Consider the following 137,047-nt stretch of genomic DNA (forward strand, 5'->3'; position numbering starts at 1 on the left):
CAGGGCAATAAGGTTACAGAGAGGACCTTGTTCTGCAGGTAAACAATGTCAAGCATGTGCAGCGTAAGAGGTACTTTTGTAAGGAATACTATTCAAATGCTAACCCTGCAACAGGAGGTGGATAGAATGGGGGCTCCACGGGTGCAGCAGAGAAGGGCCATTTGGCTTGAACTTCACATTTCACGAAGTGCTTCAAACTCAGACTTGAAATTCTACCCAATAAGGTTTTGTCTACAGTCACACATACCAGCTGCCAGGATGGACAGACGAGAATGATTATCACTTGGCTTCAGTGTCCCAGGACAGAACCAGCGAGCTCTGTGAAATAATATGGTTTTTAAAATAATTCTCTTGCAAATAGTTCAGTTCTACTATATTGCAGTTTTTATAAAAACATTAATTTATGTCAATATTTCAAATAAGCCACAATTTCAAGAAGCAAAGACACTCTAGTACAAATGAGCACAACTAGTGCTCAAATCTTGGTCTCACATATTATTCTCCAGTAAAAAGAATTAAGGTTCCTGAAAGAAAAGTCTAGTTTCAGACCTGGCACAAGGTTGCTACAAGATGAGCCTAGAACATCTTGTTATGCTGGAAAGTAAGTGCTCAAAAAATGATGGGCACATGTCATAAGGACATGGGACTCAACTTGTAGGGACAGCCACTGACTAAATTTAGAACAATTTACACATCAAGGTAATTAAAGACAGTATATTACAATTAATTACAGTCATGAATTATAAGCCATTGGGAAAAATAAGAATTCATGCCCATGCTGATAATAAATAGGTATATAAATAAGTAGGGGACAGGAAGGACTCTTGATTAAAATACCATACTGAGAGTCAACTGTTAAATTTGATGGGAGTCTGGGAGCTGGAAAATCATCATTTTGCAACCATTATGGTGAAAACTGGATCAGGCAAGAAGCATTAGTAGATGCTAAATCTAGGGGGAAATTTTGCTGAGAAGCAGGAACAATTTACATGGTCTTAAAGTGTTCTCCCATCGATTGGGTATTGGTTGCAAGGGAGTAAACCGTTATACTACGATGAAAAAACTAGAGAACACCGAGACTGAGGGACCAAAATTAACATCATCTATGAGAGACAGAGGGATATCACACGCCTCCAGATGTGATACACTGAGGATACATTATCACCCGTGTAGTATTCCAGCCAAGAATACAAACCCCAGCTTAATCATCCGGAAACAGTAGACAGACCCAAAATGATGCACAGTCAGTTAAGAGAAGGGGAGGGCAAGCTATATTCCTTCAAAAATACCAATGTGGTGCAAGACAGAAAAGCTGTGGAATGTTTCAGATTAAAGAAAGCTAAAGAGACATGGCATTTAAACCTTGACCCTAGGCTGGATCCTGTATGGGAGGGGGGAAAATTCTATTAAGGTCATTATTGGGTTAACTGACAAAATTGGAATATAAATACTAGTTTTAATAAAAGGACTGTATCAACATTAAATTAGTGAAGTTTATAACTGTACTATGGTTCTGTATAAGACTACCCTATTCTTAGGAAATACACAGTGAAATATGTAGGGGTAAACAGCCATAATATATGTAACTTAAACCCTCAAATGGCTCAGATAGATGGGTAGATGGACGGATAGATGAATAGATGGATGGATGGATGGATGGAAGCTTCTTCTCTGAAATTCAGATCTTATATCCAACTACCTCCTTGACGACTATATCTCAGAGGTGGCTCCAAGTTACCATTTCTAGATGCAAACTCTTCTTCATCTTCTCATCCTAAACTAGTCCTTCTCCAGGGCTCCCTCTGACAGAAAAGGCATCACACAGATGCCAAAGCCAGCCCCTGCCCCTTAACGATCTGTCCAAACCATCCATTTCTCCCCATCATGTCCACACTGAAATAACCCCCCAGCTATCCACATTCACCCTCATGTCCCCCCTCCAGCAACAGCCAGAGGGGTCTTTTCCAAACGAAAATCATCAAGTCCCCTCCCTCTCTAAAATCCTCCCTCTGATTACTCTTGGGATAAAATTCAAAAGCTTCAGCAAGATCTACAAAACCTTGAAGGGTTGATTCCAAGAGCTTCATCTTACACCCCTCCCCCACAGTTCTGTACACCCACCCACAGACCGTATACAAATGCCTGGCATGCTCCTTGCTCCTTGCTCCCCAGCATCTTTCCAGGGGCTATTCCCTGACTCTGGAAGTTTCCTCCTCTCCCTCCAGCCCCCCCCCCCCCATCAGCTAACCTCCATTCATCCTTCAACTCCAAGCTGACTTCTCCTCTTGTGTGCACTAACTAACCGACGTAAAGTCCACTGGTCACCACAGCTACATCTGGGTTGACTGGAGAATTTTGTGGGAGAGGACATGAATTTAGAAGTGGGGAGAACTGGACAAAGAATATGGGTGGTCAGGGAGAAACGGTCTCCCCAAAGTAGATATGAGACAGACTTTCCAGCATGGCTTGATCAATCCTATCCTCCCCAAAGCTTCCCCACCAGCCACTGGCAAAGCATATTAACAATTCTCAGGAACTAGAATCTGGGTAATAAAATAAAGCCTAACCTTTCTTCGTGTGTGTGCTTAGTCTAGTCACAGAGTACAGCGTGCAGAGGACTGGCACCCGGCTCTTCAGACCAGAGCTCCTAGTGCAAAATGGCTGCGCCCAACACTTCAGCTCGGTGGGCCTTGTGCAGAAGCTCTGTGCACGACACCTCGACTCAAGATGTGCGCTAGAGCGCTGTGCCCACAAGAATTCTGCCCTCCTCCCTGACAAGAACCCAGCCAAAAGCCTTTCAGGGAGAGCATGTACTCTAGTGTGCACACCTCTCCATTCCTGGATCAAAGAATAAAGCCTTCCTTTGCTTCTGAACTGAACTCTGTTCTATTGCCCCAAGCAACACCAGGCAGAAGGACCCTCCTTGGGGACGGACTCAGGAGAGTTGGTAACAAAACCTGTCTTAAAAGGAAGAAATGAGCCATCAACCCAAAACCATTTCAGCACTGGAGCAACAAGGAAACTGCGTCCTACTGGCCTGAGTGAAATCACATCCCCTGGGGGCTTTCTCTAGCTGGTGATGCTCTACAGGGCTGTGGGGGCCACCGGGAAGGGAGGAGCAAGGCCAGCCGCAGCAGGGAGGGAGGGACCTGGAAGCGGCTGTTTGGGCCTGAAGTGTGAGAGGGAGTAGGGGTGCAGGACCCAAAGGACAGAGTCCTGGTGGAATTTTAAAAGGTCCTTCGAAGTTCTCCAAGCTTTAGCCCACCATTTCTCAGACTGCGGCAGTGGCTCTTCCAAACGTGGCCACGACAATCTCCCATCCTACGTGCTCTTCTTAACGTGACCTTGACACCCAAGGTTAAGCCATAAAAATCATGTAGGTTCTTTTGTGAATCCCTTGGAACACTCACCTCGGAGCCCTGAGCCACCAGTTAAGAAGCCCGATTACCCCACGGCTGCTAAGCCCGAGGCACATGGACTAGACACACACTGGTGTTCCAGCTCACAGCCCTGGCTGAGGTCCCAACGACAGCCAGCCAAGCATATGAGTGAAGACAGCCTGCAGCCATAAAGTTACCCTCAGCCTTCAAGTCTTTTCAGACAAGGCCCCAAACAGCATGGTGTAGAGACAAGCCATCCTCACTGTGTCCTTTTCAAATTTCTGACTCAGAATCTGTGAGCATAATAAAATGGTTGTTTTATGCCACTGAGTTTTGACATGGTTTATTATGGAGCAATAGTAACTGAATACACACGATGTTAATAGACATTATGCAAAAATAGGGGGGGCCCTATAATTAAATGTTTTGGAAACTGCTTCATTACACAGATTCCAAGTAAAACACGGTTTTATTTTTCTGCAGGACTCCTCCCTCATAGCCTTTAATATACAATGTGCCTTGTGACTCTACAAGAAGGAGATATGGTATTTGTATTTTTCTCTCCCTCTCATTTTATTACAATAAAGTTTAACAGTACAGAACAGTTGTCACATGACCTTGGTGGGTGCCCAAAGGTGTTTTTTTAATGAGCCATCATTCTGCAAAAGGCTGAGAGTCCAGGCCTAGTGGCATAGAGAAACCATTTGAGGCCAGAAAGGTCCAGAGATCTCTGTCTAGTTATAGGCAGAGTCAGGACTAGAACATAGGTTACCCAGTGCCAGGATGCTCCCGCGGGCCAGCTCGGTGTTGGGCACGTGGGCTGTGCAGACTGTCATGGAAGTGTGAGCTGGGTCTCTTCTGCCGCATCTGTCCCCAACCCTTCAGCCTCACTGTGGCCCGCACCTCTCGCCCCTGCCTCCTTCTCACCTCTTGCCTGCCCCCACCCCACCTCTTCTTCTTCCACAGGCAGGTGGACAGATGGGGAGGGGGAAGGAGAAGCAGGGGTGGGCAGCAGCACACTCCCCACCCCCAACACACTGCCAGCACGCACCACACACCCCACACACCGCCACCTCCGCAGCCAGCCTCGGCCCCTCACAGCTGGGCCTGCCTCCGTGAAAGCTGCTTCTCTGCCCTGAACACTGCCTGTTGTCCCCTCCACGCAGCCCGGGGCTCCTCCTCCTGCTTCCAGGCCCGGCTGGAAGACGAACACAGCCCTCCCTTGTCCCTCCTCTTGATATTTCCAGTAAAAGCACCTCGAACACAATCTCACTGCCACAGCCCTAATTATGTGTGAAATCATTTTTTTTTAGCTCGAAACCAAAGCAAACAAGCGCACACAGAGAAGCCCATTCTCTGCGGCCCAGGAGGGGCAGCCTCGCTCCTGTTGGATTACCTCAGGCCTGCACAGAGACCCCGCTGTGTTTCGCAAGCCTCCCGCCTGGCCGAGGTGCCTCCCAGGCCTGACCAGGGAAGCGGTCCACCCCCTCAGGGGAAAGAGTGGGTTTCAGTTTGTTCTGCACGCAAGCCTACAGGAGCCTCACACAGGCCTGGTATACTGTGAGGCCGCAGGAAAGGCCTCTTTGATAAAAGTGGGGTTCCCAGGAGCAACACGGGGCAGAGAGCTTTCCCCAGAAGACAAGGGACGGTTTTCCCGATCCAGTCAAATAATCTTCCACCTTGGTGAAAATTTTTATTTTGTTTTACTATTTTATTTTAGGGTTTAGGGTACCCAAAAGAAGATCATACACATCCTTGCCCATACATGGCCACTTTCTTTTGTTTCCATTTCTTCTTCCCACATCTTTACTCCCATTCCTTCTCCATTGACAACTGAATTCAAATTTGTTTAATATGTATTTTATACATACGTGTGTGTCTTTGAAAAGATAATGCTGTGGTATTTGTGACTTTAATTTATGTAAGTGGTACCGTCAGAGATTCACTCTAACTTCTTCATTGTGGTCCCATATTTGGGAGATGTATCTGTGTTGCTATATAGCCCTTCCATATAGGCCCACTGCGAAACAGTCCATCCAGCACACGCCCCACGACATTGGTCCATTTGCCTGTTAATGGATACCAGGGTTGCCACCAACTCCTGGCTACCACAAATAAAATAATGATGAACATGACCCTTTATGGACCTTTGCAAGAAATCCTTGGACTTATATGTCCAGGATTTGGACTGCTGGCTTGCAACATGCAAACTCGCTTGGTTTTACTAAATACTATGGATTGGCTTCCTGAATGCCTGCAACCAGTTTACACTTTCACCAATAAGGTATCGGGGTTCCTGTTTCCTCACCGTCTTACCAGCACTTGATATTATTCAACTTTCTAATGATTGCCAATATTTGAGTTTAAAATGATACTGCTTTTTAAAATTATTTTTCTTATGGCTACTGAGGTAAAGTATCTTTTCAAAAAGTTCTTAGCCACTCAGGTTTCACCTTCTGTAAATTATCCACTTAATATCTTTCGTTAACCATTTTTATAAGTTTTAAACACACACACACACACACACACACACACACACACACACACACACCCCTGCTGGAATCGTGATTGAAATTGCACTGGACATAGATTAATTAAAGGACAGTTTACATCATAACCATGTTAAGTCATTTGAGCCAGAATCATGATCTACCATTGTGTAGCAGAAATATAATGTGAACCACATATGCAATTTTAACAATTTAGTAGCAACATTTTCTAAGAAATAAAAAGAAATAGATAAAATTAATTTAACCCAATATATCCAAAATATCATCATTTCAACATGTGATCAGTATAAAAAAATCAATGAAATTCTTTGCATTCTTTTGTTATACTAATTCTTCAAAATTCAATGTTTACTTTATACTTATGCCACATTTCAGTTTGAACTAGCCACATTTTAAGTGCTCACGTGGCTAGTGGCTATGGGTTGTATAGCATAACTCTCTTCATTTATTCACATATTCATTTAAGATCTTAATTTTATTTTTAAAATTTTGTTTATAAACATATCAAGAATTTTTTTCATTAAAATTTTTGCTGCAAACGTTACCTCATTTTCTGGTTGGTTTTTCCTGGAGTATAGAAATGCAACTGATTTTTTTCAAGTTGATCTTGAATCTAGTAAATCTGTTAAACTCTCTTAGTAGTATCAGAGGTTTGTAAATTCTGCTGGGTTTTTACATAATTGATCATTTTATCTATAAATGATGACTATTTTAATTCTTCCCTCCTAATTGTTCTGCCTATTATTTGCTTTTCTTGTCTTATTGCACTGACAGCACCTCAATTGCAATGTCAGATAGCAAACATCCTTGTCTTATTCCTAACATTAAAAGGATTGCCTCTAAAATTTCTCTTTCAGTATGAGATTTTGGATAAAATTTATCCAGGGAGTTTCTGTCCAATCTTAATTTTCTAAGAATTTTTAAAATCATAAATAAGTGTTTATCAAAATTAATGTATAGAACTATGCAATAGAATAGATAGAATTGTCTCTTTGTCTTTGGTGTTTTTTTTTCCTCCTTTAGTCAATTATTATGGTGAATTGCATTGACTTTTTTTCTGATTTTGAGCCATTCTTGCTTTCCTGGGATAAATTCTATTTGACTGTGATGTTTTATTTTTTTTAAACACATATTTGGATCAGTTCAATTGCTGCCTCATTTAGGATTTTCACAGGTATAAGTTACACAGGCTTATAATTTTCTTTTCTTGTGATGTCCTTTATGAGTTTTGCAATCAAGATTATGCTAATTTCATGAAATTATTTTATTTCATTCCTATTTTCGGGAAACCTTGTCTAAGATAGGGATTATCTGTCCCTTAGAAATTTAATATAATTATGTGGCCCTAGGGCTTTTTGATATAGGGAAGTCTTTGATTACTATTCTAATTTTTTTTTAATGTCTATTGGTCTATGCAGGTTTTCTGTTGCTTTTTGTGACAGTTTGGTCCAGCTGACCTCCACGTATTTCTCATGGGATAGAATTGGGTCCCAAGGCCACTCACTTGGAATGGAAACTAAGAGAGTAACAATTTAATTTTTCAACCTCTATAGAGAAAAGCAACAAGGAAGAAGGGGTTGGGAATAACACTTATCTGCCATAATCTCTAGAAGACAACATTGCTTAATCTTGTTTTGTTTTCATTTTATCATCCAATCTGATCAGTGAGTTTAACTCATTTGCATTTATTTTAATTACTGGTATACTAGGACTTATTTCAACTATCTTATGTTGTATTTTACTGTATTTATCATCTTATTTTTTACTTATTATATATGTTTTCTCTTTCTTTCCTACTTTCCATTGCATGAATCAGATTTTCTTATGTGAGACTGAAAATTATATATTCTACTTTTATTCTTCTAGCTGGTACCTTAACTTTTTAAGTATCATACTTACTTTTTTTCCATTACCCACTTCTTTTCCCTCTACACTCACTTACCTCTTTCTGGTCTCTACATCTCTTCAACATCACTCCCACCCTGCCATGCTGGTATCACCCAGAATTGGTTCTTGATCATTATAAACAATTTTTCTCCCTTTACTTAAAATTTTATTTTCAGAGAATGACAAATCTTAACAAGTCCTTATTTCCCATGCCTCACTGCTTCCTGATGAGAAATCTGATGTCAATATAATTCTTGTATTTGTAAATGATCTGCTTTTTCTCTCAGTAAACTTTCAGAATTTTCTCCTGTTCAGTGTTCTGAGACTTCTCTGTAATGCCTCTAACTTGAGTATTTGTTTGTTTTGAGTCAATCTGCCCCATTTGGTACTCTGAACTTTTAAAATCCAAGTTCGTTCTTTCTTTAATTTTATGAAATTCTTAGTCACTGTTTAGTTTTTTCCATACACGTTTTTCTCTCTTTCTGGAATTCTTATTTAATGATCTCTACTAAATATCAAGCACTTTACCAGGTGATGAGATTATAGGGCTGAAAAAGCAAAGCCTTCATGGAACTTGCATTATGGTGAGGGGAGATAGGCAACAAACAAATTTCTGTGTAATATGTTAAAGATGAAAACGCCATGGAGAAAAATAAAGCAGGATAAAGGGGGTAGGAGGTCCCAGGTGGGTGTAGGGGTAATGGGAAGGCATCTTTGAGCAAATACCTAAAAGAACTAAGAGAACATTAGTTAGAATTAAGCCATGCAGACATCTAGAAAAGCTTTGGGCAAATGCCTTAGGACAGGAGTATGCTTGTTTGAAGAGCAAATGGCAACCAGGAAAGATGGAATGAATAAGGAAGGGGCAGAGCAGCAGGAAGAAGTAGCTGGGAGCCAGATTAGGTACATCCTTATGGTCATAGTAAGGACTTGGGTCTTTATCCTGACATGATCTGGTTTGCTGTTTAAAAGAAGACTTACCCTGAAAAAGAAAAAAAAAAAGACTCACCCTGGCTGTCCTGTGGATAGTATGGTAAACAAGAGGATCAGAAAAATTAGGAAACTGTTACAATAATCCAAATGATAAATGATGGTGGCTTGGACTTGGGTAGGGAGTGTGGAGGTGGTGGAAGAATGTCAGATGCCGGATATATTTTAACAGTAGAGTTAATGGGATTTGCTGACACACTGGATGCAGCATGTGAAAGGAAGACACGAATCAGCAAAATTCACAAGCTGCAAAGGTTCCAGGCATTATATCCAATCCCAACACTCTCCAGTGGAAGAAGAGATTATCTCTTGCATTTCTGTCTTCAGAACCAGAAAAGCTTCTCAGAAACCACCCAGCAGAATTCTTCTCATGTCTCACTGGCCATAATCGGATCATGTAACTATGCCTAAACCAATCACTGGCAAGAGGACTGACATGACCTTAGACCAGTGGTTCTCCAAGTATGAACCAGGGGCCCCTTTAAATGGATCTATAAGATCAAAACAATTTTCATAATAATATAAGACTTCATATGCCTTGTTCATTGTTCATTCTCTCCTGAGTATACAGTAGAGTTTTCCAGAGATATGATATATAATGATGTCATTGCTCTGACAGCTCGTGAAACATACACTTATGTATTCTTATGTTTTCTAGAATTTTCTAAGGGAAGTAAGCTTAGGGCATAAATAGATGCATTTTTAGAGATTAACTCAGTTTGTTCTCAGTACTTCTACTGTGTTTTTATTGGTTATATTTAGATATACCTGCTATATTCTGTGACCTTACTATCATCCAACAAATCATTATTTTGAAATCCCCAAGTTTCCTTTGCACCTACACAGAAACATAAGAAGCCCAATTTGTTGTCTTGTTTTGAAATACTACCCATTAAATGTTCAAAAGCTTTTCTTAATTTTTAAATTGGATCTCCAACTCTTTCTTTGGTATTCAATAATATTTCATTCTGAAATTTAAAAATTTATTTATAATCTGTATTTTCTAACATTTAAAGATGGGTCATTAGCTTTAAAAGGGGTGCTTAGAAGACTTACTTTCTCAACCCACCGTAGGACTATCTAAGTCCAAAAATCCTGAAAAAGATGAAAGTGATATGTCAGAGTTTGCTGACTACTGGATGGGAGTAATCTACTCCAAAGAAACCGGGAGAAACTGTGAATAAGAAGCAAGAATAGGATGAACGCAATCTCTGCCTTAGCTTTATAGAAATTATTTACCTTATTGTATCTTATGCAAGGGAACATTTCTAAATAGCATTATGGTGTCCAGGGCCAGTCCTAAGGAGAGGCTAGTGAGGTGCCCAGGGTGCAGAATGTAAGGTGGCACTCGTTCCTGGGCTCTTGAGAGTGCAGGGAGGCAGAGTGGGTGCCTCCTTAAATCCTGTGCCCTCAGCACTCCTATCTTCACCCCTGCCCCAGCCCTAGCCCTGATGGGGCCATTTGAGTTGTGGTGATCATTTTAAAACCAGAGTTTAAAGAAAAAGGAATTCAGTATTTTAAACGTAGACATTATGAGCTCTTAAAAAGTCAAAAATTGTTTGTGGAAGCTCTTCACACTAGAAATGAAAAAGCCACAGAAACAGCTGACAGAGTAAGTCCTCAAACTGCATTAATTGAAAGACTAAGAAAGTCTTGCCCAGTTGACATTGCTGAATGCCTGCTGAATGAAAACTCAGTTAAAAAAAAAAAAATCACAGCCACTTCCCAGTGATACAGCAACTTGTGGAACTAACGATTTAGCTGTCAACATGAAGACTGAGTTGATCTCTCATTGGCAGACTTATACATTTGCCTTATAAATGGACGAATGCGCAGGGGTGGCTGGATTGGCTGTGTTGTTTGCATTTGTTCAGGATCAGCACTACCTGATGACTGTAGATCTTTTATGTGAAACCTTGGCAATAGACATGAGAGGTGCTGAAATATTCAAAGTGTTGAAGAACTATTTCAAATCCTATAGTTTACCTTAAGGTTTATCAACCGTGTTGGCATTTGCACTGATGAAACAAAAACGGTGGGTTAAACTGCTGAGGACTTAGCACCTGTACTGATACCATTGTTTGCTCAGGTGACATGCTCTCCCGGGATAAAAAAAATAAAAGCCAGTTTCACTTTAGGATATCCTTGACAAAGAAGTAGAATTATTAACTTTATTAAATCTCAACATCTTTTTTTAACATGACATTTTAATATCCTATGTGCTGAAATGAAAAGTATGTATAAAGCATGCATGATGTATGAAAATGGTTGTCCAGAGAAAAAGCACTAGTACAATGATTGCATTGCAAACTAAACTAGCAGCTTTTTTTTTCAGGGAACATTATTTTTATGTGAAATGACAATTGCCAAACTATAGTTATTCACACTTGTATATTTGGCAGACATTTTCTCAAAAATGGACAAAGTAAGCCTGTCATTTCAAGGAAAACAACCAAGAGTGTTTGTGGCCAATGATGACATTCAAGCTTTCATACAAAAATTCCAATTTTGGAAAACTTGTGTCTGACGCCGTGACTTTGGCAGCTTTCCAACAGAAACTTTTCGGTGGTGATATTAACAAATGTGATTTTATTTTTTGTTGTATAACAAAATGCGTCAACATTTGGAATGTGTGTGTGCTTAGTAAACCAGTATTTTCCAAATTATCACAGATGTGTAGAAGATCCACCCACAGAGAAGGTCCACCAATAGATTTTCCTGCAATAGGATATGAAAAGTTCATTGACCTCATTTCAGATATCACATTACAACTAACCTTTAAAAAACCACCTCCAGAGGGGAGGGTACAGCTCAGTGGTAGAGAACGTACTTTGGATGTATGAGGTCGTGAGTTCAATCCCCAGTGCCTCCATTAAAAATTTAAAAAATAATAATAAATAAACCTAATTACCCCCCCAAAAAAAAACTTTAAGAAAAATAAAATTAACTGTTTAAAAAGAAATCTCTTGTTGAGTTTTAGTGTAGTAGTATCAAAGAAAAATATCCAATTATATGAAAGGGCTATTCAAATACTCCTTTCTTTTTTCTTTCTTTTTTCCCCCCAACCTTATTGAGGTACGATTGACAAAATAAAAATTCTGTTAAGGATGTATAATACAATGTTTTGATACAGGTGTATATTGTGAAATGATGCAACTGAGATAATCAGCGCATCCATCAACTCACACAGCTATCTTTTGTGCGGTAAGATTTACTCTCTTAGTAAATTTCAACTATACATTACATGACTACTCCTCTCTTTTGCAACAAGATACTCTCATGAAATGTTTTTGTATTAGAAAATATACTAATTTCTCATCAAAACATATTATGTTAACATGTAATAGGTCTATTGTTATTTTTAAAAGAATTAATAAATAATTTTTTAATTTTCAGCTTTAATTTCTAACTTGGTAATATTAATTGATATAACACATAGACAAAAACTTGTTAGAGGTCCTCAGTTTTTAACCATCCTGAGACCAAAAGGTCTGAGAACTGCTGGCTTATGCCCAATCAAGATTCACTCTCTGGTGTCCAAGGGTTGTCCAACCTCCCCAGAAGCACATGGCTGCCTTGGAAGTGGTCTGCTACAGCGGCTGCAGAGTGAATGCTGAACTGGACCAGGGACTCCTGGGACACCTCTGGCCAGCAGGACTGCGTGAAGCCCAGTACATGCTGTGGCCAACGGTTGGAGTAAGAGACAGGGGACCTTTCTCCTGAAGCACAAGGAGGCTTTGTGAGGCATGAGGCATCTGCCCTGCAGTGCTTCATGACCTCTTCTGCAAATGGGCAGCCCACGGGCTGTGCAGGCCCTTCTCTATGAAGTGCAACTATGTATTTCGACTCTCCTTACAACACCTCCTCATCCCATCTTTTCACCATGTTTGCAAAGCAAAAAGCCACAGCCAACAATTTAGTTCTCCTGCCTAAACATACAATCATATCACTTACCCATTCAAAACTCAGAAAAATCCAGTGTGTACAGAATAAAGCCCAAATTTTTAACATGCACTTAAAGATTTCCACATTGTGGCCCTGGACTGTCCTTCCAGATTTTCAGAGTAAGTTTAACCTAGTGGTTAAGAGCATGCACTTGGGAGCCAGGCTGTCAGGGTTCAAGACCCAGGCCTACCAACCACTCACTGACCGAGTGCCCTAAGCTGCGATACCGGTGAATGTTTAAAAACAACTGGCTCTCAGGTGGGCTTGACGCCCTGACCTGTAGCATTTGTCAGTTTCCATGGCGTTAATACTTCCACTATGGCCAGTTTTAAGCTACCAACGTGACATCACTAAATTTAGAGTTGAGAAGAGAAGCTTATAATTTGCTCTCAAGAGCCAGTGCAAGCCAGCTCCAGCAGCTCTCTGGACCTTGTGTAAGTTACCTACTCACTCTGAGACAGCTTCCCCATCTGGACAGTGGGGATAATGAGGGCCTAGCTATGGCATTGTTGTAAGCATCAAATTGTATGGTGTAACGGGTCTCAAGCTTTAGCATGCATCAGAATCATCTGGAGGGCTTGTTAAAACACAGATTGCTGGGCCCCACTCCCAGAGTTTTTGATTCTGCGTGTCTGGGTCAGGCTCAAGGGTTTTCATTTCCAACAAGTTTCCTGGCAGTAACATTTTGAGAACCACTAGTTTGAGAACCACTGAGCTCAGTCCTAGCACAGAGATGTACACGCACGTCTCCTCTGTCTGATGCATCCCCACGCATCCCCCACTGTAGCTACCCTGAGCCTCCTGTCTTTCTCTGAACCCACAGTACACTTTTTGCTGCCCCCTTCTCCCTGAACCTAAATGTCATTGTCTCTGCACCACCAATGCTTTTTAAACACCACCTCTCTACTAAAGCCTTCCTTGGATCTTCTACTTAGAAATAACTGTTCCTAACTTGTCTCCAAATTTGCAGTCTTTCTTATTCTTCTCATCAAAGTCTGCCTCCTATTGGAATGACTGCCTCGATACTATTTCTCTTACTCAAGTGTAAGTCCCTGCTGTGCAAAATACTGTCACATCCATCCCTGTCTCCCTAGCCCAGCATCTTATATATAGAAGGAACTCCAACAATGATAATTACTTTCAATCACCTCCCTGTGAACAAGACTCTTCCCAGCGAAGGTAGGTGCCCTGTTCAGGGATATATGACCCATCTCTCAAGCTGCAGGCTTCCTCATGTTCAGCAGAGTCGTGCTAAGGGAGCTCTCAGGCATCCTCTGGAGCTGAATCAATGATACATACATAGAGATAATAGCAAACAAATAAAAATGTTCTTAAGTTAAGGGAAAACAAAAAGTCCTGTAAGGAAAGAAAATGCATGACAGTATTCTACATGGCTCAGCTGTGAAGCACATTTTCACCTTCACAGTAATGCCCTCACTGACATGTCCAAAAGTATGATTTAACTCTATTAGGTGGATGACGGGGACAGAGGGTGTGCGCATATTGGGAGACGGTGGTGAAAGAGAGTTAAATCTTTATTGTCAACACGCTGAGAAGTCAATAGATAATTCCTAGGACCTAAAAACTAAGTAGCACTATGTTCATATCACTTAAGGATATGGAGATGAATTCCAAATGAAAAAGATAAAAGAGTTGAAGTGGTTACCTCTGGGGAATAGAAAACAAAGACGGGCAGGGTCTGATGTGAGAGGCAGGGTAAAAAGCCTTAAAGTATAATTGCCTCTTTAATTTTATTCATGCACAGACGCAAACATCTGTGAAAAAAATAAAAAACTAAATGTTTTTTTTAAAGTGACAAAGAAGAACTTATTACAAATCTATGATAAGCAAAACAGTGTGGCACTGTCATAAAGAGAGACACATAGACCAATGAAATAGACTAGAGATCTCAGAAACAAACATGGTCAAATGATTATCAATAAAGGTGCCATTCAATGGAGATCATTCAACAGAGAAAGGATAGTCATTTCAACAAATGTTGTTAGGAAAGCTGGATATCCACATGCAAAAGAATAAAGTTGAACCTTACATCATACACAAAAATTAACTCAAAATAGATCAAAGACCTAAAACTATAAACCTCTTAGAAGAAAACATAGTAAAAAAAATTTCATGACACTAGGTTTTGCATGGATTTCCTGGTTGTGACACCAAAAAAAAAAAAAAAAATAGGCAATAAAAGAAAAAATAGGCAATAAAAGGAAAAATAGACAAATGAGACTACAACAAAATTTAAAACTTCAGTGCATCCAAGGACACAATCAGAGTGAAAAGGCAACCTATAAAATGGGGGAAGATATTACAAATCATATATCTGATAAGGGGTTCATAATCCAGAATACATTTTAAAAAATCTTATAACTCAACAAAAACCACAAATCCCCCAAATAACACACTTATAAAATGTGCAAAGGGCTAGAATAGATGTTGCTCCAAAGAAGATATACAAATGGCCAACAAGCATATGAAAAGATGCTCGACATCACTAACCATTAGGAAGATGCAAATCAAAACCACAATGAGATAGCACCTCAGATACATTAGGATGGCTGTCAAAAACAAACAACAACAGAAACAGAAAATAACAAGTGCTGGTGAGGATGCGAAGATATTGGAACTCTTGTGCACTGTTGGTGGGACTGTAAAAATGGTGCATCTGCTTTGTAAATAGTATGGAATTTCCTAAAAAAAAAATTGAAAATAGAACTACTGTACAATCCAGCAATTCCACTTCTGGGTACTTATCCAAAGAATTGAAAGTAAGGTCTCAAAGAGATATTTACACACCCATGTTCACAGAAGTATTATTTATAATTCAGTGGTTGAATATACGAAAGAGACAAGGGATTACCAGCATGAGGTCCTGAGAAGACGACAGGTTAGGGGGTGGTGCACAAGCCCCCCAGGTGAGCTGGAGGGTTGGCCTCAGAGAAGCCGAAGGAGGTTCCACTCTGGCAACAGGAAGTTGGCAGAGAGGGCAAGTGAGGACACTGTCAGGCTTGGAAGTTGCAGAATGTTAATCCACAGCTTCACCTCTCTCTAGGAAATATGAGGGCGGTGCAGGAGTTTAGGGGGCTGCCAAAAGTGGTACTGAAATGATAGGCTGAGTAAGAGGAAAGGAGAGCACTGAGGGCCAGGAAAAGGCGAGATCCCAGTGACGGTGTCAAGGGATGGGGGCCAAAGGTGTGCAGAAGGAGAGAGCGCTGTGGTCGGAAAGCAGGATGCTTGGACTAGGGGTTTGTGCGAATGATAAGCCCAAGGTGAGAATCAGGGAGTGAGAGGCGAGGTGGGCACAGGAGAAGCCTAAAAATTGAGGCTGCAGCCACCAAATGAACCAGGTCTCCTGAATCACCACCCTGCTCCATCAGTCATCACCAACCCTAAGGATCGGTGCAGCACGCCGAGAGCTGAAAACACAGAGCCAAACAAATCCCATGCCCTTTGCACCCTGTTCCCCAGCCTGAGGGAGTATATGCTGTACCCAAAAGGTGATCTTAGAGCTAGAAGAGTATCAGTCAAAGCTGGAATAGAATTTAAAGAAAGTGGGGTGATACTCCTGTACTTTTAATAAAAAAACAAGAGACAGTGGCATGCTTTGTCCAGGAAGGCACGTCTACCTGGCTGCTTTCAGACCCGCCCCGCCCCCCCCCTCCAATCTGCCTCACCTCGTCGCACTGGTGTTGTTCCTTTAGCACAGCTGTTCTCACATTTTGTAGCATGTTGGAATTACCTGGGGAACTTCACAAAAACCATGGCCCGGGTCCCACCTCCAGAGATTCTGGCTGAATTGCAACTTCAGAGCTGGAGCAGCTGCCTCCCCCAGCACCCAGGCGACACCCACTTCCAGGGCACAGCCAGTTGCAGGAGCAGCCAGTTCTGGACCATTCTAGAGAACAGCAAATAGGCTTCCCTTCGCCTTTCAGAACTGCAAGGCTCTAGCCCAGACCAGAAAGAAAACAGCATAAAGCTGAGTTTGGTTAATGCCTTTGGGGCCTGGATACCCTGCTGGGTTTGTACATTTTGAGCAATCAGGCTGGACAACGTTCCCCAAAGAACTGATCAGGTGGAGGAGGGCAGGAAGAAAGGCCAAGTGACTTCAGGAGTGGTATGAAATTGAGCAAGAGGGACAGTCAATCCTACTAGGAGAAGTGACCCAGACGGCAAACAAACAGGGCAGGGTGGACTGAGACCAAGTAATGCGGACAGCTCAGCGGTCACAGAATGCACCAGAACCAACAGAGCTGCATTCTCTCCGCACCTCCAGAGACCGAAACTTTCCACTAGGGACAGAGCATTTGGAGACAGCATGACGTGGCCATCCCAAGACAAAGCCAGAAAGTCAACGAGTATAGGGGACATGACATACAGTCTTAACCTCAGGAAGGAATTCATGCTTAGGCTCGAACCAGCACAGGGGTGGAGCCAGACTTCATGGGGGCTTTTGCAGGGCAAAGGGAGGCCTCCCTGTGTCCCTAACTGCATCATCCACAGTGGTACCCAGGACCACCAGATTCACTCACTCCTCCCACAAGGCTCTGTTGGCCACCATCTGCACCCCACACATGGCCTGTTTGCTTATCTCTGCGCCTCCCAAACCTTGTTCACTGAGGCACCTCAGAGCCCAGCAAAAGAGTCAGTCGTTAAGTTCCTAAGGAACACATGAATGAGAAGGAGAGGATGTATCCACTGTTCTTAAGCAAAGAATCAATAGCTCTTAGTTGGGGGAAGTTTTTTTGGGGGGGGGGGGTTACTCCAGAACTGCTAAAGCAGGCCCTTTGGGTGATTATCACTTATATTCCTAGTTAGGAATCACTGCCCTACAATCGAAGGGTCTCATAATTTAGCCAGTATAAGAATCACCATAAGTGCTTGGTTAAAATGCAGACTTGAGCCACAGACTATTTGGGAAAAAAACCTAAAAAATAATATCCAGTAGTATCAAAAATACATGATCCATCGGGTGGGTAAGTGGATAAACAACCTACATGTTTATTTTCAACAAAAGGACCAAGGTAAATCAATGGTGAAAAACTAGTCTTTTCAACAAATGGTGCTGAAAACCTGAATATCTGTCAGAAAAAAAGTTAACCTTAACTCTTACCTCACACCACACAAAAAATCACTCAAGATGTATCATAGACCTAAACATATAAGTTAAAACTATAAACTTTCTAGAAGGAAACAGGAGAAACTCTTTGTGACCTTGATAGGTAAAGGTTTCTTAGGACACCAAAAACACCAACTATAAAGGAAAAATTGGAAATCTGAACTTTATCAAAACTGAAGACTTCTGCTCTTTGAAAGTCACTGTCAAGAAAATGAAAAGGGAAGCCACAGACTGGGAGAAAATATTTGCAATACTTATATTCCACAAAGGACTTCATCCAAAATGTACAAAGAACTCAAAGTTCAGTGAGAAATTCAACCACACCCTGTACATACACAACGGGCAAAAGACTTGCACAGACATTTCATAAAGAAGATATACAAGTGACCAACAAGCACACCAAAAAAGTGCTCAGTATTAATCAATTAGGGAAATGCAGAATTGCAACCACAGTGAGGTGCCTCTATACACTCATTTAAATAACTAGAATTTAAAAGACTGACAGGCACACATACAAAAACTGGAATGATACAGAGATTAGCGCGGCCCCTGCGCACGGACGACATGCAAATTCATGAAGTGAATGTTCTGATAACAAGACTTGGGCTGGTAGAAATTGTGAAATAACATTTTGAAGAATTATGTCTGGTTTTCAACGCTTAAAATTTTAGAAAATAAAAATGAAAGATTTCAATACGTCTACAACTTTACACTTGACTAAATATCTACATTTTATACCAAATATCATTTGGTTCATATTTAGGTATCTTCAGAAATAAACTGCTCAGTTTCTGATTTTCCAGTAATATTAGAATATCACCTTTGTGCATGAGCTTGTCATGAACTTTTTGACTTTTTTGTTTTAGGAAAAAAAGCATTTTTTTAACAAGTAAATTTTTTAGTTAAAGTTAAATATATATGTACGTATATAATATATATGGCCATAGGTACATATATATTATCTATACATATATATTAAACATAACCCATAACTCCAACACAAATACATATATTTATTATACATTATATATTTTTAAATTAAAGTTAAACTATATATTTTTATTAATTATATATACATATAATACATATTACATATATAATAAATAAAAGGCTGACAAAATCAAGCGCTGGTAAGAATGTGAAGCACCTCAAACTCTCATACATTGTTCATGGGAATTCAAAATGGTACAACTACTTTGGGAAAGTTTTTGATTGTTTCTTATTAAATTGAACATGTGCTTACAGTATAACCCAACAGTTCCACTCCTTGATATTTACCCAAGAGAAATAAGACACAAGTACACACACATGAACATACACACAACTTGCTTGTAACAGCTTTATTCACAATATTCTGAATCTAGAAACAATTTAAATATTCACCAACAGGTAAAATGAATAAACAAAAGCACCTGCTCTAACTCTGATTTCTCTTAAAGCCGTTACCTGTTTTCCAGGTGGGCCCTGCCCTGCACAGCACAGCTATGGATGATCAGGCCTTCTCCTATGACCTGGCCCTTGATCCCCACCTCCATTCCCCATTCCTGGCTCTTCCTAGGTCTTGATAGACTTCCTAGACTCTCAGGGATGGACCCAGGCCAACACCCCATGACTTCCCTGGACCAAAAATGAAACAATTTGAAGCTTCTCAGGCCCTAGTCCCAACACAACACCCTGGATTTTGTTATATGGGCCTTGCCTAAGGAGACAGCTTGGAATCTCTTAGCCTGTATCCTCCCCTTGTCCCAATAAGCCAGGAATTATCTCCCTCCCTTGCTGAGTGAGGAAGGGCAGGCTTCCTGGAGCCAGGCCGAAGCCACAACTGGGAAAGCTGAGCCCTGTGGCTCCAATTATGCCTCCCTGAGTCCTTGCTCTCACCACAAGAGCTGCTCCATTCTTTTCTTGTAATCATACTCTGTTTGTATCATCTTTAGGTATCAGTAGAGCTCCTCAGTGACCAGCTGAGCAGGTAAGCCTGCAAGGGGTTCCAAAATGGGAAGTCTGTAGCCTGCAAGACCACAGCCAACTCCAGTGATGCCTCCACTTTTGGAAAGCCCAGTGGTCTCCAAAATCTGATCCCAGAAGACAAGGAATAAAGCCAGGAGGAAGGAATGGGGCCTTTTGAGGAGCTAACAGTCCTAGAGCCAAGAGGACACCTCACCCTGGCAAGCACCTGAACCCACTGCTTTGTGTCAAAGACTTGAGCACATCTTAAGTGGGGCCTCCAGTCCCCAAATGCCCAGGCAAGGAACACAGGGAGGAGGTGGCTCTCCTCTCTTTCCAAACAGCAGGCCTAGACCACAGGCAAATGGCTAAATGTTCCACCAAATGTTCAAGACCCCTATCAGAGTATGAAGGCTGTTCTGGCAACAGGGATCCAATATGGGCTCATCCAGGACCCCCAGTGCAATATATCACCCTCATCTATTCTGGGAAACATTCTGACACCTAAAGAAGGGATCCCAGTGATTGAAATAGCCAGATGGAGCCCAAACCTTACTCCACCACTGAAAGATTGACTAAAAGCAGTAATTATGCCTTTCACAATATTCCAGCTTTTCATCCACCTGGCACATAAGATTACATTTTCTCTCCCCCAATAGCTGGATGGGGTCACATGACTAGTTCTAATCAGTGAACTGCAACCGGAAGTGACATGTGCCAATTCTAGGCTGGAGTACTTGATTGCTGATATACGACATTTTGGAACTCTCTTTTCCCTCTGCCACAGAAACCAGCAATGTTCCAGATGGTGGGTGCTCCGTCAGCCTGACATGAAGGATGACAACCTGATGCAAAGCACCCAACTATCCACAGCGGACATGGGCAGAAACTAAATCTTTGTTATTTCAGGTCACTGAGATTTGGACACTGTTGTTACTGCAGCATAACCAAGCCTGTCCCAACTGAAACATGGGCCAAAGGCCAACCAGTACAGCACAAGGTCAATATCACTACTCTCTATGACCCACACTGCCTTGTACTCCAATCATCCACTTTAAATTTTGGGTCCAAGTCAATACCTTAGTCTTAAAAAAATGAAAAAATAAAGATGCCATAGAATCCTGCCCAGCTCAAAGACTCCAAGTCAATGATCTCTGAGCCAAAGGTATCAGCTCTTCAGGATTTGGTAGATTCTGGTGGAAGGTTAGGGTCAGGGTTAGGCAGCTACAAGTGGCAAAGCTAAGGCTGCCGACCAAATACCAGAAGTTGAACCATGACGTGTGAACGGATGTCTGACATCAGACTCTGGAGCTTGAACATTTCTTGCCTGATGAAAGTAGATGACTCTACCTCTTCTGTGGTTTCATCTTATTCAAGGAGAACTCCCATCTGTGGGTCCTGGCTTGATGGCCCTGCTAGGTCACCATCCTCAGCTTTATGTTCTCATGAGTCCTAGCAGTACTCCTGCTCTCCCATCAATTTTCTAACTTGCTATTTCATGGGATTTGTAGTTTCTAGCCTTTCTTTGCTCTCCACCCTTGCCAAGTCAAGCCCCAGGCCATGGCCTTGGCCTGTCATCACCCTTCTCTCCCATCATTTAAACATCTCCCAACCACACCATCTCCAGGAAGTTCTCCTTACTGATAGCGGCTGACTGGTCAGTACTGAGGCCTCAACCCACCCACCCTTACAGTTCCCATCCATTCCTGTTCGTGATTATATACTTTACACATCTTTACTGTCTTATAAAGCTCTAATTTGACCCTTTCAATCAAGTGGGCAGGGAAGGGGAAAGAATAAACGGAAGTTTATGAGTCTCTGCAATGAGCTAGTTGCTCTCTTTCACTCAATCCTCATTCAGGCAAGATTGTGAGAGGTTAAAGTCACAGTCTCTGGAAGCTAATTGTCTGGCATTGAATCTCTGCTCTGCCTTCCACTTGCTATGATTTAGGGCAAGGTACTTGACCATTTTTTTGTAAAACAGGAATAATTTGTGATGGCCATTAACAAATCCTAAGATTACTATACTTACTAAATGAGTTACTAGACATAAAATGCTTAGAACAAGGCTTAACACAGAGTGCTCAATGCATGTGAGTTATTATGATTCACTTATAGAGTCTCTAAATGTGCCAGACACAGGAGACACAAAGGAGAACAAAATAGACCTATTCATTCATTCAACAAATATGGATTGGGAGGCTGTGTATGGGCCCACACTGTGGTGGGAGCTCAGATGTGTGTCCCTACCCTCATGAAGCTCAGAGTCTGGTAAGAGAGGGCAGTGGACACTATACAAGTAAACAGCTCAAAATATACACCAGCAAGCAGTTGTCTAGACCAGGAAGGGAAGGAATGAGATGCTGTAATAGAAACTGGGGGAGGCAGAGAAGTTGAGTGGTCAGGGAAGGCCTCTGTGACATATAAAGTACAATCTCAAGAAGAAATGGAGCCAAAACACAGAGGAGAAGCACAAGGTGACTTGTGGGGAGATGAAGTGAGAGAGGCAGGACTAGGTCATTCTGGCACTATTGGCCATCGTGTCCTGAGTGCAACCAGAAGCCACTGGATGCAGAGAAGCAGCAGGAGCCCACCCTGCATCTTTCTATGGGATACTACCATTCCTCTTTTACTGAGGAGAAGACTGAGGTCCAAGGTCACATCGCTGGTAAATGGTGCAGCTGGAACTAGAACAGGTCTCATAAGCCCTAGTGAACTTGACAATTCACCCTGCCCTGCTTACTCACTCCTGTCCTGTACAGCAAGAACCAAGTGCACAAGGTAACAGCTTGTTACTTCCAAAAGCCCTTCACCTGCTCGTAAGGTCGTGGTACCTGCCTTGATTTAAACTCACACCACACCCAGGACTCCGCCATGTGCAATTGGGTGTCCACCAGAAGTCTTCATGCCAATGGCTTCGGCAAACGAACTGCTTCCCCGCACCTCTTCCCACCATTTTTTCCATCCCCTGCAGCCACCAAGAGTTGACACCCAAGCCAATAACCACAGGTAAACGTGTTTCTCCCTGGGACACAGAGTTAAACACACAACACACAACCACAGAGATGAGTCTTGGGCCCAGAATGGAAGGGACCAAGGTGCCAGGGATGACAAATCCCCCGAGAATCCAGCTCGAAGCTCCCCCGAGAGACACCCCTCCCCAAAATAGGCAGAGGGGTCAGGAACACCCATACAAACAGCTGATCCACAAAACCCCACTGTACCCACGGCTTTCCCCACCTCAGCCCCTTCTATTTTTATCAGGAGGGTGAGAGGGGGTTGCCAGGCGGGGCTACACTGCTGTTTATGTCTGAAATTTGAAAAGATGCACAGTGTACTTGGGAGAAGACGTTTGCAGTTAAAGGAATTTCGAAGGAGAATTTCAAACCCAGCGGGGTGAATAGGTGCCTTGTGTTCTGGCTTTTGACTCTGGAAAAGCCACGTTTCCAACCCAGGCCTGCAGAGGGGCCAGGAATGAGGGGGGAAAATGCATGGGTGTGAGATTTGGACAGGCAGTGGGACCCAGCTCATCTGGGCACAGGCAACAACTGATTTTCAGACTGAGGGTGCTTGGGGTGGAAGCTTTCTGCTCCTCCAGTGTAATTTCTATTTACTTATCCCCCGGGTAATTCATAGACTTTCCTTGCCCTCTTGGTCTTCCCTGATTCACTCCACTCAGTGCTAAACTTTCTCTTCTCTGCATCTATCATCTATTTCCTCTTGATCAGTGAGTTTTACCAAGTATTAATTTTTATATACATATATATATATATATATATTTGTTTGTTACGGCTTTAAGTCACTCTAATTTGTCAATTATCTGTTTCCAAATTAAATTGTAAGCATCCCTTTGGTAGCTACTAATCTTCTGACACACACACACACACACACACAACTTAGGACCTGATCGAGCATTTTATAAAACTCTGTAGGCACAATAGCGGAACTCGATGGCCCTATTCCTGCAATTGTGGAAAATGGGAAGCAAGAAAGAGAAACAATTAAGTGACACCCCCACCCCAATAAGCTGAATGAATTTTATCACGTATCTTTTCTCTTCTTCATCCCTCAAAGGTTAAACTGGCTCTGACACAGCTCTGTGGAGAACTTCTAGCCTGAATTACATAGCCTTTATTAAGCCAGGGATCTTCAGGAAGGCTGATGTGACTTTTGAGGGGTTGAAAGTCTGACTTGATCTGGGGCCTAAGGTTGACTTGGTGCCATGGTTCCATGATGAGACCTGGCCAGTGTATATAAGAAGATTATAGCTGTTGATCTTATTTCTTTGCACCTAAGGGTAATGCCACAAAGCACTAGCCTCATATATGTGCCTATGGCTGCAAAAATGCAACATTAAAAATAATTCATTAGCCACAAAGCCACAAAATGCTGTTGCCATGCAATCAAACTCTAGCTCTGTCTACACCTGACAAAAGTTCATCGCTTGACACTTGTCTACATTTCTTTTCCTCTAGAACTCCCTTGCATGCATCACTTTTCCTTGGTGTCTCAGGGTCTCTGATATTCCCTCCCTGTTTCTGAGTATCCTTGCATTTCTGTACAGCAACCTCTCTTCTTCCCCCTTTTCTGTCCCTTTACTTTCTCCCTTAATTAGTTAGAGAATGCAATTAAAGCATTATTTTAGCATTTGTTGACCCAAATTTAGCGTTGCCTATTCTTATACTAAAACCAGATGCGTGGAATTGCAGGCTGAGCATTTCCCCAAGCCCCAGCCCCACGTTTCCCTCTGCCTGCTGGCCACCTCTCCCTGGATGTCCCTCCACCTTGGAAAACCCAACTTGTCTACAAGGGACTCGCTGTTTTTACTCCCCAATCCAGCTGCCCTTCCCGACTTCCCTGTTGCTGACAGGGACTCCCCATTCCCAGTTATTCAGCTTCAGAAGGTTGAGGCCATATTTGATTCTTGCTTCTCTCTCTCTCCTTCAAGATCAGTGCCTTTGATTCTTCCTTTTAAATGCCCCTTTCTGTCCGTTCTCACTGCCAACATTGTAGTATTTTCCCACCTCCCATAGACGGGTTTTGCCTATCCTTCAGTGTTTTGACACACATTATATTTTAAATTTTTAAATTAATCCTCATTTGATATTTCATAAAAATCTAGATATTTGGCTTCTCAAGGAAAACAACAATAACTACTGCTACTACTGTTACTACTGCTAGTCCCTGATCCAACAACATTAAGCCTGAACTTCTGAATGGCGACATTCAGTTGGAGCTGGCTAGCGGCTGTCCCTTTGGATGGGGCACACACTCTCCAGTTTGCCTCTGGTTTGAGTGAAAGAAGCCAGACAAAAAGGAGTACTCGTGGGAAGATGACATTTCTACCAAGCAAAAAATAGATAAAACTGGTCTGTCAGTGAGGTCAGAATAGTGATCTCCCCGGGGTAGGGAGGGGCTGGGGGATACAGACTAGAAGAACCTTCTAAAGAGCTAAAAATGTTCTACATCTTGATTTGGTTGCGATTACAATGGTGTTTGTTGATGTAAAAATTAACTGATTGTATACTTCAGATGCACTTTATTCTATGTAAATTGTATATCAAAAGAAAGAAAGGGAGGGGGGAAATGTTGGTAGAGTACCTAGCCTAGTACCAGGCACATAGTAGGTGATCAGTAAACAGCTGATATTAACATTCTCTTTAAGTATGAGGGCTCTGAAGCCAGGTGGCCTGGGTTAGACGCCTGGTTCTGTCATTTAGCAAATACATGAACTTAGCAGCTTATTACCTTCCCTGTCCACAGTTTCTTCAGCAGTGAAATGGAGCCAGCAAGACTTCACAGGGTCATTGTGAGGTTTAACGAAGCACTCAGCACAGGGACTAGCACATAGTACGTACGCACTAAATGTTACTGTGAAATAGAGAAAATTCTGACATATGCTGCAACAGGGAGGAAACTTACAGACGTTATGCTAAGTGAATAAGCCAGTCAATAAAGGATTAATACTGTGTGATTCCAGTTATATGAGGTACTTAGAGTAGTCAAATTCATAGAGACAGAAAGTAGAATGCCAGTTGCCAGGTGCTGGAGCGACAGAAGGAATGGGGAGTTAGTGTTTAATGGGTACAGCGTTTCAGTTGTGAAAATGAAAAAGTTCTAAAGATGGATGGTGGTGATGGTTGCACAACAATGTGCATGTACTTAGTATCACTGAACTGAACTGTGCACTTAAAATAAAATGATAAATTTTACGTTATGTGTATTTTAACACAATAATGAATAAATAAATAACAAACAAATAAACAATAACTATAACCATGATGATGAGGCTGTGCTAGCCCATGAAAGAACTGAAATTCTATTTTCTTAAACTTGGGATTTCGAGGCTAGACAGAGAACCCTACAGCATTTTGATAATGCCTATTTTTGATGACTATTTCAAGATTAAAATGCTAACAAGTAAATGTCCTAAAAATAAAAGATAATCAATCTGCTTAAATGTGGATTTTTCCCTGTATATATTCTGGGTTTTCTCTCCGTAAAGGAATGCTCATTAAAAGAAAAAAAAAAACCGAATAAACCAAGAGCAGCAACTAAAATGTCAAGACGACTATTCCCCAGCACTGCGTACCAAATGAGTGCCCAGTTTTGTGCGGGAAAAGTCACGCCCGTGTCTTAGCAGATCACTTTCAAACTATGGGGTTGCTGTCTATCCCTCTTATATTTCATATCTAGCAAGCGTTTGTTTGTGGGACACCATATTTGTTCATTTTATATGCATTCTGTATCTAACCACACTGTATAAAAATCTGAGAGAAAAATTTTTCCGAATGACCCAATGTTTATCAATGAAAGAAAATAAAAACATCAAGCCAATGTGACAAGGGCTGAGAGGTCCATCCCAAAAGACTGACAGCTGGAATAAAGGAAAGAGCAGGGAAGAGCCAGCTCAGGTCTGGGAGTGGGAGGCGCCCTATAGGATTCAGGGTCAGAAGAAAGAAGGTGAGGAGGCTCCCAGGAGCGCGGCTGGGGCTGGGGCTGCCTGGGGAAGCATCCTTCTATCCCTCCTCTTACCCCAGACCTGCTTGAAAAATGTTGTAATTGGTGACGATGATGAAGACGATGACAACTATGATGATACAAGCCAACACGGTAACACCCCACTTAGCATCATTCCCTGCGTATTCTCACTGATAAAACACAAGTGAGTCACGCAGTAACAAGTAAAATGCTTGCCATCATTTCCTTTTTTATAAATGGCAAGGTTTATTGAAAATAGAACCTGTGATGAATTCAGGGGGAGAAAAATCAAACTGAATCTTCAAGAAAGGAGAGTTTCCATAAATGTGCCCTTCAGTTTCCATGTCTTAAGTGACACAGCACTTTCCTGTGACCATACGTCATTCTTCCACACAGTCCTGTGTGGAATCATAAGTGTTTCATTAACTTACCCCATGCTTTTTATTATTAGAACACTTCCTTCTGAGTTTGTCTCTCGCACAGTGTTAAAGAAATAAAATGGCACTTTTCAAATGTTCTACTAGTTCTCAGAAGACTCCACTCCCCAGCCCAGTTCTGCAATAAGAAGGCTTTTCTATATCATATTTCTATGGCCCTTTGCTTCCAGAAAGGATCACAACATTTTTCTACACACATTACATATAGTATTAATCACCGCCAACACTCCTATGAGGTGAGTATTTTTAGTTTCTTTTACAAACTCAGAAACCAGCGTGCAGAAGAGAATGTACTTTTTCAGGGACATCGAATTACAGTGGAAGGGGGCAGGGAAGAAAACACCTTGAGCCAGATCATTTGCTAGGTTCTGACATCCCAGCTCTTATTCTAATTCTCACAACAATTCCATAAGGTAGCTCTGTTTCACAGATGAAAACACCAAGACCCAGAGAGGTTACAACACTTGCCCAAGATCTCTGTGCCAGAACGGGGATTCACATCCAATGCTCTTGAGTACACAGGAAACCTCCCCTTCCTCAACTCTGTCTTTCTTCTTGAGAAAGGAAGCCCTTTCCTGGTGGCCAGCATGAACACAGTCTGATGGTTTCAATTGTTCACAAGTTTCAATATCAACCAAAAGCTTGATGTAGCCCTGAAACTCAACAATCTTTGGCAGCACCAGCAGGAGTGAAATGCCCAAGTTGTGAGACGGAAGGTTGTCCTGGCTCCACCCTGGTCAGGGCACAGCTGGGCTTGAGCATCAGGTGATAGGAGTTACATGTTAGAGGGGCATCTACAAACAGGAGTTTCCAGAGAGCGAGGAAGCCAGAGGAAACACCTTTGGGAAATAGTTGAGGGACCTGCAGGCATTCTGCTGTAAGGAGAGACATAGAGGGGTGATATGAGAATCCCCTTGGGCTAAATGAAGGCTGTTCTGCAGAAGTTGGGACACAAGTGTTGTCCCAGAGAGCAGGCTAGACCACTCGCTTGTACAGGGGTATTGGAAAGATGCTTTAGAGGAATTCTGCAATCATCTTGTACTGGGGCTTAATGAGACACGCCATGGTGATACAGTTAGACAGACTGGGAGACTGGCCATCCTCTAAGAGTCAGTTTAATGGAGAGTGGAAGCCAGCCTCCAAGATGCCCCCCAGCAATCCCCTCCCCCTGGTTTTCACATCCTTGTATGTCCCCTCCCGCACTAATTCAGGGCTGGCCCTGTGTGACAAACAATACAGTGGACATGACAGTGTGTGACTTCCAAAGCTAGGACACAAAAGCATTATGGATTCCCCTTGGCTTCATGTATCACTCACTATGGTGGAAGCCAGGCATCATACCATGAGGCAGATCCACTGGCAGGCACCGTATGGTGAAGAACTGGGCCACTGGCCAACAGCCAACACCGACTTGCCAGCCAGGTGAGTGAGCTACCTTAGACCTGGGTATTCAAGCCCCAGTCAAGCCTTCAGCTGACCAAGCTACAGCTGACATCTGACTGCAGCCCTATTAGACAGCCCAAGCCAGAATGCCCAGGTGAGCATCTCCCAAATTCTTGACCCATAGAAACCATCAGAGATACTAAATGACTCTTGCTGTTTTTAGCCAATAAGTTTTGGGGGTGGTGTGTTACACAGCTATAATAACTCCATAATACTACGGAGCCATGGCCGTAGTGGTGAAGGCTGTCTCTGGTGCCCTGTTCTAGAACACCATCCCAGGCTGAGAAAAGACACAAGAAAAATTGTCCTCAACATTGTCTAAGAGCCCTCCCAGCTCTGAGATTCTCTTCTTCCGTAACTTGGTGATTGAATGAGTAAACCTGCCGAATGATGCCAGCACAGTGCTTCCCAAACATCAGCAGGCATAGAAAACACCTGGGAGATCGTATGAAAATGCAGATTCTGAGTCAGGAGGTCTGGGGTGGGCCTGCGAGGCTGCATTTCCAACAAGCTCCCAGCTGACAATACTGGTCTGTAGACACTTTGAGCAGTGAGAGGTTAGAACTTGCCCATGACAGCAGACCGGATCAGGAAGCCTGAAAAACGCAGTGGGCAACTACAAAGTATTCAAGCAGAGGAGAGATGCCCAGGATCAGAAACACTACACAAGGAGTTCCTTGTGTAGACTCCTGCATTGAATGGGGAGCATCCATATGCCACCAAGGGCCTTCTGACACTAATGTCCTTTGAGTCTCTGAACACAGTCTTTAAAGTGTCCAAATGCTTCCCCATCACACTGGGTTTTCAGTAGCCTGTAGGGCATGCAGTGTGGAGTCATGCCAACCTGCACTCATTCGCTACCTGGGTGGCCTCTGAGTCTCAGTTTCCTAGTGTGTAAAATGGGAATAAGAACCACCTGCTAGGCCGTTGTATCAAGTTGTGTCTGGCACATAATAGGTGCCTACTATATGCTTCTTAGCCTCATTACAAACTAGATGATCAATAAACATCCTCTCCCTTTATTACAAAGATTAATTATCTAATTAATATTTGTCCTTAAATTGAATTGTCCTTCACTAACCCCACATGTCCTGGGATGTATGTCAGATATGACCCCATTTTACAGATGAGGGTGTGGTTTGTTCTTACCTAGAGCATCAAGTGAATAAATACTGACATAAGAATCCATGACCCTTCTGTTGGAATTTTAAGAACTGTTTCTTTTCCTAAAGGATCATTTCCCCTGGTCTGGACATTGGGGTCAGTAACTAATAAGATTTCACCCCATCTGTTTGTCTGAGGAAAGACACTGTTTCTCCCTGAGGGGCTCTGGTCACCATGATGCCAGCAGTACCCAAAGTGCTCTGACTTGGAGACCTGACTTGGAGACACCAGCAGACTCAGGTAGAACAAGGGTCAAGCAGAGAACTGGCAAGCGATGAAACACCTTAGCCCCAGTTCCCGGGCCCAGTGGGTGGAGTGGGCATCACGCTCTTCCCAGGCTTCACTGCCCTGTGCAGGGAAGAGGGGCACTCCAGAGAATATGCTGGCCCAAGGCCAGTCCTGTCCCCCCCAGCAGAGACAGCTAGTAAAAACCCACACAATTCCAGAGTCGTCACCTTGGGGAAACTGAGGCACTCTGGCTCCTCTTTATCAAGGAAAAGCTCAGCCTGTTATCTCTGTAACAGGCAGCCCACAAAGATCCTATTTCTTGCCCTTCATTCAGTCCTGCCCAACGAAGGGTCAGGCGGCTTCTCCCACACTGACCAAGGTCACTAAATCTTAATGTCAGTCACCAGCAGCTTCCTCCATAAGGATCCTGATGGCCACCAGCCAGCCTAGGTCCCCCCAAAAGTGCTGCAGCTGAACTAGCAGCTTGTGTAGCAGAGAGAGCATGACCTTGGGTCTGAATTCAGACCCCACCTTGAGAGGTAACTCCATCACCCTCTGAGCCTCAGTTTTCACATCTTTTGCGGTGGGGGTGGTTGTAATATTTACCTCATTGGGCTCTTTGAGAAAATTAAATGAGACATTAATGTATGTCAAGCAACAAGCTCAAGAGCTGTAAGTTCTTTTATTCTTTTGCCTGGAAACAAAATTATTGAGGAGGGTGCTCCCTGGAGCTACAGAAGTACTGGAGAATTCCTCCTCCGTTTGAGACGTCCTTGGTCTGTCCTGGATTTTGAAGACCCTCACTCAGCCTTTGGCCCTGAGGCTCCCAGCCCCCAGCACTACTCTCCGCTGCCCCCTAACCTCCTCCGCTGCCCCCTAACCTCCTCCTCTCCCCGCACTACGCGGCCAACTCGGCGCACTACATTCCCCAAAACTTTCAGCCAGCTCTTCACGAGGGTCCTTCCAAATCGTGGCCTGCGGGTAGAGGGCCGCGCCCCTCCGGATCCCGTCTTGCGGGGCATCAGCTGCAGACCCCGCGCCGGCGCCAGGAAGCCGCGTCCGGCCGCGACGACCGCGGAGCCGGGTCCGCCAGGGCTGCTGTGCGGGTGCAGCCTTCCGGGGCCCCTCCGACTGCGGAGCGGCCGACCGCATTGCAGACGCGGGCCCTCCAGCCCTTCCCGCGCCGCCGTCTCCCCGCGGGCCCTGGAGCTGGCGGGGCCGCGCCGCGCAGGGAGCGCTCCTCTCGCGCCCTGCGCGCCCGGCGGCTTCCCCAGCGGCGCGCCGGTCCGGAGCCGGGGTCCAGCGCGCTCCAGACGCCTCTGCCTTCCCCTCCCCCGTCGGCCGCCCCAAGGGTCCCCCGGGGGTGGGGTTTCCCTTCGCGCTCGCCCCCTCCCGCCCCGCTCCCGAGCCCTCCCCTCCCCCGCCCGCCCCTATGTATGTGTCACCGCGCGCCGTGCCCGCCCACCTACCTTCCCGCCGCTCCAGAGGGGCTCGCAGAGCTGAGGACGCGCGCGGCGCTGCTCAAGGTCTCTCTCTCCGCACCCTCGCCGGCTGGCATCTGACGCGGCTGTCAGGGGGCTCCGGACGCCTTTCAGTGTCCCTTCCCTCAGCCGGCCGGGACTCCGCAACCCAGACGCTGCCGCTGCGGCCACCGCCCGAGGGGACCTGCGGACAGGACGCCGGCAGGAGGAGGGGTGCGCAGCGCCCGCGCAGAGCGTCCCTCCCGCGGCGCACCGAGACCCGGGCCTCCCGGCCCCAGAAGCCCCCGCCGCCTCGCCAGGTGTATGGGACTGAAGTTCTTGGAGAAGGGAGCCCAACTCTTCAAGGTAAATGTCTCTTGCTCTCCAGAGAGAGGGCGCCTGGAGAGCCAGGAGCGGTGCTGCGTCTGCCCCCTCTGTGCGGGAGGCTGCCCCGCCTCGGTCTCCCCAAGAGGAGGTGTGTGCTGAGGGCTCCGACATCCACCAGCTGCGTCCGCAGTGAACTTGAGCAAACTTTCTGGCTGTTACAGGCAGAGTGAATGGGGTGAAAGAACACGTGAAGAGGGCCTCTTGTCTCCTGGTCCCCAGAATTAAGGAACAGAGAACAAGGCAGCCTTCACTCCAAACTCTCTCCCGTGTGTTTTCAAGCCCCAAAGTTTGGGAGGAGCCATAGCTGACAGAGTAGTGGCTTCAGAGTGCGGGAACCGTGAGTTCAAATCCCACTGTACTACTTTTGAGCTGGAGGAGTTGCTCCATCTTCCTGAGCCTTGTCCTGCCCTCCATCAGTGGAGAAGGAGGAGGCCTCCTTGGCAGAGTGGAGAATAAACGAAATGACACAGGCAGTGTGTCAGGTACCTAGCAAGTGCCTAAGCAGTGGCTAAGGGAACCCTTTGGTCCCACTTCCTTGACCACTGGGCACCAGGAGGGGAAGGGAAAAGCCAAGAGAAATTGGCAGAACCTGGGACAGGGCTCCTGAGCTGCCAGCAAGGGAGACAGGAGCAGTGCTCTAAACTTGCTGCCAAGAAGGGGCAGTTCTCAAGGAAGAGAAGGGAAGATGAGGACACATGGCCATGGGTAGCCTTTCTATTTCTGGGTTCCTCTGCAGATGAAGCCAGTGATGGTGGAGCAGGAATCCTTTCTACCCCTGGGGTTAGGTGGGTGGTTGTCAATGTCAGCAGCACCCACATTCTAAGCCAGAGCAAACTGTAAGGATGGGGTCATCTTCTGTTGGGGGACAGGATCCAACTCAAACTTTTTCATCATTCTCTTCCTTGCAGTCATAAGCAGGGTTCTGCTGGAGTTCTTCTAGTGTTTCACCAAGAAGCTCTGCATTTTGATGGATGCATAAATTCCAGTTCTGTGGGGGTGGCTTGCTGCCAGGAGAGGAGGGAGGAAGATGCAAAGCTGAATTGGGTTAGTGTGGCATTTCAGATTGTGGATGCTGCAGTGAGTGGGTATCTGACAATCTGGGGGAACCCTGAGCCTTGGAAACACCCTCATCTCATCTCACAATGAGAGAAAGTGAACCCAGAAAAGTATGATGATTCACTAAAGGTTGACTGTGGCTTATGAGCAGGAGTAGGACTAGAATCTAGGTTTTTCTGAGGCCGTTGTCAATCACTAGTCCTGATTGAAGTTTCCAGAGGTCTGGGCTCTAATCCTTCTCTCTCTTCCTTGGCTTCTGGATTGACAAGGAGAATGGGCCATCAGGTTGCCTGTGCTCCTCGGCAAGGAAGCTTAGAAGGCTCTGTGAAGATGGATGTGGGAGTATTGGCCTGTCAATCACCAAGCCAGGAAGAGACTGCCCCCCATGGAAGGGCAATGGGGGAGAAAACCCAAAGGCCTGATAAGAGTGGGAGTGTGGGGGAAGGAGAGATGTTTCTAACTTGAACGAAAAAATTACAGAACAAAAATCCATCCAGTTTATAAAGTTTTGGATGAATGAATTACCAAGGGTGGAAAATATCTCTCAGAGAAATACTGAATTCCTTAGGTTACATCGACTTGTGTTTAAATTAGGTATATTTATGTGCCATTTCTAGCTCAACACCTGGTGTGTTCATTCATTCTCTGACATCTATGAAGTGCCACCTAGGTGCCAGGTCCTGTGCTCAGTGCTGGCCCACAGCAGGTCATAAATGGTAGCTGTGACATGACCTAAGCAAAGCCTTTAGTACAGTGCCTGCCACCGGATAAGTACCCAAAGCTGTTTGATATTATTTTTTTTTATTAAGTACTTTTTCTTTTCCTAGAATTTTCAATGAAAATCATACTTAAATTAGGATTCTTTCTTTATTATTTGAAAGCCCCCTGCAATACAGGAGCAAAGAATTCAGAGGGGAAAACAACAGATAAATTATTACTTCTTTGGAGGGGGAGTCTCTGTGTGCTTGAGTGGTGCTTGAGATCTAGCACTGTCTGGTGTGAGCCACACCTGACCTCACACCCATGCACACATTTTGCCCCGCTAGCTGTCTCACACACACACCCTCATCCCAGCCTGCACCCCTACCTGCCAAGATGGGGCACTCTCCATCCTCAGGTACCAGAAGGGCCTGTCAAAGTCCCCAGGCAGAGAGGAACTCCGAGAAAGAGCTCACCTCCTGAGCTGGTGGAGACGGGGAGAGCCACGTGGGCAGGCAGCCTGCCGGTCAAGGCAGACCCGGGATGGAATCCCAGCTTGGCCAACTACTAGCTACGTGACTTAGCCTCCCTGAGGCTCAGTTTCCTCTTCTCTGAAAAGGAGAGGAAAACCTCCGATTGGGGATTTTTGTGAGGATTAGAAGGCATAATGTGGTGCCTTGCTCGACTCTCAGCGGGCACCACAAACCTGAGTTCCTCCCCTCCAGTGGGTTCTGTCCTCCACAGGGTCACAAACCCTAAGCTCAGGATAGCACTAATTTAGAACATTCTGTCTTAGTAAAAGGCTGTGGGTCCTGACTTTTGGGGTGGATTTTTTTCATTATCCCTTCTAGAACCTGGTACTGTTCAAAGCCCTTCTTGTTGGGCACTTAGGAAGACCTCAGCTGAGCCAGGGGGAGCCCACGGCCCCTGCCTGGAGTAGCATTTTTAGTCAGCTCCCTCAAGAGCGTCTAGCACAGGATTTGTTCAACTGCCAGTTTTGAAACCAATTTAGTGGAGGTTTAATGACATAGGAAAGAGTAATCTCATAGTGCATGTCATATTGTGAAGGTAAGTATTGCTTCTGGAAACTTTTATGTCTGATATATATTTTGCAGTTCTATATGAGTGTACATGTGTTGATAATATATATGTATATTCACAAATAGACACAAATTTGATCATTGTATATTGCATTTTTTCCTGCGGGTTGTGATCAAAAGAGTGTGAAAGAGTCTAATCCTGTCCCTGAGAAATTCCTGCTGGTAGGCGCTGGGGCACCCTTGCTGCCCCTGTAGGAACATACCCTGAAGTATCTTGGGAGTGGAGGCAGCAAGGGATGGAAGCTGGAGGTGGGAGTGAAAGGCAAGTTCCAGGAAGAGGACAGGTCTGCTCGCAAGTAGAGCAGAAGAGGAGACAGGACCTACGGGCTGCCCTGGGAAAGAGGGTCTGTGAATGGGAACACATCTTGAGCCGTCCTCTCCTACTGTCACTAGGCCATCTCTTGGCCATGCTCTGAGCCCTGATAGGAGCTTCACTGCCCTGCTCCATCCTTAAGAAAGCCCTGTTCCATGGGGCATAGATTGGGCTGTCTGTGTGGCATCTCCCCTGGGGGGCTGCTTTCCCTCCTCCCAATGGGACAGGACACTGCCATCCCTGGTGGGTGGGAGACAGAATGGAGACTTCAGGGGAAGGGCTGCTGGGGGTGGGGCCAGGGTAGGGTTGAAGGGAGGGAGCGGGACTGAAGCAAAGGGAGGACCAGAGAGAGGGGGAATTTGTAGGGAAAACGGTTCCTTTTTCCAAAAGTTGAATCCAGGGCAAGAACGGAAACGGTAGCGTTTACTTTTAAAAACTCAGAGCCTTCTTGTAAGCGGCCGAGGATGTGAGTGTGTGTGTGTATGTGTGTGTGCTGGGAGGGCGGCCCTGCGGGCTGGCCTGGGTGTGTAAGAGGCGACTTTTCTCCCTCTCAATAGCCTTACAGTGTATCCTAAAGAAGCTTTTTGTTAAACTCATGAATAGGTGGATTCGGGGTGTGCGATGCTGGGCATCACGATTTGGATATTTGGTTACCTTTGAGGTTACATGTTTTTCCTTTTAAGACACACACCCAAAAAAAGGAGCCACCTCTGCTGCATAGGGTCTTGGATGGGAGGGGTGGGCATTTGCCTGTCCTGTCTCCCTGTAATTGATTTGACTTGAGCAAAGGTAGGAAGGAGAAGCTCAAGACTGGGCAGATCTCAATGTCTAGCCTGGGAGACAACACCCCTCCTCTGCCCCTGGACTCAGGGCCTCTGAGGTGGAATATGGCAGTTCCCAGACCACAGATGTCCAGGGCCTCAGAGTCTGTGAGGACCTTCATTTAAGAGATGGCAAAGAGGACCGAGGTCCAGAGAGGAGAAGGCATTGTGCCCCAGGCCAGCCCAGTGCAGGTTGGTGAGGATCTGGACTGGAACCTGGGCCTTCAAGGCCCTCATCCTGAAACATACTACAGCTGCAAAAACCATTCATTCATATTCATTCATTCATTCATTCATTCTTCTTTAGTAGCACTTGCCACATGCCAGGCACTGCACTAGGCGTAGGTAACACAGCGGCGAATAAAACAATTCAGTCTTCCTGCCCTCCAGCTGCTCATGGTCTAATGGGGAAGACAGGCTAATCAACTTCACTCTGACCCCTCATTTCTCTAAAGCAGTGGTTCTGAACTGACACTGCTGGCACCTAGTGGGTGGAGACCAGGGACGCTGCTAAACATTTACAACGCACAGGACAGTGCCTCCTCCTCAACAGGAGAGAATTTTCTGGCCCAGAATGTCAATAGTTCCAAGATTAAGAAACCCTGCCCCAGATCTTCATTTAGTCATTGGGGCAGGCCATAGCCAATTGTGTACAACAGCAGGAGGGTAAGCTGAGGGTAGGAGGGTGAGAAGGGAGAGTTCGGCAGACAATAAAGAGCAGACAACAAATGAAAAAAAAAAAAAAGTCAGGGTCACAGAGGTAAAGTAGAAAGAACTTGGACTTTGGTGGCCCCAATCCATATTGAAATCCCAGCTATGAGCACTTGGTCAAGTCATCCTCTCTGAGCCTCAGTTTCTGCATCTGTGAAATGGGACTTGTGGGACGTTTGAGAGAATTCAAGGTAAAGCAAATAAAGGACCTGACGCAAAATAGACCTACAATAAATAGCAGCTGTTATTTTTATCTGAGGCTATTAGAGGTCCCACTGTGGAAAGTTACAGCATCAGCAGGTGTGGACATGGGATCAAGGTTGCTGTTTGGGATATGGTTGCCACAGTAATGCCTTCTGCTTGTAGGAGTGGGGGATCAGCACCTCCTCACACATACAGATCCCAGCAATGGGTGAGAAGATCCAGGAAGGGTTTACTCCAGCGAGCAGCCCAATGTGTTCATCCTCCAGTGAGTGCAGTGGGAGGAGCACTGGACTTGGAGTCACATGAACTGGGCACTGACTGGCTGTGTGATGGGGGAAGTTGCTTTACCTCTCTGAACCTCAGGGTTCCTTATCTGTAAAATAGAGATACTAAGGCCTGCCCTCATAGGTGGAGGTCCAGTGTGAAATTACTGTCCAGGGAAGTGCCTTGTAGGGGTGCCTGTGAAGCCCAAGTAGGAACCTTTTGTCTCTGGTGTGCATTGTGCCTAAGCCAGTGCCAGGCACACACAGCTGAATGAATGAATGAATGAACAATTCAGTGGACCATTGCATTATAAATTCCTTTCAATTCTTGACAAAGAAAGTGCCGGCAATACCCAGATGGGCATCCTCCACTTTGCCACGCCCCTATCCCAAGAAAGCCAGAAGCCAGGACCTTTGGTTCCCGGCGCCTGCTAGGGTCAGGTTACTGCACCAGGCAACAGCGCCCTCTAGAGGGAACTGTAGATACAACAATTGAGCTGTGACAGCCCCAGGGCAGGATCCCCAGGGGAGAGGGAAGTAGGAATGGGACTTCAGAAATGAGGAAGCTGCTAAAAAAGAAGGCCATATCAAGATTAGAAACCAGAGACTTAGTGCAGGCACGTCACTGAATACCTTTATTTTCTGTTCTGTAAAATGGAGTCGTTACTTGACCTCATGGAGTTGAAATCACAATAAAGTTCTAACTGAAAACCACTAGCTGAATAAGTGGGTTTGGGAAGTCAGCAAGCTTCCCTAAGCCTTCTCAGAATCATGAAGCATCAGAGCAGAGACAAGAGTTAGGGGACACTTAAATCACCTGCCTTCTCCATCATGCAGGTGAGGAGACTGAGTCCCTGAGGGGGAGGGTACTAGACTGGGGGGACACAGGCTGCTCTTGGCAGAGCCACGGCTTTAATCAGGCTGCTGAAGCTCCACCCTCCACATCACCCATCATTCAAACCGGTAAAACAATGTGGCAGATCACAGTAACACTGTGTCAGCCCATCAGACCCCAACTGTGGACACATTTTGTCCTGGAACCACCCATTGCCCACCTTCGGGCCACCTTCTAGCTCCGTCCCTCCAGATCCTTGCTAGTCCCAGGGCTACTTTGGGGAAGAAAGCCCTTTAGAAGAGAAATGTCCAGCGCAAGGGGGAGTCCAGCCTCCCCCTCCCTCAGAAAACCTGGGCTTCCTTGTCCAGGCCACCACCCTGAGTCATATGTGGAATTATTTACCCCAACAAAGCCTGATCTTGGCCTGACCTTCCCCCAACCACTTCCCTTCCCCATCAAGGGTGCTCCCTTCCTCCCACCAAACCCCCTCACTTTTGACCTGATTATCCAGTGGCTCGGGGGAACACCTGGATTTTAAGGATGGCTCAGGAATGTAGCGGATGTTTGTCACTGAAAAAGGGGCCTGGAAGCTGTCACCAGAGGTCGCCTCTGTCCCTAGAATCAGAAGCATTTGAGGAGCTTTTGAGAAGTGTGGATACCTGGGCCTTAGGTGCCCCCAGAGATTGTTTGCGGGGAGGGGGACAGGATAGGAATCTGTGTGTTTCAAAATCACCCGAGGTGATTGTAATGCAATCTGGTTTCTAAACCCCTAGTTTAAAGCCCCAAACTGTTCCTCTTGTGGCATTTGGTTTTAAGCTCCTCCCTCTAGCCCTGCCTCTCAGGGTGACTTGCCCTCCTTTCCCTGCAGGCAGAACTACAGCCTCTGCCCCCACCTTTGTCCTTTAGGGGCGTGAGAAGGTGAAGGCCTGCCTCCCTGTCCCCCCTCTCCTGCCTGAGACAGGGGCCCTTCTTCCTTGACACAATTGTCCTTGACCCTGGATTAAAGTACATTTGTCCCAAGAGGCAGAAGAAGCTATGCCAAGGCTCCCAGAAGTAGATTCTGCAGCACATTCCTTCCAGAGGTGTCAGTGGGCATTGCATGTAAAAAGAATCTCATCCCCAAGGGTTAAACAGAATAAAAAGTGCCTCTTTCCTGCAGGACTTCTCAATGTTCTAATAGGCGTTGGAAATCGCCATCAAGTACCTCACATTGAATTGGACCAGAGAGCTCTTCTTCCCTAGAGCAGATTGAAGGACTCGGTCTAGAGATGCTGATCTAGACAGTCAGCCAGGTCTGATCCTGCAGCAGAAATGAGGCTGCTGCACCAGGGCCCCGGGGCCAGCCCAGGGCAGCGGAGACCCCACCAGGGAGGACCCTAAATCACTGTCACTGACCCAGGAAGCCCTCTCTACCCTCAGGACAAGGCTAGACTCATCCTCTCCTTTTCAACCTCCAATTGGCCACCTTCTTTTTAAAGATTGGCCACACTGGGAGCTCATTTTAGTCCCTTTTTCCCCTGGATTTAAAAAAAATAAAATGAGGAGAGAGGTAGAGCATTCAGTGTGGTTTACTGAGGGGCAGGGGGCCCAGCTCCTGAGCAGAGTCCTCCCTCTGAACGTGTTCCCTCTCTGGACCCGGCTGCCCCCCAACCCCCAGCCCACGGGCCGCAGGCCTCACCCTGTGTGCTCCACTCGCTGTCCGACTCCAGGGGGAGCCAGTCTCCGGGAAGTCTTTGAACGGCGCTCTTAAAAGGGGAATGGCGGCCCCAGAGCTGAGCAAGGAGGTTCCCTGTCTACCTGCCTGTCTCTGCTGCCCCCAGCCTGCCCTCACAACTCCGTCTGTGGCATCACCCTCACCCAGGCCCACACAGCCCCACCAGGGGGCCTCTTGGTCCCTTTCCTCAACAATTAATTCCTCTTAGGGCAGCTCCTTCTGGGACTCCCACTTGCTTCCCAAGCCCAGCCTGCAGTGGCTTCTGCTGTGACTTGCTGTGCTGCTGTTTTAACTGAGAGGGTCCCCCTGGTGTGAGGGAACCTGATTGCTTACATCGTCTTCACACCCATTCCTGAGTGAGGGCTGTGCTGTGTAGCCAGGCTGGGGTGGGAGTCGCTCTGTTAGTCAGGGAAGGTCCTAGCACTGGCTTAGAGCCTCGGCCTCCTACTGCCCCGTTGGCCCACCTCGGCCTCCATCACTCCTCTCTCTGGGAGCTCCCACTGCCCATTCAGGGCCTCAGGGGCCCCAGGGCTTTACCCACAGGGGTCGGTCAGACTCTTATGTACACCAGATAAGGCTCTGGCAACTCCAGTGGCTGGAAGATGGCAACTAGTCTGGCTCCCTCCTTAGTCACTGCAATATGTGTGGAATGACCTACCCTTAGGTGCAGGCAGGAATCACTGCCTCCTCAGCCCTCTGGGGATTGCAGGGGCTCTTAGACCTCAGAGATATGGTCCTTTCACACTTAGAATAAAGCCCAATCCCCATTTTTGGCCCACAGGCCCCCAGGAGCTGGTCTCCTTCCCCCTCAGCCACCCGGATTCACTGTCCCCTCACCCACCACCCTCCAGCCCCTGGCCTCCCACTCCAGTCCCACCTCAGTGCCTTTGCCCTCGTGGTCTCCCCTGCCTGGATGCTCTTCCCATGTGGTTTTGTGCAGCTGGCTCATTCTGGTCATTCAGGTCCAAGTGTAACCTCCTCCACGAAGCCTTCTTTGACCACCCAGTTTAAAGGAGGTGAACACCCTCGCCCCGACACCCCAGCAGTCCTGTAGTTTATCACTGTCTAAAAGTTTCTGGTTGGTTGTTTTCCTTGGTAGTTGTCTGCCCCTTCTCAGCCCCTCCAAGAACAAAAGCTGCTGTGGGACAGGAGTCCTGTCTGTCTTTATCATCTTCCATCTCCAGCACCTAGAAAATGTTTCGCATGCAGTAGGTGCTCAGTAAAAGTCTACCGACTGGACGAATGACTTCAGTCTGGTGCTTTTCAAACCATGCTCCAGGGAGTCAGAGTCGGGGACAGGTGTCTCTGACACCCTACAGGGGCCACAGAAGTAAGTAGAGAGGGACAATGGTTGTGGGGAGGGGGGCTGTGTCAGATTCTATGAGAACAACTCTGATTTTATGTCTTTTGAAAGCCATTGTCTGGTGACCCTGCTCTTGTCATAGATATGAAAGCTGGGACCTAGAAAAGAGTGTGTCCTGCCTGGTGCTGTGGCCCTGGATGCTGTCAGAGCTGGAACCAGGGCCCAGTTTCCCAGCTCCTAGTGCTCTATCTGCTGAACTGGGCAGCTGTCTAAGAACAGTCCCCACCAGCCCTGGGTACCTCAGCATCCCTGTCCCACCCTGGCCAGGGCCCAGAGACTCTGCAGAGTCAGAATGGCCACCACTTGGGCCAACTCATGTTCTGCCAACAGTGGGACCCAGCTGAGGAGAGGAAGGAGCTCGCCCTCCAAGCCGCCCCCGACCCCGAGTAGTTCATGATGACTCAAACATCATGGGGAAGCAGCTGCTTTTAGAAATAAATTCACATTTTTAGGTTCTGCTGTGTTTGGAGCCACAGGTTCTATCACTGGGCTACCCAGCTCGGGCCATGGGCCATCTTTCATCTTATTTTCTGTACCTCTTTCAAGATGCAGGGCCCCGGCACTCCCCATGACATGGTAGGAGGCAGGCCAGGCACAAGGCAGAAGATGGAGAATAGGACGTAGTACCCCTGGTCTCAGAGCTTAGAGTCTTCATGATTCTAAGACCTCAGTGGGCAACTCCTCTCAGTCTTCCCCGTCCGCATGGAACACCATAGCCCTCCAGCTCTACGCCTGTGCGCTCAGGCCCTGCCCACGGAGGGCCCTCCCTGGACCACCAGCTCCATCTGGTCTTTCTTTTGTGATAGAGAATCTAGCACGTAGTCACCTACATTTTATTCCCAGCTTCCTTCTTGATGACATCTAGCACTTGGACTCACAAAGGAATCCATCAAGCCATTGTCTTCCAGGAGTGGAGTCAGGTAGAAGGGCTCCAGGTCTAGTTTGGCCAATCACCAGCAGTAGGACCTTGCCAGAGTTGATAAGTCTTGCATGCCTCAGTTTCTTTATCTGTAAATTGGGTATAATGACTCTCACCTTGTAAATTTGTTGGGAGGATAAAACAAGAACATAGCTAAACCAAGGTACCTGGCACAGAGCAAATGCTCTCAAAGCAGTAACTTCTATTCATCATGAATATCCCAGGCCCATTCCTGGTGTCTCAGAACCTGACATTTTGTAGAGATGGGTTGGATGTCATGTGACTGCCTCCTCTTGCCCCAACTGAAGTTCCTTGACTGCTTTCCTACCCGCTTATGCTCTCAAGGTAGTCATACAAGCTTGGAGCAGGAAGGGACCTGAGGAATGCAACAAGAGCCCTATGTTTTCTGCCACCTTGCTGCGGGCGCAGGTGTTCCGACACACCTGGCAACTGCAGCAAGCCCTGTTGTCCGATTCTAATGACCTCATCTTAACTTGATTGCGTCTGCAAAGATTCTGTGTCCAGATGAGGTCATGGTCACATTCATGGGTACTGGAGGTTAGAGCTTCAACTTTTTTTTTTTTTTTTTTTTTTTTTTTTTTACTGGGAGGTGGTGAGAGAGACACAATTCAACCCATAGCATCCTTTATTGACTTGCTATTGTATTTTAGATACATGCTTCATTTGTAAGCTATAAAGGAAGATTTATCAGGGAAAGCAGATTAAATAAATGATGAATCCTCCAATAGGTCAGTGCTTTATGCTAACTAGGGACTGAGCGAGGTGAGTAGAAAGGATATAAACTCCCTCCCATGACATGAGCCAAGCTCCCCCCATACACGCATTTCGTGCTGAGTCAGCAGAAAGCTCTATGAAGCAGGTCTAAACTAAGTGTCTCTGTTTTATATATAGTGACACTGGGGCAGAGCTGGTAAGTGGTAGGGCCAAGAGTTGAACTCACGGTCATCTGATTCCAAAGTTCATGGTTTCCCGGCGATTCCATGCCCTGTGCCCTGAGAGAAGACCCTGTCATCTAGCATAAGAAAGGAAAACAGTGGGGCTTCTCGCTCAGCCTGGGGCCCATCCTTCAGGGTGTGTGTGTGTAAAACCCTGTTTATTCCTGCACATCATGCCCCTGAACTTCATGGAGATTCCTTGGCTCAGAGTCAGGGCCACTTCCATGAAAGAGAGCCATGAGCTGGAAAGACTTTGGTCCCAGAGTCTGTTGAACACTGTGATAGAAGAAAATTCTGTTTCCCAGCAGGTTCTCAAGACTTTTAACACATAGAGAACTTTCTCTCTCCTCCCTTCTCCACTAAGACACTCCTCTCCACCCTCCCAACCCCAGCTGGCTGTCACCTTGGTCACTGGGGAGTCTGTTGGCTTTGACACACAAACTTCAGTTCTCCTAGTGGCCTGCCAGGACTGGAGTTTACTTTCTCCTGTAACTATCTTGAATGTAGATATTTTTAAAGGATATAAAATTTCACTTTATTTTTAGAAGCAGTTTTCCTTTGAAAAGTAATAAACGTAGAAAGTTTAGAAAATAAAAATGCTCAAAATGGAAAAAATTAAAATCTACTATAAACTTTCCATCCAAAGATAACCAGAGTTAAATTTTCTGTATATCTTTCTAGTCTTTTTTTTCCAGGGATAGATATACATAAAAGTAGAATGGAATCGCGTTCTACATATGATTTTGCAACTTGCTTTTTGTGCTTCATAATACAGGCTGAACTCGTTTCCAAGTCAGTAAACAGCTTTCCATAATTGGAATATTCTACACGCCAGGCTCTCTGTTGGATATGGTAGGGAATACAAAAGGAGGAATGAAAAGTGTTCCTTGACTTTCAGGAGAGCCCACAGTCTAGGTGGGACAGAGAGCGTGATGTCTACTGGTCAAGTGATGCAGAAAGTGAAGAGAGCCCGGTTCCCTGCCCTCGTATTGCTGCTGATTGTGCAGCTGTGGGTGAATTTTTCCATCAGGGAAAATTGGCACAGCTGCTCCCATCAAGCTCTGCTGGGTCTGAGGCTCAGCTACAGTGCAGTGACTGGTCACTGAGAGGGAACATACGTTAGTGAGAAACTCAGGCACAGGCACTCCGCTGATGGGTCTGCGTCCCCAGAGAGCCAGAGAAAATGGGCTCAAATTTGCTGCTCCCAGAGTTGGCCTCACAGTGTGAGCATTTTGAGGTAGGTGCCAAGCATGTATCTAGTGTTTGATGACACGTATTTCTCATACAACATGGCCCTCCTAACAAGCCAACTATTTATCTGCTGCTCAGATAAAGAAACAACATTCCCACCCAATAATGGGAGAAAGATGATTGTGTTCAGCTCATTTGGAGGGAATGTGGGAGCCTCCACCATGACACCTTCTTAAGAGATTTCCAAGGAAAATTTTGATCATACCTGGTTTCCGTCTTGCGTGCGGCTTTAGAGCCCAGCCCCATGAAGGTGCCGCTCCTCTGTGGGGTATGTGAAAGCATCCTAGGATGCCTAAGCAAAGCGGTACCAAGGAGGGCCCTGAGTATTCGAAAGCCTCCTTGGATATACAAAACATTACAGAAAAAAAAAAATGGAACCTGTCCAAATTGGAATAGCATGTAAAGATCTCTAGATATTGTGCCAGATAGGGATATAGATTTGCCTGCTCAAAAAGAGAGAGAGAGTTGTCCAATTCATAGAGACAGAAGGTAGAATGGTGCTCCCCAGGGGCTGGGGGAGGGGAAATGGGAGCTATTTAATGGGTACAGAGTTTCAGTTTTGCAAGATGAAATGAATTCTGAAGATGGATGGTGGTGATGGTTGCCAAACAATGTGACTGCACTTAACGCCATTGAACTGTAAAATATATGAACTTAAAAATAGTTAAGATGGTAGATTTTATGTTACGTGTATTTTACCCAACTTTTTTTTTTTTAAGAATCAGTTTTTTTTAAAAAAGGAAAGGTAGCTTTTTTGTGAGGACTGTGTCATTGAAGAAAGTGTCAGTGGGAGGAGCTGGAGGCAGCAGACAGCATGAATCCCTGGAAGGAGCTTTGACGAAGGGCGCTGCTCTGGCATCCTGTCGGGAGGCCATTAGGCACCATAATCCTGACAGTCTTGCAAGGGACAGTCGCACAGCCAGGAAAGAAAGGCTGGCAGAGAACGGAGGACACGCTGGAGACAGCTGGAGAGGGAGGAAATGCGAAGAGAGGGCAACCTTCTATCTCGTCAATGTTTGTAGCTCTTCACCGACTGTTCTGGAACAAGTCCAAAGTCAGAGGGATCCGGGAGGGGCTCAGAGAGCACACTCTCTGCTCTCATGGGGCTTCAACCTGATTCTACAGCCCCGAGGTGCCTTGATACTTTGAGTCAAACCTTGAAGCTAAATGCAGTCGCTGTGAAGACTCCCTCGTAGGAGGCTCACCACTGTCAGTTCATTGAATTCGTGCGTTAAAGCTGAGGCCACAGGTTGTCAAAGGTTTCTGGGTGACAAAAACAAACCCCAACAGGTTCTATCCTTAGCACCTACCCCCATCCCTGGCACAGACGTGGGAAGCAGGGAACTGGTTAAGAGCACTGGTTTTGGAGTCAGACTGATCTGGGTTTTTGATTTCTGGCTCTGCCATTCCCTGGCTGTGGGGTTTATGGTAAATTATTTACCCACTCTAAGCCTCTGTATTCTCTGCTCCAAAACTAGGACTAGTAACAGTGCCCCTCCCAGGACAATTGTGAGCGTTGATTGAGATGATTTGTTTGTTCACACTGCTGCCGGGCACCATGCCGACCTGGGATCAACCTTCAATACACGGCTGTTTTTAGAGGACTTAGTTATGATAGATGCTCAGGGATGAGGGAGACCTAAGGGTGAGCAAGCCCATGCATACCCTGGTAGGCACAGTCTCCTTGCAGAGGCTGATAAATGCTACAGGCAGCGTGTGCTCCTGCTGTGATGGCGGAGGGCGACCTCAGTGGTGATGGGGACCTCACAGAGCAGGGGTCAGCCAGCAGAGATAGTGGGGGCCGTGGTTTCCTCCTGACACACACCTGACATCAGGTCATTCCCCAAACCCCCAAAAGCCCCCCATCACCTATAGAATAAAGCCCAACTCACTGGCCCAATGGAGGCTCTTTGGTAACTGGCCAGTTTGGTTTTTAAGTTTATTTGATCCTGCACCAGCTAGATCTACTCCATTATCCATGCCTTTGTTCATGTGATCCCTTCCTCCTAGAATGCCCTTTCCCTACCTCTGCATGCCCATAGTGTCCTTGTCTGTCAAGGCTCAGCTCAAAAGCTACCTCTTCTTCAAAGGTCTCCCAGGTTCCCCCACAACTGGGGTGATTTCTGCAACTTCTCAGTTCTCGGAATCCTCTCATTGAGAGAGGCTCCCCTCTCCTATTGTAGGATTTAGTCACATGTCTCATCTCGCATCCCACACAGTGGCGGGTGTTTGACAGAGGAAACGAGGGAGGAAGGAGAGCCAAGAAGCACTTGGAACTTTTCCAGATGAAAGGCAATTACTCCTTCCACACGAGGGCCAAAAGAGAACGCTCTGCTCTTCAGGGCACATGCGCCAAGAAGGGAAAGTATTGCCGTGGGATGAAGAGGCTTGTTCACTGTCCACTCAACCCACACTGAACCACCCTAGGCAGGACAAGCTAACCTGATGGAGCAGTAAGGTGCAGTTTCAGGAGGTCTCCAAGACCACCTCCTGGTCCAGTAATTCACTGGAAGGACTCCTAGAACTCAGCAAAGCTGTTACACTCACAGTTACAGTTTGTTACAGCAGAAGGATACAGATCAAAATGAGCCAAGGGAAGAGGCGCACAGGGCAGGGCCCCAGACAGACCAGTCACGCGTGGCCAGCTGCGCTCCCCCAGGGAGTCGTGCGGACAACACTTCCTTCTCCCAGCAGCAGCGGGTTACAACAAGCACAGAGTATTGCCAACCAGGGAAGCCCACCCGAGCCAGGCTGTCCAGGGTTTCCTTTGAGGGTTGGTCGTGTAGCCGTGGCTGACCACCCACTTGGCTGACCTTGGTCTCCAGCCCCTCCAGAGATCAAGCTAGTACCATATGACCCAAGACGCCCACTTTAAGTCACAGTGTTAGCATAGACTGTTCCAAGGCTCCCATGTCAATAAGAGCTTAGAGATGGCTTTCTGGGAGCCAGGTCCACAGCTCCCATTGGCTCTCAAAGAGAAGCATGACCCCAAAGGGGACTGAGTGGATGTTCCCCATGAAGTCTTCCCAGTCCGGGAATCAGGGCCTGCAAACTAGAGTGAAAAGAATGAAGTTTGATTCTAAGTGGCCCATCTTCTTTCTTACTCCTGACTAGATCCCAGGACTACAATCCAAGAACATCTGCCCCCAAAGTTTACGGGGTTGGGCTAGGCACCCCTTGCTTCCTTTCAGCTGCATCCCAGGTGCCTCGCCCTCTGCTTTGCCCAGGAATCTGGCTGTAACCCCAAACGTCTGGTGGCCCATTCTGGCCAGGACCTTCAGCTTCCAAAAGCCTTTACTGAAGATCTTTTTTGAAACCTGGGCTCAATTCCCACCCAGGGAGGCCACCGAGGAGTCATGCTGAGTCCCCCAGCCCCCTTCCCAAACTCCTACAGGAAGGAGCGCTCTGTCCTGCCAGGTTGGCGGTCAGCACCGAGCTAAGGGAACTCAGTTCTTGGCCCAAGATTCCTGCCCCAGGAAAGGTACTTGTGCCTGATGGAAACTTTGGACTGAAGGATACTCTTTTCCAAAATCCTAGGTCTGATATTTACACAACGTCTGAAATTAATGCAGAGAAAACCTCCAAGTGCCTGGGCTGGAACAGAAGGCTGAGAACAGGAAGGGGCAGGTCCCAAGTACTGGGTTTTTTTCCACAAAGAGAACAGGGCAAAGCTCCACATCCCTGGGCGAGTGAATCACGAACCATTAATCCTGCCATGTACCTCTCCACTTTATACTGGTTTTACTGCGATTTTGAAACCTAGAGTGAGGAAAAGTGGGAATAATGGGGAAAGTTGATCGTGTTGAGTTGAATTCTTCCCTCGGGTACCCACCCTGGACCAGTCATATGCTTCGGGGCCAGGTTTGGCTGCAGCCCCACTGAAGGCAGCACCATCAAGGCCAGCCTTCCTTCTCAACTTCCTTCTTAACTTGGCTCACTCCCAGCCCCTTGGAAATGCAGCCTTCCTCAGGCTGCCAGCATGGCTCTGAGTTTGTCCCTGGATGCTGTCTCTGGAGTTACCCACCACTCCCTGCTTGGCAGCCTCCAGGCCCATCTTGTCCACTCCTAGTCCTCTCCTAGCAGGAGTGGAGGGTGAATAGGTCTTTCCAGGGGCCACGTGTATGCTCCAGGCAACCCCTGACAACCGTACTCAGAGTTACCCTCCCTCCTAGGGCTTCTAAAGTGTTCCAGGGCTGAGGAGCTTAGAAATCAAGTGACTTGCAACCGTTATGATCAGCCTTAAGCTTCACACTCCTTCCATTCCCAACTTAATCCAGAAGGGACATAGCCCATTCATTAAGCGCCGTTCTTTCTTTCATTCAACAAATATTTACTGAGCACCTACCATGTGGCAGGCACCGTTCTAGGCACCTGAAGTATAGTAGTGAGCAAAGCGGACCAAAGTCCCCGCCCTCATAAACTGCATATTCTCGTGGGGGAACAGACAATAAATGAACAGAAAGGGGCAATATTTCTAATAATGATGATGATATAAATAAACAATAATAGGGTGACATGCCAGGGAGGCACCAGTAGGGGTGAGGGAACAGGGTGGTGAGAGAAGGAACATTTGAACTGAGGCTGGAGGATGAAAAGTGGCCAACTAGGGAAAGATCCAGAAATGCGTACCAAGAAAAAGGAAGAGCAGGTACAAAAGCCCTTAGGAGGAAACAGATTTTTATGTCCAAGAGTGTGGCTGGGAATAAAGGTATGAGATGCAGTGTGAGTAGGAGCGAGGGCAGATCATGTAGGGACTTGTAGGTTATGGGAGAGGGTGGACTTTACTCCAAAAACTTTCATCCTGTTCTGCCATGAAACATTGACTAAGATTCCTTGTGCTTTAGCCATCCCTTCTGACCTGAGTTAAGCATCCCTGGCTCTTTCAAGATTCCAATGTGATACAAGCTCCTTTCCTCCCAGCTCCTCCTGCCACCCCACCCAACAGGATCAGACTACTCAGAGGACACAGGACTTCTGTTTGATGATCTAGACGGAACAAGAAGAAGTTTAGAGCAATCTGACATAGGAATCATCATTTCCTGCCTCTTCTCCTAACTGGAAATCAGCAATTTCCAGAGGCCGCGTTCATGGGTATTCTGACCAGAGCTGCCAAGAAACTTGCCCAGATAGCATATGATGGGTCCAAGCTATGAATTCAGATTGTATTTCTAAGGTACCCACCTTCTCCTGTACTGTATCATATCCCAGGAAAGTGAGAAAAGGCCATTTTAGGAAATTGCATACCACCTGTGTTCAAAGTGGACCCCAGAGAGAAGACGAAGAACAGCATATTTCTTGTAATAGATCCAAGTCACAGTTATCACTAACAAGGACGTTTATCAGAGGCTGAAAGGGAATCAAGACAGAAAAGCTGGCGAGAGGAGAAACTGAAGTTTTCTAAAGTATTTAATGTTCTCCGTGCCCTGAACCAGGGTCTGCTCCTCCCAGTTTCTCATTGTGCTCATCACCCACCTCCACAGGCAGGGTCTTTACCTTCAAGCCCACGTAAGCCTTCAGCAAACCAAGGCCAGCGCTGTTTTTATTGTGGGACCAGCATCCTCCAGGCCCCTGGTAAAGACAGTGAGTTTGGCCACAGATTGGCAGTGGCAGAAATAGCTCACTGAGCTGATGTCTGAAGCTGAAATTCAGAAAGGGCTTCCTTCCTTTGTCTCACCTCTTCCTGCAAGGAGTTGGCTGGCTCTTCCAGCTGCTGGAGGCAAGGGTTCTCACATGGCAGGGCGAGACTTTAGAAAGGTCCAGAAGACCCAGCCCAAGGGAGGGCTCTACTGACTTTTCTGGTGAGTTGACTGATAAGGAGGCCAATTACTCATGAACAAGTGACGTTCATGCCTTTGCAGATACTGGCTGAGCCATGGTTCATTCAATCAGGAATGACTTGATTGAAGCTCTTTTAAAAACTGGCCCTAAAAACCCCTGGAAAGAAGTTAACAAGGACCACCTACAGCGCTGCAGAGCAGAAGTGGATTTGTGTAGTGGCCATCTTTTTTGGAGCCCTCAGGCAATTTACATGAAGGACTTGGGGGAGAAGCCAGCCACCATGTTGGGCGGCAGGGGCCAGTCCTCCATTGGAAAGATAGGACTTGGAGCTCTAGCCAGGTTCTTCCCTGCTGATGGAGAGTCCAAGAGTGGATTAGGACTCTTGGGAATTTGCCTCCTCCATACTGGCCTCTGTGTTATTATTAGATACCCCCAGCTCTGCCCACATTCCAGGCACCCTGTAGTCCTGGGCGGAGCTGGAGTAGATGTTGGATTTCTCTCTTATGAACTAATTAAGGATTCATGTTACCCTCTACCAACCCCTAAAACCCTCTGGATCTGAAATTCAATGAGAACATCTCCCATCTTCCCTTTAAATGAAATATTTGTTGACTGAAGAATGGAATGAATGAGTGAAACTAGGATGTAGAGAAGCTGGGAATGTTGAGGAAAAAACATGGAATTTATAACCATAAGACATGGGTTCCCAGCCAAATTTAGCCACTTACTATCTGTATGACTTTCGGCAAGTTACTTAACCTGAGTAGTCATCTCACAATCTGTAAAGTGAGGATAACAGTACCCATCTGTGAAAGACTGTTTTAAGCATGACATTATGTACCATTGTGATCAGAGCACAGTTCCTGGCACATAGTAGGTCCTTCATAAAGGTAGTCTTTAGATTGTCCATGAAACCACTGTATAAGCTGATTCCAACTGTAAGATGCTAACTCTTGCCTGAGAGTGGAAGGGGGATGGCTGCTCTCACCCAGTAACCATGGAGAAGCTCTGAGAGTAACGAGTCTTACGTCACTGGAGAGGACACCAGCAGCATTAGGATCTCACTTACAGTCCAGAATTTTATTTGAATCCATATACCCCATGCAGGCTTGGGTGAACACAGGAATGAGCCCTAGGTTAGCCAAGTTGGTGGCGGAGGCGGTGGGGTCGTCCATTGCTATCATTGTAGATCAAATGATCATCCACAGGTAGGGTGTCATTTAAATTAGATCTAAGTATAAACTGTATTCAGGTGTAACTTCTTATCAAGCCAGCATGTGCAGGTTGAGGGTCTACTATGTGCAGAGCCCGGTGCTCGGTGCCCACGGAAGGTGCTCAGTGCGTCTACACTAGATTGAATGCAGTGATGAGCGTAAGTGATGCAGCTGTTCTCCTTCCTTAACGAGGGCGGATCCAGTTGGACAAGATTTAGGAAAGGAAATGGAATTTACTGAGAGCCATACAGTGTCTTTTATTTAATCCCCACAAAAGTCCTTTGTTGTTATTTGATCAGCACTTTAGAAGTAAGGAAATTGAGTCTTCAAGAGGTTAAATAATCGGGCCAAGATTTTATGTTCACGTGTAAGTATCAGGGTTGTGATTTAATAGGATCTACATGACTCCAAAACCATGATTTTCCCACTAGCAGCCCTGCACCCCACCCTTGTCCTCACCACTTCCCCACCCACACACCCTCGTAAGTGCTGGGCCTGGGACTTTAAAATAACCATGGGAAAGAAGTCACAAGCTGGGATGTGCTGGTTTATTAGTTGGTGGTAACAACAAGGACTGACAGGGGCAGAAGGGAGATGGTTTCAGTCTGGGTTACCTGGGGGAAGTTCCCGGAGGTGGCATTTGCACTGGGTTCAGAGAAGGCCATGATTAGGTCAGAAGCAGAGCTGTTCTACAGATGTAGAATCTTCTGGAAGGAACAAATTATGTGAGCAAAAGGAGGGAGGGGAAAGGGCAGGGCCAGACCCAAGCCAAGGGCACTGCTGGGAATCAAACGTACGGCCACGTTAGCAAAGGGTCTTGAGTACCAATGTGGTGAGTACGTTCGGGAGGTATGACTCCCTCTGGATCTGTGTCATTTCTGATTTCTTTTTTTCTCCCAATTTCTCCACTTGAGCCTTGCTCTTCCCTTCAGAGCCTCCCCTAACTCCTCTGAGACTCAGATAGGACCCTCACAACCTCACAGCATCTTTGCATCCCCCCACCCCTCGCTTCTTCCCCAGCACATCAAGAGCACAGGGGCATCTTTCCAAGTGGGCTTGAGCCTTCCCAGAGAATGCTGACCTGGGTGCAGGAGCAGAACAAGCAAGAGATAAGCTGGGCCCTACCTGTGGGGGAGGCTGTGATGAGTGAGATGTGACTCACTCTGACCTTGTGTCAAGTGAGTCTCTCTTCTGCACTGTGTGGAGCTCGTATTTAGAATCTCAGAGAACTCCAGGGCCAGTTTTCCCACTCTGCTCCATGTCAAAGATGGAAAAACTGAAGCTCGGGGTCATGCAGCCATTCCAAGCAGGGTCAAGGCTAGGACCCTGAGCCCACTCACTCATGTCTGCTATCTCTGCACAGGTTTATCTCCACGTTCGATAAGCAACTCAGGGGAAAACCCTTCCTCCCCCTCTCACCGTGCCCCTCTGTCTTAGCACAGCCCTGCTCAAGGCCAATCCTAGACAAAACTGTGGGCTTGAAAAGTTTATCTGCAGCACCCCCAGCCTCCTGCCAATAGCCTTTCTCGGTGGACCCTCTTAATTGCCTAGAAAGCAGAAAAACATCTGCAGTACTTAACATGCTTTGGTGATGACAGAGCCGTCATAAAATAGGAATAAGAAAATAAACAATATGGGAAAAGACATAGAGAATAAGGAAGAAGGGGAGAGGAGAAAGAGGAGTAAATACAAAGAAGTGTTAACATCCCCCCAAATTATCTTCACTATGTTCCTGGGGTGACGCTTGCATTCTGATTCCAGTGTGCAGATGGGAAAACTGAGAGCCTGCATGAGTTCCCGTGGAATCAGTTTCCTGGCTCCCCCTTTTCCACACCCTTTCATGTGTCTGTTTAGAATATGTAGAAAATTAGCAGCTGCAGTTAGGGTCACTCTAGCCAGATGTGTCCTTGGTGTGGGATCCCTGCCACTTTCTCTTTGCTGGATTTAAAACCAGCCTCAAGTGCACCTGCTTTTATGCACAGATCCATGAATGATAAGAGACGAGGTACGACTGGGGGATCAGCCGGCAAATAAGTGATGTGCTGGAGGCTGGAGGCTGGAGGCTGGAGGCTGGGGGGATGGCTGACCTTGATCCTTTTGAATCCCTCCCCAGGAGTTAAGTCACAGACACAGAGCCCCTTGGGTACTGGCAAATCTTACTGGTCAACCAGTCTGCTGAATTCCAACATCCACCAATTCATTTGACAAGTAGATGTGAAATACCATTGTTCATTGTAGCCCCCACCCCCCTACCACCACCCCTGCACTGTGTGAATTAACACAGGAGGACTTCTTTTTTTTTGACTTAAGGCTTGATTTTAAACCTTGAGGAAGTCACAATCTGCAGGATAAGGCCAAGGTAGCCTATAAAACAACAGAAAAATTAGACGCCTAAAAAAGTGACCGTAGAGGCAGTCACAGTTGGGAGAGCAGAACCGAAGGGCAGGGCCTGATCAGCTTCATAGAGAACACAGGAGCACAGGGTCAGGGAAGGGGGAATAAATCCATCCACTTATCCAGCAAGCATCTGCTGAGTCTGTACTGATGTGGCTGTCTGGCTGGGCCTGGGCATCTGACATGGAGGTGAATGTGACCCTACCCTGCCCTCAGGCTGTCAGACTGGCCTTGGTTTCAGGGTCACCTTCAGAACTTCTGCAGGACAGCAAAATGAACGAAGAATAAGTCTTCATTGGAAAAAGAGAAGTGCCCATTATCCTCCTCCTTTTTCTTTATTACTATTAGTAACTTCCAGCAATGTGCTGGTAAACCCACTCTCAAAAAAGGAAAGAAAGAAAAAAAAGAAAGAAAAGCCCTCGTCTGTAGTGTCTCCTGATTTCCAGAGTGTTAATACCCTCATCGTGACCATTTTCAAGCTGCTGATGTGACGTCACTGAACATGGAGTTGAGAAGAGATGCTTAAAATTGGCTTCAGCTCAACACTGGTTCTCCCTGGATCCCTGGGAAGGGAAAACCCTGGGTGTCACACTCCTCACTGCACATGGACCATGACCTCCCCAAGGTCACATGTTGTACTGCTGTGCTAGCATTAGCATCGCTATGTGCATCACAAGCAAGCCATATATGTCCCTGGCTGAGATTTATTGACTGCAAACTGGGAGTGGCCTTACCTCAAAGGGCTGTACCTCTCATGGGTGCTCGACAGATGTTGTCCTCCAGGCCCATCCATCCTCCCTTGGCCTAGAATTGGAGGAGGTGACTTCTAAGGTACTTGGGCCTCCATTTGTTCATTCATTCATTCAGCAGGTATTTTCTGATGGCCCTCCTTCTGTGCTGGGCATTTTGCTGGGGGCCAGGGAGAAAGTGAGGAACAAGACAGACAAGCTCGCTGCTCTGTAGGGCTCACAAGCCTGGGATTATGACTGCCAGTCCTGAGAACTGGGGACCAGAAGTCTGGTCCTGACTCCATCTCCAACCTACCATGTGGCCTTGAGCAAATAACTTACCCTCATTGGGCCTCAGTTTCTTCACCTGCAAAATGGAAGCACTGGACTTGATGTTCGCCAAAGTCTAGCCCAACTCTGACCTTTTGTGGCTCCAGGGAGGGAAGAGAGGTCTGGAAGCCATGTGAGGAAGACTTGAAGGAACTAGGAATGTCTCCATAGGAGAACAGCGATGGGAGAGCAGATCAGACCCCTGGAGGTCCGGCAGGAGTCCCATGAAAGAGGAATGGCCCCTGAGGGTAGAACTCGGGGGTGGAAATTATAATGAGGAGGGTCATCTTGACTCTGTCTTAGAAGATGCTGAGCACAGTTGGAGCTGCCCAGCAGTGGTGGGGGCTACCCTATTCAACCAGAGGCTGAAGACCACTTGCCCCAGCCACGTAGACAGGATCCCTGGCAGGGAGGTCGTGATTGTAAACCCCAAAGCAATCAGTTTTGAAGAGACCACCCCCCAAAAAAGTCATTTGGTCCACTGTGCTACGTGGAAAAAGCAAAAAGGACACCAAATGATTACAATTCCACAGAACACAAGTGAATGCCTAAGGAAAAAGACCAGAAAGATAATTATCAAAACATGAATAATGGTTGGATTAGGATTGAGGATTAGGATGATTTATTTTCTCTAGTTCCCTATTTTCCAAACGTTTGGTAGCTTGGTGATGTTATTTTTGAAACAAAGGCAGTTTTATCCTTTATGGAAAGTCATCTAGTCCAGCCCTCATCCCAGGGCACGAAGCCTCCCTGTAACCGCTAAACTCTCTTCCAGTCCCTTCATTCTGAGAGGCTCACCCAGGCCTGACACCAGCGAGGTGGGGGGAGAGTGGTGCTGATGGATGCCTGCTGAGTGCCAGACCCTGGGCTGGGTACCGAGCCAGAGACACAGCCCCTGCCCTCCAGAGGTGGGGGGGTGGGGGGCCCTGCCTGGCATGTTATCTCGCTCGGCCTCTGAAACAGCTGTGGGGGTGAGTCTTGTGCTGTTAAAGCAGGAGGTGGCTGAGCCAGGACCAGGGGATCCAATGCACGTTGCTGGAATAGGAATTCAGGGCAGGCAGGTCAGGTGCCCAGTCAAGCCCCTCAGCTGATGGAGTAAAGGCCAAGGCCCCGGCAGGGCTGGCAGGCATGGGACAGAGTCTAGCTGACGGGGAGGTGGAGGGAGTCCCTGTCTTCAACTATAGATCTCTCCCTCTCTCCCTCTCTCCCTCTCCCTCTCTCTTTCTCTCTCTCACACACCCACAGCCTCACTCAGGTTCAAAGCACTAACAAAGCCGCCATGAGGCCTCCTAATATTTCCCTCCTGAGAAAGCCAGTTCCTTCATGATGAATCCAGCCCCACAGAAGTGCCACTCACACACCTCGCCTTCACCCAGCATCCGCGTCCTGCTCCCCAAAGCTCCTCTTCCCTTAGTTTCAGGCGCCCCCCTTCCCCTTCCACCAGCCCAGCTACCCAGGCCCCTCACCACCTTTGCTTCCCATGGAGAAAGGCCTCCCTGTTGACAGGCCTGGCAGGACCCATCTCCTCACATAAAGGCTCAGTGAGTCCTGGAGACACTTGGAGTCCAGACAGAATGGAATTTCTCCCTATTTTCTTTACAGCTGAGAAAACACACACAAACACAAGAGCATATTTATTGCAATATTTCTATCCCAAAGTTTGTCTTAAAAAAAAGAAGAAATAAAATTAGTTTCTCTGCCCACATCCCCCCCACCCCAACACACACACACACACACACACACACACACGCACACACACACACATACACACACACACACACACTCCCTGCCCTTTTCATTGCTGGCCGAGGCCAGGGGAAAAAACTGAGTGGGCCCAGGCCCCACAGAGAACCACTGCGTCCCGGACAATGTTGGGCTTGTTCAGAGAGGGAGGGAAGAAACACAACTCCAAAAACATACACAGAACTGCCCAGTGAAGGGTGTTCTGAAGGAGAAGAACAGGCGGGCCTTGTGTCTGGACGTGGTTTCCCTGAGGCTCTGGGAAGAGAGTGGCCTGGGAGACGAGCCCCCTTCTCACTGTGGAGACTCTTTCTTGGCTGTCACTGCTCACACTGGGCCTGAACCAGAGGCCCCTCAAATGCCAGAGCCTGGAGCCCCAGAGATTTTTTTTTTTTTTCTTTGGAAGACAAAAAAAAATCCCTGAGGAGAAGCAAGGAGCTACTTCTTAGGCCTTCGGGATTTTCCAGACTTCCTACAACATGAGGGAGACAAGCCTCAGACGTTCATGTCTGGAGCCCAGCAGCGCCCACACAGACAGCCCTTTCCTCACTCTGGGGACCGGCGTATGTGGAGTGAATGGAGGATAGTGGTGGAAAGACCACTCAAACGACAGGCCGGGGTCACCCAAGAGGGTCCCCAGAGTCCTGGGTCCTGCCCGCTCCTCCCCCACACATTCCTGAGAGGAGGACCCCAGGAGCCCCTCATCCTTAACTCCATCCCGCCGCAGCCAGTGGTGACTGAGCCAATAGCGACGCCTGCTGGGCCGTCCGATACTGGCCGAGTCAAGGACCCAGAAGCGGGCGGCCTCAGCTGGGCACTACTCTCAGCCACAGAAAGCGCTGTTCTTGTCTTTAGTTCCCTCCTCCTTGCGGAGCATCTGTGAGGCAAACACTTTTTAAACCAAGACTAAATGCTCACAGACTGAGAGGAGGGCAGGGAAGATACCAATGCAAGTCTGTCCAACAGAACAACTCAGTAAACATCCTCAAGTATTCGCCATGGGATGCACAGGTGTCTACGGTGGGACTGCGTACCCTCTAGGCAGTGGTGCCCCATCCTAGGGAGCTTTTAAAATACCTGAGGACCGCTGAAGCCCAGATGATTTCAGGGAGCAGCCAAGACTAAGAACCAGCTCGCTGGTTGATCTCTTGTAAATTCAGTTGGGTCTTCTTGGGGTCTACCTGCACTGGCCCACTTGGAGTCAGGGTCCCATTTGTGCAGGAGAAGCCCTTTACAAGTCATTGTCACAGATTAGTATACTTAGCATGACAGTTTTCCAGCAGATGACAATAAGGAAGGTTTGTTTCTCTAATTCACATGAAGTCATTGTTTGGGCCAGCAGGAGGGATCTAGGGGTCCAAGGCTTTCATTTCTCTCCTAAATTATTAATCTGTCCATCCCACAGTCTCCTCAAGAACTCTCTGGGTGAGCATCCTTCCCTTGACTTGAACCAGGCCTCTGAATTTTGCCCCAAAACTTGGAGCAATCTCCATCCTAAAACACACAAGATCCCTGAATCTGAAGTTGGTGGCAGGTCCAGATTTCATCAGGGATGTTGGGTAACTCACATCACTTCTCAGGGTCTGGGGGATTGTGTTAGTCAGGGTTCTCCAGAGAGGCAGGACCATTGGGATATTTGCATACCTATAGAGAGAGACTTATTATAAAAATTGGCTCACACGACAATGAGGTATTTGGCAAGCTAGAGAGCCAGGGTTCCAGCTGGAGTCTGAAAGCTTGAGACCCAGGCAGGAAAGACTATCTCTTCTTCGGGGGTGGTTCAAACTTTTTGTTCTATTCAGGCCTTCAACTGATTAGATGAGGCCCACCTGCATTAGCAGGGCAATCTTCTCTATTCAGTCTACCAATTCAGATGTTAATCTCATCCCAAAACACCCTCACAGATGCACCCAGAATAACAGTTGACCAAATATTTGAGCACCCCATGGCCCAGTCGGGTTGACACAGAAAATCAACCATCACAAGCATCCTTTAGAGTGAGCCTTTGTTGGTTGGAAAATGAGAGGTCTCCTAGAAAAGGTAGCAGAAGGTTTCCAGCCTCACATCTGTAATGAAACTAAGAATCTGTGAAGGTTTTGTGAGGAGGGAATTCTTGGAGAAGATATCTCCCAAATCAAATGCAACTTCCTTACCTTGGTGTGATTTCAGATCCACGGGTGTGGCGTTAATCTCACGCGTCCTGTGACAAATGCCCTCAACTTCACTGTAGCTGAACTTCCAAATAACACCTCTGCTTCTGCCTCCCCTCTTCCAGGTGAACTATGACCACTCTACTCTTGGTGTTTGTGACTCTGAGGGTCATCGCAGCAGCCATCTCAGTAGAAGTTTCAGGTGAGGACACTCCCACGCATGCCCCATTTAACCAGCAGGCACTGAGGATTGGACTCCGGGGATGGAGAACCAAGCCTGGCACTGCTAGTCCTGGTGCTTGCTCTGAACCATCACATCAGAGAAGGGACGCCCTCTGATCCTCCTCCAGCCCCAGTTCTCCCTAAAGGATGAAGAGTCTGGGCCAACAAGACTTGTCCACTCAGATCTGTGCTCCCTCTGGGTACCCAGGATGTCCAGAATTCCCTAAAAACTGGACCCAAGTCACTTCCAAGGCTGCATGGGTCTCTCCTTTGAGTCTATCCTCTCATGAGGGGACCACACCCCTGGTGTGAGCTGCCCCTAGGACGGAGGGAGAGTGAAGGGGTGGCTGTTCGGGTGTTGACAGAGCTGGGATGTGAGGCCCGGGATAAACACCGACCTCTCACAGTGCAGAGCAGTGACGGGACGACAGGCGCCCTGATTTCCCCTCCTCCAGCTTGGCCACCACCTCCCAAAGCAAAGCTCTAAGGAATCCAAGAATTCTAAATTTGAATCTGGCTTTTCATTTTGAAAGGTATCACTGCCTAATAAGAAGATAGAATGTATTTTATTCAACAAGCTGTTGGCCTGATTTATAACTTTTAAATATTTAGACATACGGCCTATGGGTCTCCATTTGTACTCTTGCTCTGGGACCCACAAATATTCAGCCCCGGGCTATAACCAGGGATGGCTTACCCACACAGGCCAACCAGTTTGCTTGAGAGCTTTAAAAGCTGCAGAGCTGGACACTGCTGTCACTTTCGGCTGTCCCCAGAGAACTACCACCCACTAAAACCATGCTACTTCGTCGTGTGCTAGGACTGAGCGTTCACAGGGAGATTTGTGTGGAAGGGCCTCGTGGTGACCGCCCAGGACCTCAAAAGGTTAGGGCTGGACCCCTAACATTCCCAAATCCCCATTCCTTGCTTTGTTGTGTATCTTCCACCCACAAATATCTGAAACATTTTTATTTTCTACCTGTAGGCTTTCCTGGGAAAAAAGTTTCCATAAGTATATAACTCTCTGTGAAATGTACTATTTTGTGAAAGCTGTTCCCTTCCCATTGCAGGGAGATCTTTGCCTTCTAACGGGGTTTGGCAAACATGCTGCCTCTTCCCTATCAATGCCCTACGTGAATTTTGGTGGAGTCTAATCATATCCCAACCCCACCTCTGTCTGACTCTTTGCAGACTTCAGTGTCATCCTCTCTGTTGCTTCTCCAGCCAGACCCCAATCCCCCAATAGCTGAAGAGAATGACTTGTCCCTCTGCCAGATCCTGATGGAGCCCAAGCAGACCTCCTCAAGTGGGACACATCTTTGACATTTTTGTATCTTAGCTTTAAAAGTTGTGTGGATTTTCTTTTCTTCCCCATAATAATTTTTTTGACCTCCAAATAATTTTTCCACAATCTTTGAGTCAAGCAGTCACTCCAGGAAGATGCCTCCTGTTTACCCTACGGCTTGGCATCCCCTAGGGTACCCCAGTCTGAGAAACAGAGAGATGGTCTCCCCTCTGAAGTTCCCCCTAGTCCTCTGCAGCCTCTACTGGCTCCATAGCTCCTGTCTTGAGGCACAGAGACCAGGGTCTTGAGGAAGCTGCTCTGGAAGGGAATCCATGTGGCACAGGAACGTCCCTCAGCACAGACACACACGTGTTCATGGGTCATTGTCATTTCCAGAAGGACTGACAGGGAAGCTGGGTGGTCCTCTCCAGGCACTAACAAGTCTGTCTCCCACCCCATGTCTCCCCCACAGACCCTGACAACTCGCTGAGTGTCAGCATCCCTGAACCATCCCCCCTGCGGGTCCTGCTGGGAAGCTCCCTCACCATCCCCTGCTATTTCATCCACCCCATGCACCCCGTGACCACCGCCCCCTCCACCGCCCCTCTCGCCCCGAGAATCAAGTGGAGCCGTGTTTCCAAGGAGAAGGAGGTGGTGCTGCTGGTGGCCACCGAAGGGCAGGTGCGGGTCAACAGTGCCTACCAAGACAAGGCCACGCTGCCCAATTACCCGGCCATCCCCAGCGATGCCACCCTGGAAATCCAGAACCTGCGCTCCAATGACTCTGGGATCTATCGCTGTGAGGTGATGCACGGCATCGAGGACAGTGAGGCCACTGTGGAGGTCGTGGTGAAAGGTGAGAGCCTCCCACAGGGACGCTGCTTCACCTGCGGATGGAGCCAGAGTGGCATCCTCACTGGTGTGCACCCAGGCTGGCTGGCTTTCAATCCCAGCTCCTCCCCAGCTGGTTTGCACCCCAGTCAAGTTACTTAACTTCAGTTGCTTCCTCTGTGACACAGAACTGGTAATATCACTCTCTCTGGACTTTGGGGAAATTAAATACTCCCTGGTCATATTCACACTTAAATGACAGTCTTTGCTTCCTAACAATCCTGTGACTCAGTGACCCTTGTGATCATCCCCATTTTACAGACAAGCAAACTGAGGTTCAGTTACTGCCTGAAGTTTCCCTGGAAGTGAGCCAGAGCAATCTCCCGACTCTCCATCCAGTGTCTTTTCCCTCCCCCACCTCCAGTTCCAGAAGCCAAAGAAAGGGATGGGGACTCCCTGGTTCCCTTTCCCTCCATTGCCCAAGGAAAATGCTTATGTCCTTGGTTGGCTTCAGAACTTCAGTCAGCACTAGATTTTTCCTGTTGGGAGGCTCTGCCACAGATGGTCCACTCCTGTGAGAGCCTTAAACAGGACTCCCACTAAGAAGCCCCTGGGCTTAAGGTGCGTGAACATCTAAGTGTCTCTTTCCCCAAAGCAAATATGGGGTCCTGGAGTGACAACAAAAAATTACAAGGAGACCGATTTTAGGTCAAGTCAGAGAAATTTCTGATGGTCAGAATTATCACAAGTATTCCAGTATGTCTTGTGGGGTAGTGGAGATGAGTTATGGGAGATGTTCCAGCAAAGGCAGAAGGACCACGTGAAGACGTGGAGAGGGGATCCTCAGGGAGAGGCCAGACCAGATGTCTCTAAGGTCTCCATGACCATCGTCATAATTCTGCGAGGACCTCCATGGTGAGAGGCTGTGCCTGACCTGCTGTCCCACCCTCACGTGTCTTGCAGGCATCGTGTTCCATTACAGAGCCATCTCCACGCGCTACACCCTGGACTTTGACAGGGCCCAGCGGGCCTGCCTGCAGAACAGTGCCATCATCGCCACGCCCGAACAACTGCAGGCCGCCTATGAGGACGGCTTCCACCAGTGCGATGCCGGCTGGCTGGCCGACCAGACCGTCAGGTTAGCCCCCAGGCCACCGTCAGAGTAGGGTGGGCAATGGGTTGGAACGGTGACCAGCACTGAGCTGAGACCAGCCTGACACCGTGGCCAACCCAGGCTGGGGCTGGAGGGATGCCTTGGCCAATTCTAAGTCAGACACCCAATGACCTGTCCCAAATCCTTGATCTTCTGTCCTGCGGTGGAGTGAGTAGCCACTAGCAACTTGGCCCTACATGAGCATTTTCTCCATGGAAATTACACATCATTATTCTTCCTACCCATTTTTTCCCTTTGCCACCATTTCTGTGCTTACTTCTTTTTTAAACATGGGTGATTACATATTTTTGTAAACCACTTTACATCCTGTTTTTTTTTTTCCTACAAGTACAATTTCTTTATTAGGATTTAGGATTTTGATTCACATGAAAGGCTTACTTTTTTTATTTTTTTAAACATTTTTTATTGATTTATAATCATTTTACAGTGTTGCATCAAATTCCAGTGTAGAGCACAATTTTTCAGTTATACATGAACATACATATATTCATTGTCACCTTTTTTTCTCCATGAGCTACCATAAGATCTTGTATGTATTTCCCTGTGCTATACAGTATACTGGGATTTCAAAATTGTAGAATACATCCTGTTTGTTTTTAATAAGGCAAGACATACATAAATTAAGCTTCTTGGCACATTTTTCCCTGAGCACAGCTGCTGAGGGATGGGTTGCCCACAGGACAGACAGAGCCCTGCCTTCTAGGGCTCTCAGTCATGTGAGTGAGCCTGTTAAGGCAAGATGAGACAGTTCATTCGGGGTGGATCAGAGCCCTGAATGCAAAAGCCAGAACCACAAAGCCACAAGAAGAAAACAAAGGAAAATATCTCTGTAATCTTGGGGTAGGCAAGACATCTTAGGACACAAAACCCATCAACAATTTTTAAAAGAGCAAAATGAGACAACAGCCTGACATGGTGCAGAAACCCACACCTCAGCCTCAGAAAGAGCTGGGCTCAAACCCCAGCTCCGGCACTTGGAAACTGTGTGACCTTGAATCAATTGCTTAACATCTCTGGGCCTCTGTTTCTTCCATTTAAAATACAGCAATTATAGCACTTGCTTCATTAGGTTGATATGAGACTCAAATGGTACAGAGCAGGGTTCAGCAAACCATGGCTCATGGGTCAAGTCCAACTTACCCTTTGTTTCTGTAAATAAAATTTTATGGGAACACAGTCACACCTATCTTTTTAGGTTGCTTTGCACCGCAATCGCAAGGTTGACTGGTCACAATGGAGACCCTGTGGTCTGCAAGATCTAAAATATTTACTCTCTGCCCTTTTATAGAAAAAGTTTGCAAGCCTCAAATAGAACATGCTTGGCACCAATAAATATTCAGTCAGGGGAGCTTTAATTACCAGTTATGGTGAAAACATATATCTCAATAAAGCTGGGGTAAAAACTGTAAAAGCAAGTAGCCCACAGATCTAGGACAGAGACTGGCAAACACATCAGTAAGTCACCTTTTCCTCCCACAAGAGAGGAGGATACAAGGGTACAGTCTCCCAGCCCCCTCTGTGCCCTGAGTGTCACACCTCTACTTTGGGTTCCTGACAGGTACCCCATCCACACTCCGAGGGAAGGCTGCTATGGGGACAAGGATGAGTTTCCCGGCGTGAGAACCTATGGCATTCGTGACACCAATGAGACCTATGATGTGTACTGCTTCGCGGAGGAGATGGAGGGTGAGGCTGCCCGCCCCCTTCCCCAAAGCCCCCCGCCCAGCCCCTTCATCCTGCTGACACTCAGGATCACACAGGCCTCCTCGGGGCAGGGCACTATCCCAGGACACCACACACTCGACCCCCCTCTGCCATGCCCAGCTGGGTGGGGAGGGAAGAGTTGGGGAAGGAGGGGTCTGGCCCCCTCACTCTCCCCTTTGACGAAGGCCTCAGTGGCCCCAGGCACCTGCAAAGGTCTGGCCCACCACCCCACCCCTCCCCCAAGCACAACCTTGTTAGATTTTCAGAAATAGTTAGAAGAGCTCACAGGCATCCCTAACGCCCCTATGGACACTTCGGGGCCTACAGACCCCAGTTTGGAAACCACTGCTCTGAGGGTCAAAACCTGATGCTTGCTTTTCCCATCAGAATTTGGATTTTTTTAAAGGATTGCTCAAGTGGACAATGTTTGACTCAGGAAAGACGCCCTAGTGGTGGGAAGTGCCACAGCAAAGTGCGGGCGAAATGCTTTCCAGCAGGAGTTTCCATCCGGGCTTCACACTGCTCTGAGCTTTCCTCACTTCTTTGCCTTTTCGGCAGTTTTTTCTTGGTTCCCCTGTTTTAGGAAACCAACGTCACCCTGCCCAAAAGCCCAAAGGAAGTGGAGGGCAGGATCTGAGATACGGACCTATGGGACCAGGGCTCTGAGAAGTTAGAGGCCAAGCCCCAGGGAACGGTGTGGATCTCCTTGGGGATGTGGGGCAGACATGGGAGGGAGCTCCTCACCCCGCCGGCTCTGTCTTTCACAGGTGAGGTCTTTTATGCAACATCCCCGGAGAAGTTCACCTTCCAGGAGGCAGCCAACGAGTGCCGGCGGCTGGGCGCCCGGCTGGCCACCACCGGCCAGCTCTACCTGGCCTGGCAGGGCGGCATGGACATGTGCAGCGCCGGCTGGCTGGCCGACCGCAGCGTGCGCTACCCTATCTCCAAGGCCCGGCCCAACTGCGGGGGCAACCTCCTGGGCGTGAGGACCGTCTACCTGCACGCCAACCAGACGGGCTACCCTGACCCCTCATCCCGCTACGACGCCATCTGCTACACAGGTGGGGCTGGGTCGGAGTCCGGAGAGGAGCTCCAGCCACCGTAACTGGGGCTCAGAGGACAAGATCTTAAAATGGGGGGTTGGTTTTTACTTCCATTAAGGGACCACTAGGTACCTGAACCCCATGCCTTAGCACCTCCCTATTTTCACTGGTTCCTAGAAGAGCTAAGATAGAATCACTGGAGGCTGCTGAGCACCCAGCCCTGTCTCCTCAGCCCAGAACAGAGAGGGAAAAGCATGAGATTTTTAGTCTGTTTTCTCAGGTTTGAATCACCCCTTTGCTGCCAGCTACCGTTCAGCTGTGGCAAAGTCAAGGCCCTGAGCCTCGCTTTCCTCCTCTGTCTAGTGGGAAGATGGTGGTCCTGCATGGAAGATGGGGGAGAATGCTGGCTCTGTCCTTTCAAATTGAATACACTTCAAAAGGAGAACAGAAGTGTTATTGAAAAGGGTGGGGGAAAGTTTTGGCAGGGACTTTATTTTGAAAATTTGGACTAAAACTTTTAAAAATAAGGTTTTTATCTTGTATTTTACACAGTCTAGGTTATAATTAGAATTAACTGCTAATTCTTGGAGGGAAAAAAGCAATGAATAATATGGAGGTGCATAAATTTTATCACAAAATTGGTGCTAGCACGGTGACATAGCTCATTTCACGTTTAACTTTCACAGCCCGATCTTACATAAAGAGGGTTATTTTTGCAAAAATGATTAGGATTTTCCCCCAAAGCCTCTCTTAACCTTTCAATATTCTCACCACCCTGTCTGAAGTAGTAGCACCTTCATGGATGTTCTCTTTATTTTAATTACTAAGTGGCTCGTTTCTGCCAGACTCCCGTGTGTTCCTGACTGAGGCGGGCAGTTCTCTCCTGTCAGTTTCATCGATTTCATGAACTTCTGCATCTTTGGGAAGATTTTTCAGGTTCTCTTTGTAATTGACTTACGTTAGCCATTGGCTAGTTACAACATCACACGGCCACAGGATACTCACAAGATAGGTAAGGAGGCAGCTGGCATTGATCAGGAAGGGATGTTGGAGCAGGATGCTTTCACAAGCACTGAGCTGATTGGTCAGTATCCTGGGCTGTGATGAGTACATTCTCTTTTAATCTGGAAACCGTGGGCGCCATTATAATAAATACTCAAATTGTTGAGGGCCTCTGAAAGGGGCCCGACCAGATGCCAGACACACAGTGGGTGCTTTCCTTCCTTAGCAGGGGAGGAGGTGATCTGAGGCTCATCTCTGAGCCAGCCCCAGGCTGAGCACTAATGCGTGTCTTTGTCCCCTGCCCCAGGTGAAGACTTTGTGGACATCCCAGAAAGCTTCTTCGGGGTGGGTGGTGAGGAGGACATCACCATCCAGACGGTGACCTGGCCTGAAGTGGAGCTGCCCCTGCCCCGAAACATCACCGAGGGCGAAGCCCGAGGCACCGTCATCCTCACGGTGAAACCCGTCTTTGATGTGTCCCCCACTGGCCTGGAGCCTGAGGAGCCTTTCACATTTGCAACTCACGTAGAGACCACTGCCTTCCCAGAGGCTGAGAACAGGACAGGAGAGGCCACCAGGCCCTGGGCCTTTACCGAGGAGTCCACGCCTGTCCTGGGCTCCCCCACGGCCTTCACCAGTGCAGACCTTGTTGTGCAGGTGACCGCAGTCCCAGGTGCAGCTGAGGTCCCAGGGCAGCCACGACTGCCGGGGGGTAAGTGCCCACCCCTCAGGGGGCTGCAACGGGGACTGGTGCAGAGAACTTGGCCTTTGGGTTTCTATGCCTTCAACTTAACCTGGGACCTGGGACCAGCCTCCCTCCTCTCAGACTTGGCTCTCCTCTCTTGTGAGGCAAGCGGGATGGACCAGACCAGTGATGCCCATGCTAGTGTGTGTGTGTGTGTCTCTTTCATTACAAAGCATTTCCTTCCAATGAAGTCACAGGTGGAGACTAGTGTATGTATCAACAGGTAAAGGCGAAGTGCGGTGGAGAACGGGGGCTCTTCTTTACAGGGGCCCACCTCACCCCATCAGGCACTTCCACAGAATAGAGCTGCTTGAAAACAGCTGCACTGGGTGACCCCTGGACCCCTCACAGCACTGAGCCTCCAGGTCAGGGGTCAGCAAACCACGGCCAGTGGGCCAAATCCAGCTCACCACCTGTTTTATACAGTCCATGAACCAAGAATTAAGAATGGTAGTAAGAATCTTTTTAAAGAGATGAAGGGAAAAGACAAAAGAAGAGTAATATTTTGTGACATATCATGAAAATTATATGAAATTCACATTTTAATGCCCACAAATAAAGTTCAGCTGAAACAAACCCACATCCATTTGTTAACATGTTGTCCGTGGCAAATTTAGGGCTATCATGGTAGGATTAAGTAGTTTCAGGCCACAAAGCTTACAATGTGTTCTGCCTGGCCCTTTCCAGAAAACGTTTGCCACCCTTGTTCTGGGATGATGGTATTTCAGGTGGCTCATAAGTGTCTGGGGAACTGGGGTGTCACATCACAGGGAGCTCAGCTGGTCCCCAAGCTCATGTCCATGAACAGGAAGGACATTCTGGGGCCTCCATCAGGGCTTTGGTGATGTCTCCTCCTGGGGGAGGGGCAGATGGACGCTGCCATCCACCATCACACCCACAATGCCACCAAGTGGGGTTTTAGCCTGAACTGCCCAGATAAATACAGTATGTTGAGAAGGAAGAATTGTTGAGAAGTTTGGGGTAACACCAATGATGTCTGGGTCCCAGGGTGGGTCCAAGGCTGAAGGGACCCTCACTCTCTCCACATGGCCACCACATAAGAAGGTGCCAGTGGACAGATGAGCGTCTAACACAGGATAGGACAAAGAATGTGGAACAGACTCAGCCTGGGGATCCACAACTGTGACATAAACTGGCCAGTCACCCAGGGAAGTGTCAAAAACAAGTGTGCATCCAGCTGAATGCAGTGGGGAGGCGGAGTAAGTAGGGGCTCAAGGACAGGCTGTGTGGACCCCAGCCCCTTTGGGAATCTGGCAAAGCTATGAGTCCACTCCCCAGCAATATGCCTGCTGCACCCACACAAACTTTACAGCCACTTTCAGGAAGGCCACCCACCCCTTGAACCCGGGACTCTGGGCCTGGTGGAGGAAATGCCACTGATTGTTTGGTTTCTTCCTTCTCCTTCTCTATTGTTTCCACATGCTTTGTAATGATCGTTTGTTCTTTATACAATAAGAAAAAAAATGCATTTGTTCTAAAGAGTAAAGGGACAAATGAGCACCCTGAGAGTAAGGAGCCCAGGAAGGAGGGTTGGGGAGGTCTATGGCAGAAGAGTCCAAGAAGGCTCCCTCAGAGGTGGATTTCAGGAGCAGTTTGAACAAGCAGAGAAAAACCACTCGGCTGGGAATCAGATCAGGAGTAGGAAAGGAAGAGGGATGAGAGGAGGTCACTCCTCAAGAAGCCAGGGCTCTCTCCACACCCTCAGAGCCTCGAGAATCCAGCCCCATGAGCACCAGCACTGTGGTACCCGGTCCATGCCCTGAGCCTGCCCTGTCTCTCCTTCTCTCCCTCTCCTCCCCACCCAGGGGTTGTGTTCCACTACCGCCCGGGCTCCTCCCGCTACTCGCTAACCTTCGAGGAGGCACAGCAGGCCTGCCTGAGCACCGGGGCCGTCATCGCCTCACCGGAGCAGCTCCAGGCTGCCTATGAAGCAGGCTACGAGCAGTGTGACGCCGGCTGGCTACAGGACCAGACCGTCAGGTGACAGACGAGCTGGGTTCCCCTCCCAGCCCAAACCCAACCCTGAGAGATCAGGCTTGGAGAATGAGAGCCTGCGGCAGCCAGCACAGAGCAGGCACCTGCCACACTGTGGGTTAATTAATTAATTAATGGCTCATGGTCACTCCTTTAATTTCTCCCCTAGACAAGATATATACTGAGACTGTGGGGAAGGGCCCTGGGTGACATTAACTCATTGGTCATTTCCCCCCCTTAAAAGACATAGAGAAGGAGAGCCCCTCCTCAAGCCCCCAGTGCCCTCCAGTTTGACCCCGTGCCCTGCCTTGCCATGGGATCTGTTCTGAAGCCAAGAATCCCTCCCTCCCCACCCAAAGACCCCCAGACCCTTTCCCTCGCCATGCAAGGAACTTGCTGCATGAGAGGTTCCTTCCTGGTTTGAATCCCATTGGACAAGAGAAGACACACCTGCCTGAGTCCTCAAGTGACCTTCTGGCCTCACCCTGGGGTCCTGCATCCCCCAGCCCCCAGAACAGGCTTTCATCCATCCCTCCCACCCTCCTCTGCAGATACCCCATTGTGAGCCCACGGACCCCATGTGTGGGTGACAAGGACAGCAGCCCAGGGGTCAGGACCTACGGTGTGCGGCCACCATCAGAAACCTATGATGTCTACTGCTACGTGGACAGGCTCGAGGGTACAGGCCACATTCTCACATTTCGGGTTCTAGACAGCAGGGGTCTGACGGGAAGCCACAGAGGAGGGGAGTTACCATCCACCTAGTCGCATTCCCACCTGGGCGGGAAGCGGGGGGCAGAGCGTGTTTAAGAAAGAAAGCCCCCCCAGCTCCTCTCCCAGGTCAGGCCTCTTCTCTCCCCCTCAGGTGGTTCACGAGGACTCCCCAGCATTGCAGGAGAGCATTGTTTTCTTTAAAAAGCAATGAGTTCTGTGGATAAATGAATCAATTCACTTATACCAAGAAGTGTTATATATACCAACTGCTTCATAGAGAATCTCAATGCACATGAACAAATCAAAGACTCTAAAAAGTCCTTCAGTAAGAAAAAGTCTCTAACTCTGCTTAACCAAGCATTTGACCAAGCTTATTTAAACACAGACCCTTTATTTGGTTTTATTTTATTTCTTTTCATTTCAATTAAAATCACCAAATTACTGTTTCACTGAACCCAATTTTGGAAATGCTGGCATTCTGGAAAGATTTCAGCATTGCCATTCACTTGTTTTGGAACCTGGACAAATTACTTCTCTAGGCCTCAATTTCCTCATCTGTAAAATGGGGTTGATTTATGCTAATACCAGAGACTTTTTTTGAGTATTAAATGAGATGTCCATGAAAAGTGCCAGGTATAAGCAGATGTTCAGTAAATGTGAACTTCCTTCCCCTAAATCAGACAGGGACCTGGGTAGAGTTCGAGGTGCTGGGACCCAACACCCAACAGTGGCAACGGGACCCACCCCCTGCCCTCCATGAGTTCACAGGGTGGGATGAGGGTTGGGGTGGGGCTGCAGGTCCACAGCATTCGGTGCTTGATGATTTCATGCTGTGGTTTAGAGGAACACAGGGTACCCAAGGGAGTACCTCTCCTAGCTGGAGGAGGGGGTGCCTAAGTGCGACTGGAGAATCTAGAAAGGAGGGAAGGAGGGGAGAGTGACCACCTCATCGTGATTCAGCTGCCCTGCCCCTGGGTGAGCAGAGGCTGCTCTGGCCATGGGGGTGGAGGATCACACCTGCCACCTGCCTCTGCCCCCAGGGGAGGTGTTCTTCGCCACACGCCTGGAGCAGTTCACCTTCCAGGAAGCCCAGGAGTTCTGTGAATCCCAAAATGCCACACTGGCCTCCACGGGCCAGCTCTATGCTGCCTGGAGCCGTGGCCTGGACAAGTGCTATGCCGGCTGGCTGTCCGACGGCAGCCTCCGCTACCCCATCGTCACCCCAAGGCCTGCCTGCGGTGGGGAAAAGCCAGGCGTGAGAACCGTCTACCTCTACCCTAACCAGACAGGCCTCCTGGACCCATTGTCCCGGCACCACGCCTTCTGCTTCCGAGGTATGTGTCCTTACCTCTCTTCCAGCTCCCCTTCTGTCTAGGGGGAGTGACTCCCCTGGGTTCACTCCTCCTGACCTCTGTCCATCCATCAGAGCAAAAAGAATAGGCTTTGACCCCAAGGCAAGTGCATCATTCTAAGGTGCCCCTAGAGGCACATAGAAAGAAATGAGTAAGAACTTGGGCTCTAAAATCAGACAGACCTGAATTATGGCTTAGTAGCTGTGTGACCCTGGGCAAGTCACTCAACCTATCTGTTCCTGTGCTTCATCTTTTTTTGTTTTGTTTTGTTTTTGTGAAAGAGGTAATTAGGTTTATTTACTTATTTATTTTTTAATGGCAGTACTGGGAATTGAACTCAGGACCTTCTGCACATTAGGCATGCACTCTACCACTGAGCTATACCCTCTGCTCTGCTTTGTCTTTAAAATAGTGATATAATAGTTCTTACCACAAAGACTTGCCGTAAGGATTAACTGGGATAATACATGCAAAACACTTGGTATAGTCCCTGGGACATTGTAAATGCTCAATAAATGTTAGCTTTATTGTGATAAATAAATGGCATATATTAAAAGGTGTACAAATTAAAACAGTATATATATTCTTTTAATTTGTACACCTTTGTCAAATTTTACGCCCACTTCTAAATATTTTTGTGATGAGTTTAGTCAAATTACTCTATTATTCTTCACTAAGCACCAGAAATTCACATTTTTAATTGACCCATGCTGAGGACTTGATGCCATGTTACCAAAGGTCTGAGAGGGATGTCAGACAATTCAGTGGGCCTGGCCAAGACCTCACTGGACTCTGATTGGATGAGTTCTCACAGGGTCCATGAGTCTAGATGCACTGACTAGAATGTAGATTACAGTAATGGCTTGTGCCACATTTAACATATTATACATCAAAACGCAGTATATTTGTAACTTCCTATGAATTTGTAATTATTTCAAAATAAAGTTAATTAAAAAAAAACCCTGAGTGTCCACAAGTTTCCCAGACTTCCAGCATCACCTTTTAAAACCTAATTCAAAGTAAGTTCAGTCCCACTCTGCCAGTCCCAAGAAAGCCAGTTCCCTTCCAGAAAGTTTGATGAGACTCTTGCCCTCAAACCCCTCTCCCTGCTCTGGGCATCAAAAGCCCAGCCAGTTAGCCTCCCAGTAAATTCCCAGCCATGCAGAGGCACCATCCATCCACGACCCTCCATCACTCAGCCTTTCATATAACTGCCATGAAGTTTGGCTTCCTTCTTCATCAAGCCCACTGCTGTTCACCCCTAAACTAGAACAGTTACCCTCAGCCAATGAATCCTGCCTTTGTCCCTCCAGTGTCAGGATGGCTTCATGCATTTTAAATAGCACTCTCCTGATTTTGACCCAGACACACTTAGTATATAATTTCTGTCCCCAAGAAAGGCAGCATCGTGCAGTAGTTGAGAGCAGAGTCTGGCACGAGATACTTGGGTTCAAAGACTAGATCTACCACTTATAAGCCACTGACACTGAGCAAGTCACTTAACTCTGTGCCTTAGTTTTCTTATCTGTAAATGACATCATAGTTTGTATCTCACATGGCTGTTACGAGATAAAATGATTTTAGATACATAACACCTTTAAAGAGTGCCTGGCATATACAATACAGTCTCCAGAAAAAGTGCCCCAGATCGCCCTGAAATAAAGTGCTGATGGTGTGTGCATATTGATATAGGCCATGCAAATGGCTCTTATTAATTGGAGACAAGAGCCATCTCACTGGACTGGGTAGGGGTGGAAAGTCGAGGACCAGCAAGGTTTGTACACAGGTCTGGCCCACCCCAGAGTCACCTAGCTCCCCTGAAGTATGGGGATGGGTCACACTGGTAAGAAGGAACCCTCACCATCCACATCCCTTTTAGGTGTCTCAGTGGCGCCCTCTCCAGGAGAAGAGGAGGGTGGCACAGCCACACCACTCCCTGGCGTGGAGGACTGGATCGCTACCCACGTGGAGCCCGGTGTGGCTGCTGTCCCCGTGGGGGAGGGGACGACTGCAATCTCAGAGTTCACCACTGAGCCAGAAAAGCAGACGGAGTGGGAAGCCCCCTACACCCCAGTGGGCACTTCCCCACTGCCAGGTCCGTGGGGCTTGGACTCAGGGGCGCGTCTTGATGCTTCACGTGCCTGCGGGCCTAGGGTGTGCTGTAGGGGGTGGTGTGGTTTCTTTCCCTGGGACCTGTGCTCTGTTTCCCCAGCTCTGTCACTAGGCACCTCAGCTGGCCTCTAGGACCAACCCCCACGGGTCTTCTCTTTTTCTCTATTTTCCAAATCCTCTGTAATAGGGCTCTCAGAATTAAAATAGTTGGTGTATTTTTGCAAACACCGCCTGGCCCTCCCAGCCTCAGAGGGATGGGTTCCAATGAACAATTCTCACATCCAAGGAGTATCAGCATGGTCGGAAGAACTTATTAAAACACGGTGTGCCGGGTCCCACCCCAGAGTTCCTGATTCAGTGGGACTGGGGTAGGATCTGAGAATTTGCTTTTCTGTCAGGCTCCCAGGTGATACTGGTGCTGATGGTCTGGAGACCACACTTTGAAAGTCATGGGTTTAGATAAATGAGATGATACTGTAGAAGTACTTGAAAGGTGACCTTGATTGCCTTCATTTGGCAGTCAGGCCCCCATATCCTATGGCTTGTATGGATGGCACCCCCTAGAGACTCACAAAGCACAGCGTGAGGGTGACAGGGAGTTTCCTGGTCCCCATCCTTCCCAAGAGGCTGTGTGAGGTTCCTAATTAGAAAATGTCTGGACACATCCCTGAGCTCTTGAAAGAAAAGTTTTACTGTGGAAGGAATGGAATTCAGTTTCTCTGCATGAGCTTAAAATGGGGCAGAGTTACTAAATCCACATCTCATCTTTCTTCTTCCTTTCCTCCAGGGATCCCTCCTACGTGGCCTCCCACTAGCGCACCAACAGAGGAGAGCACAGCAGGCCCTTCTATAACAGAAGTGCCCTTCACCTCAGAGAAGCCATTCCCCTCAGAGAAGCCATTCCCCTCAGAGGAGCCATTCCCCTCGGAGAAACCATTCCCCTCAGAGGAACCATTTCCCTCGGAGAAGCCATTCCCCTCAGAGGAGCCGTTCCCCTCAGAGGAGCCATTCCCCTCAGAGAAGCCATCCACACTTTCAGCCCCAGTGCCCAGTAGGACCGAGCTGCCAGGCTCTGGGGAGGTATCTGGGGTACCCGAAGTCAGTGGTGACTTCACAGGCAGTGGAGAAGTTTCAGGACACCTGGACTCCATTTGGCAGCCCTCAGGGGAAAGTGCAAGTGGACTGCCCTCTGAAGACCTTGACTCTAGTGGGCTAACCTCTGCAGTGGGCTCAGGCCTGCCTGTGGAAAGTGGACTGGCTTCAGGGGATGAGGATAGAATTATATGGCCCAGCACTCCTAAAGTTGACAGGTTGCCCTCAGGAGGTGAGGTACCAGAGGTCTCTGCTTCTGGAGTAGGGGACCTCAGTGGGCTACCCTCTGGAGAAGGTCCAGAAGTCTCTGTTTCTGGAGTAGAGGATCTCAGCAGACTTCCTTCTGGAGAAGGTCCAGAAATCTCTGTTTCTGGAGTAGAGGACCTCAGCGGACTTCCTTCTGGAGAAGGTCCAGAAGTCTCTGTTTCTGGAGTAGAGGACCTCAGCAGACTTCCTTCTGGAGAAGGTCCAGAAGTCTCTGCCTCTGGAGTAGAGGACCTCAGCAGACTTCCTTCTGGAGAAGGTCCAGAAGTCTCTGTTTCTGGAGTAGAGGACCTCAGCAGACTTCCTTCTGGAGAAGGTCCAGAAGTCTCTGTTTCTGGAGTAGAGGACCTCAGCAGACTTCCTTCTGGAGAAGGTCCAGAAGTCTCTGTTTCTGGAGTAGAGGACCTCAGCGGACTTCCTTCTGGAGAAGGTCCAGAAGTCTCTGTTTCTGGAGTAGAGGACCTCAGCAGACTTCCTTCTGGAGAAGGTCCAGAAGTCTCTGCCTCGGGAGTAGAGGATCTCAGCAGACTTCCTTCTGGAGAAGGTCCAGAAGTCTCTGTTTCTGGAGTAGAGGACCTCAGCAGACTTCCTTCTGGGGAAGGTCCAGAAGTCTCTGCCTCTGGAGTAGAGGACCTCAGTAGACTTCCTTCTGGAGAAGGTCCAGAAGTCTCTGCCTCTGGAGTAGAGGATCTCAGCAGACTTCCTTCTGGAGAAGGTCCAGAAGTCTCTGTTTCTGGAGTAGAGGACCTCAGCAGACTTCCTTCTGGAGAAGGTCCAGAAGTCTCTGCCTCTGGAGTAGAGGACCTCAGCAGACTTCCTTCTGGGGAAGGCCCAGAAGTCTCTGCCTCTGGAGTAGAGGACCTCAGCAGACTTCCTTCTGGAGAAGGTCCAGAAGTCTCTGTTTCTGGAGTAGAGGATCTCAGCAGACTTCCTTCTGGAGAAGGTCCAGAAGTCTCTGCCTCTGGAGTAGAGGACCTCAGCAGACTTCCTTCTGGAGAAGGTCCAGAAGTCTCTGCCTCTGGAGTAGAGGATCTCAGCAGACTTCCTTCTGGAGAAGGTCCAGAAGTCTCTGTTTCTGGAGTAGAGGACCTCAGCAGACTTCCTTCTGGAGAAGGTCCAGAAGTCTCTGCCTCTGGAGTAGAGGACCTCAGTAGACTTCCTTCTGGAGAAGGTCCAGAAGTCTCTGCCTCTGGAGTAGAGGATCTCAGCAGACTTCCTTCTGGAGAAGGTCCAGAAGTCTCTGTTTCTGGAGTAGAGGACCTCAGCGGACTTCCTTCTGGAGAAGGTCCAGAAGTCTCTGCTTCTGGAATAGAGGATCTCAGTGGACTTGCTTCTGCAGGAGAGCGTCTAGAGATTCCTGCTTCTGGAGTAGAGGACCTCAGTGGACTTCCTTCTGGAGAAGTTCTAGAGACCTCTGCCTCTGGAGTAGAAGACTTCACTAAACTTCCTTCTGGAGGTGAAGATCATCTAGAGACTTCTGCTTCAGGAGTAGGAGACCTTAGTGGACTTCCTTCTGGAAGGGAAAGTCTGGAGAGCTCTGCTTCTGGAGCTGAGGATCTCAGTGGGTTGACTACTGGAAAAGAAGACTTGATTGGTTCAGCTTCTGGAGATTTGGACTTTGGCAGAATACCTTCTGAAACTCTAGGAAGTGGACAAGCTCCAGAAGCAGGTGGCCTTCCCTCTGGATTTAGTGGTGAGTATTCTGGAGTGGACCTTGGAAGTGGCCCATCCTCTGGCCTTCCTGACTTTAGTGGACTTCCATCTGGTTTCCCAACTGTCTCCCTAGTGGATACTACGTTGGTGGAAGTGGTCACAGCCACCACTGCCGGTGAACTAGAAGGAAGGGGAACCATTGGCATCAGTGGTGCTGGAGAAACATTTGGGCTGCCCTTCAGTGAGTTGGACATTAGTGGGGGAGCAAGTGGACTCCCTTCAGGAGCTGAACTCAGTGGCCAGGCATCTGGGTCTCCTGACATTAGTGGGGAAACATCTGGACTCTTTGATGTCAGTGGACAGCCATCAGGGTTTCCTGACATTAGTGGGGGAACATCTGGGTTTTTTGAGGTCAGTGGGCAGCCATCGGGGTTTTCTGGGGAAATATCTGGCGTGACTGAGCTTAGTGGACTATCCTCCGGACAACCTGATATCAGCGGAGAAACTTCTGGAGTTCTTTCTGGCATTGGTCAACCATTTGGCATAACCGACCTGAGTGGAGAAACATCTGGGATCCCTGATCTCAGTGGGCAGCCATCAGGGCTCCCCGGGTTCAGTGGGACAACATCCGGAATCCCTGGCCTGGTTTCTGGTGCCATGAGTGGCAGTGGTGAATCTTCTGGCATTACATTCGTGGACACCAGTTTGGTTGAGGTGACCCCAACTACATTTAAAGAAGAAGAAGGTTTAGGATCCGTGGAACTCAGTGGCCTCCCTTCAGGAGAGGCAGAACTCTCAGGCACATCTGGAATAGTGGATGTCAGTGGACTATCTTCTGGAGCAATTGAGTCCAGTGGGTTTACATCCCAGCCTCCAGAATTCAGTGGCCTGCCAAGTGGAGTAGCTGAAGTCAGTGGAGAATCCTCTGGAGCTGAGACTGGGAGCAGCCTGCCCTCAGGAGCATATGACGGCAGTGGACTTCCATCTGGTATCCCCACTGTCTCTCTTGTAGACAGAACTTTGGTGGAATCTGTAACCCAGGCTCCAACAGCCCAGGAAGCAGGAGAAGGGCCTTCGGGCATTTTGGAACTTAGTGGTGCCCATTCTGGAGCACCAGACATGTCTGGAGATCATTCAGGACTTTTGGACCTAAGTGGGCTTCAGTCTGGGCTGGTAGAACTCAGTGGAGAGCCATCAAGCACTCCATATTTTAGTGGGGACTTTTCTGGCACCACTGATGTAAGTGGGGAATCCTCTGCAGCCACAAGCACCAGTGGGGAGGCCTCAGGTCTCCCAGAAGTGACTTTAATCAGCTCTGCGTTTGTGGAGGGTGTTACTGAACCAACTGTTTCCCAGGAACTCGGCCAAAGACCCCCTGTAACGTACACCCCCCAGCTTTTTGAGTCCAGTGGAGAAGCGTCTGCATCTGGGGATGCACCAAGGTTCCCTGGGTCTGGGGTAGAAGGGTCATCAGTCCCAGAATCTGGCAGTGAGACACCTGCCTACCCTGAGGCCGAGGTGGGGGTATCGGCTGCGCCTGAGGTCAGCGGAGGCACTTCTGGGTCCCCTGATCTGATTGAAACCACCTCCGCCTTCCACGAAACTGACCTGGAGGGAGCCTCAAGCCTGGGAGTGAGCGGCAGCACCTCAGCCTTTCAGGAAGTCCCCAGGGAGGGCTCAGCCACCCCAGAAGTGAGTGGAGAGTCAACCACCACCTATGATGTGGGCACAGAGGCATCGGGCTCTCCGGCCACTCCCGTGGCTTCTGGAGACAGGACTGAAATCAGCGGAGACCTGTCTGGCCACACCTCGGGGTTGAATGTTATCATCAGCACCACCATCCCAGAGTCTGAGCGGACCCAGGAGACCCAGCGCCCTGCAGAGGCGCATCTAGAAATTGAGTCCTCAAGCCCCGTGCACTCAGGAGAAGAGACCCAAACAGCCGAAACAGTCACCTCCCCGACAGATGCTTCCATCCCAGCCTCTCCGGGAGGAACAGATGAATCAGAGGCAACCATGGCAGGTATTGTTGGGATTGTTTTCCTTTAAATGGATTTGGGTCGTTCAGACTGTAGCATAGTGGGAAGCAGTGTAGATTCATGGTTCTGAGCACAGCTCCACCACAGATTAGCTGTGCCGCCTCAGGCAAGTTTCTTAACCTCTCTGAGCCTCATCTGTAAAACAGGAATAGTACCAGGAAGATTAAACAAGATATAAATAGATAGAGAACAAGCACTTAGTATCATACTTTGCACACAGTACACACTTATAGATTAGTGATTGTTACTGTTACAGGGGAGTTACATCACTAGAACATTTATATGTGAATTCAACCACCTCTACTCGGCACAGGAAGCACTATTTAGATAGTGCTGGCGATCCTGCTCATGCCCCTTTCCCAGTGAGTGAATGTGAGATGAGAGAATGAATCTACTTATGACATGTGCACTCAAACAATTACTTTGTACCAGGTTAAAACCTGCACAATTTAAGGAATTTTGGCTATGCCCTGCCTTTAGACCCGTGTCCCCACCCCCACCCTGGTGCAGGTGACTCATCTGTACTGTGATAATTGTCTCACTCCACACAGCCCCAGCCCCGAGCACCAGAAGCTGATGATTTTCCTTTGCTTTTTGCTTTGGGATCCCTTGCATCCCTCTGTGTGCTGAGAGACCTTTCCCATTCAGAGAGCACCCCCACCCGGATGCTGGGGTTTTGGGAGGGACAGAGTACCCAGAATCATGTTGACCCAAAGCCAGCCTTGTGGGCTTCTGGGGCCCTGGGCCCTGACCTCAAGGTCTTGGAGGCCACAATGTACCCTAGGCGGCTATGTTCTTGATGTTCAGCCTCTCCCTGGGGGTTATAGCCCCTGCCAGGTCCTGTGCCGAGGAGCCCTGTGGTACTGGAACCTGCCAGGAGACGGAGGGACACGTCATATGCCTGTGCCCCCCTGGCCACACTAGCAAGCACTGGGACATAGGTAAGACCCTCATCAGCCATGGGGGGCACAGGCAGAGAGGACCCCTTCATCCCTAGGAAGAGCCGCAGGTGGAAGGTGGCAACCAAGGTCAATGGAGGCACAGGCTTCGCAGACAGGGAAGGAGAGGTCCACAGTGATGCACTGGGGTAGCAGCCATAGGTAAACAGGGCATGTCTTTGTGGAGAATCTGTTCTACACGGCAGTTTAGGAGAAAAAAGTAAATTAGAGAAGTAGTTTGGGTTTTCTCAAGCCAATGATTGTGTTATGAGTAGAAAGGAAAATGTGCTTAAATTTTGAAGATAAAACTTGAGGCTTCATAGAAATGTTGAGCTAGAGTATGTACTGAAGAGAGCCAATCACAGCCCACAGTCCCTGGGAGGGAAACGGCAGGGGCGGTTGCACCGTGCAGTGTTAACCTCTTCAGGAAAGTCCCTACGGTCCCCTCTATGCTTAGGTCTGGGCAGGGTTTGGGACCACTTCATGCCCCAAGGGAGATAAAACAGACAGTGCTTGTCATCCCCAGCTCCAGGATTCATCGCTGCAGGTCAGCTGTGACCCAGCAGTGCCCCACCCCAGGATCTCTGTCCTTAGTCATGGGTCAAGCAGGTTGGGGGATGAGTGAGGAGCCTGGGGGGTCTGCTGATGGGAGGTGGCCCCCCAAATGAGATGATTAGAATCTGCCTGTCACTCCCTGAACACCTTGAGGCCTGTGGCCAGGAGGACATTTCAGCTCACTAACATCTCCACTGTTGAGGAAAGAAATGTCCAGTTTCCTCCAAGCTCATATTCTTGGGTTAGCATCCACTGCCCCTACACCCTTACCCCCTCCTCTGACTGAAGTCAGGAACCAGAGACCCAAGGCCTTTCTTAAAAGCACTTCATTCCTAGGACATATATAAAATGCCTTTACATCGTGTACAAAGAAGGATTCCGTGTTTACAGATATTAATATGCAAAATAATACCTCATGGTATATTATATATTCATATAATATAAATATGCTGTATACTTGGCACTTACACAAGAAATATATATTTATATATAAACCAGGCACTAGGATGGGTATCTATTCACTCTCTTCCCCTCTGGGGTCAGCCTCTGTGGGAGCCATGACTGAGACCACTATGGGCCTCCATGGCCAGAGAGGGTGGGCTTTCCTAGGAAGGTCCTGGCCTTAGTATTTCCACTGGACCACAGTGACCCAGGGGTTGTAAACACAACCCCCTGTCATCCACCCCAATGGGGAGGGCAGAGCACTGCCTCGTCGTAGGAGAGGCTGCCCCCGATGAAAACCTGGAGGAGCCCTTGTGTGCTTTCGAGCAAGCAGGACTGAGTCCTCAGTCAGCAGTGGGAGTGGCACTGTCTGTTCCACGAGCAGCGCCCCTGATGGACATCTGGCCAGGTGTGCATACACTTCCTCCCCTCTGGCTGTGCAGGAAGAGAGTGGCAGGGCACCCATCTTGAGTGAAGCATTATGGAACTCAGCTCTGTTGGCCAGCTCAGCCTGGGGCAGCGAGGAACAGACGCAGAGCCCAACAGGACTTCCGGGAATGAGGTAGTTGCCAGGACCAGAACCCCTTTGCCCCCTTTTAGTGTCTTCTGACACCTCTCTCCATTCTTAGCAACTCCTTCCCCAACCTGATACTTGAAGCAAAAATGTGACACTATATCAGAAGTCACAGCCAGGCTGGTCTCCTGGCACCTCTGAAATTAGAAGTAGGTGACAATGGATCTTAACTAATCTGCTGTAAGGATGGCTTTTCTCTGATCGTGTATATTTCCAAACAGCTTCCTTTCCCACGATTTCTTCCCAGGGAGCTCTGATAGCTTGGTAATTATCTCCATTTGAAAGTGCAGCACAGAGGTTAAGTGATTTGCCTAACTCCACTGAGTGAGTCCAATCAAGAATTGAGGTCTTCACTGTTTAACACACTTGGCTAAATAAGAAACCCTGTCTTGAACATAATAACCAGTTACTGCTCTCGAAGAGCTAGAAACCGAACTTCAGAAGGACCAGAGTGAAGAGCGACTGTAGAATTGGAATTGGTCCAACCAGACACTCACAGCCAAGTCCTCACTACGTCATTTGTAAGTAGGGTCAAAGGTAGTGGTTCTCAGCTTTAAAAAATTCGGATGCCTGGGTCCCATTCCCACAGATTCTGATTGGAATGGTCCTGTGCCTGGCACTGGGGTTTTTTGAACTCCCAGGTGACTCTAATGTGCAGACAGAGCTGAGAAACACTGCTGTAAGGATTAAGATCATCTGTGTACATCTGACCGGTTCCCCTTCCCCATCTCTCATTCCATGGATTATGAAAAGCTATGTCATTTCTAAAGAGCAGGTGGTAAGAGCCATTGAAGAGCCCATGACTGTACCGCTAGGGTCCCAGGTCCCTCCTGTTCAATTTAGCTTAAGACTTGGTACTTCCAAAAGGACTGCAGATAAGTGTCCAGTATTCACAGATGACCCACCTGTCTGTCATCTTGCACTAGAACCAGGAACCATAGGTCGTTGAAAGACTACATACATCAGTGTCATCTTGTTTAGTCAGTGTTCCATAAACGAGTTCCATAAACAAGATTAATAAATTACTAATCTGTACTCTTCACATCAAAATTAACATGTTTAATGAATATTCAGATTCTTTAGCAATTAAAAGCAGGACTATCCTATTTGGATGCACTTGTAAAGCAGAAACATCCTCCCACCTCCTTTGCAATTTCAGTATTTCCTGTGGGGATTCGATTTCTGATTCTGAGGTTTCAATCCTGGCTACTCCTTAGAATCACCTGGGGTGCCTTTAAGAAGCACCACACCTGGACCCCACCCTGAGCTATTCTAATTCAGTTGATCTGGAGAGGGACTCTGGAGTTGGTACTTTTTAAAAAATATTTAAATTAAAAAAAATTTTTTAACTACCATTGTAATTCTTATGTGCAGCTAAGGTTGAGAAATACTATTCTATTCAGATTTCACATCAAATTTCCCAGGAGTCACTGGCGTTGCATGGATTTCTCTAAACTTCTTGGTTAGAAGGGCATGAACTTAAAATTTAATCAGCCTTTTTTTCTGTTTTACTGACATTTTTCACTTTGTGGACTTGGGGTTCTGATCTGTGGTCTTTCATTGTCTCCTCCCCTGTGTTGATGTTTGAATTCCAGTGAAACATTATCCCTCAGGGGTAGGGGAAATGCTTTCAAAACAAGTGAAAATACAGGGTTACAAGTGAAAATACAAATTACACCTTACTGACTTGATTTAACCAAGTTCATGGGCAGATGTTAACAGGTAACCAACTGAATTTAAGAAGTAGGATATCAAAGTTACATTCAACATCAACCTTTAAAATATAAAAGACTGGATAATCTCAAGAACTATAACATTTTAATTTAATCATGTTTGTTTTCAAAGCAAATTGGAACTGATAAATATGTTCTTATAATCCTTCTATCAATTGTGATACACCAGAAAGTGAGTATATTTACTCAAATCTGTTCATCCTGATTGACCCTAAGTCTTTGCAGGGTGCAGAGCATCTATTGAGTTAAGAAATTGTCTTTTTGCTTCTTGAGGGGATTTTTCTCTATCCTAGTCCAGTAAAGTTATGTTCAAGATCACCACATACAGCTGCACAGGTTGTGCACTGAACAATTTGAGGAGTCTCATTCATACCATAGTCTTTGAGTGCTAACCCTTTTAGTTGGGTATTACTTGAGTAAAAGCACCAGCTGTCACTCTTCATTCAGGCTTTTCTATGCGCCAAATTAACTTGGAGGTCCTGGGCTCTGACATAGGCAACAGCTGGACAAGACCTATTCAGGGTGGAGGGCTGAGGTCTCCAATTCAGAAAACAAAGTGATTGTTTGCAAGTATCTTTATTCCCCTTGCCTGTATCAGGAGGCTCTCAGTTATTTTCTCCCTTAAGTTAGAGATATCACAAGGGCCTTGTTCAAGAACACACCATCCCTTTTGGTTAGAGTAGTGGGAACAGGACTCAGAGTTCTAACGCTCCCTAGAGTCCCTGCTCAGTAATGACAGGTGAGCCCTCAGCTGGTGCAGCAGAAATGGTAATGACATGCTGACCTCATGATCTAATTCTCTCCTCCTTCTCCTCCAATCTGTCTCCCCCACTTACCAGTGTGGACAGGTCACCTCATTTGTCTCCTTATCTGTAAAATGGCACAAGATGCCCATGCCATAGGGCCGTTGGGAGGATAACATGTGTGTGAGACAAAGTGTTGGGCTCAAAGATTCTTGAGAGATACTCGCTCCCTCTCTTTCCTCTCTTCCTTCACACAATTTGCCCAGAACTCTTCCCATCCTCCATCTGCTGTCACCTTGTCTGAGGTCCCCCAACTACTCACAGCAGGTCCCAGCCCACTCTTCTCATGATTCCAGAAGACAAGCAGTATCCTAATTGCCTTCACAGGAAGAGGTGGGCGATTTAGGGCTGGAGCAGCTCTTCAAGCCAGAGGAATAGGAGAGGAGGCACCACAGGCCTGAGTGACTAACAAGAAAGCCCCACACAGGATGCTCAGCCTTCTTCCTAGTGCTGAAAGCCTTTCTAAGCTGCCCCAGTGCCACTCATAGGCTCTCAGGTCTTCATGATTGTGCCCCTCCCTTCCCCCCTCATCTGTGACTCCAGGGCCCTGCATAAAACAGTCCAGGAGCCTGGTTCCTTAAGTTTCAGTCCCTGCAGCCTTCTTAGATTCTGGCCGAACACCAAAGGAAAACAACACTGCCCCTGGACTTCAGGCCACCTAGGGGGATGAGTGATGTGAAATAAGCCCCTGGAGCAGCTGGAAGCCACTTGGCCTGACCTCCCTCAGGGCCTCTCCCTCCCGCCCTCTCCCCCATGGGTTGGCCAGAGCCCCAGAGTTCATGTCTGGCTCTTCTCCCCACGGGCCACTCCTGTCCCCTGCTCTATACAACTGCTTTAGCGCCTCCATTTGCTTAATACCCCCTTGCCCAGTGCTTCCCATCTCCCATAATGATGCTAATGGACGAAAGAGAACAGTAGCTTTTCTGAAGCAGGAGAGCCTCCCCCAGCTTCCGCCCAGCCCACCAGCCTGACCTATTGCTGCTACTGCTGCTGCTGGGAATCCTGGTGCATGCTGGGAATCCAAGTGCATGCTGGGATTTCAGTCTGTTCCTCCATGCATTTTGGGTTTGCTTGGAACAGTTTCAGACTTGAAACTGTTGGTTTCTAGCCCATGGTGTACAGTCCCTGAAATGAAGTTAAGAATTTTGTGGGAAGAAAGAAATACCTGAAGACTTGAGATTTCCAGGCCATCCATTGCACAAACTGAACCCTGCTCTAGATAACATCTGTTACGCACTAGTGAAAAGGATCCAGAAGAAAGTGCTTTTACCTTCTTCCCAGAGGATTGTCTTTAAGATCTGGTCTGCTCTCATGAGAGGTAAGAATGAAGTCCTGGAACATTATTTGGGACGCTGCTTAAGTGGAGACCACCCACAGACACATCGGGTCCTGAAGGTCGTAGGAACACAGTTGCACATATTATGCTGCCCCTCGAGGCAGTGGAAACCATTCATTGCAGAATTGTATTGATCTCCTGGGAAGAGGAGCTTCACAGTACCTTTTATCATGCTCCCAGGGGAAGTAACTCAGAAAAAAAACAGCAGGTGCCTTTGAAGAACAAATAAGACAGTAGAAGAGAATCTCTAGGTCTCTGACTTCACTGAAAGATGCAGAAAAAACAGATTAGGAGATTCAGTTCTCACCTTGGCTAATGGGTGAAAATTTGAGGCAAAGGCCAATGACTTACCAACATAAGTCCCACAAAGAAGTCGGCTCACAAAGAACATCTTGGATCAGAAGGAAAGAAGAGTCCTCTGGGGAACAGAGGCTGCTGGGGACCTGCCTGTATCCCTGACTCATGCTGGTGGATGGCCACTCATAAAGTGCCTTGTAGGCTTCAGACACTGGTCTCCCACAATGCAGCCCTTCTAGAAATCGTGACTCATTGGAAATGTCCATGTTCTGAGGTCTTAAGCTGGAAGATTACATGGGAAAATATTAGGCTGGGTTTCTGTCCCTCCTCGTAAGAGAATGATGTTGGCTTCATCTTTAGAAGATATTCTAGAATCTTATTTACTGAAGACAAAGAAGGTGTCTGCAACCCCCCAAAATCTAACGAGTCTCATGTGAATATCCCATGCTGCCACTTTCTCATGGGCCTGTACTCTGTGAACCACTTCTAGTTTGTCTGTTCAGTATTGCACAACCTTGTCCTTTTTCCTTGGTTCATAACTATAGAGAAAGCTCGGAAAAGAAAGAGCTCTAACCAAGCTTCAAGAACTTGACTTCCAGTGTCCTTGCTCACTGCCATGTTCAGAGCCAATTCAGACCCCAAGGCCTCTTGAAATATTCACAAGAGAAGGCATCTTGGAAAAACTCCAACCTCACCCTCACAATAGGCATTTGCCTTCAGAAGCACCAGATCTCTTTACCCACTGTGAAACCTGGCTCCAATGCTCCAAGCTTGCTAACCAAGAATCACACACATCCAAGAAAACCCTTGTTGGATTTTTGGCTCAGCACTCCAAGATGGCGGCAGCAGCAGCAGCAGCAGCAACAGTTCTTAGGAAATCCAGCCACCCCTCCCAGGGCTCTGGAGAGCAGCAGGGTTGGCCACCCATAAAGAAGCTGCAATGCAATTGCGAAGCTGGAGTTGCCAACAGGAGTCCTAATGGTGGCCCTTGGTTTCTTGCAGACATTGACGAGTGCCTCTCAAGCCCTTGTCTGAACGGAGCCACCTGCCTGGACGCCATCGACTCTTTCACATGCTTATGCCTTCCCAGCTACCAAGGGGACCTGTGTGAGATCGGTACGACCGTCTCGGCTTCAGCTAATGTTACTAACGCTGCACCCCCTCTTCCTCCCTCACCCTTCCCTGCTAACCACAGGTTCTAGGCCCTGGCTGGGGCCCCAAGATCCATCCAGACAGCCACTTCAGGGGCCACAACTGAGAAGTTGGCCCCACTCACTCCCACTCCTTCTCTTGCTGTTCCCTGCGGAAACCCTCCTCTGGGGCACTGGCTGATCTGACTGCAGAAGAGACACGCAGGCCAGACCAGCCTGCACTTTGGAAGGTGGGGCTCTGGGGGCCTTTAAAACACTAACTTTCTCCAGGGCTCCCAGATGCCACCATCAAAGCTGGTGCATGCATCAGACTGAGAAGACAGAGTCAATTCCATGCATTTGTCTTGAAGAAAGCTGTGGGTGGGAGTCACTGGTTCTTGCTCCGGATGACAGCCACGGATCTTCCCAGCATGGTCATGGGCATGTGTCTGCCTGTTGTATTGCCCATGGGACCTTTGTGGCCCCTCCATGGCCTTGGGAGCCACTGTGCCACACAGGCCAAGCTGCCTTTCTCTTCCTCTCTGGCAGGAGCTATGGTTTGTGTGTCTGAGAGCTCCCATGTCATCAGCATGCTCAAGTCATGCATGCCCAGGGACTGCTGCGTGTCACTTGTCCTCATCACCACTGTGACAGCTGCCATGTCCATGCCACTCCTGTCCATGCTTCCTTTCTCCCCCGACCCCTTGTGCAAGGCAAAAGGCTGGCCAGAAAGAACAGAGCCTCATTGCAAGGAACAGGGGCTGCATTTCCCCTCTTGGGCCTTGCCAACCCCTCTGCTTCTGCCCCTGGGCCAGGCCCTGCCAGGGGGAGCTGTGGGCCAGAAACTTCCCAAGACCAGACTGAGCCTGCAGCTCTCTCACCTATGATGTTTCCTAGCCTCCCCATCCTCTTGGATCTCAGGACCAGCCCAGCGCAGAAAGGGAGATGGGGCTTGCGGTCACTGGTAGCAATGGTCCGTGCCAAACTGGAAGTGTTCAGGGGCTCAAAGCCATTTTCAGTGAGCTCTCAAGTTAGAGATCCCAGAAACTTCCAGACAGCAGCTGAAACTCCTAAGAAGTCTCCCTTTGATCCTGTGGGGAGGTAGTTTTGGATTGCATGTTCCTTGGAGGCATTGCCAAGGTTACAGACTAGAGGAGGAACTCAAGGCTTCTGGAAGAAAAAGCCTGGACCCTTCTCCTTCCCTGCAGCCTCCCACCCTCTACCTTCACTCCAAGACTCCAAGAAATCGGTGCATGGGATCTTGCCTGGGATGGGAGTGGAGAGTTATAAGGATTTTCTCTCCTGGGTGTGATAATAGTTGCCACAGAGAGAAGGGTCTGGAATGTCCACGCAGACAACAGTCCTTGGGGGCCAGACTGGGAGAGGAGGCGCTCTGCCGGAGCCCACACAGCGCTCTGCATTCTGATGGAGCAGAGAGGGGGTGCCGGAGTCCCCCAGCTGGGCCCTGGGCCTGGGCGCCCAGCTGAGCAGGGTTGTGTCTCTCTTTCTGTTCTAATCCTGAACGTTCACCACCTCACAGGCACTTCATGCCTTGCCTCTGGCCCTGCTTCTTCCAGTCTTCCTGGAATTCTGTTTCCCCGGAGCCTCCATCCTGCATGGCCCTGGCTCCTCCCAGCCCAGCTGCACCCTCCAGCTGCAGCTCAGCCCTCAGGCACCGAGGTGGCCCAAGAACTGACCCCAGAAGTCAGCCTGGGATGATATATCTGGTTTCCTCAGGCACTCAGCTACCTCTGAAGCCTCTCCACCTTTCTTTCCGAACCGTTGGGGAAGGCACTGGCAGTGGGGGACCAACGGCATCCTCCTTAGCCCTCCTGCCCCTCTGCCTCTTTCCTCAAAGGCTGCTGGCCTCTGACTCTTCTCTCTCTCTGGTCTTCCCAAGTGTCTGCCTTCCAGCCCTGCCAAAGCACCCACCCCTTCAGCATACGCATCCTTCCCCTCAGGTGCTGGTCTTTCCTTCCTAGAACAACCAGACCGGGGAGTCTGCCACATGGCCTGAGGGGTTCGTAGCCCTACACTCAGCCCCAGCGCCCTGGGGGACCACCCTTCACCTGGGAGGCACCAGGGGAAGAAGAGAGGGTCTTGGAAATCCCTCTCTCCAGAGTTGTGCTGGCAGATTTTTAAAACTGGCTCTCAAAGAGGAAGGAGGAGTCCTGATTTGTAGCACCCACCAGTTTCTGCGGTGTGGCACTCCCGCCAGGGCCAGTTAAAACTACCGATGTGATGTCACTGAAGGCCGAGCTGGGAAGATACACTCCTGAGGGCTCCCCCAAGCCTGAGGAGCCAGCTCCATCACGCCCCTGCCTCTGTCTGTCCCTCTAGGTGGCTCCAAGAGCTCCAAACCAGTCCCTTCTCCTGAACTCAGAACCCATTACCAGTACAGGTTTGGGTGGAAAGAAGCCCCTCCCCTCTTCTCATCTGCCACCAAGAAATAAATGAAAAGCCAGAGTCCCTGGGCCATAAACTTTGAGCCAGGTGTTATGTGCTCTAGAGGCAGCTCTGAGCAGTAGACTTAGAGCTCTGTGTCTTATTTCAACCTAAACAGACCAGTTTCTGCTCCTCTGTCCCCACCCAAGTTTCCATCTCACGCCCCCAGCGCTGCCTGCTGCTGCCTTCACACACTTCCCCACAGCTCGCTCTCTCCCTGGAGCCCCTCAGAGCCTCTGAACCATGTTTTTCCTTAGGCCTAAACACCTCCTATCTGCCCTCCTCTTTTCACCTGGCCTGCTGAACCCAGCCAGCCCTGCAGAGCCGGCATCAACAGGAGAAAAGCTTTTTTGTGTGGGGGGAAGGGGAGGTATCAGGAAAAGAAAGGGTCCCTGGCATTTCCCAGAGGGTGGGAACATGCCCAGGGGCTCCTGGGGGTCGGCGGGGGCAGGGCCAGGCCTCTTGGCTTCCAGCTTGAGCCTCCATCCAGTTGGGCCCTCCCTTCCTTTGGGGTTGTGATGTGGAAGGCAGGGTGAACGCGGGAATCCCTGCTAGGAGACTGGCAGCCGCCACCATCCCCAGTTGGCCTCCAGGCCCTCTCTTCAAGCTCCTGACCTGTGTTGCAGACCAGAAGCTGTGTGAGAAGGGCTGGACCAAGTTCCAGGGCCACTGTTACCGCCACTTCCCCGACCGGGAGACCTGGGTGGATGCCGAGAGCCGGTGCCGGAAGCAGCAGGCACACCTGAGCAGCATCGTCACCCCAGAGGAGCAAGAGTTTGTCAACAGTGAGTGCGCTGGGGCCTCGGGGCCTGAGAGGGGAATGGTCACACAGGCAAAGGGCCCCCCTCGTCAGAAGTCAGCAGACTTGGGCCAGTGAGGCTGCAGGGCTGGGGGCAGGGCGGGAGGGAAGGAGGGAAGGGCATTTCCACAGCCTGAGGGGCCAGCGGCTGTGGCTGCACCCAGGACAGCCCACTGTCCATCAGAGCCAGCCCCACACTAACCCTGTGGCTGTCACCAGTCCCTGTCAGCTCTGGGAGGAGGTTCAAAGTGCACTCCAAACATTCATGTGCTAAGAGTCCTGTCAGGACCTTAGAAGCAGGTGGCACACTCCTAGGAGCCCAGCCAGCTGCTGCCACCCCTCCATCCCCTCTGCCTCTATGAGCTCAAGTTTCTCAGACACCCTCAGGGTGCCCAACGACCACATTCTCTCTGCAGACAATGCTCAGGACTACCAGTGGATTGGCCTGAATGACAAGACCATCGAAGGGGACTTCCGCTGGTCAGATGGACACTCCTTGGTGAGTTCTGCTGGGGACACCCGGGACAGTTGGCAGCCCGGAGGAGGTGAATAAAGACCCCCCCCAGAGAGAGACACATTCAAACCACATGCAGACGTTGACTGAGCAGCTGCTGGCCCAGGAGCCCTGAGATCAGGGATTGTCTCGTTCATCTCCCCTTTAGAGACCAGCCCAGGGCTGGACAACTGAGTAGTAGCATGAAGGGAAGGGTGGGGGATGAGGACGGCAAGGAATGAATGAAGGCAAGCCACCAGGAGGCAGAATGGAAGCGCTACAGGGTTCCTTGCCCACAGAGGCCTCGAGTCTACTCAAGGAGACTGACAGACAGAAACATAGGGGCCGGATGAACAGTACGTAGTAAATGCTAGAGGTCAGCAGAGCCCCTCAGGGAAGGCTTCCTGGAGGAGGTGAATGTGAATAAGGTCATGGGGGAAGGGAGCAGATAGATTAGAGGAAAGGGGACTCGTTTGTCCCAGAGACAGTCTACAGGGAGAAGCCTGGGAAGGCAGAGTCTGGACTTGGGAGCCATGTCTCTACCACCCAGTCCTACCCACGCAAGGCAGCCTGTGTGACCAGCCCCATCGGCCCATGTGGAAGAAGAGAGTGGCCTCAGCTCATTAACAGGGACTGTGAATCCCGGAGGCCCTGAGTTCCTGAGAAGGACCCAGCCAAGCTGCATGACCTGTTCCCTGGAGGGCCTATGGGTTGCACGGCTCCTAGGACAACCCTGACTGGACTCCTGGCAGTCTTGTGCCACTGCCAGGAAGGGGCTGGACGGGGGCCGTACTGCCCCTGCCCTCTCCTCACCTCTTCCCCGCTCCCACCCACAGCAATTTGAGAACTGGCGCCCCAACCAGCCTGACAACTTCTTTGCCGCTGGGGAGGACTGCGTGGTGATGATCTGGCATGAGAAGGGCGAGTGGAATGATGTTCCCTGCAATTACCAGCTGCCCTTCACGTGTAAAAAGGGCACAGGTAGGCAGCAGCCTGGGAGGGGTCCAGCATGGATAGAATCAAGACTCCAGGCTGTGTGACCTGGGGCGAGTCACCTGGCTGCTGATGTCACCTCACCTGCCCACAGGCCGACTGGAGCTGACCTGGGGGGCTGATCCCAGTGCCAGCATCTCAGAGCCACTGGAAAGGGCCAGCCGAGGTGGGGGGAAGGAGGGATATGGGGGACCATTACAGGGAGAGGGTGAAGGTCACAGGCTTGAGAACTGACCCCCACTCCACACACACAGTGCCTTGGATATCAGCACAGAAAGTCACCCACGATGGCACGTGGGGTGGGGGCCTCCCTCTCTGGGGTTCCCAAGTCCATGAGTCAGAGTTGTCAGGTCCTGATCCTCAGTTCTAGGTCTGCGGACATGGAGGTGCAGGTAGCACTCCTCACCTGCTTCTGGCCTTGTGCCCCCCGCCCTGCCCCCCAGGCCTCCTTTAGTTCCCACTTTCCCCCTGCGCTAATGTTTTCATAAAGAAGTCACAGAGTCTGCCGGGCCCTCACCCTCCTTCCCCATCTTTCTCGCTTTTGTTCCCTTCGTGCTGCTCTAAATCACTGGGGAACCCAGATGTTAGAATCAGGTTTCTAGAGTCTTAGCACAGCAGGAAAGCACCCCTCGGCCGGCAGCCAGGGGTCACAGCTGGGTGTCCAGGCTCCGTGTCCCATCCTGGGGCTCTGAGCTGTGTCATCACAGCCAGAGTGGGCCACAGCAGCTCATCACCAGCAAGAGTCATTACAGGAGGCCCTCTGAGAGCCCTTTCTGAAGGATGTTTGCCCCTCAGTGGCCTGCGGAGAGCCCCCCGTGGTGGAGCACGCCAGGATCTTCGGGAAGAAGAAGGATCGGTATGAGATCAATTCCCTGGTGCGGTACCAGTGCAATGAGGGCTTCATCCAGCGCCACATGCCCACCATCCGGTGCCAGCCCAGCGGGCAGTGGGAGGAGCCTCGGATCACCTGCACAGACCGTGAGCAGCGCCCCACACAGCGCCAGATCCCGCCAACACGTCCTCTGCCCTGTGCCCGGAGCACAGCAGTGGCCGGCCCTCTCCCGGGATCCTGAACTCCCCCCGTCGGCACCATCTGTGGGCTTAGTCATATCGCTGTCCCCTGCTCCCGGGGAGGGCTCACTTTCACCAGGGGGATGAAGGTGAAAGCAGGGTGGCCCACTTGCCTTTTCAGCACCAGCCCGAAGCCCCTTAGCCCAAGGTGATGCCAAGAAAAATCAAAACCAGGAAGTGGGTAAAGCCTCAGGCTGCCGTCACGAGCCTCTGATTTCAGCCGGGAGGGGAGCTGGCGGAGAAGGGGCAAGATGGGGAGAGGCTAGGCTGGCCCACTTTCTTCTCAGGGTTCACCCAGATTTTTCTATTTCCCTTTCACCCCAGCCGCCACCTACAAGCGCAGACTACAGAAGCGGAGCTCCCGGCCCCTGAGGAGGAGCCGCCCCAGCACAGCCCACTGAGAAGAGCTTCCAGGACGTGCCCAGGATGCTGAGCCCAGGAGCCTCGCCAGGCTGACATCCCACACGGATGGTGTCCTCTCCTTGTCGCTTTCTGTCATATAAGGAATTCCATTAAAGAAGGAAAAAAAAATCCCACATTGTGTATGCACCCGCCCACCCCCCAAATCGCCAAAACTGCATCTAATTTTCCACCCAAATGCCAAAGCAAAGCAAATGTATTGTAACCCGTGGACTGAGTTTAGAGACATTTCTTCAATCTCCCGTCGTGCCTTTCCAGGGACCAGCGCAGGGATAGGGGGAGAAGGGGAGGGGTTAAGTTAAATAAAGAAGATTATTTTTTGTTTCCTGATTTTATCCAAGAGCAGTGCAATTGTTGGTTCTTTCACTTCCAGGGAGAGCTAGGGAGGAGGGAGGAAGGGGCAGAGGCCTGAGGGCGTGAAGAACTCGGAACCGCAGCTGAATGTATCGGATGAGAAGGAGTTGGAGGGCTGCACCATCGGTGTTGGGGAGAAGCCTGGGGGAGGGGGGTTCCGGCTGGCCAAGGGTGAGCGGGCAGGAGAAAGCCATGGAGGGGTCTTCTGCTGCGTGGGGGCCGGAGTCCCTCTGAGGGTCCCTCTTTCAGAGTCCTCTCACCCAGGTCTGCCACCCTAGCAGGTATCCATCTCGGCAGGACTGGGTGGGGGGCACTGCCTTCCAAGTGGGAGTGCCCCCCACCCCATATCCCTCCTTCCCCCACCCCCGGGACCGTGCAGGCACCAGGGTTCCGTGCACCTATTTATATTTTTGAAAACTAAAGATTATGATAATTATAATAATAATAAAGACATTGGAAGAGATCTATTTCTTTTCTTTTCCCTTCTTTGTCTAATTTAAAGAGAAGGCCACCATGGTCCAGGGTCTACTGAAGGGGCTGTTAGGAATGGGGGCAGTGATCAAATGGCCCCAAATGCATGTGACTCCTGTTTGTTCAGAAAGCTTAGGAGTCACACTTGTGGTGCTTTATTGTTATGAAGGTGCCTGTGTGTATGATGGATTCTGTGTGTGTCTGTCTGTGTGTGTGACAGCCAACCGGTGCTTGTCTGGCTTTGCCAGTTGGCACACTGTCAAAGAACATCTCCAATGAGGCATCTGGCCACTTACCATAGTTTGGCCCTTTGATTTACACTGTTTGCTCACATAGGAGGAGTCGATTGGTAGAGTGAGTCCAAAAACAGGCAAAATCAGGATTTATAAGAGGGAAGAAAAAAAATGCAGAAAGCCTGGGAACCGTGAATCTTGCTTACACATTTTTGGGGTAAACTGGATAGCTAGCCACTAGCAAAAAGGTCTGGGAATCCTGCCCTTAAGCAGGCTGTAGGATATCAACAGAAACAATTTTGATTGTTTATGGATTCTCCCAACTGACCTTGAGTCGAGCTGGAGTGTGTGTGCCCAGCAGTGTCCTTCCACCAGCCTCCTCCTTAGGAGGCCAGGTCAGCGCCACCCCATCATCACACTTACTCACCTGGCATCGGATTTGTGTTTGTGAAGGTGTCTGGGTGTTTGCATGTGCCAGTGTGAGTTTGCTGGTTGTCTTTTTGTGGTTGCATGTGGCTGAGTATTTGTTGGTGAATATATATATGGACTCAGGTGACCTATCTCTGGAAAGAATGAGTGGGTAAAAGTAGAGGGTGCAGAAATGGCCACATAGCAGGAGCTCAAGAATTATGCAATTTATCAATTAATTTACTGATTCATTGGGAGCATAACTATGTCAGTGGATTTCAAACCTGAGCTTGCATCAGAAGCGAGGGGGTCTGCTGGGGCCCACTCCAGAGTTTCTGATTTGGATGTTCTGGGATGGGGCGCAGGAATTTGCCTTTCTAACATGTTCCCAGGTGAAACTGCTGCTGCCGGTCACAAGCCAAGAAGCACTGGGTTACATGAAAAACTGGCTGAGTAACTGATTGTGGGTGACGGGGATGCGCCTGTGCAGGGGCACAAGGTCTGGTTTCCTGAGATTGGCATGGGGTTGGGGGCAGAGGGTGAGGCACTGGTGGGGCACAGCCTCCTCTCGTCTCTCAAGAGGCACCAAGAGGCATCCCCCCACTCCTGTGCCAGGCCCACACAGACACACAGCTGGGGCATGGGAGGGTAGGAAAGCCAGACGGGGCCTCCAGCTGCTAGACCAGCACCCAAGGCAGCGGGTGCCACAGGGCAGGCAAGGCCAGACCAACTCAGCCTGAAGGGCCAGCCCCTGGAGTTCCCTGCCCACCCCAGTGGACAGACCCAGCCAACCTTTGACACCTGGGACAGAGCTGGCCCTCCGTGCCCACTGGGCAGGGAGCTGGGCCCTGAGGACAGAGAGTGAGACACAGAGGGGGCTGGGGATGGAGAAAGGGGTCACAGCACCATTTATTGTCCAAAAAAGGTACACACAACCTGAGAACACCCTCCCTCTCCAGAAAAGGGAAACATAAGAACAAACTACAGATTCTTTGGAACCAAGATAAAAGGAAAAAAGGCGAGGGAAATGTCTCTCTTCCCTAGGATCTCACACAGAAGCCCAGGGGCCGGCTTCCAGCCCTAGCTCCTCAGCCATGCCGATTTGGGCCAGCTGCTTCGTGAGAAGCACGATGGGGCAGGAGACTGCAAGGCCCAAAGCCCAGCTCCAGAGGCCCCCTGGGTGCCCTCGCCCTCTCCCTCCCCCAGGGCCACCGTGCCCTGGCCCCTTGTGTCACTGCCAGCTCTGGGCGCCAGCGGCTACCCAGCAGGAAGAGGGGCTGGACTCACTGGCTCACAGGCACTGAGCCTCTGTGAGCCTATGAAGCTCACGTGGCCCAGAGGAGAGGGGCAGGGGGACTCCTGGAGAGGGAGGGCCTTGGGGTGTTTACCTGAGTAGAGGGGGGATTGGGGATCTGTTGGATTTACCAAAAGATGGTATTTTAAAAAACCTTTAAGTTGCAAAATATAAAAACAAAATGAAAATTGCCCCAACCTGCAAGGGAAAATGAACTGCTCAATAAATACAGCCTGCAAAGGAGGGGCAGGGGTGGGTCCAGGGCTGGGGCCCAGGGGCTAGCGTGGGAGGTAGCAGTAGACACCATACTTGCGGCTTTGTGGGTCTGGGAAACCGAAGTTGCGGATACCAGGCTCCAGGGACCCACAGTGGGGACGTGGGTGAGCCACAGGGTAGCGGGCGCTGCCATCCGCCAGCCAGCCAGCATCGCAGCGGTCCAGGCCACGGAACTTCCAGGCAGCAAAGAGCTGACCCACCTTGGCGATCTGGGCACCATCTTCCTGGCAGGCTTCCTTTGCCTCTGCCAGTGTCAGCTTCTCAGGGTGCTCCAGGTAGTACACCTGCCCTGTAGGACGTGGGGTGTGAGGGCTGGGCAGGGGTGGGGACAGCCAGAGAGGACAACAGGGCCTGGAGCAATGCTAGCCCATCCAGACCTCACCAACAAGCTCCCAAAGACCTGACAGCTATCTAAGCTGAGGGAGCCCCCAGGCTGTAGGCATCTGCAGTGGATAATTTTGGGAGCTAACTGCTCAGTCCTCATCCCCTCTGAGAGTTCCATCCTACCTGCCATGGAGCTAGGGTCCCTCCAGTCACCACTGTGCTCTGCCCCAGCTTTCCCTAATTGCACCCTGTGTGGGCACTCCACCTCTGCTGGACCAGTCAGAGTCTCTCTCATCCACTCAGTCATTTCTTGAGCACCTACTATGTGCCAGGCACTTTTCTAAGTGCTTGGGATATAGCACTGAACAATTTTTGTTTTTATTCATCTTCTCATGAAATAAGCTATTTTCTGAGGACAGGCTGTATTTAATTTACCTATGATGTCCAGAGCTCAGTCTTGGCCCCAGCACATAGTAGGCATTCAGGAAATGTTTGATGAATGACCAAACCAACGATTGGTGTGACGCAACAGCAGCAAAACCCTCAAAACTCAGCTGGACGTGGCTTTAACGTCCACAGGTGCTCCAGACCTCCAGGTAAAGGTGCCAGCAGGGGGGCAGAGAGGTCTGAAATCTCCCCAGATACTGCCCTCCCACCTGTAGGCTTATGTGCGGCCATTCCACTCACCCTTGAGGGCAGCAGCAAAGCAGAACACATCATAGCGGTGCAGGCGGCGGTGGCGCGGGCCGTAGCTGCGCACGCCCGGTGCCAGGCCCGGGCCACCGCAGGGGTGTCGGGCCTGTGTGATGGGGTACTGCACCGAGGCATCCTGCAGCCAGCCTGCATTGCACCAGTCCAGGCCCTCCTCCCAGGCCCGGAATAGCTGCTCAAAGGAGGCCACCACTGCATCCTGTTCCTCGCAGGCCTGCTGGGCCTCATGGAAGTTGAACTGGTAGCGCCCGTGGGGGTGCTGGTAAGGAAAGACCACACCTGGGGAGGGAGGAAGGAGGGGCTTGAATGGGTGGGCAGGGGCCCCGCTGGTTGGAGACCCACCTCCACTGGGACAGATGCTCTTCCCAACACACACACATACACACACAGTCCTTCAGAGAAGCTCTGCACACCTGTCACCTCCTGTCCAGTGTCAAGTCCAAGGCAGCGTCTATATCTGCTTTACACCTCCCTCCCAGGACTAGCCTGGGTGCACAGCAGTACTCAGAGAACTATTAGCTTGTTAAGGTAATGGATTAATGAGCCAACAAATATCCTCAACTGCAGAATGGGAACAGTACCTAATTCACACTGCTGTTGCAGGAACCCCAGTGCTGTGGTCTAATGGGTTCCCCCAAACTCGTATGTTTAAATCCTAATGCCCAATGTGATGGTATTAGGAGGTTGGACCTTTGGGAGGTGATTAGGTCATGAGGGTGCAGCTCTCATAAATGGGGTTAGTGCCCTTATAAAAGAGACCCCAGAGACCCACACACACCCAGCATTTTCCATTTTATGAGGACATAAAAAGAAATCTTAGAGCTGGCAGAGGGCCCTCACCTGACCATGCTGGCACTCTGATCTCAGACATCCATCCTCCAAAACTGTGAGAAATGAAACTCTGTGGTTTATAAGTCACTCAGGCTGTGGTATTTTGTTACAGCAGCCTGAACTAAGACACCGGCAAGGAGGTGCTGCCGTCTACAGGAGACAGCGCACCCCTGGGCTCTGGCTCTCCCTCTCAGTGGCTGAGACCTGATCATCTACATCAACGCTAACATTAATGGGGAAGCCTCTTAGGAGAACGCAAGAAACCTCCCACGTGTGACAGATGATTTTCAGGGGAAGAGGAGGGATGGTAAAAGGTCTTAATAAAGGAGGCTCAAGGTCAGGGAGGTCTTGAGCAGGTGCCAGGGGCTGGTAGGGGCCACAGGCTCCCTCAAAAGTCATCATTCATGTTTGAAGTTTTACCATAATAAAAAGGTTTTTTAAACACCCGCGATTCAGTATCTCCCAAATCAGATGAAATCTTAAGGAGAAGGGGTGTCCCCAGTGCCTGGGACTAGTGTTGTTCAGAAGCAGGGCCTGGAGTCCTTGGACACTCTTTCCTGTGGCCGGGGAGGCCTGAGAACATCCTGGGCCCCACACTCCCAACTTCACTGGAGGCAGGAAGCCAGGCACCTGGGTAGAGCCAGGCTGAGGGGGCAGAGAGGCCCATGGGGCCCAAGGATCAGCACACAACCTCCTCATGTGTCTGCTGAAGGCTTATTTCATGCCTGATTCTGTCTCAAATTCTTGCCTTTCTAGGCCCGGGAATGGAGTGAGGGCTTCTTGTTTCTCTAGGGTGCCCCTGCGGTTCCCAGACAAATGACTCTCACAGGCTCTCACCCATCCCCCAACATTCCCAATGTCAGGGACGAAGCATGTGGCAGCTCTGGGCCACCACCTAAGCCATGTGGACAGGGAAGGTGGGTGCTGACAGCAAAGGTCTGCCATTGACCGACAGGCCCTTGACCCACACTCTATCCTCATCCCCTCAGAAGGAGGTGAAGAAGGAAATACCCTTATCCCTCATTTTGCACACAAGGGGACCGGAGCTCTGGGCCTGAGGCACTGGCTGGGGAGGGTGCCACAGCTGGAAAGGGGTGGATGTGGAGTCAGACCAGCTGCCTCCCTAACATGTAGGGAGCTATAAGGACACACAGCTTCATCCTAGGGACAGAGAAGGTAGAAGTCACTTAGAGATCGCAACTGGGGCCACACACAAGATCTGGCTTGTGGGGTCTAGCTGGTTTGGACAGCAATGGGGTTTTTTAATTAGGAGACTTCTACATAAAGATCCAGAGATTTCACATAAACATATAAGCCTCTGTTGTCAAGTCAGAAAATCTGGCTGTACTGGGCCTGCTTCTGGTGTGGCATCATCAGCTGGGCCTGAGTAGGGCAGCTCCCTTCGGAAGGGACAAGGGCTCAGAAGTGTACCCCAGCCCCCACCACTCCCTATCACTCACTCTGGGCTGCCACACTGGTGTGTGTTGCCTGCCAGACCTGCTTGAATCTCAGCTCTGACTCCAGCTGTGTGATCAGCTCCTATCTCGCTCTCTCTGAAAAGGATGTGAGCAAAAGGGAGTAAAGCATAGTGAATTCTGGAGCCTAACTGCCTGGGGTCAAACCCCTCCTTTGCCATTTATGCGCTGTGTGACCTTAGATAAGTGACTAGAGCTCTCTGTGCCTCAGTTTTCTCATCTGTACAATGGGGGTGAGAATAATAGCAGCTTCCTCCTCGGGTTGTTCTGAGGGTTAAATGTTTATCTGCCCAAAGCACAGAGGCCTAGATGCTTTCTCGGGGCCCCCTCCCCACAGCCCCCAGGACCCAGCCCCAGTCCAGGTCTCACCCCGCAGCTCCAGCTCCACGAGGCCGCTCTCATCCTCCAGCCCATCAATGACCTCACAGCGATAGCGGCCGTAGTCCTCCAGCCGCAGGTCCCGGATCTCCAGCGACACTTCACGCTCCCTCTCCTGCCGCAGATGCACTCGGCCTTGGTAGTCTCCGAAGGAGCGGTGCCTCAGCCCGATGGCCACCAGCACATCCTGCTCCAGGGCCCCATTCTCCGACAGCTTCCACCATTTGATGCGCACGGGCCGCGGAGAGAGCAGGTCTGGCTCATAGTGGTAGTGGCAGGGGAGGGTCACATTGGCCCCTCGGTGGGAAAACAAGGTCTCCTCAGGCGTGTCAACCACCAGCTTCACTCCGTTGAAGAGGCCTGCAGGGAGAGGTGCGGTGCAGCTGGGGACCCGCTGCAGCACAGCTGTACCCCTGCAAGGGCCACCCCCCTCCCTCATGCCCAGCTCCTGCCAGGCTCAGGAGTTGTAGATTGCAAGAAGGGCCACGATGCTGCCTGTCTCCCTGTATCCACGCACTCTGCAATATGACTTTACATCTCCTTCCATCAAGAGGTGACTCTATGCCCCTTCCTCCTTGAATCCGTGCTGGCCTCGCCACTTCCTTTGATCAAATGAATGCGGCAGAAGTGACCATTCCATTGTGCCCGTCCTGAGCCAAGGCTCCAGCAGGCCCGACTGAGGCCACTCTTTCTCTTGGAACTTTACCAACCACCATGAGAACAAGCCTGGACTCACATACGCTGGAGGATGAGAACACACAGAAAGTGGAGACAAGCCATCCCAGCTGAGGCCATCCTAGACCAACCAGCCCCTGGCTGACCTGCCCACCAACCGCAGACACAGCCAAGGCTGAAGAAATGGAGCCCAGCCCAAAATGCTGAGCCATGGAATCACAAGCGAAATACACGACTGCGGTCCTAAGCCAGTAGGTTTGTTATGCACAAGAAGCGGACTGGTGCAGCAGGCAGCCAGAGCACCTCCAGCCGGGCGGGTAGCTAGGACTCGGATCCCCCTGAGTCTCCTTCCCTGACACACTGGCCACAGGAGGGCACAGTCTGCCCATCACTCTCCAACAGTCCACCATGACTCTTCCCAAATACCTAAGAAGCACGGGTGAGATGAGGCCAGGACTTCTAGAGAAGACTACAGTCAGGGCTCAGGGTACAAAGAAACACAGAGCCTAGCATGCAGCACAGGAAGCAGGTGTATGGGCTAGGGCTGGCTCATCTCCAGCTTGGGACCCCCTGTGGGGCCTCATGGTCTCGTGACCTTGGGTCTGGACTTGAGATCTTGGAAGCACACAGGGTGAGGGCAGGGAGTGGCATGGGCGTTAAGCAGGAGACAGACAGGGAGGCTCCCTGCAGAGGGTCTCATGCTGAAAAGGGCTACACCTAACAAGCCCTTGCGTGTGTCAGGGTTTCTGTGAGGATCACATGAGGTAATGAATGTAAGGCACCCAGAAGCGTGCCTGGCGCATAGTAGGTGCACGACAACCACAGATTAAAAAGTCCACCTGCCCAAAGCCACGTAGCTAGTAAGTGGGAAAACTGAGATTCAAACTCAAACATCTCTCCTAACCCCTAGCCCCCTTTCCACTGGGGAGACCAGGGGAGGTCATGTTTAAGCTGGATTTTTAAAAATTGGCAGGACTTTGGAGAAAGAATAAAAAGCAAAAGTGATCATCCTCCAGTGTATTCGGGTCCGTGTCTGAGGGGCCAGCAAACACAGAGTAACTGAACTACCTTTTCTGCTCATCTTAGAAATGAGGCTGGACCACTCACTGCACGGGTCAAGATGGGAGAGGGGCTGCTGGCTTCATGCCCTGGCCCTCGTCCCAGCCTGGAACCTGCATATCACAGCAGGGGCCAGGAGAGGTTTTGGTCACCTGGCCAAGCAAAAAGCTGACCCAAGAGGCCACCAACCTTCACCGTGGCCATTGCTTGGGTTCCGGCCGTTGGGACTGTTGGAGTAGTAGAAGCCATTGTAGAAGGGCAGTCCTGAGACGCAGCACAGCAGGAACAGCAGGACCGGGAGTGGCAGGTGCATGGCGTCACACTCAGTGGCAGCGCCAGGGTGTCCCGAGCAAGGCTGGAACCCAGGGAAAACTGGGAAGAGGAGAAAAACAAGCCAGTGAGAGAAGCCCTGTGGCGGGGGGCCAGGCACCCCTGGGTTCCAGCACCCACTCATTCACGCGCAGGAAATTGCAGAGCATCTTCTGTGCACCAGGCACCGTTCTCCAGGCTGAGAGGACAGCTGTGACGAGCTAGATGAGGTCCTTGCTCTCAGGGGACTGCACCCTGCAGGCAAGATGGGCGACAAGCAAGCCAACAATTCCTAAGCAGTAGTTAGGATGCAGCAAAAAGACCGTGGAGAAAATTGAACAGGACAGTATGACAGTATCAACAGTTTTCAAACTGCAGCATAGAATTGGAAAGGATGTGAGCAGCATTTTTTAATGACATCGAAGAGACTAGACCAGACTAGAATATACCAGGGTGCATTCGTGGTTAGTGAAGATGAGTTCTGCACTGCAAAGCTTTTGTTTCAGTCCAGAAACATCTGTGGGAATGAGGTGGAAGTGGGTCATGATGTGAAATTTATTTCTTATCCTGGGTCAAGTTCAAAAAAAATTTTTTTAATACCATGCTAGACTACTTCTGGGTTTTTTTTTTCCAGTTTTAATGGACACTCAAATAAAATAGGCAGCTGGCCCATGGACTGTAGTTTGTTGATTTGATTTGTTTTTATATTGCATCAAAATAGTATATCTTGATTATTGAGTTTTTGGCACACACACTTCCCCCCTTAAATCTGTACCCAAGGCTATGCCTCACTCACCTCCCCCTCATCCCTGCCCTGCTTATCACCATTTACTGAGCACGCACAATGATTAAAAGACCAGGTCACACCTTGGAGGCGCTCAGTCCAGGTGGGGGCAGAGTCATAGGCAGGAGATGTCCTGTGGGGAGTCCAAAGATAAGGTACAGAGTACTAAAGACACATGAGGTAGCCAGGTGGGAAAGGACAGCAGGGGCTGCCCAGCAGGGGGGCGCAGCAAATGCAAAGGTGCAGGTGGGGGAGCCGGGTGTGCCACAAGTTGTCCATCTCTGCCCTTCCCCGCCCTGCACAGATCCCTGTGTGTCACTTCTCCCAGGCCCTCAGGCCCTCTGGCTTCCAGTTGGATTCTGCCAATGGGAAGCACACACAGGAGCTGGGCCGGAGGGGAGAGAGAGAAGTCATTTCTGCTGTGCCTACGTCCCCTCATGACCACAGCTCCGCCGGGCGGCTCCTCTCCTCCACACCTGCTCTCATGGGCTCTGTAACACTCTTTCCTCCCTTTTCCTCTCGAGGCCTGCTTGTCTCTCGCTGACACCCTAGCTCGTTGTCTAAACCTCCTCTCTAGATACTGTCACTAGAGTCTCTTTATTGGAAACATCTAGGGTGAATTCTGCTTCCCACCAAGGCCCTGGCTGATATAGGGGAGAGGAGGAGAGCGGGGTTGACAGGACCAGTGTCTAGATGCCCCTGGGTGTCCTTTGTCCCCCAGGCCCTGGAGTGCCAGTAATGGTTTTAAGCAGGGGGGCCACAGGATCAGATCTACATCTGAGAAACATCCCTCAGGGGCTGAGTGGAAGGCGGACTGGGGGGCAGCAAGACCAGAGTCGACAGGAGGCATCTGGACATATAACTATGATTATCATGCAGCAACGTGGAACATGCTTAGGGTGTAATTTAAAATAGACAAAGCAGAACACAGAATTGCCACTCTGCTCTGACTGTAAGTATGTGGCCCTAAAAATGCCTGTGTTGTAGGAACCAGAAGAGGGGGAGGGAAACGGCAAAAAGAAAGAAAGGGGGAGAGAGGGAGGGAGTGGAGAGGGAGAGAAGGAGGGAGGGGAAAAGCAAAGCCAAGCAAAGCACCGGCCTGTAAGGGTGGTGGGATTGTGGAGAAAACATTCTTGTTTCCAAATCAGTTAGGAGCTCTTGCTGGAGAAGGAGTGGATGTGGAGGAAGCTGACAGGTAGAATCCACTGTTCCTTTAGATGTCTTTGCAGAGCTACTGAGGCCCAGGCTTGCCCTCTGTGCCATGCATTTCAGAAGGATACTGTGAGCCTCGCCTTTTGTCCAAGAGGAATCCCCAAGTGACACCTACAAAGCCTCTTGGTGACTTGAATCTGGGCAGCCCAAGTACAAACAAGCTAACACAGAATGTGGGGGCAGGAAGCTCTGGGTTCAAATCTCATCTCCACTACTTACTAGCTGCATGATTCCAAGCAGGAGTCCTCATTTGTGAAGTGGCAATAATAAAACTCACCATGGCATATCTTTCACCAATATGTTCTACTTTTCTCCCAGAGTGAGCGAGTTCTAGACAGGTGCATGACCAGGCAGCTGAAGGCTGTATTTCCAGCCTCCCTTGCAGCAGGGAGAGGCCATGTGACTCGGGACTGGCTGGCAGCAGAGAGAACACATGCCACATGCAGGTCCTATACCTAAAACAACCTGCGATATTCCCCTGGTTTTCTTTCCCTGACCCTGCTGGCAACCAGAGCAGCCCCCTTAAAGTCAGAGATGGAAACTACAGAATGAATGGCAGGGCCACCCTACCATCCCTGGACCTCCTCCACCTACACTGCGTCATGAGAGAAAAACCAAGTCCTAGTGTATTTAAGCCACCACACTTGAGTGTCTTTGTGAACGTAGCATAGCCACACACAGCCTAACAAATAGCTCACTCCAACAGGGTTGCTGTGATCAGCATTAAAATATTAACAGAATACTAACATCTGAGTTTAATGAGCACTCACTGTCTCATTTAATCCTCACCACAAACCCTAGAGGTGGGACATAATGGTATCCTCATTTTAAAGATGGGAAAATCAAGGCACAGAAAGATTAAGTTATCTGCCCGAGGTCATCCAGCTAGGCAGAAGCAGAGCCAGGATTTGAACCCGCTCCAGCTCTAAATAAAGCCTGGAACCACCATGGCAAACTCAGGAAAGTGACATGTAGAAAGTACAGAGCAGGCCCTCGTAGGAGTCAGTTTCCCTTCCCTTCCTTGGGGTTCCGTGTTTGGAAACAGGAGGGAAGTAGAATGAGGACAGAGAGGCTTATTGGTGCTGAGCTGGATGTCCCAGGGTCCACCCTGTCCCTGGGCACCCAGAGCCTCCTCCTTGAGTAGACGGGCTCTCCAGCCTCTGTCTGCAGTGTTTCCAGCCTCTTTGCAGCAGCTCATCCGGTACAGATGCTCCCCAGTGACAAATGGCTTCCCCACGCTGAGCAAATGCAGGCATTTCTGCCACAAAATATTTGTATGCCTGGAAAAAAATGTGTATTTTTTGCAAAATCATGCATTAAAAAACAACAAGGTTAGATGAAAAACAAGTATGAGGCAGACTACTCAAAAACATATACAACTCTCACCAGAGCACTAACAAAAGCAAGGGTGATCCTAATAAAAACCATCATCACCATTAACTCTCCGCTGACACTGGTACCCGTATCCCATCAGTCAGTCCTTTGCAGCCTTCACCAGCAGGGGAAGTACTTCCTCATTCAAGATGTAGGTCCTTGGGGGCATTGGATTTCAATAAACACTAGATTTATCAAAATTAAAAATTAGACACAGAGTGAAGTTACCTTCTTTAATCATTTTTTTAGCACAGAGGAAATGTCTTTGCAACTTCTTCAGCTGGTTCCTACTTTTATCAAAAAACTTCTAAGTTCTGTTAAGCAACTATACCTGTTATACCAGTATCCCTCCCATGCCAAATCTATTGCATCCTTAAGCTGGGATGGTGAGAGTTTGGGTGTTGAGAGTTTGGAGAATCCAGGTAGGAAGGGATACTGTGTTATCCAAATCCACCTGGTTCCTGAGTATGGGACAGTGAGTAGGAAGAATTTGGAGCTCCACCGACTATCCTGACTGTCCGATGGGGGAGTACACGTCTCCCAGACACCAGCAGAGGGCAGCATCGCCATCCAGGTCTCCACCAGCCCGGCTGCCCGAGAGGAATTTGACTTCGGTGCCCCCGGATGGGCAAGGCTTATTAGAGCCTTTGAAAACTGCGGTTCCCGGAAAGTGGAAGCCGGAGGTGTTTCCTACCAGCATTCCCAGCCTGCTGGCCCGAGCAGGGCCGCGGGAGAGGGGCCAGTGCGCCTCTCATTCACTTCCCCCTGCTGCAGAGGGCAAAGGCACTCCAGAGGTCAGCACTGGACACCACAGTGCAGACGGGGTCGCAGGAGCTGGGTCCAAGTGCCCCGCACTGTTTCCCTTCTGGCTGCTCAAGAGCCCAAAATTCCTCCCTGAGGGACCCCATTTCCCACCCAGGGCTCTACCCTCCTCCCTCCCTTGCCCTCTGGTCTGCTGTCCCTAAGGAAGGAACCCCAGTGGACCTGAGGCCTGAACCTGACGGGCGTTTGCCCTGGGATGGCCAGAGCCGGCCGGCAGAGGCCAGGGGCGCAGGTCCGCCCGCATGTTGCCTCACGAGTTATCCCCAGCCGCTCGCAGGGTTCCTGTGGCCCCCGGAGCATCCGAGCCAGGCAGAGCCGGGCACGCGACACGCTGTGCAGGAAGAGAGACAGGATGTGACGGGAAGGGACCCGGTGGCTCCCCGTGGGAAACGGGCTAGTCCCGGGCGGTAGTCTCGGGGGCCACGGGTTTCCCTCGGGATTTCTTCCTCGCCGACAAGGGTCTGCGCAGAAGGATCCCGCGCAAGTCAGCCCGCGCCCCGCGCTGCTCTCAGCCCACCTGTGCCTGGGGCGCCCCCCGTCGGCGAGCACAACCCAGCCCCGCCCCAGCCCCGCCCCAGCCCCGCCCCAGCCCCGCGGTGCCCAGCTCACTCCTCTAGCCCGCTTCCCCAGACCCTGCCCCCGGAGGCGTGGGGCCTGCAGGAGACCCACAGCGGGAAGGGGAATCGGCCCACGGAGGCCCCCAGGAGCCTGGCCACCCCTGAGCCACGTACCGTCCCCAGGCGGCTCCTCGACGGCTCGCCGCTCTGGGCTACGGGCTGACCGGGCTCAAGGAAGCAGGCGGCTCTGGGGATCTTGAATGGCCAGAAAGAAAACGGCTGCGGACACACTTCCGTGCTCCCGCCGGGCCAGCCCCTTAAAGGCGCACACGTCCCTTTCCCTCCCATGGGCTGGACCCCAAGGGAGGAGGTGCTACAGACTTGGGTTGTCTCCAGTCTCGGCCGGAGACCACCCCCAACCCGCGGAGCTGCTGGCTAAGCTGCGAAGGGAGTGTCCAGGTGTTGAGGCTGTCACATCTGCGGGAAGGAGGTGAGGGAGGGTGGCAGAGGAAAGTTTGTAGAGGGGGGATCTCATTAGAACACATTAGGTTCACCTAAAGCAATGGGACTAAACAGGAGGAGCCGCTCGCCACACTGCAGGCGGGCTATGGCTGCCCCCCACCTTCAGGAGAGGGCGGGGTGAGCATTCTGTATGCCTGCCTGTCCCCCCATAGAAGGCAAGGGGGCACTGACGTCCCTCCTGCCCCTGAGTTTGGAGGTCATGAAACCATCAGCCAGCCTCTTAGCGTCAGGCACAGGGATGCTGCCCCAGTAGGTGGGGCTTGAATGAGTAGCCCTGGGGGAAGGCAGGGCCCAGGAAGCAGGCTGGTGCTCCCAACAGCCTGAAGGGACCCTCAGGCTTCTGACTGGTCCTCCAGCAGGGGTGGAACCCTGCCTTAGAATCCTGACATCTGTTAACAGCCATCCAGCAGCCGCCTCCCAGGATGCCTGTGTTTGGACAGACCAGCAGGAGGCCTGGCCTGTACAGCCCCGTCTTATCCTCAGCAGCAAAGCCCAAGGTGGTCCTTCAGCCTTAGCTGGGAGATGGGCCAAGTGGTCACTGAACCCAGAGCCTCTTCCTAAACATACCTTGACAGCCTCTGTGTGTGTGTGTGTGTGTGTGTGTGTGTGTGTGTGTGTTACACACGCACAGCCAGGAGCAAATCACAGCACAAAGAGCTGCAGTGGACAAGGCTAAATCGCACCTAAAGTGAATGCCAGCTTGATGGGCAAAGGGAGCCAATGAAGGTTCCTCCAAAAGGAAGAGAGACCTGTCTGAGCCCCGGGTGCAGGATGGATTGGAGCGGGGGATAAACAGGACACGAGTTCCAATCAGGAAACTCACACAAGCTTTTCTGACAACAATGATCAAAATTTTTGAGGCCTTTGATGGGCCAGGCTTTGCATCAGAATTTATATACCTTCTCCCCATTAGTCCCAACGCCATGGAGTCTGTCCTATTAATTGCATTTTACTGATAGGGAACTGAGACCTAGAGAGATTTAAGTCAATTGCCCCAAGTCACTGAAAGTCAGGATTTGAACTCAGGTCATCTGATTTGAAGCCTTGTGCTCCTAATCCTCCACTATATTTAAACCAGGAACAGAAAGAAGACTAGACTCCTGGTGGGGGGGTGGTCAATAGGTCCCAGTGCTGACAGCCACACGTGTAGGGAGAGGGATGGGCAGCAGGGGAGGTCAATTGTGTTACAGAGAAGCAAGTTTAACATCCCAACCAGTGGCAGGTCTGGCCAGCAGGGGGAATCTCAGAGCCGGCTCTCTGGACTGCAGTCAGGAATAAAAAAGTAAATCCATGGAGGTGATGGTGAAATCTGTGGAAATGGAGGAGGCTGCCCAGGGAGAGGAGCCAAGGACAGAAGGGGTCAGGAGTGAGGGGGTGCCAGTCCAGGGTCCCAGGAGGGGGTACTTTCAGAAGGGTGTGGCTAACACATCCAACACAGCAGAGGTGAGCAGAAGGGACTGAGAAGTGGCTTAGGAGTTACCCTGGGTCTCCTGGACCAGGCAGGGGGCTTGTGACTACTGTCCACCAGCCCACCCGGCCAGCCTGCCGAGACTGGCCCGCAGAAAATATTCACTGCCCCCAATAGGGGCAACTCGACAGATGGGAGAGAAGCTCTGTTCCTCCTTCTGCAAGTGGGAGTACGGGATTCTGGCCAGGCTCAAGCTACAGTTAGTTATTGGGGAGGCAGAACCATCCCAGATCAGAGATGTGAGGTGGGAAAAGATGCTTCTTTCACGGTCTGCTAGTCCCCAGGAGAGGCCAGACCAGGTCTGGCGTAGGAAACACTCCCAGGAGGGACTCCTGAAGCCAGCAACCACCCAGTAAGACTGACGACAAACCAACCCATGCAGCTCCACGGAGGAGAGCTCTGTAACAGGGAAGGGTAGGCCAAAGGACCCCCTGGGTGGGGAGCCCCACATATCTAGCTCATTCAGAGACCACAGCCCGAGACTGTTATTCTGTCCCTGCTCAGCCAAGAAGCCCTGGCAACGGGAGCTCTCCGGGAGGAGCCACTTCCAGTCTAATTTCCCTGACGAAGATCCAACAAAGCCACACCCTCCTTCTGGCAGCCACATGGCCAGATGTGCTGCCCAGAGGCGCCTCTGTGTATTAGTGTGGCTCTCAAAGTCTGTTCTGGAAAATTCGTCGTATGTCTCAAGGCATTGAATAGTAGGGTGGTTTCATATGCCCCCTTCCCAGCTAGTCAGTCCCTTCTCTATCTGCCAGCCCCCTTCCCGGATCATCAGGGTGCTGGCCTGCACTGCCCCTCCGCTGGCCACTTCCTGATTGCCCCTGCATGTGGCAGGTACGGGGATGGAGAGGGGTACCCATGGGACTTTCCTCCCAGCCCTAGAGTGAAGATGACAGTGGCCTCCAGGAACTAGTGTGCTCAGCCAGGAGGCCTCGTGCCCACTTGGCAGAGGCCTGACCCCTCCCATCCCACACTGCACCCCACCCTGGGGTCCCCTGTAGCTCTGAAAGCAGCCCAAGTTCACTGAGTTTCTAATAGTTTCTCCAGCCCACTGCTCCAGTTGCAAAGAAAATGGAAATGGCCAAAGGGGAAAACCAGCAGCCTCTGTCTGCCCCCCTGGTGTGGGAAGGAAGCAAAGCCATTCCTGAAGAAAACCTCCGTGCAGGTCCCCTGGGCCCCTCACCTGGCAGCAGCCATGGAACCCAGGGCTGCACAGTCTGGAGCGAGAGAACTAAGGGCAAGAGTCCAGACCCCTCCAGTGTGATCCCCCCGAGTCTCCTCCCTCTCTGCAGTCAGGCAGGGGACACAAGGATGCTGTAGCTCGGGGAGGCCTCAGGGTGGGGACACTTGCCCAAGTCAAAGCTCATCTCGATGGAGCAATAATGAACCACAGCAAGAGTTCAGGGGGTGATATAAATATATTTTGGAAGCTACCCGTGTCCTCTGGGGTGAAGAGCCAGCACAGAGGGCCCCCCACGCCCACCCACCTCCTCCCCCATCTCTCCACAGACCCATCCCACCCACTTCTGTCTCTTTCCAGGCTTCAGGGCAAGGAGCAAGAGGGGTCTCTGGGGAGCTGAGGGGGAAGTGTCAGGGGACCGGGTGGCAGCAGCAGGAGTGGCAGCGTCATGCCTCAGAGCTGAAGGGCATGAGACTGTTCTTTCCAGCCTGGGGCCCCAGGGCCTATTTCTCCAGGGCCATGGGAATGTGGGGTGTGGGAGCAGCACTAGGGAGGTCATAGAGGCCAGAATCAGGGACCTGGGGAGGTGCAGGTAACCCATGCTCCCTACTTTGCCCATCCAGAACTACTTGTCCATCCCAGAACTACTCAACTCCCACAGTGCCTAAGAGAATGGGATGGCATGAGGGTTGGGCATGCAGGAGGGGGAGGGGGAGGGAAAGGAGGAGGGAGGGAGGGGGAAGGGTGGGAGGGAGTGAGAGGTGACTGAAACCCCGCCCCTAGGTCAGCTACAATCAGGAGGGCAGGAATGGGTGGGGAGGCAGCAGGTCCACTGAAGGCTGGGAGGACCAGGGAAGGGGCAAGTGCCCTACAGCCCTTCCAGTCACTTCAGCCGGGCCCACCACTAACAGCCCAGGAGCTCCACGCGCAGGGTGATGCGGTTGTGCCAGGCCACGGGCAGGATGCGCACAAAGCGGGCCAGGAAAGGCGTCTCAAACATGTTCTTCTTGTGCGAGTTATTATCGAAGTTGCCAGGGAAGATCTAGAGGCACAGAGGGTGTCAGGAGGACTCCAGAGCCAGCCCCCCCTCCCCTCGGAGCCCCAGATCAGACTCACAGGGCACTCCTGGAGTGGTGAGGGCAGGACAGCTGGACAGACACTCACCTTGCCTTCCACGGCCCCCTGGTCCCTGTATTCAGTCCAGTTCTCACCATCATCACTGTAGGCCACCCTGTAGGCTGCCACATACTGGATATGGCCAAAGTCTCGGGCCCCCTGGGTGATGATGCCGGTCACTCGCCTCAGGGAGCCTAGGTCAATCTATAGGAAACAACCAACCACGTTTTCTTTATTTGGACCAAATCCAGTAAGATAGAAAAAGGCAGGCACATAGGGGCACACATTTGAGTTTCAGGAAAACTACTTCACTTGGCAGAGCCTCAGTTTCCTCATCTATAAAATGGGCATAAATAATGCTACCTACTTTGTCAGACACCATTAAACACTTCACTGCAATGAAGCCTAGGTTTCAAAGCCTGGGCCCTGACCAACCCACGGCCAACCCCTCGTACAGTGAGAACAGAGACAGAAGAGACCACAGCCTACAGGGGCAGGAACTGCTCCAGAGGGCCCCTGCAGGGCCGTCCACAGCCTGACACCGTCCTGGGGAAGTCGAAAGGCTGGCAGCTCTCCCGGAACCCGGCCCCACAGGCTAATGTGCTCCCCGCTCCCCTCCTGCCGCCTGTCCCTGCCCATCCCAGGGAACCTGCCACCTGCCCCTGGGCAGGCAGTGCCAAGACCCAGGCTGCAAATCCAACTCACTGCCAACCAGTAGGGGAGCCCTAGGCATGAATCCTCACCCTGGCAGAACCCCGTTTCCTCATCTATAACATGAGTGGATGCTTTCATTTCCCATGACTCTCCTGATATCCAAGGGCTGTCCCATGGCCTGTTCTCAGACAGCGAGTTAGAGAGTGTCTGCTCTGAGCTCAAGCAGAGAAATCCCGAGGTGCCTGGGTCAGGCATGCCTCCTGCAACCTGCCCTGCTGTCTACGGGCTCAGCCTTATCACCCTGCGGCAGCCGATGGAGGTAGCCTTACCTCTAGACACACATGGGCGCGCACACTCCCACACACAGACATTCACACCACCTGGGGCTGGGGGCCTTGGTGGAAGCAGCACTAAGCTCCCCCACTCTCCCCTCTCTGAAGTTACATAATTAGGAAAAAGAGGGGGCGTGGGGGACATGAGAGGGCAAAGCCAAACAAAAACAAGGCTATGCAGAAACTCCCTCCTGGGGAGCAAAAGCCTGGGCTGGGCCAAGGTCAAAGATCTGGCAGTCCCACCCAATCCTAGCCTACCCCAGCCCAGCATCCCAGGAGGAGCCTGACCCACCTGCAGCCACTCAGAGGCAGAGTTGGTCTGGGCGGTCCAGGCGTTGAACTTGCCCTGATTATCCAGCCGTGCGTAGAAGGGATACCAGCTAAAGGCACTCAGGCCCCAGGTCTTGTAGAAGCTGGAGGCTGTGATCTGCTTGTCGGGGATGGTGCTGTCCTTCAGGCCTAGGGGTTCGGCGCATCCTGCCAGCAAGGGGGGGCTGTCACCTGGATTAGGGATCCACAGCCTCCCAGGGGTGTGAGCACGAGGCAATGAAGGGGAAAGAACTCTGTGGCTCCTGACCCATCCGCTCAGACGACAGATAGAAGCTCCTTCTGCCTTTCAGAGCCAACCGTCCTACTTTCTTACTGCCAGCCCCACCCACTCCTAACCTCACCTCCCACTCCCAGCCTCACGTGCTCTTCATGGATCACCCACCGCTCTTCAACCTCCGCTCTTCACCCTCCGCACTAGCACAGGCCCTGATCCACCACCTCTCACCCACCCTCAAGGCCTGACTCGTGAAACACCTCCTCCCAGAAGCCTGCCCGGACCACCTCACTTGAGTGGGACTTCTCCCTCCTCCAGACTCACAGCACTTCCTCTGTCACTCCTACAGCACAGCCGCTATCCACACCACTGAGTCCTGGCATTACCAGCATCTCACTGATTCAGTGCTTACATCAGTCATTTAATCTACCACACAAAAACCAGGACAAAGAGGAAACCAGTAACCCCATTCCAGAGATGAGAAAATTGAGGCTGAGAGACATTAAGCACTGTGACCAAGTCCACCCCCTCTAAACACACACACACACACACACACACACACTGCTAATGACCATGCCACTCAGTGACACTTCTCCACCATTTCTGCACCCACCCAGAGCCGGGAAGGCCTGCCTGGTGGTGACCCAGGGATGAACAGGAAAACCTCCTGCTGTGGAAGCCAAAAACTCAGAACTGCTGGGGCTCAGGACCGACCCTGTATCCCTGCCCAGCAGCCCCTCCCAGGGAGTTCACACACTCACTACTCTGCGTGCTGTCAGACAGGCCTAGGAGGGCTGCCTGAAAAGCTGGCCTTGGTTTGACACAAGCCTGCCCAAACACTCAGGAATGTGCCGGGCTGCTTTGTCCTCATTGTCTGCACCTGCAGGTGTCCAGAACAGTCAGGGACAAGCAGGGGATAACCTCCCCGGAGAATGATGGGCAGATCTTACACATGGCAGAGTCCCCACTCCATTTCATCTGTCCCTTTGCAGAATCAGGGGTGGAGGAGTGGGCCTGGAAAGCCGTGGCTCCCTCTGGAAGCAGACTGTAGTACACAGCGCTCCACACCACTGTCTCCCAGACACTCGCATCCTTGCCACTAAAGACATCTGCCTGCAGAGTGTGCTGATGCCGACCAATCATACCATCTCCCCGTGCGGGCGGTGCATCAGGTAGCCTCCACCCTCCTCCCACAAAGAGAGGCCGCTGGGCTGGGCCACCGGCCCAGCTGAGCCACCGCTCGTCTCCTGGGCCAGGCCTGGAGGGCGTAGGCCCAGAGCCCTCTGCAGAGGACTCCGAGGCATCGTCTGCTCTAGGTGGACCCTTCTACAGACCATCTGCTTCCAGCAGTTCATCCCCCCGCCCCTCACTTCTGGGCCCCACCCCAGGAAGTCAGACTGCCTTCCAGATACAATGCAGTTGGGTGGGGCACCAAGCCAAGGGCAGGGCTCTCAGCTCCAGCACTTGCTATGTGACCCTGGGAGCTCCCTTCCCCTCTCTGGTCCTCAGACTGTAAAATGAGGTACAAAAGCAGTGCGCCTCACAGTTCAGCTGGGGACCTTATTAGTGTAAGGATTCTGTCTGTGCAGGTCTAGGGTGGAGCTGGGAGTCTGCACTTCTACAAGCTCCCCGGTGACACTCATCCTGCTGGTCCACAGAGCTCACTGAGTAGAAGTCTCTAATCCATCCACTCCATTGACCCCCCACCTTGGTCCAAGCCACCTTATCTTCCCACACATCCCTTGCCTGGAATGCTCTTTCCAAGTTATTCACATGGCTTGATCTCCATCATTCCAACCTCTACTCAAAGGCCATCCCAACAGGGCAGTCCCTCACCTCACCCCAAATCACCCTCGTCACATCACCCTCTCGTGTTTCCTTCATAGTTCTTACTGCTATGTGAGCTTTCTTTCATTTGCTCCCTGTCTCACATCAGCCTCACCTATTAGAATGCAATTTCCATGACCTCAGGGATCTCACCTGTATCATTCTCTAGAGCCAGGTACTCAGAAGGAGCTTAATAAATATCTTAATAAATGTCTATTGAGTTGAATAACTAATCAATTCATCAAGGACACCATGCCCACCAGCGAAGAGGAATCCTGGGGCAGGGCCTGCCCAGAAATGCCTCGACCTCAGCCCCACACACGTGCACACGTGTACACACACAGGCACACAGCAACACTCTCCAGCTGACTGGAACGCCTCCAAGGGAAAGGAGGTGGTCCAGTCCTTGAGCCAAGCAGACAGGGAAGCCTCACTTCCTCAGCTCGCCAGTCTCGCCTTCTCTTGGCTTTAGAGGGGACCAGCTGTGAATAGACTCAGGCAGGCAACGTTAACAGCCAAAGGCTTCAGATTATGACAGTGAGCAGCGAGGGACTCCAGGGAGAGGCGCCCAGGGTGGGGGCCCCCAGACCTGTCTCTGTCCTTCACAAATTGCCTGAATCTCCTTTTAGCAGAAGTCAGTCTTTACCTCTCCCACTTAAAATGATTAGGCTCAAAAGGCAGTGACCCTGAGAGTAAGAACTGTGGAAAGGGGGCACAGAGGTTGGGTGTCGGAGAAAACAAGAAAGGCAGAGCGCCACCTCTGCTCTGCAGCTCTACCTAGTGAGCCCTACAGTTCTGCCAGTGGCCAGCAGGTGGCACTGTAGCTGCAGAGAGGGAAATATCAGGCCTCAGAGAAAAGACTGGGCTGGGCTGAGCTGAGCAGTGACAACGCCCTCAACCCAGCGCCTGCACCCTGACCACTCCAATGGCCAGTTTTTCATGGCTCAGCAGAAACCTGTCCCTTTCTGGTCCCCCATCCTTTAATCCGAGAATGTCCGCGGAAAGGACAACAAGAAGCACCAGCTCCAGCCCTATGACCCTAGAACCCCCCATGTTTCTCTTGAATACAGACCACAGGCTTCGGGGAAAAACTGTGGATGGGTGGGTGTCAGAAGCCCAGGGATCTAGACCAAGTTTTAATACCTACCAGCTGTATACCCTTGATAAATAATTTATCTGAGCCTCACTTTCCTCATTCATTCATTCATTCACTCACTCACTCATTCATCATTTATTGAGCACCTATGATCCAGGCTCTGTTCTAGGCACTGGGAATGCAATGGTGAACAAAACAAACTCCCTGCCCCCAGGCTGACATCTGCAAAAGACAACTAATGCTACATGTTCTAGAAGCTAAGGAACCAATCAGAGTAAGTGAAAATATTTTGAAAACTGAAGTGGTATCTTTTTCCTCTACCAACCAGAAGAGAGCAAACACCTGGGCAGGGCTGCTGATGGCCAGGTGATCCCTCTAGTGACCATCTCCTGTGTGAGCCCAGGTTCCTCCACCTTGCTGCCACCCTACCAGCTCAGCGTGGCTGAGAAAAGAGGGGGCAGGGAAAGCAAGCCCCTAGGATTACACAGCCCGCAGCACTCACCATTCAACTCACAGCCAAGGAGCTCAAAGCGGAGGGTGCAGCCCCGGTGACAGATGACGGGCACCAGCCTCACATACTGCACCTCCAGAGGGATGTCAAACAGGTTGACCTTCAGGCCGTTGTTGTCCATATTACCCACAAACACCTACACGGGAAGAGGCAGATTGCAGGAGTGGGTCAGCAATGGACAGCCCCACTTCCTGGGGTTGCCTCCTCTTCCTCTTCAGGCAGGAGCTCAGTCCTTCCTCTGGCCACCTCACAGCCCTCAACATGATTCCCCTTCTCAGACCTTCCGTGGCCTCCATGGGGCCTGGGCATAAGCTCCCATTTTTTACACAGGGCCACCTATGACCTACAGGGTGCCTCTGTGCAAATTAGGAAAAGGTACTCCTTTCTCAAGACATTTTATTCTAACAATTGTCCCACAGAGAGAAGCACACAAACATCTGATGTCTATATTGTAAGTGGTGCTTAGTAATGACATCTTTGAGCAGTGTACAACACGTACAACTGTACACAGTATCCTTGGAGGCTCTGAATGCATCCCAGCTCCACCACTATAGCCACTCTCAAGTCATTGAACCTTTTTGAGTTTCACCCCTCTTATCTATAAAGTGGGGCTGTTACCTGTAATCATAGGCCACAGGCACAATCTGGGTTTCCCGATTTCTGCGAAGCAAGAGGCATCTGAAAACCCACCTCGTGGCCCATTACCCAGGGTACCCTCCCCTCACTGGGGGCCCTCAAACAGCACTGGAGCCCCAGGGGTTGCTGATCACAGCCCTTCTTTAGGACTCCAACAAGCCTCACCTTATCTCCTGAGCCCTCTGTATTCTGGACGAACTGGAACTTGCGCCCATCGACACTATAGGCCACCCTGAAAGTCTTCAGGTACTCGGCACTGCCTGCGCGGCTGGCACCCTGCGTCACCACACCTGTGACCCGCATCTTCCGCAGCAGGTTCACCTGGACCAGGGCAGGGAGGATAAAACCCTTATCTCCCAGGTTCTTTCCACCCCTACCCTCTCCCCTCAACCCAGCAGAGAACAACCCAAGCATGACAGAGAGGGGCTTTCTCATCCGGGCTTTGGACCCAGCACACTAACAGGGACAGGTCCCCAGAGGCCTCATCCAGTGCCAACAGCCCCTCCACAGCCTAGCGTTCGCTCCCTCTCATCCTGCCCACCCACTCCAGGTGCCCCAAAGCTGCCTTCCACTTAAAGATACTTCTACCTATGGGAACCTGCAACCTTGCTACCGGGACCCCAGGTATGAACCTTGCTACTGGTGATCTCACATGATGACCCCCAAATGTGGGCGCCCTCCCCTCACCTTCTCCCTTCCCATCACACTGCCCACCCCTTCCATACCTGGATCCAGGGGTTTCTGTCATAGTTGCTGGATGTCCACGCATTGACGATGCCCGTGCGGTGCAGGCGGGCCAGCTCCGGGGCCCAGCGCTGCAAACCCATGAAACCCAAGTGCAGGGACGAGGCGGAGATCTGGGAGTCGGCGATGGCGCCCGTCTCCATGCCCAGTGGCATGGAACAGACTGAGGGGGGGAGGGAGCAGTCAGAAGGCCACCCAAGCAGGTGCAACCCAAGGGACACGAGAACAAAACAGTGTGGCCTCTGTCAAGGACCTGGAGCAGAGACCACGAAGGGACCATGAGGGCTGAGGAAGAGGTAACAAGAAAAGGTGAGTGGGAGGAAAAGAGGGGCTGGGCAGAGTCGCGGGGGGTTGGGACCCAGGGCTGCCAGGAGGTTCCGAGCCAGGCCAGAACTCACGGCACTGCCATAACTGGCAGTCGGAGTCCCTGCCCGGCTGCAGTAGGTGGTCTCATTTTTACAGGGCATCGAGCAGCAGTTATTTCAATATGGAGGCTGGGCTGGTGAGAGAATTTCAGTGTGGCCTCCTCTTCTTCCATGTCCCCACCCCACCAGGAGGACCACCCCATCCAGCCCAGCCCCTGGCTTCCTCAGGAGGATGGTTTTGGAAGAAAGGGAGCCTCAGATGGCGCCTCAGAAGGGGCGCCTCATATGTTCAGTACACATATGAACAGTACGTGTACTGCACATAAAGGGTTGAGCACCTCTGCATGGAGTTTTCTAGAATCCCACTGGCAGGAGTTTTCTGGGTGAAGTTTGAGTGCCATTCTGTTTTCTCTCATTCCCTTTGCCTCTTCTAAGTACTGGTTCTGACCCAGCCATCTGGGAAGCTGTCCCTAGCCAGGGCCCATTGCCTTCACCATTACCCCAGCGACGTGGCCCTTGGGAGCCGAGCCTGTGCACCTGGACCTTAGCTCCAAGGTCCTCAGCAGAGAACGCAGGGACAGGTCCACTCTTACTCCATTCCCCCGGGCTCACGTCGAGCTCAGTGTACAACACTCTTGCAGGGAGAGTGAGGCACAAAGCGAGACCATACGCCCCAGATCAGAGCCAGCCTGTGGCTGAGCAGAGATCTGAACCCAGGCCTGCACTGTCCCCACCCCCATATGTCCACACCCAGATGGCCCCACATGTGCATTCTTTGGGTCTGTGGGGTCCTTGTGGGCTCCAAGGAAAGACACCACATAACAAATACGGAGGGGCTGCAAAGAAAAAAAGTGGGGCGAGGGTTGGGGGAGTTCCTCCACCTTTGCAGTCGCCCCTGCCTTCTGCCCCAGGTGTTACCACATCCAGCCCAGGACAGACCCCAGGCCGAGAAGCAGAAAAGAGGCTAGATGAGTAACTCCAACTCAGGCACACCCAGGGTTACCTGGGCTCCCAGCCCAGTAATTAGTGGGCCCACTTGGCCTCACCAGGGCTCTGTCGGTCTTGGCAACCTCCCTCCAGACATACACATGCTTCCTCTCCCTAGTATCTCAGATTGGCCTCAGCCCAAGGCCCAAGGCCCTCAGTGCTGTCTCCTCTGATGTGAAGGGGGAGGCAGACACTTTACCTGCCCTCCCCCAGAGGCTGGCTCCCACCCAGCTGGCCCAGCCCTCCCCCTCCTCCCAGAGACCATCCCCACATCTGCCTACAGCAGAACTGCCTGCCCCCTGGCCATGAAGCTCAGTGACAGACCAACTGGACTGCAGAAGTCTGCCCCCCACAACCCCACTCCACACACCTTAGGCCTCCATGTGGACAAGCCCACCCCACAGCAGGTTAGAAAGAGTCCTAGGCCAGGAGGGAGCATGGTGCGGAGAGCCGCTGCTGGCCAGGCCTGCTGGGCACCCACCCAGGGCCATTCTGTGGCCCAGTGGATAACCAAGCAGGCCAGGCTGGTCAGCCCCTCTGCGCACACCGGGCCTCTGACCACCTGACCGTGAGGGGACGGCCCCATGTGCCCAGGCCTCTCCCTCCTCCCTGAGCTCTGCGATGAGGCCAGAGGTCAAACCTGGGCCGGAACTGTCAGACCCTGAGGCCCAAGCCTTATAAACTGACCTCCGAGGCCCCCAAAGACTAAGAATGTGCTGGTTTTCTCCTCTTGGTAGAAAATTCCCAAGACTTAACCCTAATACTGTGCATCTGGTTCATGGTGATCCAGAAAACAACACTCCCACGACCTCTGGGGTCACCACCGCCCCTCACTCCCCTCAGGGACGTCAGGCCTGGCCCGCAGTCCCAGGAGAGAGGGCCAGACAGGAAGAAGCCTGAGGGGGAACAAGCCCCCACCCCCGCCTGGCTGGGGCTCTGTCCCACCCCAGTCTACCCAGAGGAGGCCCTGACACAGGGGTAAGGCCAGCACATGGCCTGGGCTGCCAGGACTGTGGCTCAGGGTCTTCCACCCCAGACACTCACCTATCTCACAGTGGATGCCTGTGTGGCCATGAGGGCACTTGCAAATGTACTGGGTGAAGACATCCCCTCGGTGTGAGTCATTGATCACCTGGCATTCGGCATCATTGTGGCAGGGATTTGGGAAACAGGGACCTGGGGGGATGGGGGGCAGGAAAGATGGGACAAGGAGATGGGTAAGATGGGTAAGAATTAGCTGGGGACAGAGACAGGCAGCAGCAGGTGGGCCAAGCCCAAAAGGACCCTTTGCCCAAACTCAGCTGACTGCTCACCTCCCCCCGCCATCTCCTCCTTCCCTCAATCTACCCAATGGGGCCTGGGCCAGCCTAAAGCCAAGGATAGTCCTGTGTAGGTGAGTCAGCGCAAGTGAAGGAAGCATCCAGAATTCCAAGTGGCCTGGGAGCTTCGAGGGAAAAGCTGGCAGACAATGGGAGGGGTGCTGGGGACCAGCACCTGCTTCGGGATCAGCTCAGCCCAGCAGCCTGGGCTGCAACTGGGAGCCAGTGGGGAGCGGCAGGCACAGCCCAGGGCAGGTACCTTTCTCAGTCTCATTGCATATAAGGCCCGTGAAGCCTTCAGGGCAGAGGCAGTAGAAGTTGGGTTTGTCCTGGTCCAACAAGCAGGTCCCACCATTCAGGCACTGGCTGGAGTCACAGAAGTCACCTGCAATGGCAGTTCTGACTCAGGAACAAGCTGTTCATTCAGTAAATATCTGGGGGGCCAACTACCATGTATGTCCTGCGCCCTTGAGACAGGGAAGTCAGGTGCAGTCCAGGCTCAAAAAGCCAGGGGAAGGAGACGGACAAGTCACCAGGTTATGAAGAGGCACCGTGAGCTCTGACAGCCGCCCGCACAAGGGGCCAGTGGAGGATGGTTTCTGCCAGGGAGCTGGAAGTTTCAGAGGTGGGGACATTTGAGCTGGTCTAAAAGTCAGAGTGGGAGGGTGCCAGACTGGGGAACGAGGAAAGAACTTTCTAAAGCAAAGCAGAAGCACAGAGGACAAGTATGCTGGAGAACAGTACGACATCACTGAAAAGGTAGGTTGTGGCCAGACTGAGAGGGACCCTTGAGAACAAGTTTAGACTCTTCATCCTGCAGAACAGGGGCTCTTAGTCTTCCTTCAGCCTCCCCACCATCGTCCACCAGGGAAAAATAATCAGAGACTCTCAAGCTTGAGGTGGGAGTGGGGAAGCCATTTCCAACTTGGGGAAGGAGAATGTCAAGAAAAGGCCACCTGCAGAGATGCAGATGGGCTGCCTTGGGGTAGGGAGGCGTCTGGTAGCTACACAAAGATCCCTCTGGCTGTGTGCAGAACTGTGACTGGAGCGGGTGAGAGAGGAGACCAGGAGGGCATCAGGGAGGCTGTCACAGGCCTCCTGGTAAGAGAGAAAGTCAGGCGAAGGGGTGAGGAGGAAGGGCAGATTTGAGAAACACTGGACAACGACTAGAGAGGTGGGAGGAGGGCTGAAAGGACATCACAGCTTCTGGCTAGGGGCCTGGGTGACAGATGTGCACTGTTAGCCTGACCCCAGTCCTGTGACTCGGGTGAACCTCAGCCCACTAGGTCAGCCAGGCCTGCGGAGCATCTTGTAGCTGACCTTAGCATCCCAGAAGGGCATCCCCCCCGACCCCATACCCAAACCCTTCATTTGGGGTAAGACATGGGAAATCTCTTCTCTTCCCCACGGAGTCATGCCGTCCCAGGCTGGAGGGCCCTCCTGAAATCCCAAAGCCCCAGAGAGCTGGGTCTGGGCTCCAGAGAAGGAACACCGTTAATGAGTGATGGAGGCCTCGGAGCTCCACCTCAGCGTGGGCCTCGAGAGCTTAAGGCAGCTCCCAACGAGCTATTAGTCATTGGCTTTAAATAGCAGGTTAATCCCCTCCCTGACCTGACAGGCGGCGGGCAATGCTGCGGCAGAGGCTTGGGAGTAGCCAGAGTCCTGGGCTCCCACCCTATCAAGGTCCAACCCCCCTGTGTCCCCTTCCCAACCTCACCCCTGCCTACACTGCTCCAGGGCAAAGCAGCGAATGGGGAAAAAAGGAAAGTGAAAGGTGCCCCTCCCTGACAGGCCCGTGACTGACTCACCTGCGCACTGCGGCGCTTCCCCCTTCCCGAAAAGCCAGACCACCCTCTACAAAACAACCTGTGGGATTTCAGGGTCCTGCCCTCTTTGGGAGATTTCCCCAGGGACATTTTGCCAGGGCTCAGGCTGTGGGGACAGACAGGAGTGGAAAGGGACTTTGAAGACCCAGCCACCAGTGCCTCCGGGAGAGCCTGGTGTGGCCTTAAGGCTTCCGCTCCAGGCCCAGGGATCAGACTGTCACAGGATGGCAGAGTCAGGGCTCAGCTGTGACCCTCCCCCCAACCTTGCTTCAGTCAATCTTATTTCTTTGAGAAAATGATGGTGGGGGTGCCTGAAGTCTTTGCCATCTGCCCCCATCCCATGGGCACCCTTTCCTCAGCCCACTGTGAAGGGGATGGGACATCCCCATGACCAGCCTGCTGGAGGCCCAGCTGTGAGAAGGCCTCCTGGGCGGGGGAGGAGGACCAAGGAAGATAAAGCTACAGGCCAAGGCCATGGGGGGGGGGGGGGTGGACGGTGTGTCAGGAGCTGCCACCTCAGGGAGTCCTTTTCCAAGTCCCTGCCCAGGCTCCTGGGCTCCACCTGGAGCCCCATCCGTTCCACCGACTCCCCAGCGCTCCGCTTCTCTGATCAGACACCTTTTAAGCGGAGGACAAAACTCCAGTGAACCCACCAGCAGCCAGGGCTTGAGAGGGAGTTACCAGGGAAAGTTGGCTGGAGAAGACTTATCAATACAAGAGTCCTAGAAACTTCCAGGTGAAAGGCGAGCGCGAGTCAGACACAGTTCAATGGCCTCATTTTACAGATGGGAAAAGAGAGGCCCTACACAGCGGATTCCTTTGTTCTGTGTAAGCCACATCCCTGGGGGAGGCTGGGCTGTCACCCAATGTCCCGAGTACCCGCCCAATGCTCAAGCTTCCAACACCGGTCAAAAACCCCCGGCACGGAGACAGCCGAGCGCATCCCTGCCTCCCGCCGGGGTGCAGCGAGAGAAGTCGCCCCTCCGCTCGGCCCCGGCTCTTTGACCAAGTTTGTAAACAGTGGAGGCAGAGGGAGGGCGCGGCGGCGAACTTCCGAGCCGGGCGGAGAGGAGGCGCGGGGGCGAGAAGGCGGCGCGATCCACTCACCCGAGGCGGCGAAGAGTCCCGAGGCGCAGAGGAGCGCGCCGCAGAGCGCGGCCAGCAGACGGGAGCCTGGCATGGTGTGCGGACGCGGGCGCGGGACCCGGCGCTTCGGCTGGTCAGACCCGCGGGTTCTCACTCCTTCTCCTGGACGGGAATAAATCAGGCAGCTCAGCACCTCCCACTGGGCCACGTGCTCCGCCCAGGGCGGCCAGAGGCGGACTCGGGGCGGGGTTCCGCGGCCGGGGAGGGGAGGGTGGGGAACCGAGGGGTCCGCGGCCGCCACCTCCTGCCTGGGCCACGCCCAGCGTCCCGCGTGGTGCTGGTGACCGAACCCCCAGTCCTGGGTTGACTGGGCAGGAAAGGGCTCAGAAGGAGTTGTTTGTTTTTTGCTTTTGGGTTTTGTTTTGTTTTTTTAATTTTAGGCTTAAGAAAACATGCTAAACTTTATTCATAGTAAGAAAAATGCAAATTAAAAGTACGACTACCATGTTTTCAATTATCAGATTGGCAAGTACTGAATTAACTAGCGCACTGTTAGTGCGTGGCTGTGGGGAACAGACTCAAGCATGCATTCTTGGAGAGGCTGTAAGTTGGCTCCACTTCTCAAGAGAGCTGTATGGTAATATCTATCAAAATGAAAAATGCTGAGACCCTAAGATCTAGCAATTCCGCTTACAAGAATTCATTCTACCGAAAGTCACACGTATAAAATGACATACACACAAAGCTATCATAGCAGCATTCTTTGAAGTGGTTAAGACTTTAAAAAAAAAAAAAAAGGAATCAGCATGCTTTCTCAGTAAAGTGCCAGATAGAAAGTATTTTAGGATTTGCAGGCCATAAGGTCTCTGAGGCAACTCTTCATCTCTGCCCTTGCAGCAGGAAAGCAGCTCTAGACAATATTCCAGGAAATGAGCATAATGGTTGCTTAAAGGGAAGGTAACCAGGGTGTCCAGGTGGGAAGAGACTTGCTTGTCATGGTTGACTTTTTCCTAAATGATTCTTTTTTTTATCATGTACAGGGATTACCTATTTACAAAAAAAAAACAAAACAAAACAGAAAAACTTAATAATTGTGGTCTAGTCAGACTAGCCAAAAAAAAAAAAAAAAACAGAGCGGCCAGATTAGGTATCTCCCTATCAGTTATGTTGAGACCTTTAGGTTGGGACTAGAGTCAGACTTTACTGGCTGGAGACCCTTCTTAAAACTATTCAGAAGGAAAAACACTACATATGATCAACTCAATGTCCACAGAAATAGCATTTGGTAAAAAATCAACACCCTTTTGTGATAAAACAATCAACAAACTAGGAGTAAAAGGGAGCTTTCTCACCTGATAAAGGATATCTATGAAAACCCACAACTAATACCACGCTTCATGGTGACAGACTGAATGTTTCCCCTACAATCAGGAACAAGATAAAGATATCTGCTCTTACTCCTTATATTCAACACTGCCGTGGAGGTTCTAGCCAGGATAATTAGGCAAGAAGTAGAAATAAAAGACATCCAGGTTAGAAAAGAAGAAGTAACACTCTATTTACAGATGACACAATCTTACATATAGAAAACACTAAAGAATCCACACACCAAAAAAAAGAAAGTCTATTAAAGCTAATAAATGAGTTCAATGAGGTTGCAGCATAAAAGGTTAATACAAAAATCACATGTATTTTTTACACTGGAAATGAACAATACAAAAATATAATTAAGAACACAATTTCATTTACAATAGCATCAAAAAGAATAAAATACTTAGGAGTAAATTTAAAGAAGTGAAAGGCTTGTATACTGAACAATACAAAATATTACTGAAAGAAATTAAAGAAAACCTAAATAAATGGAAAGACATCCTTGTTCATGGATTGGAAGACTTATATTGTTAAAATGACAATACTCTCCAAACTGATTTACGTGTTCAACACAATCCCTCTCAAAATTCCAGCTGTCTTTTCTGCAGAAATTGACAAATTGATCTCAGAATTTATATGGAAATGGAAGGGACCCAGAATGGCTAAAACACGTGGGGTGGGAACAAAGTTGTAAAACTCACACATCACAATTCCAAAACCTACTACAAAGCTACAGTAATCAAGACTGTGCAGTACTGTCTTAAGGAAAGACATACAGATCAGTGGAATAGAATTGAGAGTCCAGAAATAAATCCATACATCCATGGTCAACTGATTTTCAACAAGAGTGCCAGGACAATTCAATCAGGAAAGAATAGTCTTTTCACCAAATTGTGCTGGAACAACTGGATAGTCACAAAAAAATAAAGTTGGACTCCCATATCACTTTATACAAAAAACTAACTCAAAATAGATCAAAGACCTAGCTGTAAGAGCTAAAACTGTAAAACTCTTAGAAGAAAACAGGCATAAATCTTTATAACCTTGGGTTAGGCAATGGTTTCTTAGACATGAGAACACAACCAACCAAAGGAAAAAAAATAGATTCATTGAACTGCAGCAACACTTAAAACTTTTATACTTCAAAGGACACTTTCAAAAAGGTGAAAAGACAACCCACAAAACAGGAGGAAGTATTTGCAAATCATTTGTCTGATAAGAGTCTAATATCTAGAATATGTAAATAACTCATAACTCAACTACAAAAGGACTAATCAATTTTTAAATGGGCAAAGCATTTGAATGGATATTTCTCCAAAGAAGATATACAAATGAAAAACATACATGAAGAGATGCTTAAGATCATTGATCAGCAGAAAAATGAAAATCAAAATCAAAAGCATGTGACATACCACTTCATATGCCCACCAGCATGGCTATAATCAAAAAGACAGATAATAAGTGTTAGTGAGGATATAGAGAAATTAGAACCCTTATATATTACTGATGGGATTGTAAAATGGTGCAGCCACTGTGGAAAACAGTTTGACAGTTAAACATAAAGTTACCATATGACCCAGCAATTCTACTCCTAGGTACATACCCAAGAGGACTAAAAACAAGTTCATACAAAAACTTACACATGAATGATCATAATAGCATTATTAATAGCCAGCAACTGGAAACAACTCAAACGTCCATCACATAATGAATGGATAAACCAAGAGGCAGATCCACACAATGAACCATTATTCAGCCATAAAAATGAATGAAGTACTGATAATTGCTGCAACATGGATTAACCTTGAAAATATTACACTAACTGAAGGAAGCCACACACAAATGGCCACACACTGTATAATTCCATCCATATAAAATGTCCAGAATAGGCAAATCCATGGAGACAGAGAATAGAGGAGTGGTTGCCTGGGGCTGGGATAAGCGGAGAATGAGGAGTGGCTGTTCATGGATACAAAGTCTCTTTTTGGGATGCTGAAGATGTTCTGAAATTAGCAGAGAAGGGGATTTTCTTTTATGATCTGACCCTTGTAGAGATCAGTAGGATGGAATCTCCTTGGCCTGAATGTGTTCCTTATCCAGTACTAGAGCATCACAACATTACAAGATTTGGTTGGATTTTTTTGACAGTATCATAATGTGATCATTTTTAACAGGTAGTCTACATTAAAACTTTCAGATTTTTGTTCCTATAGGTGACAGGACACCAGGTATATCTTTATTTTTTAGACATGCCCCTACATGATCAAAAAACATAATTTGTGTTCCAGAAACTTAACAAGAGTCAAGTAAATTGACAAAATTCTAAATTAATGGGGCTTTGGGGGAATAATTCCATTCATACCTAATTGGTGGACCTACAAGTTGATTCAGTCTCTCTGGATCGCAGTCTGACTGTAGCAAGACTTACAAAACTTGACCTGGTATCTGCCTTGGGCAAATTCACTGCAAGGAAATTACCCAAATAAAAAGTAATATATAGAGATGAGCATAGCATCGTTATTTATGATTTTGAAAAATCACTGATAATCCAAAATGAATTGGCAAAGTGGAATACTTGCCAAAAGCAATGTAATTTTTCAGTAAGAAAATAAAAATGTAACCAACTATTAAATATCACTGTAGACCTACCGGAATGACTAAAATCCAAAAAATTTGATCATACCAAATGTTGACAATGATGCAGACCAATAGGAACTCTCATTCATGAGGATGGAAGATGGTACAGCCACTTTGGAAGAAGGTTTGGTGGTTTCTTATAAACTTTAACATAGACTTACCGAATGACCCAGGAGCAACTACACTTTAGCTACTTACGCAAGTGAATTAAAATGTATGTTAACATAAAAACCTGTACACAAATGTTTAGAGCAGCTTAGTTCACAAACAAAGACATCATGGTTAGATGTCTTTCAGCAGGTGAATGGGCAAACTGTGGTATAACCGTATAATGGAATATTTATCTGTGATAAAAAGTACTGAGGTATTGATTCACACAATAACATAGATGAATCTTAAATGTGTTTTGCTAAGATAGAGAAGACAAACCAAAAAAAGCTACGTGTTTTATGATTTCATTTACATAACATTCTGGGAAAACTAAAACGTATAGGGATGAAAAACAGATGAGTGCTTGCCAGGGGCATGGGGAAGTGGGAGTGGTTAACTGCAAAGGGGAAGCATGGGGGAATTTTTAGGTGATGGAATATTCTGCATAATACTGGGGTGGTAGATACATGGTGCTACCCAACTGACAAATCCACAGAACTTTACAAAGAGTGAACTATAACATATGTACATTTTAAAAATTCAACTAGGATGCTAGGGAGCCCCAGACTGTGGCCAAAGAATCTAATTTTATTGCAAATGTATGACAAAACCTCAGTGCAAGTAGTTGGTGGGGGAGGAGTGAAGGCGTATGGAGAGAAACTGACCTAAGTAACTTTGAAAAACAGTGTTTTGACTGGAAACCATAAAGCTAAAGAAAAAAAGGAACTGTATAATCCTTGAACCCTAGTCAGTAAAGTCAGTAAAAGTAAAGTTATTTTTCATGGGGATTCAGGTTAACATGTGCATGTACACTGGGCTTAAACAAATGGGTAAACGGATGGTTGATAGTAGGAGTCAGGTTTCTCACTGTTGGAGAAGGAAGCTATAGATAAGCAAGGAAGGAGGCTGGAATAAATCACATGGTGTTAGATTAATCAGAGATATTAATATGAATTCATGTTTAACAACCAAATACAGATGGATAGGTACAGAAATAATTATAGATATGTGTGTATACAAGGGTTATAATACAAATATTTATTTCCTAGCTCTGTCTGCTAAGAGGGCCTAGAAACAGTGATGTAGCAATGAGCACCTAGGTGTTCAGACTTTGGTCTCTAATACCATTCTCCAATTTAAAAAGATCAGAGTTCCTTGGAGAAATGGCTGATTCTAGGGCAGGGAGAATACAGGATAAAACTGAAACATCCAGAACGTGCTCAAAAAAGAAACCGGTGCTCTCCAATGATACCAGCTGTGTATGCGTTGGGAGACTGACTGCTGTTGTGGAGGGTGGGCTTCCTGTGACTGGAGGGATTTGGGCAAAGTGCATGTGTGATCTCTGAGGTCTACACTATCTCTAAGATACTGGCTTATATTACATATTTGTCAACACTGCCCAACTCCATCAATGTGGAAAGGAAGGAAGAATTTGTTCGGTCTAGCCCCTTGTCTTCTGCTCTTTAGCATCTGTGAATGCAGGCATCACGTGACCTGGAGCAGACTGCACAACAGCCCCACACTCACACTCTCTAAACGCACACCCCCTTCCCCAGACCAGTTGCTCTAAGCACACATCATGATCTGCGAGCAAACATCCCAGCCCAGGGACTGAACAAACTCCTTTTGTTTTTAAGCCAAAGGCCAAGGACCAGGGGCCAGTGCTGGGGAATAAATATGCTTTCAGTTTAAAAATGTAAAAGTGTTTTCTCACTGAAACCAAAAGGGTGGGCCAAATTCTGAGGTTCCTTTATATGATTTTCCTTACTTCTGTTGGGGCTTCTGTTGACCACTGTCCTCACTAATTTCCCTGGCGACTCCCTCCACCCTAACTAATTTCCCCTTCTCTGAACTCCTAAAGCCCTGTCACTCAGAACTCCTGTTCACCATTGAGTGGCGCCCTGAGATGCCTCCTCACCGGGTTTGTCTGCTCCTCTGAGACAGGCAGCTGGGTGTTGTACAGAAAGATTTAGACCTGGGACCTGGATTTAAGCCCCAGCTTCACATCTTACCTGCCTGGTGACTCTACCAAGCTGCTAGTCAGGCACATTTATTTTCTTCATTCAAAGTTTGCCTCCTTCCCAGGAGGTAACTGGCATCAAGGGAAGTTGCCTGGCTGGCCCAGAGCAGTTCTAGGAGTCAGCATCTGGTGTGGAAAAGAAACACACCCACACCTGGGTCAGAGATTGGGTCTGCAGAGTAGAAAGGATGTGGAAGAAATGCCTTAGAAAGGTTTGTTTATATAGAGCTCTGCTCAAAGCCTTTCTAACCGGGCCAGCTGGACATCTGGACAACCCATCTCCTGCCTGAGTCCAGAGCAAGGCCATTTCCGGAAGAACATCAAGTCCATTCTTGGAAATCAAATCCAAGGTGGGGGTTGGAGCCAGAGCCCAGGTTGGGCAGGGTCAAGGGGTGGTTAGTAAACCACAGGCCCCAGAGGGTGTGTCACTGGCTAACCCCCCTACCCCCCCACCACCCAACGCTCTCTCATCCTCCAGCTGGAAGGGCCCCCCTTTAAGGATACAGGCACCTATGCAAAGATCCCTGACCTGTCTTCTTTCTCCTACGACTGCCCTCCTTTTCAAGCCAGCAGCCCAGGAGAACTTGTCAGACACTCATTTTGCCATTTCTCCCAAGAAAAAATCAACCTTCTTGTTAAACAAGAAACAACAGGCCCAAAATGGAACCACTTGTGTTAAAGCCCCACCTTAGCAAACCAAGAATTAATACCTAACCTAATTGCAGTTACAGTCTCCCCCCAGAATTGTAATCTTTAACCAACTTGAAATTGTTTGGTCAGCACTAATGAGATATTCCACCCAAAAGGCAACCTTGCCTGAAACAATGCATTTTCTGGCTAATAATTTCCTTTTCCTGTCCCCCCTCCACCTTTAAAAATCTTTCTTTTTCTCCAGTTCAGAGGAGCTCCTTTCCTCTTGCTATGTGGGATGCTGCCCAATTCATGAATTGCTTAATAAAGCAAATTAGATCTTTAAAATTACCTGATTGAGTTTTTGTTATTTAACTCTCAATGAACTGAGTAGCAGGCTTAAAATTTCTGATTTCTTGCTCCAAACCTACAGCTCTGTAGCTCTGGCCTCAAAGCCTCTTAGAACTCAACTCCCAAGTACTAGCAGATGTCAGATGAATGTTTGTAAACTCGCCAGGTGAACAAGTTGGTCTGCTCAAACTTTGCCAGATTCCAGATATGCCGCTGAGCCCAGAGGGAGCCCAGCTTGGCTGTATGGGGCAACTTCCTCACCAGCGGAGGGGAATTTGGACCACATCTCCTGCCCCAATCCCAGTGTCACATGTGCGGCCATCAAACAGCCTCCCTATCTAACTCCTACTCTGGTCATTCATTCATTCACAAATATTGATTGAGCCACTGCCAAGCTATGTGATGTAAGGACCCACTCAGAACCCCAGAGTTGGTATAAAGATTTTTTTTTTTTTGAGCTGAAGACATTTGAGATACAATAGATGCAGAAGAAGCCTTCTCAGAGTTTCCCTGACCCAAAGCAGAACATTTTGAGAAATGAGGATTGCCATAAATTCCTTCTTTGGGGTGGGTTTATTCCCAGGAAAGAGACCAAGATTAAACCTACCATAAACCCCTCTCTGGAAGAGTTTTAGGGCCCTAAAGAAGATAGAAAGCTCACTCATACATTTACACACAAACATTATCACAAACATTCTTATGTCCCCTTAGTTCTCCTAGAGAAATCTATTCCTTCCACAGGAGCTTTTTCCCCCTCTCCCCTTTCCCCTACTGAGTTAGATCTACAAGCCCCTAATTCTATCCCACTTTGGATTACTCATTATTGAGCACTCCTATGTGTAAATAAATTCTTGTTAATCTGTCTTTTGTCAGTTTAATTCACAGGCCCCCAGGAACCAATCACAAGAGAATGGAGGAAAGGTTTTTTTCCTCTTCAACAATGGGTTTTAATGAATTTTGTTTTACCCTTCAATTCTCAACAAAGCCTAGAGCCCCTCACCTAGCGCTACCAACCTCTTGATCCTAAGACATGAAATTCTTCTCACAGTGCTGGGGGTGGAGGTATGCCAGTTCCTAGCCTTGTCCCCTCCTGTCCTCACTCTCCAAGGTGTGCTAACCTCAGCAGAGGAACTCGTTGAGACACGGGCCTTGAGCCAGAGTCCACTCCTTCCCCCAACATATCCATAGGTCTATTTGTCTTTCTATTTGTCTTTCTAGAATTTAGATTCTAGAATCTGTTTGTCTTTCTAGAATCTAGAATGTTGATTAATGCGTTGGGGACTTCTGTTTGACAGTGTGGTGGCCTTTGGCTGGGGGAGCTTTGGCTCACAAAGCCCAGACCCCTTCAAAGTCTCACCAGTGAGATGACTTGCAGAAAAGCCTCTTCATTTTCCCAGTAATCCAGCTCATCATTGCTGAATCTGAGAACCCCATGCTTCCAAAGGGCAAACATTCATTCTCAGAAATAGCACCACCTAACCCTTAAAGAAGACGGAACAATGTTCCTAAGGGCCCTGCAACTTGCGAGGCTGCCTCTCAGATGCTGAGTTAGCATTCACACCATCCTGCCCCCAGCCCCCTGAGCTGCTGGGGACTAGAAATGGTCCCAGCAAGAACAGACTCCCTAACGGCTGCTCTCAGCTACACACACAAAGACCCAGCTGATGCTTTGAAATGACCACTTGTAAAGGCGCAATTGCATTCTTAGCCGAGGGGGGCCCTCCTCCTCCTCCTTTGCCCCTCTGTCTGGGGGTGGTGGGTGGAGAGAGGTTGTTCTTCCGGTGATCTTTGCATTTGGGAATGTAATGCTGAGATGTCTGAGGCATCCAGGAAGCTGGCAATAAAGATTCTGGGACCCAGCTGATCCATTCAGATAGAGGTGTGAAAATAGGGGCGCTCCCTTGGGAACCTGTGTGCTTTCGCCTCCTGGCTCTGCAAAGAAGCTCTCCCTCACCTCGGCCCAGCCCCCCTGGATACTTGAAGGAGAAGAGGCAGGAGGGAACTAAGAGGTTTTGAGTGCCTACTTGCCCTAAGGCAACATTAGGACATGAGAAGGCCATGGAGTTTTGCATCCTCCGAAACAGGATGGAACCTGGCGCTGCCATTTTTGCAGTGGGGTAATGAGGACTAGCTACATAATGTATGGGGCCCACTGCAAAATGAAAGTACAAGGCCCTTTGTTAAAAATTATTAAAAATTTCAGGATGACAACAGCAGAGCTCTAAACCAAGCATAGGTCCTTCTAAGTGAGGGGCCCTGTGAGATAATACAGGTCTCACACTCATGAAGCTGGCCCACCTTGGGCCAGTCCCTTTCCTCTGATTCTCATATTTCTCAAAAGGTTAATATTAAAGGAAGAAGTTGTAACCCACAAGGGGAAGGCACAGAGAAGGAGCTAAAGTTGGTTTTGTTCCCATATCCTTTCTTTATCCACAGGATTGTTACTTCCTTGAAGGAAATGATGCTCTTTGCCATCTTTGTGATCAGTGCCTGGCATACAGTAGGTGCTCATAAGTGTTACAGAAGCATCAAGTCCTCAAGCTCTTGCTATACCCAGAACCTGCCTTCCTTTCAAAGAGGACTAGTCTGCCAGCTGCTTCACTCATTGTCCTATTTCCTTGCTCGAGTCATGGGGACCTTGGGCCTTGACCCCCCTGACCCACACCCCTTCCTCAGGGATCAGACTGCTCACTTCTCTAGTTTTCTTCCACTGATGAAATCTTAGCCATACACTTGGTACTTTACCCTCTAGTCACAATTCTCAAGAAGATGTTATAGATTCTGCCCTTTACCTGGAAAACAAATCTTATTAGTTAATTATGAATTTCAGAGGATGGTGCAAAACATTACTTTTCCTGTAAGGGCATACTTGGACAGAGACTCAGGCAGTCCTTTTCCTCTCTGGTGTCACTTCCTTTCCCCTTTTCATCTTCTCCACCCACTCTGCAAGCCTGACTCCACCCTGGCAGCTGCCTATGTGGTCCAGAGACCTGGGATATTGTTCTTGGTTCCATCCGAGGCGGGTGGTAAGGGATGGGGGCTCTAGAAGTCTCAAATCCTTAGATTCATCAAGATGAGAGTCAGCTGCTCAGGCAGACCTTTCATGTTGCCTCTGAACTTGATTTTGCTGCATTATTATACTAAAATACCTCTTTCTGCTAGAATGGGAAAGGAAGGAAGTGAGGTGAGGAGGGATACAGAAAACCAGCTGGACCTCTCAAATTACAAGCCACAGTTGATCCAGATTACTTATCCACACTTGCAGAGTGGCCCTAGAAAATCAGATGATTCATGAAATTCACCATCCTCATAATGTGCATTTAGCATCTTCCAGGCCTGGTGCTGAATGCCAAAGCAACATAAAGGTGACCAGAAGGGGCTCAAAGCCCAGTGGAGAAACAAGTTCATCCAGGGCTAACAAGGCAGACGGCAACACATTCTGACACAATCTGACAGAGACCACAGTGTCTCAGAGACTGGACAAATGATGGGAATCACACACTGCACCCTCCATGCCTCTCTCCATTAGGCTTTCCAGCAGCAGCTCTAAAGCCTTCAGTGCCAGGGACCTCAGCAGAACTGTGAGAACCCATTTGCTCCTTGAAGTAGCAAGTAGATGCCCACCAGTTGCGGGAACTTCCTGGTGAATGTGGAGGGAGGGGGTCTCCCAAGACCCTCCCCCTTCAGAGTTACACCTGTTACCGGGCTCCTGTGTCCTGGGAGTGACAGTCCCCAGTTGGCTTCCCCAGCGCCTCCCAGAGAACACGTGCCCACCTGCTGTCCTGCCACCCCACCCCCTTCCCCGCCCAGAGAACCAACAGGCTCTTTCTTGCCCACTCCAAGCACCCCAACCGTTTTTCCTGCTGCTGTTACTGAAATCTCCAGCCTGCATTACCTCTCTGAGCCGTCCCTGCAGCCCCTTTGAACTCACATTGTGCTGCTCAGTTCAGGGGGCGGGCCCTACACTCTGAACCTGGATGCCCCTCCTTGCCATCCCCCAAAGGGGCAGGCCCACTGCTGAAGATGCCCCAGGGGTTTGTCTCCTTAAAGCCAGTTTAGAGGCCCACTTCCCCCAGGGCGCACGTGTGGACCCCAGCCAACACAAAGCCTCTCTTCTCTCCACCTGTTTCTGCTCTTCCAGCAAAACTTCTCCCGTAAAGACTCCGGCTGGAGACTGCCCCTCCCCCTGTTTCATCTGAGCTCCCTCACTGTCATCAAATCTCCTTCTTGTGCCCGTTTCACAGTTGGGAGGATGAGGCCCAGAGGAGCCTCCCTCCTGCTATTTGCTCAGAGACACAGCTGCAGGCCGTTTTGCCTGGAAGCCCAGGCTCTAAAAGCAAAAAGAGTCCATCCTGGCTTGGGACACTGGCTCTCCTGGGAAGAAACCTCATCAGAGCTGTCAGCAGTGGGCAGCTACCCCCACACCCCCGGCTCCCAGCACTTCCCTCCAGCCCGGCACCTCCCTCCCTCAGCCAGGAGCTGGGACCAAGGAGGCTCCCTGGGAAGCAAGTGCACCGGATGCTGCCGGCAGCCTCCCAGCGGACCTTTCAGACTGAGTGTTGTTGAGGAGCAAAGAGCCTGGGGGACAGCGGGTGACAGAGAAGCCACAAATGGGGCTTTTTGTAGGGAAAAGCATAAAAACACACTTAACTACAAATGACATTTCTTCATCAGCCTTGGCTGGCCCTGTCCCCCCCCCCCATCCCAACACCAATTCCAGAAGGCCGGTTGGCGCGGACCTCGGGCACGGAGAGTCCCTTCCCAGCACAGCAATTAGATCCAGACACGGAGCAGATGCACATTCTCAGGGAGGCCGGGTCCCCAGGCCTTGGCAGGGACCACCGCAGCTGTCCACGGCCTGCAAGGCCATCAAAGGAGGTGAGGTGTGGGAGCGGGAGCCTTGGAGGGACCTCCACAGGACCCGCCGGACTGCCATCAGGTCTTGGCAGGGAGAGAAGACTCTTTTGCTCTTACAGAGAGCAGAGAGAAAGGCAGCATGGCCAGGCAGGCCAACTTCTGCCAGTCTTCAGAGGGTGAAGAACAAAACTCTTTTTTTCTCCAGGTCCTGGAACCTTCTGCCAGGCAGGGCCATTGGTTCTTTCCCAGCTCTCTTGGCACCGGGAGGTGTGACGATCAGAGCTGCTCAGGCCCATTGAGGAAAAGCCCTGAATAGGTACCCTTAGCCAGCGGATGCTCCTTCCCAGAGTCAGAGCCTCTTGGGCTTTGCATTCTGACAGACCTGATTCCCCATCCAGGATCCGTAACCTCAGGGTCCTCTCATTTAAAACAATGAGGATCGGGTACTTTGCTATGAGGTGCAGACTATGTGGATGGCGTGCCACCATTCGGGAAGGTGGGAGAGGGGACGTAACATTTGTACACGCTTGTTTGTGTGTGCATGAAGCGTCTCTGGAAGGATAAACAAGAAATGGGCTGTTTGGGTAGCTGCCTGGAAGGGAAATTGGGCAGCTAAGGGTTAGGGGAAGGAGGGGGGCTTTTCAGAGTGTGCTTTTTGGAGCTTTAAAGCTTTGAGTTGTTTCAATTACTATATATTAAAAAAAAATAGAATTTGAATTGGATAAACAAAGCCCAAGGGTAATAGTGAGTACCTCGCTGGTTTGCTGTGAAGATGAAGTGAGTTAACATAAATGAAATGCCAGCAGGATGCCTGGCATGTGATAGGAAGTGGCGTTAGAGCCGTGGGAGTGACAAAGCACACACACACACACACACTCACACACATGCACTGGCTTGCACTGCTGGGCAAGGAAGGGTGCAGACAAGGCACAGGTGGGACCCTGAGGTCCAGAAGGGATGTGCCCTAGGTCACCCAGCTAAAAGTGATGGATGATGGATCTTGGACTGGAATCCTATTCCCAGGGGCCTGGGATTATTTGTAGAAACGAGAAAAACTATTACAATCTTTGGAGACACCAGCACCAAGTGAAAGCCGCACCCTTCCATGATGACATGACTTCCAATGCCAGCCTTCAGAAAAGTAAGGGGCCCAGCCCTTGGTTGATCAGAGCAGGACTTTGGGCTGGGGCCTGATGGCAATGAGATTGGATCTAGAATCCAGCTTCCTGCAAGACCAGGTTCACCCCAGAGGCCCATTTCCAGAGGGAACACAAGCTTTTACCTGTGGTTTCTCCTCCCAGCCCCAGCATCAGCCAGAGACGAATCTTTTCAAAATGCTCCCAGCCCCTCCTCGATTCCTCCACTGACATTGCATGGCCACTCTGTACTAGCCTTTCAGCCAGGACATTGGGGCATCGAGAGGTCTAAGACACTTCTTGGAGCTTCTAGTTTCATCGGCACAAAATGTTAAGAGACTGGTGTCTGTTCTTGGAGTCCTGGCTCTGCCACTTCCGAGCTGTGTAGCCTCAGGCCAGATACTTCACTGCTTTCAACCTCTTTTTTCTTGTCTGTAAAATGGATTTGATAAAAGCAACTGCCTAGCTTGTTCTGAGGATTAGCTGTGATAATCCATAGAAGGCATGAAAAACTCGGAAGCAGAGGACCCGACTAAGCTGTGCTCAGACTCCAGACCCAAACAAACTGTGAGATAATAAATGTGTGAGTTGTTTTAAGTCACTACGCTTTATAATAATGTATTATGCATCAATATGCAGCTAGTAAACTCTGTATAAAATTTTATAAACTATTTTTAAAGCCTAAACTAAAAACGTAAGCATTCTCCTGTAAGTCTGTAAACACCACCTTTGCTTGTTGTCCAGTGTTTCATCCATGATTTGTTTAACCATTCTATTATTGTGGGACTTTTGAATTATTTTCCAGTGTTTACTCTGTGATGGACACTGTTATGCATAATGCATTGTCCTTAAGATGATTTCCTCAGAGCAGATTTCCATAAGAGTCTGTATGTGTCAAAGAGTGTGAAACATCATTTGACGATAAGAGTTCTGATAAACTTACCACCCTATATATTACTTTTTACCTTTTTTTTTTTTTTTTTTTTTTTGGTGGAGGGCAGGTAATTAGGTTTTATTTTTAGAGGAGGTACTGGGGATTGAACACAGGACCTCATGTATGCTAAGCATGCGCTCTACCACATGGGCCATACCCTCACCACCCTATATTTTTAAGGTACAGTTTATTCTCTTTTAAATCCTGGATCTTGACAAAGTTGCCTTAAATTCAGACTGAGACCCAAGAATTTAACTGGGGTTAGGGATTAAAATTTTAGAGAAGCCATAAAACAAAAGGTTCAGTTTCAATTTTTTTTTTTCCAAGAGCATTCGATACTGAAGGAGACTGAAGGTAACCTTCTAGGTTCTGTTTACTACAAAATCAAACTATATTTCTCAGCAAACCAGTCTCTCAGGATTCCTATCTACTGCTGCATGATCTTTGGCAAATTACTTAACCTCTCTGTGCCTCAATGTCTTCAGATACAAAAGTTGGGAGTAAAAATAATACCTTCATCACAAGGTTGTTGTGAACATTAAATAATTTAAAATATGTACAGTACTTAGAACAGCGCTGGCACATGGTCCATGCTGTGTGTGTATATTCTCATTCGCAGAGAAGGGCAGTGTGTTGCTGAAGAGTCAGGCAGAACTGGCTTTAAATTCCCTGTCTACTGATTACAAGCTTTGTGACCTTGGACAACAGACTCAGCCTCTCACAGATGCAATTTCTGCATTTGCTAAGCTAACGATGCTTTTGGACCCCTCATTTGCCAAGACTCTGGACCTCATATTGTATTTACAGTTACCTAACTGCAATTTAATTTTTTAAAAGCGGGCCCCCCAATTTTATAAGCTTCACAGACCTGGATCCATCCCTAAGAAGGGCAGTAAAGTAATAGCACTTACTGCATGGGGTGGATGTAAAGATTAAATGAGGCAATGCATTTAATGACTTAAAATCCATGTCTGACAATAGAAAGCTCTGACTGTGGAGCAGCTGCTTCTTTGGACCATGTGAGAGGAGAGTTTGCTTTCCTCCTTTTCTTCCTTTCTATGTGTAACCACTTCAGGAAACTTAATTTACAAAAACCTAAATTTGGGGAGAGAGGATAAACCAGAGGATGATCATTCTAGTTATAAAATGACTCACTGACCAGTGTTAGGCACTTGACGTTTTCAGCTGGTGTCTGAAAAGCAGCAATCCATCCACCGAGCAAACCGAATTCTTGAGATGCGGTTAAGTGCTATGAAATCCTGGGAGCACAGTCCCTGCAGAGGGATGAACAGAGCTTTAGCAGCCTGTGCTGCTTCTGCTGAAGCCGGAAGAGGCTCCCAGCTCACTGGGGAGCAGACAGCTCCACTACCTTCCCAGCTAGACCTCAAGCCCCTCACATTCCTTTAACATCAGCTTCCCTCAGGCCAACCCCATCCATTTGGAAATTCCTAGAATTTCAGCCTCATCCTCCCCCAGGAACAAAGCTGCACACAGCTGGAGGCCAGCATTTCCTGCCTGGC

At 49.4% G+C, this 137,047-nt stretch overlaps 3 protein-coding genes and 1 pseudogene across 7 annotated transcripts; 2 read left to right on the top strand and 2 right to left on the bottom strand.

The window, feature by feature from the left end:
* The first annotated feature begins 18,338 nt into the window (after positions 1 to 18,338).
* Positions 18,339 to 18,434, top strand: LOC116149432 (U6 spliceosomal RNA; annotated as a pseudogene).
* A 13,087-nt stretch (positions 18,435 to 31,521) lies between these two features.
* On the top strand, positions 31,522 to 92,486 carry ACAN (aggrecan). Of its 5 annotated transcripts, XM_031440544.2 has the most exons (19): positions 31,522 to 31,863; positions 58,549 to 58,625; positions 60,403 to 60,786; positions 61,725 to 61,899; positions 63,494 to 63,621; positions 64,407 to 64,700; positions 65,992 to 66,396; positions 68,256 to 68,430; positions 68,976 to 69,103; positions 70,179 to 70,472; positions 72,370 to 72,585; positions 73,390 to 77,634; positions 78,478 to 78,591; positions 85,330 to 85,443; positions 88,529 to 88,687; positions 89,118 to 89,200; positions 90,031 to 90,175; positions 90,983 to 91,165; positions 91,583 to 92,486. In XM_031440544.2, the coding sequence occupies exons 2-19, from the start codon at positions 58,556 to 58,558 to the stop codon at positions 91,657 to 91,659; spliced, it is 7,389 nt and encodes a 2,462-aa protein (XP_031296404.2). In that variant the 5' UTR covers positions 31,522 to 31,863; positions 58,549 to 58,555; the 3' UTR covers positions 91,660 to 92,486. The 5 variants fall into 5 exon arrangements, with proteins under 5 accessions (XP_031296404.2, XP_031296401.2, XP_031296403.2 ...); XM_031440541.2 differs by lacking the exon at positions 78,478 to 78,591; XM_031440543.2 differs by lacking the exons at positions 78,478 to 78,591; positions 85,330 to 85,443.
* A 1,537-nt stretch (positions 92,487 to 94,023) lies between these two features.
* Positions 94,024 to 105,520, bottom strand: HAPLN3 (hyaluronan and proteoglycan link protein 3). Its single transcript, XM_031440550.2, has 5 exons — positions 105,400 to 105,520; positions 100,357 to 100,539; positions 98,425 to 98,793; positions 95,726 to 96,028; positions 94,024 to 95,003 (listed from the first exon to the last, which is right to left on the bottom strand). Exons 2-5 carry the CDS (start codon positions 100,478 to 100,480, stop codon positions 94,717 to 94,719), a joined length of 1,083 nt encoding a protein of 360 aa, XP_031296410.1. The 5' UTR covers positions 100,481 to 100,539; positions 105,400 to 105,520; the 3' UTR covers positions 94,024 to 94,716.
* Positions 105,521 to 108,617: 3,097 nt separating this feature from the next.
* On the bottom strand, positions 108,618 to 121,616 carry MFGE8 (milk fat globule EGF and factor V/VIII domain containing). The gene is made up of 9 exons (XM_031440545.2): positions 121,463 to 121,616; positions 118,789 to 118,914; positions 118,255 to 118,386; positions 115,840 to 116,021; positions 115,280 to 115,435; positions 114,470 to 114,614; positions 110,793 to 110,977; positions 109,563 to 109,718; positions 108,618 to 109,440 (listed from the first exon to the last, which is right to left on the bottom strand). Exons 1-9 carry the CDS (start codon positions 121,533 to 121,535, stop codon positions 109,303 to 109,305), a joined length of 1,293 nt encoding a protein of 430 aa, XP_031296405.1. The 5' UTR covers positions 121,536 to 121,616; the 3' UTR covers positions 108,618 to 109,302.
* Positions 121,617 to 137,047: the final 15,431 nt, after the last annotated feature.

Source organism: Camelus dromedarius, chromosome 29 (assembly GCF_036321535.1).
Source record: "Camelus dromedarius isolate mCamDro1 chromosome 29, mCamDro1.pat, whole genome shotgun sequence".
Taxonomy (NCBI): Eukaryota; Metazoa; Chordata; class Mammalia; order Artiodactyla; family Camelidae; genus Camelus; species Camelus dromedarius.

Excerpts from the sequence above, each read along its gene's own strand:
- ACAN (XM_031440544.2), top strand. The coding sequence starts at position 58,556 with ATGACCACTCTACTCTTGGTGTTTGTGACTCTGAGGGTCATCGCAGCA. Across the intron at positions 63,622-64,406 it reads CTTCGCGGAGGAGATGGAGG|GTGAGGTCTTTTATGCAACA; the intron begins GTGAGGCTGCCC and ends TGTCTTTCACAG. Across the intron at positions 68,431-68,975 it reads CTACAGGACCAGACCGTCAG|ATACCCCATTGTGAGCCCAC; the intron begins GTGACAGACGAG and ends CCTCCTCTGCAG.
- HAPLN3 (XM_031440550.2), bottom strand. The coding sequence starts at position 100,480 with ATGCACCTGCCACTCCCGGTCCTGCTGTTCCTGCTGTGCTGCGTCTCA. Across the intron at positions 98,794-100,356 it reads AAGCAATGGCCACGGTGAAG|GCCTCTTCAACGGAGTGAAG; the intron begins GTTGGTGGCCTC and ends CTCTCCCTGCAG. Across the intron at positions 95,004-95,725 it reads CTTTGCTGCTGCCCTCAAGG|GGCAGGTGTACTACCTGGAG; the intron begins GTGAGTGGAATG and ends CACGTCCTACAG.
- MFGE8 (XM_031440545.2), bottom strand. The coding sequence starts at position 121,535 with ATGCCAGGCTCCCGTCTGCTGGCCGCGCTCTGCGGCGCGCTCCTCTGC. Across the intron at positions 118,915-121,462 it reads GGGACTCTTCGCCGCCTCGG|GTGACTTCTGTGACTCCAGC; the intron begins GTGAGTGGATCG and ends CTGCCATTGCAG. Across the intron at positions 109,441-109,562 it reads AGGGGGCCGTGGAAGGCAAG|ATCTTCCCTGGCAACTTCGA; the intron begins GTGAGTGTCTGT and ends CTGTGCCTCTAG.